General features: G+C 35.0%; 9 protein-coding genes, 3 long non-coding RNA genes and 8 pseudogenes across 60 annotated transcripts; 12 read left to right on the top strand and 8 right to left on the bottom strand.

Moving 5' to 3' along the window:
• Window positions 1-6,710: 6,710 nt before the first annotated feature.
• LOC112791161 (uncharacterized) lies at window positions 6,711-11,528 on the bottom strand. Of its 7 annotated transcripts, none has more exons than XR_003197135.3 (4): window positions 10,681-11,528; window positions 10,495-10,613; window positions 7,334-7,892; window positions 6,711-7,091 (listed from the first exon to the last, which is right to left on the bottom strand). XR_003197135.3 is itself a non-coding variant. In XM_072233392.1 (4 exons), exons 1-4 carry the CDS (start codon window positions 10,750-10,752, stop codon window positions 10,202-10,204), a joined length of 291 nt encoding a protein of 96 aa, XP_072089493.1. In that variant the 5' UTR covers window positions 10,753-11,483; the 3' UTR covers window positions 10,050-10,201. The 7 variants fall into 7 exon arrangements, 4 of the variants coding, with proteins under 4 accessions (XP_072089491.1, XP_072089492.1, XP_072089493.1 ...); XR_003197136.3 differs by having other exon boundaries at window positions 7,334-7,480; XR_011880264.1 differs by having other exon boundaries at window positions 10,495-10,607; window positions 10,681-11,513.
• A 4,088-nt stretch (window positions 11,529-15,616) lies between these two features.
• On the top strand, window positions 15,617-16,517 carry LOC112791174 (uncharacterized). The gene is made up of 3 exons (XR_003197164.3): window positions 15,617-15,716; window positions 15,833-15,856; window positions 15,992-16,517. It is a non-coding gene; the product is annotated as an uncharacterized lncRNA (long non-coding RNA).
• A 1,167-nt stretch (window positions 16,518-17,684) lies between these two features.
• On the bottom strand, window positions 17,685-23,045 carry LOC112791166 (nuclear pore complex protein NUP96-like; annotated as a pseudogene).
• Window positions 23,046-27,494: 4,449 nt separating this feature from the next.
• LOC112791167 (uncharacterized WD repeat-containing protein C17D11.16-like) lies at window positions 27,495-34,890 on the top strand (annotated as a pseudogene).
• LOC140183921 (periodic tryptophan protein 1-like) lies at window positions 31,334-32,146 on the top strand. Its single transcript, XM_072233752.1, has 4 exons — window positions 31,334-31,440; window positions 31,522-31,706; window positions 31,859-31,938; window positions 32,021-32,146. The coding sequence occupies exons 1-4, from the start codon at window positions 31,334-31,336 to the stop codon at window positions 32,144-32,146; spliced, it is 498 nt and encodes a 165-aa protein (XP_072089853.1).
• A 1,676-nt stretch (window positions 34,891-36,566) lies between the features above and the next one.
• Window positions 36,567-37,007, bottom strand: LOC140183567 (aspartyl protease family protein 2-like). Its single transcript, XM_072232019.1, has one exon. It carries the CDS (start codon window positions 37,005-37,007, stop codon window positions 36,567-36,569), a length of 441 nt encoding a protein of 146 aa, XP_072088120.1.
• A 22-nt stretch (window positions 37,008-37,029) lies between these two features.
• LOC112780850 (uncharacterized) lies at window positions 37,030-41,292 on the bottom strand. 4 transcript variants are annotated; one of them, XR_011880283.1, is made up of 7 exons: window positions 40,553-41,292; window positions 39,692-40,053; window positions 38,984-39,610; window positions 38,708-38,817; window positions 38,524-38,631; window positions 37,351-37,432; window positions 37,030-37,269 (listed from the first exon to the last, which is right to left on the bottom strand). XR_011880283.1 is itself a non-coding variant. In XM_072233397.1 (2 exons), the coding sequence occupies exons 1-2, from the start codon at window positions 37,461-37,463 to the stop codon at window positions 37,074-37,076; spliced, it is 309 nt and encodes a 102-aa protein (XP_072089498.1). In that variant the 5' UTR covers window positions 37,464-37,869; the 3' UTR covers window positions 37,030-37,073. The 4 variants fall into 4 exon arrangements, 1 of the variants encoding a protein (XP_072089498.1); XR_011880284.1 differs by having other exon boundaries at window positions 38,524-38,817; window positions 39,692-39,767; window positions 39,904-40,053; XR_011880282.1 differs by having other exon boundaries at window positions 38,524-38,817.
• Window positions 41,293-41,609: 317 nt separating this feature from the next.
• On the top strand, window positions 41,610-43,688 carry LOC112791172 (uncharacterized). Of its 3 annotated transcripts, none has more exons than XR_003197161.3 (3): window positions 41,610-42,125; window positions 42,285-42,338; window positions 43,155-43,688. It is a non-coding gene; the product is annotated as an uncharacterized lncRNA (long non-coding RNA). The 3 variants fall into 3 exon arrangements; XR_003197160.3 differs by having other exon boundaries at window positions 41,671-42,125; window positions 42,285-42,422; XR_011880263.1 differs by having other exon boundaries at window positions 41,675-42,125; window positions 42,285-43,002.
• A 1,370-nt stretch (window positions 43,689-45,058) lies between these two features.
• LOC112791163 (uncharacterized) lies at window positions 45,059-49,689 on the bottom strand. 35 transcript variants are annotated; one of them, XR_011880269.1, is made up of 7 exons: window positions 49,339-49,689; window positions 49,000-49,095; window positions 47,991-48,892; window positions 47,418-47,491; window positions 46,430-46,527; window positions 46,014-46,070; window positions 45,059-45,355 (listed from the first exon to the last, which is right to left on the bottom strand). XR_011880269.1 is itself a non-coding variant. In XM_029297147.2 (5 exons), exons 2-5 carry the CDS (start codon window positions 49,078-49,080, stop codon window positions 45,331-45,333), a joined length of 237 nt encoding a protein of 78 aa, XP_029152980.1. In that variant the 5' UTR covers window positions 49,081-49,095; window positions 49,355-49,678; the 3' UTR covers window positions 45,059-45,330. The 35 variants fall into 35 exon arrangements, 3 of the variants coding, with proteins under 3 accessions (XP_029152980.1, XP_025689679.1, XP_025689678.1); XR_011880270.1 differs by having other exon boundaries at window positions 49,355-49,689; XR_011880271.1 differs by having other exon boundaries at window positions 47,991-48,042; window positions 49,339-49,677.
• A 1,652-nt stretch (window positions 49,690-51,341) lies between these two features.
• LOC112780833 (probable hexosyltransferase MUCI70) lies at window positions 51,342-53,703 on the top strand (annotated as a pseudogene).
• A 3,208-nt stretch (window positions 53,704-56,911) lies between these two features.
• Window positions 56,912-58,818, bottom strand: LOC140183566 (methylthioribose kinase-like; annotated as a pseudogene).
• A 2,454-nt stretch (window positions 58,819-61,272) lies between these two features.
• Window positions 61,273-72,895, bottom strand: LOC112780817 (uncharacterized WD repeat-containing protein C17D11.16-like; annotated as a pseudogene).
• LOC140183920 (aspartyl protease family protein 2-like) lies at window positions 63,504-64,506 on the top strand (annotated as a pseudogene).
• A 5,026-nt stretch (window positions 72,896-77,921) lies between the features above and the next one.
• Window positions 77,922-82,877, top strand: LOC112791147 (nuclear pore complex protein NUP96-like; annotated as a pseudogene).
• A 1,466-nt stretch (window positions 82,878-84,343) lies between these two features.
• Window positions 84,344-86,277, top strand: LOC112791158 (NAD(P)H-dependent 6'-deoxychalcone synthase). The gene is made up of 4 exons (XM_025833886.3): window positions 84,344-84,899; window positions 84,976-85,222; window positions 85,577-85,756; window positions 85,858-86,277. Exons 1-4 carry the CDS (start codon window positions 84,574-84,576, stop codon window positions 86,062-86,064), a joined length of 960 nt encoding a protein of 319 aa, XP_025689671.1. The 5' UTR covers window positions 84,344-84,573; the 3' UTR covers window positions 86,065-86,277.
• Window positions 86,278-86,420: 143 nt separating this feature from the next.
• Window positions 86,421-88,003, top strand: LOC112791159 (NAD(P)H-dependent 6'-deoxychalcone synthase-like). The gene is made up of 4 exons (XM_072233395.1): window positions 86,421-87,009; window positions 87,092-87,335; window positions 87,420-87,599; window positions 87,692-88,003. The coding sequence occupies exons 1-3, from the start codon at window positions 86,687-86,689 to the stop codon at window positions 87,438-87,440; spliced, it is 588 nt and encodes a 195-aa protein (XP_072089496.1). The 5' UTR covers window positions 86,421-86,686; the 3' UTR covers window positions 87,441-87,599; window positions 87,692-88,003.
• An 858-nt stretch (window positions 88,004-88,861) lies between these two features.
• Window positions 88,862-93,937, top strand: LOC112791150 (uncharacterized WD repeat-containing protein C17D11.16). 4 transcript variants are annotated; one of them, XM_025833878.2, is made up of 17 exons: window positions 88,862-89,432; window positions 89,935-90,292; window positions 90,374-90,558; window positions 90,736-90,815; window positions 90,897-90,995; window positions 91,096-91,216; window positions 91,409-91,467; window positions 91,570-91,635; window positions 91,712-91,782; window positions 91,921-92,017; window positions 92,301-92,375; window positions 92,586-92,684; window positions 92,793-92,936; window positions 93,018-93,047; window positions 93,143-93,205; window positions 93,320-93,397; window positions 93,484-93,937. In XM_025833878.2, the coding sequence occupies exons 2-17, from the start codon at window positions 90,186-90,188 to the stop codon at window positions 93,556-93,558; spliced, it is 1,449 nt and encodes a 482-aa protein (XP_025689663.1). In that variant the 5' UTR covers window positions 88,862-89,432; window positions 89,935-90,185; the 3' UTR covers window positions 93,559-93,937. The 4 variants fall into 4 exon arrangements, with proteins under 4 accessions (XP_025689663.1, XP_025689666.1, XP_025689667.1 ...); XM_025833881.2 differs by having other exon boundaries at window positions 88,884-89,432; window positions 90,217-90,292; XM_025833882.2 differs by having other exon boundaries at window positions 88,907-89,409; window positions 90,217-90,292.
• A 103-nt stretch (window positions 93,938-94,040) lies between these two features.
• Window positions 94,041-99,223, top strand: LOC112791173 (uncharacterized). The gene is made up of 6 exons (XM_072232018.1): window positions 94,041-94,055; window positions 94,618-94,752; window positions 94,850-94,893; window positions 95,009-95,112; window positions 95,232-95,317; window positions 95,750-99,223. The coding sequence occupies exons 1-6, from the start codon at window positions 94,041-94,043 to the stop codon at window positions 95,930-95,932; spliced, it is 567 nt and encodes a 188-aa protein (XP_072088119.1). The 3' UTR covers window positions 95,933-99,223.
• A 12,187-nt stretch (window positions 99,224-111,410) lies between these two features.
• On the top strand, window positions 111,411-111,850 carry LOC112791152 (uncharacterized). Its single transcript, XR_011880267.1, has 2 exons — window positions 111,411-111,488; window positions 111,575-111,850. It is a non-coding gene; the product is annotated as an uncharacterized lncRNA (long non-coding RNA).
• Window positions 111,851-112,074: 224 nt separating this feature from the next.
• On the bottom strand, window positions 112,075-114,077 carry LOC112791153 (polygalacturonase-like; annotated as a pseudogene).
• Window positions 114,078-120,155: the final 6,078 nt, after the last annotated feature.

Genomic DNA, 120,155 nt, shown 5'->3' with positions numbered 1-120,155 from the left:
ATGTAACATATTACTACCTGTATAAGTTAAGGCACAAAGACAGGATTTAATTAAGGTGATTGAAACTTTTACCAAACAGAATATGACCTCAATCGAATAAAAAAGGGTACTCGATTTTGCATTAATTAGCTAGTCAAAGAAATCACATACTCATTCATTATTCATGTTTCATTATATTTTTTAAATAATATATAGAAAACATATATTCTGTGTATAAAAATGTGACTATTAGTGATTTTATTAATAATTTTTTTAAGCTATTACTAATTTCAATGTTAATAGAAAATCTGAGGAAATAATTTCGCTTGCCATAAATAATATATTAAAACTGTTAATATATTATCTTCTATATGGTTAATTGAATATATCAATGATTTTTCTGTGTAAATTGTTATTACCCAGTTTTTAATAACTACTTAATATACAAAATTTGAAATTGAAAATTGTTATTACTAATTCAATTAACTGGTTAATTGAGTAATAATTGTCAAATTATTAAGGTACAAAATCATTGATTTACTCAATAGATTTTCATATATTATTTATATTTCAAGTAATAATTTAAAATTATATTATTTACCCAGTTAATAATACTATTATTAATAATTATTTTTTGCATTGATTTTTAAATCAATTATTAAATAATTATTTTTGTTAAGATAATTGTTTATAAATTTTTTCAAATTATATTTTGTTAATACATAATTATTTAGACTATTACTCATGGTACGGTATAATTTCATTTTATACCAATTAATCAATTATAATTATATGACACATGTGTAATTTCAATTTTATCCACTGATTATTGGCAAATAAATTTTATTCCAATTATAAATAAAATCTGTTTTTATTGGCAAATAAATTGTCTTTAGGTCAACGATTTAATATATGTGTAGGTTCATTTTTTGTCAAATATAATGAAAATACAAATAAAGAAATAAAGGATAAAAATAAACTTAATAATATCTGACACTACTTTATTTTATTAAATTATTTAAAAATAGCACATCCACAAAAAATAATCGTAATATATAAATTGAGATTTGAGGCAATAACTTAAAATTCTATAATTATAATTTAATCAAATACTAATAGTAAAACCAAATTACCTAAACAATATTGAACCTATTCTAGTCCTTAGTCACATATAGTATAGAATCATTCTTGTAACGACAACCAATTGAAATAACATCGTAAGTTTCAATATTTAGAATTCATGCAAAATCAGACCATCCTCTTGTTAGATAAGCTTCATCATCCACTATCCATGCAATGCGGCAAGGTATAGAATTGCCACACTGAGAAACCAAACTAACTCTTATTCCCCTCAATGGCATTGCATGCATGCAAAAGAAAGCTGGTAATTTCTGAAAAAATAAAAAAAGTTAAAAAATTATCCTAATAATGAACAGCTTAAACTAAGAAAATTTAAATATATTACCAATCGTTGAAATTGCATATCTGAATTTGTCACGAATTTAGCAAAACTGAACTGAAACTGAGGGAATTCAATTTCATTATGTGCTCCATTTCGAAGATTTTCGGGCAGACGTAAAAAGCATGGAGGGGATGGAACTTGAACTTGTCCTATAAAGTTCCGTGGATGCAATTCCTCAATCAAAAATTGAGCTTCTCCTAAAAAATCTAACTTTAACCACATTCCATTGGGTTGGTCATAATAGGTGAGTAGATCCAACCATCCTTTGGTAAAGTAGAGACTATTGCCTCTTCTTTGGACGCTTACATCCATATAGTTGGAACCCGAATAAGTGAAGACAACTCGATGAGGTATTTCATGGATGTGATGCATTGTAAATGATTGTGGCAAAAGACAATCGAACTGGAATATTAGACGATAAGAATAACTTATAGTAACAACAAATAAAAAATTATCAAAAGAATAATATAATAGAATGAGCATATGAAAATATTATAAAAAATTATAAATTGTACCTTAAAATGATCAACTTCAATAAAAAACGAAGAATACATTCTTATTCTATGAAGTAGTAAAAAAAATACTAAATATAAAATTATGAATTGACTCTCAAATTTAGATTCATGTACCACAGGAAAACACTATATATAGACTTTAGTAAAACAAAAATAAATATGTAAATTACCTATTATTAAGGTAATTTTTTAATAATGCATTAAGTTTTGATTTGATACAATTATAATGAAGATATGTTTCTAAATTAGTATAATTATATATTATTCATTAAATATTAATTATAATATAATTATATTAAAGATATTTTTTATAAAATAATTTAGAAAAATTATTTGATAAACGTGAATCGGGTAAGAAGATTTTTTTTTATTATTATTATTACTATTATTGATATTATTATTATCATTAAAATTATTAAAAATATTTTTAATTGATAATTGATAAGTAGTTTAATAGTGCATTAAATATTGATTTGATATAATTATAATGAAGATATGTTACTAAATTAGTATAATTATATATTATTCATTTAGTATTAATTATAATATAATTACAATAAAATAATTTAGAATAGAAAAAAAATTTTATTCGTTTTAGAGGGAAAACGAAAGCATGAGAGATCGACACGTCACCTTTAGTAGTTGGGAAAAAACTCAATTTTAGTATATTAAGTAGATTATATACTATATATATTTATTTATTTTTTAACTTAATAATTAGCTATAAAATAATCAAAGTTAATATAGTAAAATAATAAATCTGCACTAGACAAATATTTATTTATTTTTGGTTAAAAGCATAGAAGAAAAAATTAGGAAAGAATGAATGGATGCGGCAGGTTTGGGAAAATAGAAGCAATGATGTGCGAACAAGTCAGATTAGTTTTGTGGATTTTCCAAAAAAAGGCATTAATTACGTGTAGCAAGAGCATCATTAATTGGCAGTGATGTTCTCCGTCTCCATGCAATTCAAATCGCATTGCATTGCCACAATGGATATGATATCATCATGAAGGGCCTCTTCAAGAACAAGCCTCGCACCCCTGCGGAGCTCGTCCGCCATGTGCACCACCTCCTTCTCTTTCTCAGCTCTAAATCCGACATCGATCAAAAGCGTGAAGAAAAGGTTACTTAATTTCTTCAAAAAAATATTCTTCCTTTATACTTTCTCTTAAACTGATTATTTGAACAAAAAAAAAAATACAATTAAGTCATTTATTTCTTATTTTTAGATTAACTTTTTACTTGTTTTATATACTTAGAAACATATCAATTTTTCTTGTCTATACCAATAAAATATTTTTTGTGGTTTTTGCAAGACCAATTTTATATAGTGCCTACAACATTTTTTTACCTAAATTATTTAAATATAAGTATTAAAAAATAGAATCAATATCTTTTCATAATTAAAGATTGTATTATTTATATAAACACCGTAGACACACGTTCTTTCAATAATGTGATTGTTATTTTCTAAAGCAGTAAGGGACAATCAATATTCTATAGACATAGTTATATTATATTATATAGAATGAAAATTATAGACAGAATAGAATAATATAATTAATTAATTAGGGGGTCCAACTATTAGTAGTAACATGTATGTTTGTGTACGCGTGAATGATGCATTCAATTCGAACATATATATTGATGGTAGATGACTATATGAGTTATCAGCCTCCGAACTTGACTTTGTTGAAAGGTAAAGTTTTATTTTACTCTTTAATATTTGAGATAGTTATTATTATTTGCAAGGTTGCGAGAATCGGACCGGTCAATGAACCGGTGAGGCGACTGGTTCACTGGTTCAGTGGTTCAACCCGGGTTCAACTGGTTTAATTAAATATTAAATAAAATTATTAAAAATTTAATATATAATTTTATATATTTAAATTCATTAAAATTCATGAATTTTTAAGTAAAAAAAATTTAATAGAATTTAAGATATAATAAAAATTGAAGATGAAAAGTTCATTGATAATATTTAGATTGAGTTAAATTTATTGATAACTTTAAAACAACTAACTGAGGCAGAATTTCCACTCAAGCTGCAAAAAATTAAGATCTTGCAGGCAACATTGTCAAGACAAGGCTAATTATTCAACATCAATTCTCTTATACAATTCAATTATCCCTTTTTGGGCTGCCAATATACAATTCAATTGAATAACACATTGATGAAATTTCTTATTATGCAACAAGCCTCTTATAACTAACCAAACCCTAACTAGATTCAACAAATTCAATGCTTTTCAACAACAAAAACTCAGAATACAGAGTTACAGACAACTCAACCTCCAAATCCAGAAACAGAAAAACTAAGTGAAACAATTCAAATTAAATTTAGACTCACATTAAGGAACAAACCAACTCAGAACAACCCAACTCAGAACACAATCCCAATTTAGAATCTAGTGCAAAAAATCAACTCAGAAGCCAGAATCTTAGAAATTGAAACTAAAGAAGTAGCGGCTTACTGGAGACATGGCGAGGGAGGAACGACTGTGGTGACAGTGAGCTAGAAGAGGATCATCAGTTTCTTTTTTTTTTATTTTAATTAAAGTTTCAAAACCAGATCAATTTCAGTACTGCACCATTCAAACAAAACAAATCAAATTCAAAACAACACAATTTACACAAAAATGTATACATATATACACAAAATTGAATCAGAGGAAACAGATCTAGAGAGAAAAATAGAGAAACCGAATGAAGCTATTATAGGCGAGGAAGTTGAAGGTGTGGTTGTCGCAGTTGTAGGTGAACTTGTTGTTGGAGGAAGGAAGCTTCTGGAGGCACTGGAACGACGGCGAGGAGAACAAGCACATTGGCGACGGCGAGGGGAACAAGCACGTTGGCGACGGTAAGGAAAACAAACATGTTGGCGACGGCGAGAAGAACAGGGCTGAGTAGACGTTCGCGATGCCAGAAGCTTCAGAGTTCAGAGTTCAAGATGACGACGCCGCTGGAAGCTGCTTCGATCTGCGACGGTGGCAGTTTCGCTGACAGAAGCTCCGATTCGGCGTCAATTGTGGTAGTGACGGTGGAGTTTGTTGGAGGAAGTTAGAAGAGGAAATTATGGTTGAAGAGGTGAGGTGAGTGGCTTCGCGACGAGCACAGAGACGTTGAGGAAGAGAAGAGTGGCGGCGGCTGGGGGCTGACGGTAGCGGCGAATGGGGGCTGACGGTAACGGCGGCTGGGGGCTCTGATAGGGTTAGGGATTTGAATGTGAGAGTGAGAGAGAAGAGAGAGGGGTAGGGACGTAGACGTAGTGCTGTTTGTTACTTTGTTGGGTTTTATTTTTTTTCCTTTTTTTTTATTTTTTTAAGAGCAAAACAACGCCGTTTAGGATTATATTTTCAAACCAATAAACCGTAAAAAAACCGGCCGATTCTCTCGGTTCACCGGTTAACCGCCGGTTCGACTGGTTTTTTTACCGATTTTCTGCCAGACGGTTTCTGATCTTACCCGGACCGGTTAAGTGACCGGTTCCCAGTTTTTTCGGTTGAACCGGCCGGTCCGGTTCGATTTTCAAAACCATGATTATTTGATAATTTCAAAGCCACAAAAGCTCAACATCGAGATTTCTAAGGAGGAAGACCCCATAATGCAACTTGAGCAACCAAAGCTCATTGGCAAGCAGTATTTATGTGTTGAACTTAAATCATCATAACCAAAACCTTTTTTGTCAAAGAAAATAATCATATCACTCATATAAAAAGCTTACTATACACGATAATGATAATGATAATGATAATGATAATGATATAGCAAAAGATATAGAATGAAAATCAAAAAATTATCACGATATCTTTTTTAAAAAGAAAACTTAAATTAACAGATAAGAAAGAGATAACAAATATAAAGTATGAAAATATAATTAGATAGTTTTAGTAGTAATGTTCACTAAAATTACTATAGGAAAGTTATCAGGTGTACCTAGGAACATCGGTGTTCCAGTTGTTTTAATGGCTGATTTTAATTAATATATATTATATATATTTTTTATAATTCAGATCAACGGTTAAAACAACTGGAACACCAAGATTCCCGATACACCTGATAACCTTCCATTACTATATTAATAGTGTTACGATAAAAATGAAATGAATGACCATGAGTAGCTCACCTTTTCCATACTGAAGTTCTATGTTACCAAAGTCCTTGCATTTAATTATAGTGGAAAAATGCAGCCTCCTTACATGTATAAATAGAGGTTAAACCTCAGTACGTAACACACAGTTACACAACAATAAGAAGTGCTAGGTAAATAATGATCATCTTAAATAATATGAACAATTACCAATCAAATAAAAATACACTACACCCTAATTTAATGCAACTAATTAAATTTAAGATTAATTTACTCTTTTAACCCTATTAATTCACATTGTTCACACATTGTTCAAAAATGTTGTTGGTAACATATACTTTTTCATATTAAATATTCTTCGCTCTCTCTCTCTTTTATACTATTCTCTCTCTTATATTCTTTATTGCGATATTATTAAATATATCTATTAATATAGTAATTCTAGTGAACATTACTACTAGAACTATCTAATTATATTTTCATACTTTATATTTGTTACCTCTTCCTTATTTACTTATTTCACAACATGTTATCAGAACGAGACTCTTATCAAATTTTTAGAAAGACTCGGGTAACAAATTTTCATTATGTCGAAACTCTCTCATCTTAAATTCAATGCTCTTGATATATCTAGAAACAATTATTTATCATGGATACTAGATGCTGAAATTCATCTTGATTCAATAGATCTTGGAGATACCATAAGGCTGAAAATAATGCATCCCAGAAGGATAAAGCCAAGGCCATAATTTTTCTTCATCGTCATCTTGACGAAGAATTGAAAAATGAATATCTCACATTAAAAGATCCTGCAGATCTTTGGAAAGACCTTGAAGAAAGGTATAATCATCAGAAAACGGTGATACTTCCTCAAGCCCGATATGAATGGACGCACTTGCGTTTACAAAATTTTAAATCCATAAATGAATATAATTCTGCAATGTTTCGAATCACCTCACGAATGAAATTATGTGGGGAAAAGATAACAGACCATGATATGTTGGAGAAAACTTTCTCAACCTTCCATGCCTCGAATGTGCTCCTGCAACAACAGTATCGAGAAAAATGTTTAAAAAATATTTTGAGTTAATTTTTTGCATTCTTGTTGCTGAACGCAACAATGAATTACTTTTAAAAAATCATGAAGCTCGTCCAGCTGGCGCCGCCTCCTTTCTTGAAGTAAATGCGACAAATCATTACCCCAGAAGAGGTAAATGGCAAAGTTTTAATAACAATAAAAATTATGAAAGGGAAAGGAATTATATTCAAAAGAGAGGATCTCACCCGAAGTGGGATAAAGAAATATCCTTTGTGGTGGAAAAGGCCATTGGTCACGTACCTGCCGTACCCCAAGGCACCTAGTCGATCTTTACCAGGCATCTTCGAAAAAGGACGACAAGGGAAAAGAGTCGAATTTCTTTTCAAATGATGCTGAAAATTTCACCACTCATTATGATGTATTTGATTTCTTTGAGGATCTTGAAGGAAATATTGGTTGTAACACCCTAACTATCAAAATGTCACGCTTCCGGCTGCGCCACTTTGATAGCTCGAGTATTACCACGAATCTTATAATATTTAAGACTAAAATGTGAGCCTGTTTAAAACTTAAAACCGCATAACCTTTCGATAACTCTTTTTCGTGAAAACCTAAACGTACATGTACTTACAAACTCAGATACAACCTTAAGATATATATATATATTCCTATCCCTCTTACAAACTTAATAAAGATAAAGGCGAGGGAAAACAATAGCTACGGTAATACAAAAAGATCGAATAAACAAAAAATAAACATAACTCTCCTGAAGCTTCGTCTTCCATATCCTGAAAAGGAAATAACCTGTAGGGGAGTGAGAACGTCGTCCTCGCTTGTTCTCACTATAGGATTACAGAAATTGCTATAACAAGATACGTAAAGATAAAATCATTCTTAGAGTTCAGTGATCATTGCTCGTCTTATGAGTCTTTCCAAAACCATGGGTTCACATTCGAAATCCAGAAAATCCCGTTTTGAAGTCTTGATAAATTTCTCAAATATATTAAAACAAAACCTTTTTCCTTTCTTATAAAATCTGAAAAGTTTTTTCTAGACAATATGAATGACCAACATGTCCCAAACATAGGTTCAATTAAGTCTATGCTGTAAGAGTTCAATTTTTCATACTTTTCTAGACCATAACCATGAAAGCAGTTACCTACGCGGTATAAATGACCATCCCGTTCCAAGCATAGGTTCATTAAGTCTATGCTGAATCGGTCAGGTACTTTATACAAAACTAGAACTCAATATACCAACCACAGCCTCAAGCCCATCTAATCCAACACGGCCCCCGGCCCAAACAACTCAAACATCAACCAATTCATCACAAACCAACCAATCAAACAGAATCACTAATAATGTAGTTCAAACACAATCAAGAGCAATTACAACAAGTATAACAGTTAACAGTTAACATAAGTATTCACATAGGCAAACCAAATACAATATGCACACCCAAACAATATCACATAGATGCAAATGATGAATGCCTGTCCTACTGGTTGTGATATCACATTGTCGGTTCAATTGCCAACCCGACACATTTCCATGAGAATGTTGTCATTCGGTCACGAATAAATGGGAACCCTCTGGGATAACGTGCCCGCCACACGGTCCAGGATGTCAGTACCTGCACACTCCTGTGATCCGAAAGGATGTGAGCGGGATACTTTGCCTCCGACTTCACATCTACACGTAAGCAGGATTAACCACTATCCTTTCGTGGGCGTCGCAACCTCGACAAGCGGAATTAACCACCGTCCTTGCCAGGCGCAGGTGACTTATCAACAATCTCGTCAATTATCAAATCTCTCAGCATAAGCGGGACGAACCCAGCCCTTACGCCTACCAAACAATAACTCATCAATCTTGATGATATCCACAATCAATCAGGTTCAATATCTTATTTCAAAATCATTCTTAGCCCATTTACTTTTAAATAACAAACGTAGTCAAATCACAGCTAGCCAAGAATCACTTTTCAAAACAGAGTCACTTTCCACATCTTTCCAACACTTCTAAAAATCTCAAAACCATGCCAAGTTCAAAATCTCTTTGAAAGACTCAAAATCATTCATTTTTAAATCAAGATTTGGTCGTAAGATTCCTCAGCAGAGTCTCAAGACTTCAGGGGAGAATAACCTAACTCATTTCTTAAATTCCTTGAAGACCTCCGAAACTTTAACTTCTTGAGTTGAATAAATAGAATAGGGTTTAAACCCAAAACCAAATCGTGTTTCTAATTATTTCGAACCAATTTCAAAACCAACCAAACTTAAGCCAAAACCAAATCATTTTTTTAACCGAAAACCAATTTCAGTTTCATTCTTAAATCTGTTTCCAAGGGCTTGGGAAGTGTTTCAATTTTAATAAATCAAAGTTCCAGAAAATGCTTCAAGTTCTTCCTAAATGTCGTAAAGTGAAATAGATTAATTGAAAACCAGGTTTATTTTAAATCCATTAAAACCCTCCAAAATCTGTTTACGTAAATCAAATTCCAAAACATAAAAAATTTCATATTTAAATTGATTTTTAAGGCATAATTCCTTTCTTAATAATTACATAAAAAATATAGAGATTTTTCTAATAAGGCAAGTTCAAACATAATTTATTTCTCAAACTTTTAAGTCAAAACATAATTCATTCTTTTCCAAAATAACAATCCCAATCAAAATATCAGATTTTCTAGAAATTTCGGCAGTATCTCCCCTAAAACTTGGACTTTGCCACCCTTTCCGGATTCCAAGAAAACCAATCTTCAACTCTTTCCAATAGGTTCAAGACCAAATCAGTTTCCAATAAACAAAAACTCAACTTTTAGATTGTCAAAATCATTCAAATCAACCAATCCAGAAATCTCCAATTTATCAAAATCAGACATTGTTTCAATCAAACAGGCAACCATATTCATTCAAAATAAAGTCAGACAATTCATAAGACTCACATAACCACCAGAAATACATTCCGCACAACATATCTATTTATAATAATTTCTAATTTAAAATGATTTAGTTTGTATGAAAGGCCCCAACCTCAAAACACAAAACTATATCCCAAACGTCTCACTGAGTCTTTTTTGTCTCAACTCGAAATTACCGGCAACCAAAACCTCAGCTCCAAGCCACTTTCGCAATAACCATAGTAATACTAATCGCAACATAAAATAATCAGAACTCGACTCCACGTTATCAAAATTCATATTCATTAACCAAACACAACAGAATACTAACGCGAGGCTTTTCGAAACATAAATACTTACTGAGCTAGCGAAACGAAGCAGCTGCAAACTCTGAGCACATCACGCAAGTATCGATACACAACCTTACGACTGATAATGCCACAACACCTCAGCCTATACTATCAGAACAATAAACAAAAAGGCTTTCAAATCGTAAACGCTTACCGAACGAAGAAGGAATGGCAGAACCAAAACAGCGGCAATCTTCGAACCGGTTTGGCGGCAGCCCCGGTAACCACCTCGGGTGGCGACGACGACCAGCTCTCTGGTGACGATAACTGAAACTAACCATACAACAACAATGAAGCTTCCGGAAACCCAAAGAAAACGAAGACCAACTTAAACCCTTACCGGCAGGATTTTTCGGCGACGGCAGCGAGGTTTTTCAGCGGCAAAGGCAGCTTCGTCCGCTCTTTCACCCATAATCAGCCACGTCGGAGGTGAAATCTGGTAGCAACAGCGGCAGTTTCGACGGAGGCGACACCGGCAAAGTGAACGGCGCCTGGGTGCGGTGGTTGGACTCCCAACTCGACCTCAGATCTCTCTGTCTCTCCTGCTCGATGTGATTGGACGGCCTTCCTCTCAGCGGCACGACGGCGGCAAACCCTAGCAGTGGCGGCGCGACAGAACGGTGGCGGTGGCGATTTGGACGCGTCACAGTGGTGACAACACGACGGCAACGGTGGAGAGGCGCGGCGACGACTCGGGGCTCCATGGACGACGACGAGGCAAAACGGCAAGGGCGGCTTCAGTGGCGACGGCGAGGAGGCTCGACAACGGTGACACTGGCGGCACTGACTTCCCCTGGCGATGATGAAGATGGCTTGGATGGAAATGGCGGCGCGACGGGATTCACGGCGAGGATGACGGCTTGAGGCAGCGGCAGTTCACGAGGATGGCGCGAGCTCCTTCCTTCACCGGCGCTCTCCTTCTCTCTCGGATCTCCTCCATCCCTTGCCAACAGCGGCGGCGGCGGTGTCAGTGACACCCACCGCGCCGCCTTCCTCTTCTTCTCACTTCCCCTTTCCTGCGGCTCCCTTCCCCTCTGTCCCCTTTCTTTCTTCCTTCCTTTCTTTCACAGGGAAACAGTGATGTTTGATGAGAGTGAGGGTGTGGGCCAGCAGCTGCTGCTGCTTGGGTTTGAGGGTGGCTAGGGTTTGGTGAGTGTGTGGGGGTGTTAGGTTAGATTTAGGGTTAGGGATAGTTTTGTAATTTTAAATAAAAATAGGGATAATATGGTAATTGAAACCCTAATTAAATCCAACACTAATTGTATATAAAAAACACTATTTTCTCATCAATTTTACAAATTATTTTTAATAAAATGTCCAAATCCAATAATTAGTAATACTATAAATTAATTTTTTATTTTCCAAAACAGTAGTATTAATATTTAAAATATTAATTATTTAATCTAATTCATATAAAATTATTATTATTTCATAACTACCAACTTTATAATTTAAATATAAAAAATAACTCAATAATTGTAAAATTAAATGAAATTTTGATTTAAATAGCCAACCTCATTATTTTTGAATTTCTAAAACTTTAAATCATAAATAGAAAAATAATCAAAGAATATAGAATTTGGATAAAAACCTCAATTTATTTCAAATCCAATAATTCAAAATTGCCTTAAATTATTTTTAATAAAATGATTTCCCAAAAATAAACTGTAAATAAATATATGATTTGAGATTAGTTCATAATAGGGCTTTTCAAAATATTTGGATCTTACATTGGTTATTTGATCAATGATGGAATAGTTTAATGTGTGAGATTGTTAAGTTTTTATGTAAATAAATAATGTAAAGAACTTATTATTAAGTTTTATTTTCTATGTATTTAAGTTTTAAATATGATGTATATAAATAATGAATATTAATGTTTATAAATTTTGAAATCATTAAATATGTCATGATTTAAAATAAAATTTTAGTATATGACATTATTTTTATGTGTAGTATTTATTAGAAAAATAATTCCGATCAAATATTCAATTTAACTGTGCATACTACTCATTTTATTATTATTTGTCTTTGAAGAGAATGTCAAGGATATGTAATGAAGATGTATGCCTTGCGGATAGTGCAAGTTCGCACACTATTCTCAAAAGTGATATATATTTTACCCATCTGGTGCCAAAAGAAGAATGTGTTAATACTATTATTGGCTCAAGCAATGTGGTAGAAAGCTCCGGAAGAGCTATGATTTTGTTTCCTGGAGGAACAAAATTCATAATAAATAATGCACTATTGTCTACCAAGTCTCGAAGAAACTTGTTGAGTTTTAAAGATATTCGCCGAAATGGATATCATATTGAGACTATGAATGAAGAAAATCATGAGTACTTATGTATCACAACTTATGATTCAAATAAGAAAGTTATATTAGAAAAATTACCCTCACTTTCATTTGGGTTATATTATACTAAGATTAGTGCAATTGAATCACATGCCATTGTAAACTAGAAGTTTACTAGCCCAAATGAGTTCATAACTTGGTACGACCGATTGGGTCATCCGAGAACAACCATGATGCGGAGAATTATTGAAAACTCTCATGGACATTCACTAAAGAACCAGAAGATTCTTAAAACTAGTGAATTTTGTTGTGCTGCATGTTCTCAGGGAAAGTTAATTTTAAGACCATCACCAGTAAAGATTGGATTTGAGTCCCCTGAATTCCTAGAAAGGATTCAAGGTGATATATGTGGACCTATTCATCTATCATGTGGATCTTTTAGATATTTTATGGTCCTAATAGACGCATCTTCAAGATGGTCACACGTGTGCTTATTATCTTCTCGCAACCTGGCGTTTGCGAGATTACTGCCTCAAATTATTCGATTAAAAGCACAATTTCCAGAAAATCCAATCAAAGCAATTCATCTTGATAATACTGGTGAATTTACTTCCCAAACTTTTGATGCTTATTGTATGGCTAATGGAATAAGTGTTGAACATCCAGTAGCTTATATTCACACACAAAATGGGTTAGCAGAATCACTTATTAAACGCCTCTAATTAATTGCTAGACCCTTGCTTATGAGAATAAATCTCCCAACCTCGGTCTGGGGACATGCTATTTTACATGCCGCAACACTTATTCGTTTGAAACCAACGAGTTACCATCAGTTATCTCCTATGCAATTAGCATTTGGCCAGCAGCCAAATGTTTCCCATTTAAGAATATTTGGGTGTGCGATATATGTTCCCATTGCACCACCTAATCGCACTAAAATGAGACCCCAAAGAAAATTGGGGATATATGTTGGATATGATTCTTCCTCTATAATGAGGTATCTTGAAATACAAACTAGAGATGTATTTAAAGCCTGGTTTGCGGATTGTCATTTTGATGAATCAAAATTTCCAATATTTGGGGGAGAGAATACGCTTCCTGAAAAGGAACTTAATTGGAATGCATCATCCTTGATGTATTTAGATCCTCGATCAGGGCAATGTGAACTAGAAGTTCAAAAGATTATACATTTGTAAAGAATAGCAAATGAATTGCTTGATGCATTTTCCGATATAAAGAGGATAACCAACTCGTATATACCAGCAAAAAATGCCCCAATTCGAATTGATGTCCCAGTTGGACAAATTGCCACCGAAGCAAATACACGCCAGAAGCGTGGCAGGCCTGTCAGTTCGAAAGACAAAAATCTTCGAAAGAGAAAAGAGGTAAATACTATTCCTGTTGAAAAAGACATAGTAGAGACACATGCAGTTGTCCAAAATTCTGATATAGTTTTAACACCAGAAGATGTTCAGGTACCTGAAAATTGTGAAAATGACGAGATCTCGATGAATTATGTCTTTACAGGAGAAAAATAGGACCGAAATAAGACAATTGTCATTGAAATATTTGCATATAACGTGGCATTAAATATTATGCATGAAAGTAAGGATCTTGGGTCAAGATCAGTTGAAGAATGTCAACAAAGGAATGATTGGCCAAAATGGAAAGAAGCCATGAAGGCTGAGTTAGACTCACTTGTAAAATATGAAGTCTTTGGACCTGAAGTCCGCACACCTGTAGTCCAAATATTATCAATTTTTTGGTAAGTATACATTAAAAATTAATTTTGATCACTATACTATATATCCAAATACTATTATACATTTCTCGTTTAGGTGTTTTTTTTCCAAAGAAAAAAATAAACAAAAGTCATAAAAGATAGATAACTACCACTTTAGTTTGTTTTATTTTAAGAGAGAATAATTTAAAGGTTTAATTACTCTATTGGTCCCTATAGTTTCACAAAATTTTTAATTAAATCTCTATACTTTTTCTCTTTTTAATTGGGTCCCTATACGTTAATTTTTTTTTCAATTTAGTCCCTACCGTGACAAAAAAGTCTAAAATAACAGAATATTCTCTTAAAAAAACGAATATTCTCTCTTTTAGAATAGCAAGACACTCTTATATTTTTAAAATTCCAAAAAAACCCTTCTCATTCCACACTCACATATCCTTAACCCTAACCTCTTCGTCGAACTCTCTCCAAATCTGTCGCACGGTGCCCTCTCGCCGCGCCTCCTCCTCTCGGCGTCCCTGTCGTGCGGAGCTTCCATATCCATGCTCTTGGTGACACTACCAATGGCTGCAATTCCACGGGTCCTCACTTCAATCCTCTTAAACACTAGGGATGGCAACGGGTCCCCATGGGGGCGGGGACATGTCCCCTGCCCCCCGCCCCCGCCTCCATTATCCGTCCCCGTCCCCGCCCCATCCCCGTGACGGGTAACGGGGGCCCCATATCCGCCGGGGACCCGGGTCTCCGCGGATATCCGCGGATTTTTATAAAAAAATAATAAAAATTGAAAAAAAATTAAAAAATAGTGTATTGTATATAATTTAGTATTTTACTTACATCAATATCTACTTTAATATTATGAATTACATGTATAGCACTCAAATGCTTAACCAAAAATTCAAAATCAGTAAAATAATAAAAATTTTAGAATAATTATAACAAATGCTTATCCAAATCACAGTAATTATAATAGAAAAAGCAAATAAAGATAATGAAGATGATAACAAATGCTTAATTATAATCATATAAATTATATTTAACTTAATTCAATAATTATAACAAATGCTTAACAAAATCATAGTACACACAAATGGGGTATTCTAGTCTTTTTACATAAACGGAGTTTAAACGGGTCTCCACGGGGCGGGGACCTCTATCCCCGCCCCCGCCCCGTTTAATATACGGGCCCCGTCCCCGTCCCCGCGGGTACAAAATCGTCCCCATATCCGCCCCGTGACGGGTAAATCCCCGTGGATACCCGCCCCGCTGGGGATTTTTGCCATCCCTATTAAACACCATGGAGCTCCTGCCAATCATCACCGTCATGCTGGTGATTTGGGTAACATTCTTGCAGGCCCTGATGATATGATTTTTTATCAATTCTTTTTATTTTCTCAATTCTTTCTATCAATTGATTTTTCTCCTAACAACACATTTTTTTCTTTTCTCATTCAGGGGTTGCTGAGATTTCTATCACAGGTAATTACTCAACTAAACTTTGGTTATTGCTGTGGTTGTAGAATTCAAATTTGACATCTTTTTGTTGTATAATTCACATTTCAATTTGATAAATGAACCCTTAATTGTGCTTATCTCTTTCAACTTTAAATGTAGTTCAATTGGATCTAGAATGCTTTAGCTTTTGTCGCACAAATATCTGGTGTAGCACCGACGAGTTCACGAGGATGACCGCCCATTGAAGTGCCCTTGGAAGGGCTGCAAGATGACTTTCAAGTGGGCATGGGCTCGTACGGAACATATTCGAGTCCACACTGGTGCGCGACCGTATGTATGTGCCGAGCCAGGCTGTGGGCAAACATTCAGATTTGTGTCTGATTTCAGTCGCCATAAGCATAAGACTGGGCACTCAACAAAGAAGAGTCGCTAATATCAATTGGAGTAGATGTTGTTGTTACTTTAACATGGTTTATGAATTTATGAATCCATTGCTCAATTGACCATTGTAGGACTAGGTTTTATTAACAGTTTAGGATATCCCTGCAATTGCCATTTAGAGTAACTATTAATTCTGTTTCTTTTTGGGTATTTTTAACCCATTTGTTTATTCTAATTGAAGCAATTGCTTAGATTTGGAAACATGATATTCATCCAATTCTATCACATGCAAATGTTGTTCCAACATTTATGTACAATCCTTATGAATTTGTTCCAGTGGCACTTCCCCTGATTAAGTGTATTTTGGTAGGGGTGTCATTTTGTAGATGATTGTTGAATTTAGAGTAGATTTATTATTATTATTTTTTTATTTTCACTATAAATCCACACAAATGTAAAATGTTACATTATCATAATGAATACTTGAAGGATGAAAACTGAATTTTATATATGCTTATTACTATTATTTCTATTTCATTTTATCCATTATATTTTTTAGGTTCTTAAGATAAGATATTTTGAAAGTCAAAAAAAAAAAGAAGGTATTTTTGGTACAATTTGTATATAAATAAGCAAAAGAATGATAGTGACAAAATAAAACGGATTATAAGAATATTTTTCATATCTTAAAATCATTGAATAGGGATTATAGAAATATCTTTCATTGAATATTTTATAGTTTCACCGAATTTTCAATTAAGTTCTTATATTTTTTTTTGTTTTCAATTAGGTCCTAAGGGTATAAAAGTAAATTCACAATTCACTAACATTTTTTGACATTTAACGTTAATAGGGACTAAATTGAAAAAAAAAATTAACGTATAGGGACCCAATTAAAAGGAAAAAAGGTATAGAGACCTAATTGAAAATTTCGCGAAACTATAGGACCAACAGAGTAATTAAACCTAATTTAAAAGATAGATAACTATCACTTTAATTTTGGTTTAAAATAAAAAAAGACATGAACTTTTAAGAAGAATTACCATTTTATTACGATGAATATGATTTTATGATTAATCACATTTAGCATCATGAACTTACTTAGAAGACATGAACTCTTATTCAACTCATGATTTGACTAACTAATAATTAATCATATTTATAAAGGTCAAGTTCAGTTTAGTAAAAATTCAAAAATATTGATTTAAGTTTATCAACGGCTCAAATAATATAAATATAATATATAATTTAAAATTATATATAGAATTAAAGTATCTGTGATTTCTGCCTTTACATACCACAGTTCCAGCGTATTTTTTGTGTTAATATAGAATTAAAGAACTCAAATAATTTTAGAAGGTTTAAGAAAAGGAAGAGTATTTTTATTTGTAACCCGTTCCCACTTCTGATAAAGTTCAATAATTCTACATCTAGCACATGCAAAATGAAATTTGGAAGTTACAGCTACAGGTTCCCAAAAAAAATGGATGAATATGATATTATAATCACATTTAGCATCATTTCATAAATCCTGCAAGACCAATTAACACAAAAAGGCACAAAAAATTCATGGTCATGGCTTAATTGCAGATCAAAATCCCTCCCCTGTAACACGCATTTCTTTTCTGATTTCAAAAATCACAAGCAATAGGCAAACTGTGGAATTAAGTAGCAATCTCAGAGAGAAAGCTGGTAAACAGATACACTGCGTCCTGCAAGTGATGACCAGAGCGAACATCTTCTGGAACTGGTGCACTGAAAGCAGTGTCAAAGCAGCTAAACTGTTCATCTCGGCTAGCACCCTCGCCACAGCAGATAGCAGCAAATCACATATCTCACTCCCCATTTTTGAATACACCAATCTGCAACAGAAAGTAGTAAGCATCGATACAACAATTGAACAGATGACCTTTCTCACAGCATAGTTCAAAACATGCATATACATGGCAAAAGATACCGGTCCTGAATTTACTGAAATAAAGTTGTGTATACGAAGATATTACTAAAACAAAAAGCCAAAATACCAATTATAAAATTAAAATAATTCAAATGTAAATTATTTTATCAATTATTATATTCTCTTATTCATTATCATGTTTTTTGGGTCCTCTTCACAAAAAGAGTGCATCTCCAAAGAGAAAAGAGCTCTATACATGTATTTTGACCAACCTACAAGATCAGCGTTCAAGCTATAATGCAACCTTAAAATAGGTCAAAAAGCAGTTGGGCAATGTATACCTTGCATCAACAGGTAATTTGCGGTCCCAAACAGCCAATGATGCATTAAGCTGACTGACAAATTCCTGATAGGCAGCATTTTTACTTTGAAGAGAATCTTGAAAAAGAAAAATTTATGATTTTGAGAACTTAAAAAAAAAGAAATAGGAAGGCTCAAGCTAAGGACACACCTTTATTTTTATTTGACTGTAAACTAAATAAATCATACTTTCATAACTCCTAATTGTATGTACCCCAAATACCATCTTATGGTGTGATAAATTTGCACTTCCAGAATAATCAATATAATTAAAAAAAAAAGGGGGGGACCTCCTTTTATAAATTGGCATACCAATTGAGTCATCGCATCGGTGTCTCCCTGAAGTGAGTTTCTCATCAAATAATATGAAATATATATTCCACTTCCCAACTCCCAATTCTCAATTTTAGATTTGTGGTCCTCCATGGAAGTTGCAATCCTCCATATCTCTCAGTGATTGGCTGCACAAGATATTAAAGTAGTTACTTATGATGATGCACTTGCTTGGATTTAAGGAGAAAAATTCTCGCAATTTTCAGCTATGCAAAACAAATATAATGGGTCAAAACAATAGCTCCCCAAAATTATAGGTGACAATGCACAGGTCTTTTATAAGAATTAATCAGTATTTTTTTCAAGTAACAGGCGTATACAAGAATTACCTTGCAAGAATAAACTATGAGCAACTGATGTTACGAAAATGGTATGAGCTTTCTGCCAATTTGCACACTGAAGAAAGTGCTCAAGAGCTTTTGGCAGATCACCATTATAATTATGATAAATTGCCTACATCACAACAAAGAGCTTGTATTACTAAAATATCATTCAACAGAGCTTTCAAAATTCCTTCAAGCATTATTGAATTCAATGATCAGCGAGGAAGATCAAGAAAACAAATTAATGCAGTTTTACACCAAAAATGGCTATAATGAGCGCCTCTATGTATGTCTAAAGAGTGAGTGTGTTGTAAGTGCGCGTGGTTTTTCTGTCAATGTCATTAGTTTGAAACTCAACAAGTAAAAGCATCTGTACCAGAAGATGATTGTAAGAGAAAGATAGGGTTGAAAGGGTACTCTAAAACAAATTATGCACATTGTGGACACTCCTTCATAAATAAATAAAATAAGGAAAGATATATGATGCATACCAGAGCCTCATGAATCCATTCTGAAGGAATGCCTAAATCCTCAATGAACTGTTGCTGAGATTCATCTGAACTCCAAATTTCGCAGTACTGGAACAATATCTCCCGAATCAAATTCACATGAAGAAATTGACAGTCTTCTCGAAAGGGTAAATGAAGGACAACATATATGGCCCAATGGCATTTTCCTAGGCTCAAAAGCTGAGACACGAATCACATGTCTAGAACATGAAGATCATTAGATTTGATAACACCCAATGCTTCCAAGACTGCTCATTGATGCCATATCATGTGATAATCAAGTGGATCAGGGGTTGAAGAGAATGCACTAAACATAGCCTTCAAAAAGCTAAATTCTCTCTCTTCACTATAATGAAGAAGCCTAAGATAGAATGAAATGTCAAAGTGTTTATCTGCATTCCAGCTGATAGCCTCTTCTGATGGTCCTTCATCAATAAAAAGTGGAACAGGATATGGAGCCCTTCCCTCATCAAGAAAATGCTTATATGTCTGAAAAGCAATGGGCAATGATGTGTCAGGCGGCAGTTTGTACCACATCAATAAACCTAAGAACCTCCTCCAATCAATATCGACCGCGTGCAATGCATCGTGAATATTTCCTGCAAGCAATTCATATAGCATCACTCTGTCGTTTTCAATGAAACTAAAATCCAGACCTTTCTTTCTCTAAATATCAAGTTGCTTTGAAATGTCAGAGCGATTCACAGTAGAACCACCCGCCTGACTTAACAAACAAGCCAGCCTCACATCTCCTTTGGAAGCTGCCAGTTGCACTGCTTCATCTAGTTGCCGCCCAGTGAGGAATACAAAAACATGTTGTAGATAATCAGAGTCATTTAGAGAGCTTATTTGGTTTTGAACATGATAAGAAACACTCTCTCGCAACCAATAACTGAACTCTGCCCTCCTCATAAGTGGGAGTGCTTCTTGGTCAACATCTTGATAAACTTCCTTCATATCCTGCATCATATCTTCCTCGTTGTCAGCACCCAAAGATTCTACTTGACTTTTTTGTTTTCTATCGAAGAAAAGAACTCTAATTAATTCCCAGGTCATTACTTGATGTGTTAAACCCAAATGTGTAGTGGAAGACAACCCTGGTATAGTCAATTGCCTCTCAATAATATCACAGTAGCCATGTGAAATATCTGACAACATTGAACAATTCGCTTCAAGCTTTAGAAGTTTCAATTTGCAAGGACCAATTCTAACCTCTTCCTTCACATGGTTTATTTCTTTGTGAAAATTTAATGGAGATATCAAGGCAGATTCAACAAGTTCCTCACTCACTTTGTTATTTTCATCCCTAACGAAATTGTCAAAAGCAACTTTCTCCAAACTGACAACAGATGATAATACCTTGTACTCACTACCACTTCCTACATGTGCACCAGAATGTACAAGAATGCCATTAGGTCCCCATCCAACTCGGAATGACTTCCCCATAAATAGACCTGCATCTACAATATTGCAAGCATAGTTTGTTGACACTGGTGTTTCATGCTTGAGGTCTAACTTAAAACCTTCCGCTTTTATTGTCTTCAGAGGCATTCCCTTATGTTGCTGAACCATCAAAATAGACCCAGGAGAATTTGCATCAAAACTCCCATGTTTATATTCAAGTAAAGGAAATGGAGTTTTCCTTGCAATTGGTGGAGTAGATCTATGGGGCATTGCCTGAGCAGAATTTTGCAAAGGCCTTGCATATTCCTTACTGATGGATGCTTTATGACTCAATTCCTCAGGCTCTTCTTTATGTGGGAACATCAATAATCTCATCTCTCTCATTTTAACAGGGTCAAGCCTTAGATGAGCTGGAAGAGAGTGAGAAAGTTCAATCCCGTTCATATTTGTGGAAGGTTCTTTATCATCATCATACATCTCACCATCAGCATCATCCATGACAATGTCTTCCTCGTCATCTTCGCCAAACCCGAATCTACTGAAGTCAACCAAGAATTTCCATTCACAAGAAAATCATCTTTCCTGTCTTTAGACTTCAGTAGTTCAGTATCTAGAACCAAAACTACTTCAGCTGCCTTGTTAAGGCCTTGACCAACTGCAGGTTTATCATTTTCATCACTGTATACAACTATCTCATGTTTATAAAACTTCACAATTTGATCTAGATCCAACCCCCTGACATCTGTTTTCTCAAGAAACCTGACAGATCCATAACCAAGCCTCCCAACAGTGAAATTAGGAACTCGGGTACAATAACCGGGGTCAAGGAGTTCCTGGGCCACTAACTCCTCCAGAGATGGTTTAGTATAGTATCCAGGGGAGTGCAAGATTGGCAAGGAAGCTTCCGTTTCTCTCATGCTCTCATTCAGTGGAGTAATTAAGCCTTTTAAAACCCTTCTTTTTTTGCAGTTATGCACAGTGCACAAATCAAAGAATCTTCCTGCATCAAATTCCATCACACGGCCTGTTCAAGGTGACATGTTGCTCTTCAAAAATTACAAATCCAAGACAACTCCCTGATATACAAAAAGCATATCAGATTGGAATTGCAAAAGAAAGTACCTACACAACAATCTCTAGGACAGAAAAGTAAAAGTAAAAAAAAAAAAAGACATCCCTACAAGACATACAAAGTATGGTGCATATCAAACTAATAATACTAATAAAACAGGGATTAAATAAGGTTTATACTAGAAAAATTAAATTTGCAAAACAACTACACAACGGTGGAGCTCTTATCCGGCGTATACCCCCCGAGATGCAAGGGAAATACTTTTGTTTAACATGACCAACTATTTGTTCGTTTACCAGGTTCGGCACGAAATCATAAATAAGCAGATTATTTAAGTAGAATGCCCTTGGCAGAGTATATCGATAGCTCTCAAGGAGGACCCCTCATCCAAGGTTTTCCTTGAGTTGGCGAGAAATACCTTACTAAGTGTAGAGTTGTCGTGACACACAATAGTTGAAACATTCTTATTCTTTACTTTCTCGTCTTGAGCTCGCCTTGCCGGATTATTCAACCGGACCTCTACAGAGAACGCTCTTTTGTTCCACGACCGAAGGAAAGCACTAAGAGATGATGCTTCCAATGCTACTAGCGATGTGTATCGGCACGCACTTCTTTTAATGTGTCGTCTTTGTTTTTCGTACCCGATCTGGGCAAAGCACCTGATCTTTATCAAACGAATCCCATGAATGAATAATTCTTACACAATTATATATTAATAGTGGTAGAAATAGAAGGAAACAAAAATAAATAAAGAAAGAAACGAACAATAAAACCAGATTTACAAAGACATTGAGCTGAATTGCAGCACAGTGAAGTATCGCAACATCAATTTAAGAGGGCAAAAAGAAAATAGTTGGCAGTATAATTGCAGAGTAACTAAATATGAAGTAACAGCGGTTGGAAACTGAAAGTAACTAAATATGAGTAAAAAGATACTCACAGGCATAATAGAACGGAAGAGGTCACAACAGAGGGAAGGGGAGGAAGGAGCGGGGAACGAAAAGTGAAAAGACGAAAGAAATTTTTGGTGCTGAATCAATTTGGGCTTCCAAATATTTGGGTTTTTATTGGGTTAGGTTGAGTTTATTTTAAGACCCATTAAGTTATCATCGAACTGGATCATTAATATTATGTTTGGTTTAAAAGAAAATAAGAGGCCAATAAACCATAGTTCACACGGCTTTCCGCCCCTTCTTCATCTCAAAGGTCTTGGATTTGAGTCCTACCAACTGCAACCGAGAAGGAGAAATTGATAAATATGTGAAGAGTGTGTGGGTGTGTATTGTGTACCTAGGAATGAGGATTGTCCAAATTTCATTTCTCTTTGTTTGGATATCAAAAAAAATAAAAAGAAAAATTTTTTTGGTGTAGATCCCAAATTATTTTTTTTCATCCATTAGAAGCAAGAAAACAAGAAGAAAAATGTTACTTTTAGTATATTTACAATACTACCCCTAATTCTATTATTATTAATAATTATTAATATAAATTTAGTTTTAATACATTATTATAATAAAAATTTACATTTAAACATTATATATGTATTTGATAAATAATTTATAAAATTATAATATTTTATAATATTCATAAAATGCAATAAAACATAAATAAATAAAAATATTTATACTTTATTTTATTATAAGGACATTAATATAACTTTATACGAGGTAATGAACAAATCAGTACCCGAAAGATTGAAACGTTGACACTTTGGTACCTCACTATTGTATTTGACAAAAAAGTACCCGAAAAATTTTAAAAACTGACAAGCATGTCCAAGTTATTGCCGGACCTAAGCTCTGGTGAGGACAATGCTGACCTGGACACCGAATTTTACTGACAAAACTTGTTTTATTTGAGTTGTAATTTTCAATTAAGTAATTTGTTAGCCTAGGTGGAAAATAAATTAATTAAAATTGATTTGGCCTCCAAATCAGAGCTCTTTGCCCTAATCCCCAATTAACAAGTGCTATAACTAGTTGGTTACCTACTGTGACTTAGTGTTTCACTAGGAGTAAAACTGAAAGGTCAAAGAAAGAGGGAGAGACGTTGCTCTGTGATCTTGGCGCGAAGAAGAAGGAAAACGAGGTGAGAGAGATTGTCGAAGTCGGAGCGTCAAGTGTGAGGGTTTGCTAGTGGCATCATCGTGACTCCATTCTTTGTTAGGAAGAAACCTATGAGGAGGTAAGTTCGCCTTCATTCCATCCTCTCATTTACGTTTCGTTTTTAGACAGCATTATGATAATTTTGATTGTTTTAGTAGTGAGCCATTTTTGTTGTTTGTTTTCTGTGCTTGTAACTCCTTTTTTAGATGGATCGTCTAGTTACGTTTGTTTATCATCACATGGGTGCCTTGAAAAGGGGTGGGGCGTTAATGTGATATACGATGGAGGTTTGGTAACTGAGATACACAGGGTGAATGTGGAGACATGTAATTTATTTTTTGTTGAGGGGTTATTTCTAGACTTGAGTTACCCTGGATACAATGAGGTGTACTGGCTAGAACCTGGTTTAGACTTAGGTAAGGGTCTTAGAGTGCTTAGAACAGATGCTGAAGTGATGAGGATGTGTGAGAGTGCGATGAAGAATGACAATACTGTACACCTATATTTTGATCACCCCATTGATGTGAACCCTGAAATCAATGATGAAGAAGTCATGTTTGATGGTAGCAGTGATAGTGTGGTTGAAGTCAATCCTGGTGGTGATAATGTGAACGAGGTTAATGAGAAGGAGAATGAAGGTGCAAATGAGACCAGAGCTGAGGTTAACGAATTGAATATGGCTTTGAGTGTAGTTGTGAAGGAGACTGTGAATGAGGTTGTAAATGAGGCCACTGCTGATTTAAACGAGTCGAACAAAGGTGATAGTGGTGCAGGGGAAGAAGCTGCGAATGATGGGAATGAGGAGAAAGGAATTGAAGGAGCATCAGCTCCACAGATGGGTGTTAAGAAGGTTAGAAAGAGGCATCCAAGACCACCACCTAGTGGTTTATCTTGAGAAAGAAGAGCTGCCGAAAATGAGGTTCCTGAGAGTGATCCTCGAGAAGGTGAAGCTGAAGCTGTAAATGAACCCACATACGAGACCAATGCTAATGATGTTAATGATCCGAATGAAGGTTCTGATTTTGGAGAACCAGTTGTGGATGAGTTGAGTCCACAGGAACCTATTACAGAAAATCCAACAGGTAAAGTTGATTCTTTTTTTTGGGTTAGAGGCTATGTGAATAAGCATTGCATCAATTCTCATGTATCTCAAATGATTCTGCAACAGATAATGTAACACAAACAACTGGGAGAACAAACACAAGGAGAAATCATCCAAGGCCTCAACCGTCTGCGCAAAGAATTATACCTGGAAAGGAGGATCAAGCACCAAGAGTAGAGGTGCCTAACCAGATTAGAGAAGATGGTGAAAGTGAACCTGAGATGTACCAATATGAGTTTAAAGAACTCTGTAGCCCTCCTGCATCTGACGATGAAGAGGAACCTGTATTTTCTCAGCATAATCCCAACACGCCATATGGGAAAATAACTCTGGAGTTGAATATGGAGTTCGAGACCATGGACCACTTCAAAGCAACAGTGCAGAAGTATAACATACAAATTGGGAGACAAGTATTCTATCTGAGGAATGAGAAGAAGAGGTGTAGGGTGATTTGCTATGACCCTGACTGCCCATGGTTGTGCTACTGTGCCAGGACCAACTACCCAGCATCCTTTCAGATAAAGACATTTGTGGACGAACATACGTGTCCCAGAAGCAACAAGAGTAAGTCTATTAGTTATTCTTGGGTTGCTGAGAAACTGGTGCCAAAGCTCAGAATCCATCCCAATATGCTGCAGAGGGAGGCACATGAGTGGTTTAAAGTGGAGTATGACATATCAGTTAATGAGAGGATGATGTACAGGGCTATGGACAAGGCCAAAGAAGTTATTGAGGGAACAGAGAAAGATCAATACCTAAGGCTTAGAGACTATCTGAACAAAATCATGAAGGCTAATCCTGGTTCAAGAGCCAACATGGGGACTACTCCATAGCCAGAGGGGTTGTCTAGGTTTAGAAACTTGTACATCTGTTTGGCTGCTTGCAAAAATGGATTTAAAGCAGGGTGTAGACCCTTTATAGTTTTGGATGGGACGTTTTTGAAAGGCTATTTTGGAGGGCAATTACTAACTGCTGTTGGTCAGGACGCGAACAATCAACTTTTTCCAATAGCGTATGGGGTTGTTGATGCAGAAACTAGGGAAAATTGGAGATTCTTTCTAGAGGAGTTGCACACTGACATAGGGGATTACAATGAGAATGGCTGGATTTTTATGTCGGACCAGCAAAAGGTGATGTGCACTAAGACTATTGTATTTAAATTCTTGTGTGTTTCTAGATGTAACTTCTCGAATGTCTCCTAATTAATTGTGGTAACCATTCAATGCAAGGATTAATACCAGCATTGCAGGACGTAATGCCGGGGGTCAAGCACAGATTTTGTTGTATGCATATATGGAGAAATCTGAACAAGAGATGGAAGGATAAGGAACTTAAGGTAGCATTTTGACAATGTGCAAAAGCAACAACTGATCAAGAGTTCAATGATGCAATGACAGCTGTAAAATGGATCAACAAACAAGCATGGAGTATTTGTCCAAATTTGAACAAGAACAGTGGTCGAGATCAAGGTTTTTAGAATGGCCAAAGGTAGACAGTTTGACAAGCAATAACTGTGAGTCATTTAATTCAACAATTGTCAGTCTGCGGGGGAAGAGCATTTTGACAATGCTTGAGGAATTTAGGTTCTATATCATGAAGACAATGACAACTCACAAGGACTCACTAATGGCTTACACTGGACAGATAACCCCTGTAGAAGTCAGTAGGCTAGAGAAAGAAAAAAGACAAGCTAACTACTGGGAAGCACAATGGTGTGGTGATGATGAGCACAACCAGTTTGAAGTAACAAAGTGGCAATATAGAGTTAGAGTCAATACAAGAGAGAGGACATGCTCATGCAGAAAATGGCAGCTGACCTGACTACCATGCTGTCATGGGATTGCAACAATCTAGAGAAAGAATGAGAAGCCTGAAGACTATGTCCATCACAAGCGCACCATTGAGGCATATAATAGGACTTACCAGTTTCACATTAGCAGCATACCGAGTCAAGAGTACTGGGAACATCACGAAGGGCTGCCATGTCTGCCCCCTCCATACAAGAGGCCTATTGGCAGACCTACCAAGAAGAGGAGAAAGGATAGCACTGAGCAAAGCTTTGGGAGCCAATACAAGGCCAAGAGAAGATACAGATAGATAACATGCCAAATCTGCAAGAGGATCAGTAATATTAATATCTATTTACTTTACATTTTATTTGCCATTTGTAAATTTGATGAATGTTGATTTACCTTACTCATGTGCTCTTTGTAAGGCTGGACATAATAGCAGAACTTGTCCTGAGAAAGGAATTGGAAGAGGAGCTGAAGAACCAGATCTTGATGAGGAAGAAGCTAGGGAGCAAGAAGCTAACTGGGAGGAGACCATGGAAGCTGCACATGCTGCACATGTTGCAGATGAGGAAGACCTCACTCAAAACCATCCACAAAGTCAGCCTGATCAGGTAAACAATATGATTTATGTTACCTTGTTGTTCCAAACTCTTGGATCTATTTTCATGAATGGACAAATTGATGCAGAATAACTTGGTTAGTCCAACACAGGGGGGAAGGGGGAAGAGGGAAGAGGGAGGAAGGAGCGGGGAACGAAAAGTGAAAAGAGGAAAAAAAATTTTTGGTGCCAAATCAATTTAGACTTCCAAATATTAGGCCTTTATTGGGCTGGGTTGAGTTTGTTTTAAGGCCCATTAAGCCATCACCGAACTGGACCATTAATGGTTCTCCTTCTCCTCTTCATTACTCTCTGCTACTGCTAGCTAGCTGCTGCCACCACCATTTTACACACACACACCACTTTCTTCTTTCGTTTGATTTTGAGTCTCAGAATGATTTCAGCTATTTCATGGATACCGATAGGTGCTTCGAAGGCGGAACCCACCATAGCTGAACCTCCTTCCAAGGAAGAAATTCAAGATATAATCACCACCGCCGCCAGGTCTTTCTCTTCTTCTTCAAAACTCACTTAGCCAATTATAAAATTTTATCAAATACTTTACAATACATGTATGTTATGCAGTACAGCAGACAGTGAAAATGAGAAAGAAGCAAGGGATGAACGCATGGATGATGCCGGTGGCGCCGTCGATGAAGTTGCGCGAGCACTCAATGTTGCTGATGCTCTCGAAAAGGCTGATAAATTGGACGATATTGCCCTCGGTTTGAAGGAGCTTGACATGGAACATTACGATGATGAAGATGAAGGTATACAATAACATCTCAGGGAGTTATCTATCATAGTTAGTTAGTTAGTTAGTTAGTTAGCTGTTTTAATTAGAGTTAACTATCGAATCACTTAGCATGATATCAGCCATGGCTATGGTTAGCTAGCTAGCTCTGTCTCCTTGTGTTGTCTGTGTTAATTTGCATCATTTTATTGACCTTAGGAGTTGAGGTATTTAGTTCCGGGATTGGTGATCTTTATTATCCAAGTAACGACCTGGATCCTTATATCAAAGATAAGAATGTAAGTTCCAATACTTTGTCTGCATTCTACTGTTGACCTTCATTTGTGACTCTACATTATTAAGGATGATGATGACTCTGAGGAACTCGAAGACATGCTCATTAATCCAACTGATTCCATCATTGTTTGTGCTCATACTGATGACGATCTCAGTCTTCTTAAGGTAAACAAAACCTAACTGGGGAGGAGACCATGGAGGCTGCACATGCTACACATGTTGCAGAAGAGGAAGACCTCACTCAAAACCATCCACAAAGTCAGCCTGATCACATAAACAATGTGATTTATGTTACCTTGTTGTTCCAAACTCGTGTATCTGTTTTCATGAATGGACAAATTGATGCAAAATAACTTGGTTAGTCCAACACATTCTGAGAACACTACAACAAATGCTGCACCCCTAATGTAGCCACTATACCAGCACCAACTAACTTGGCACCTCCAACAACTACTTCACAACCGGCACCAACACCAAAGAGGAGGGGCATACCATCTTTTGTAAGGGGCAACCCAGTTCCACCAAGAGGAAGGGGCAGCACCACTCCAAGGCAAAACGCAGCAGCTGCACCATCACCCCCTGCTCAACCTAGGGTTGTCAAGCTTGATCCTAGGTTTAGCTCCCAAATTTCTGCATCTCCATCCAATGTTGCAGACCCATGTAGTGGGACTGGGTCAATGCCACAAGGTCCATTAGTTAGGCCCAATCTTCAGGCCCAACGTGCAGCACCATTTAGGCCACCAACTGTGACTAGGGGGACCATGGCAGCAGCAAGCTCTGCCACACAGAGGAGGTTCACTGGCTTCATGCCCACCCTATCCTTGAAGAAGAAAAAGCCATCCGGACCACCACCATCAAAGCCATCAACAAATGACAATAACTGAACTAATTTTGATCTTGGGTTTTTTAGTTTGTTGTTAGCTCCTGTTTGGACATGATTTAGTTAACATAAACCCAAGTGCCATTATGGCATGTAAGTGCAAACCAAGTCTTTTTGTGTTTTGTTAGTGTCATTTTGGGTCTGTTGCAGCTACTATGAACATAAGTGTCATTTTGCTAGTCTTATTTTGTGGTATGAACTTTGTTAGTCTGAATAGTTAATGGTTATAACTTCATTTTATAGTTCCTGGTGTTTTATTGAGGTTCTGTTCACAAATCTATTACATGGCTTACTATTAATCTGTATAGCTTGCTTACATCAGGACAACAATAATTTCTTCACAAATCTGTTCACAGCATATATTAAATCATCTCAATTACAATGAGGAGAAGATTACAAAATTCCAAAGTGTCATTGTTATACAATTATACTATGCACTGTCTACCTACTTAGCCAAACTAAACATAATCAAAGCCACATTTACTCCAACCAATATACACATAAAAATTAGGCGCAACTCAACCTTCTTCAGATGCTCCTTCATGTCATTCACCACAGATAGTACCATCATCATCCTATCAATTTCCTGGCCATCCCCACATTTGACATTGATTCTGCTTTTCTATTTTGGTTTTGATTTGCCCAGCATATTACTATTCTCTGAAGAAACTTCTCCTTCCACACATTCCTCTTGTATTTCATCCAACCATTGAAAATACCCGTAATACATTTGTGTGTTGTAGCACAACAGGAAAATTTCAAACATCAGACAACAATAGAAAACTACAACTGAATAAGCACAGACAACAAACCAAGAAAGGATATTGCATTAATTCGTCACATATACATCAAAATTCCAAGCTTACCTTCTACATAGGGCAGCGTAGAAACCATCTATCAGGGTTGCTACTTGTCTTCGACTTCAGCGGAACCACTGGAAGGGGACAAAAGCAGCAGCTATCGTAAGTTTTGCTCACAACACCGGAAGCACCATCCACGTTGAAGGCTTGCATCGATGACTGCCTTCTCACCGTTGCAGCTTTTCCACGAGCCCTTGCTGTATGCATCTTCCAAATTTTGGCTCCCCTCCTGCGAGTGAACGAAGAGAGCAGTATTGGGGATTAGGGCAAAGAGCTCTGATTTGGGGGCCAAATCAATTTCAATTAATTTAATTTCCACCTAGACTAACAAATTACTTAATTAAAAATTACAACTCAAATAAAACATGTTTTGTCAGCAAAATCTGGTGTCCAGGTCAGCATTGTCCTCACCGGAGCTTAGGTCCGGCAATAACTTGGACACGCTTATCAGTTTTTAAAAATTTTCGGGTACCTTTTTGTCAAATACAAGAGTGAGGTACCAAAATGTCAGCGCTTCAATCTTTTGGGTACTGATTTGGTCATTACCTCAACTTTATACCATTATGATTTTCTTTCTTCTCATTTTTCTTCTCATCCAAACAAAAAAAATCTTTTTATTTTCTTTCCATTCATTTTCTCTTCATCCAAACAACACACAAATAACTCTACTTTTCCTTCTATTTTCTTTCCTTTCATTTTCTTTACTTCTCTTTTCTTTCCTATATCCAAACAATGACTAAGGGTTCTCCTCCTCCTCCTTGTTACTCTCTGCTATTGCTAGCTAGCTGTTGCCACCACCATTCTACACACAAACACATACCACTTTCTTCTTTCGTTTGATTTCGAGTCTCAGAATGATTTCAGGGATACCGATAGGTGCTTCGAAGGCAGAACTCACCGTAGTTGAACCTCCTTCCAAGGAAGAAATTCAAGATATAATCACCGCTGCCGCTGCCGCCAGGTCTTTCCCTTCTTCTTCAAAACTCACTTAGCCAATTATAAAATTTTATCAAATACTTTACAATACATGTATGTTATGCAGTGGAGCAGACAGTGAAAATGAGGAAGAAGCAAGTGATGAACACATGGATGATGCTGGTGGCGCCGTCGATGAAGTTGCGCGAGCACTCAATGTTGCTTATGCTCTCGGGAAGGCTGATAAATTGGACGATATTGCCCTCGGTTTGAAGGAGCTTGACATGGAACATTACGATGATGAAGATGAAGGTATACAATAACATCTCAGGGAGTTACATGTCAGTTTATTTAGAGTTAGCTATCGAATCACTTAGCATGATATCAGCCATGGCTATGGTTAGCTAGCTAGCTCTGTCTCCTTGTGTTGTCTATGTTAAGTTGCATCTTTTTATTGACCTTAGGAGTTGAGGTATTTAGTTCTGGGATTGGTGATCTTTATTATCCAAGTATCGACCAGGATCCTTATATCAAAGATAAGAACGTAAGTTCCAATACTTTGTCTGTATTCTGCTGTTGACCTTCATTTGTGACTCTACAACATCATATTGTTTTACATTGTTAAGGATGATGATGACTCTGAGGAACTCGAAGACATGATCATTAATTCAACTGATTCCGTCATTGTTTGTGCTCGTACTGAGGACGATCTCAGTCTTCTCGAGTTAAACAAATCCTCACTTATTGGCTGATGTATTTTTTTATGGATGTTATGTGACGCAATAGTAGACTTATATGAGTTACGTCTTTTTCTACAACAAGGTTCATATACTTGAGGACGTCAGTACTAGTGAGATGAACATGTATGTCCATCATGATATCATAATTCCTGCATTTCTGCTATCCACAGCTTGGCTTGACTGCCTTCAAGGAAGAGAGAAAGGTGAGGAATATTGCCTTTGTCAATGCATCTCGTATGTTTACCCCTTTTTTTATTAAATATGTTGGTTTTTTGTGCTCTTGTTTGTTTTAGTAAATAAGTTATAAATTCTAGCCTTCATTTGCATGCTCAAAATTTGACTTGATCCCCTTATGCTTCCTCTACTTTCTATCGCATTATTATTTCATTATCATTGCAGGAAACTTCTTAGCTGTTGGTTCAATGGAACCGTCAATAGAAATTTGGGACCTTGATGTTGTAAGTGAATATGGTTAATAAATTTCACTAAAAAGTTGGAAACATCATTCAGAATATAGAGCCACTTTTCTTGAATACCTTCTAAGCTTCCTTTGTTCCCAGATTGATGCAGTGCAGCCATGCATGGTTTTAGGTGGCATTTCAGAGAAAAAGAAAAAGGGGAAGAAGATTTGTAAATCTTTTTGTGTTGAAGTGCAATTCTGAGTATAGACCCAGTTACTGATTCTATTAATTGGTTTTGTAGAAATCAATCAAATACAAAGATGACAGTCACACTGACTCTGTACTTGGTCTTGCCTGAAACAAAGCGCTCAGGTTTGTAAAATTTAAAACTGGATTTTGGTATTATTTCATCTGTTGGGCACCATTTGGGACGTAAAGGTTTCATTTATTACTTATTTTGAAACTCTATTCTTTTGCACCTATGATGGCAGTCATTCTTAAAACATTCAGGAATGTACTTGCTAGTGCCAGTGCTGACAAGCAAGTCAAGATTTGGGATATGGCTACTGGAAAGTGTGAGAGTACAATAGAGCATCACTTAGACAAGACAAGTAGTATGCTAAAGTGCAATCAATTATTACAAATATGAGCTTCTTTTATTGATAAAGAGGACTTTTCCTCTTCATGTCCATCATCTTTTCTTTTCTTTTTTCCCTTACTTCTAAATAGTGTACAAGCTCAGAAATATTACTTATACGTTGGTAGGAAAGATTTTCACTTTTTTTCTTAATTAAGTCATTTAATATTGTATATTTTGTCTTACTAACATTAATTTAGGTTGCTTGAGTCAATATGTTGTCTGATGCCTTTGTTCATCTATCTTGACAGGTTCAAGCAGTTGCTTGGCATCATCGTGAACGAAAAATTCTTCTTAGTGGTTCATTTGATCATATTGTGGTCCTGCTAGTGACATAATGTTTCTTATATACTATATATTTTTGCATTTCTTTTTTTATCTAGAATGGATATTTATTACACTGTAGATTTTGGTTGTATAATATTCATGTGTCAAAATAGACTTTCCCTTTAAAAACGATCACATTGGAATTTCTGTCTGCCTTTTTTCTTAGTTATCTAACATTCTAATGCTTTCAATGCTTTTACACTTTGCAGAGGGATGGAAGGATGTCATCCCATCCTGGTTATAAGTGGTCAGTCACAGCTGATGTCGAGAGCTTGGCCTGGGATCCACACACTAACCACTATTTTGTGGTGTGTTATGGTTAATTTTGATTTCTCGTTTCAGTGATTGAATTAGTAATTGTATTTTATGGATGCATAGTTTTAGCTTCACTAATAATAATTAAATTGTGCTTCTAGGTGAGTCTCGAGGATGGTACTGTCAAGTGTTTTGATGTTCGTACCGTAATGTCTAAATCCACATCTGATCTAAGTTCTACATTTACTCTTCATGCACATGACAAAGCTGTTACCTCAGTATCCTATAATGTGTCAGCACCTAATGTATGTATTTTCAATGTTTTGATGAGAAATACCAAGTTATTATGTACTCAGTTTAACCATACCTTGTTGCCTTCTTGCAGCTACTTGCTACTGGATCGATGGACAAAACGGTAATTGTGAAGTCCGTTTGTTGTGTTCCTATTCCTATATACTATATCTTGCAGAATTGGAAATCATCTCATTCGAGTACTATTATTTGTTGCAGGTAATGCTTTGGGATTTATCGAACAACCAACCATCTGTTGTGGCATCTAAAAACTCCAATGCTGTAAGTTTGCTTTTTTTATTTGTTGAGATTTAACAAAAAGAAAAAAAAGGTATTCTCTAGTCTGAATCATGATACAAGTAACACTGATGACTTCTGTTTTTGAATGCGACTTTTCAGGGAGCTGTATTTTCTATTTCGTTCTCAGAGGACAATCCCTTTATGTTGGCTATAGGAGGCTCAGAGGGAAAATTGCAAGTGAGTGAAAAGTGCCACAGAAATTCAAATGTGTTCTTGATAGATTTTTCTGTAAAATTTACTGTTGTCACTCATACCTTGTAGGTTTGGGACACTTTATCTGAGTCTGCTGTCTCTCGGCGTTATGAAAATTACAACAAGAATAGAACTCGGTCGTGATATAATTGAGTCATAATAGCTTTTTCGATCTCCCCTTCATGTTACTGGTAGGCTAGAAGTATTTATGTTTGATACAGTTGTTGCGAAACAGGTTGAAAGCAATATATTAAGGATGGTAGATATATAGAGTTTGATAGCATGTGCTCTCTCATAATTCATGTAACATCCTTATAAGTTTTGAATGAACATTTGTTCTACAGCTTGGATCATTGAGTGTTTCAATTTTTTGCCTTTGTAATATAATTGCGGTCATACGCTTGTGAATAACGAGTTGCAGCGTCTTCTGTAATCAAACTTGTGTGCCAAACTGCCAACATTGTTCTCAACTGTTTATTACAATGGTAAAGCAAACAAGTTGTTTGTTTTAATTTTCTTAAAATTGATTTTGAAATACTACGTGGGTGTTTGAATTATCGGTTGTCAAATTAAAATTAATAAATTATATTATAAAAAATAATAATAAATATAATACATAGTTTGAAACATCTCAAATTAATCAAGCACTATTGATCTTTGAACCAACTTGTACGAAGGAGCATGTACTGTAACTCATAAAGAGCACTATGGTGTCAACCGTTCAAGTGTTTGATCCTCGTCATGAAGCATGGATAACCAAGGAACAAATGAATCATCCTAATCACGAAGCACAATTGTGTCTACTAACATTAGTCTTAACTGTAATTTAGTGGTACCTGTTCTATGCTGTGCTAACTGAATGTGTCTATATATAATAATCGGTAGGTGAAAAATTATAAAGAAGTAACTTTCAAATGATGTCAAATAGAAATTTTTCATAGTATTTTTATCTAATCTTGAATGAATGTTTTTTTATCCTTGACTCTAGATTTTCAAATGTAAAGAAATATATCAGCATTCATTTATTGTTTTTTATTATAATACATAAAATATTCTTGATTTTGTTATTGTTATTTGACTTTTGAATTTGTGTTTGGATGAAATTATAATATTGTGGTTGATGTAATATATTTAATTTGGATGATATTTTAAAATTTATATTAGACTATAATTATGTTTTAGTATGTTTATTTATATTTTATTTATTATTTTATTATAAAACGGTTATTTCGATTGAATTACGGTTGAATAAGTTAAACCAATAAACCAATAAACTAGTAATTAGAGCAATTCAATGATCGATTCGATTTTCAGAACCCTGCTCGTATCATAAAATTAAATACTGAGTGTTATGTCAAAGTTGGGTCAATATTTAAAAAAATTATTCCAAATATGATAGCTTAGAAAAAGGGATAGTAATGTAACCCCAAAAAAAAAAGTTGTTGGCCATATGCCAAGCGTGATTGGTGATCCAACATGAAAGTTTGACATGCTTATTTCATTTGTTTCTAAGATTCACTCAATCATTTCCGACACTCTTCACCACTAAAATTATGTCTAATTGTTTTTTTCCCTTAGGATGATAATTGAAGGGAGGAAAAAATAATTGAGCATGCATTATTGTTGTCCCGTGTTTACCTGAGTTATTATTGCACACACGATTTTAGTCACGTTCATCTAAGGTATGATCATGGCAATTCACTCTTCTCAAATCTTAATGTTACCATATTGTATACAACATAACTGAACATAAGCATTTTGATGATGCTACAATTACTAATTAAGATACCAAAATAAATTACCATTGTTAAATCGCCAAATTACCATTTCATTAAGTTAACAACACAAAACATAAATATCTATTCCTATATTTAGTTTGACTTAAACCAAAAATAGAAGCCAACCACTACAACTCACATTGATTCATTTTATGCGCACCCTCTTGGGGCAAACCCGACCAGAGAACCCGCCAAATCAAACACGACCCGAAACCCTTGTTGCTGGATATTCCCAATTATGGACAACCCGCTCATCGTCCCGACGAAAGTGAAGTAGTAAGTTCCCTTATCATCCACCGGAATTTGGTAATTCCTGGCTGGAAGTGACACATCGGCACCTCAAAAACCACGGTCGGAACTTTCACTTGCGTCATCCCCGAAAGATCAAAGCAAGTATCAAATAACGAGTACTCGGGTGCCCGTTTCAAATGGGCTGCCCCAACCCGAAAAGCGACTCTCAAAGCCTCATAAGCGGGTCGGGTCAATTGAGTCACTGAAGTGCCCGAGTTAATAATTACCCCGCCATTTCCGGTCCGGTCAAGCTGAAACAAAGAAGCCAAAATTCCACGAACCAGGGTCCCGCCAACACTAATTCCCAACAGCTCGACATAGTAAAATGTGTCAAGCTTTGGGTTCTTTAATAATGGAGTGAACCGTGCTGCTCTCGAAATCACCAAATTACAAAAAACCATCGAAGACGGTTTTGACGAAGCAGCTCTGTCCGCCAAACTAACTATGATAGATAACTCCCTGAGATGTTATTGTATATCTTCATCTTCATCATCGTAATATTCCATGTCAAGCTCCTTCAAACAGAGGGCAATATCGTCCAATTTATCAGCCTTCCCGAGAGCATCAGCAACATTGAGTGCTCGCGCAACTTCATCGACGGCACCACCGGCATCATCCATGCGTTCATCCCCTGCTTCTTTCTCATTTTCACTGTCTGCTGTACTGCATAACATACATGTATTGTAAAGTATTTGATAAAATTTTATAATTTGCTAAGTGAGTTTTGAAGAAGAAGAGAAAGACCTGGCGGCGGCGGTGATGATTATATCTTGAATTTCTTCCTTGGAAGGAGGTTCAGCTACGGTAGGTTCCGCCTTCGAAGCACCTATCGGTATCCACGAAATAGCTGAAATCATTCTGTGACTCGAAATCAAACGAAAGAAGAAAGTGGTGTGTGTGTGTGTAAAATGGTGGTGGCAGCAGCTAGCTAGCAGTAGCAGAGAGTAACACGGAGGAGAAGGAGAACCCTTAATGTTCCAGTTCGGTGATGGCTTAACGGGCCTTAAAACAAACTCAACCCAGCCCAATAAAGGCCTAAATATTTGGTAGCTTTCGATTCAAAGTTCGATTTTTTTATGCTGCATTGGGGAGTCATGGCCGATGACGAAGGAGAGAGCATATTTTGAATACTTGGGGCTAAAAGAAGAGGGTCGCTTGAGCCTTGAGCATGTTCCTGAAGTTTACCACTTTGACCGTACAATGTCATTGATCGGCATGCGTTACTTGGAACCGCCACATATAATATTAAGAAAAGGGTCGATAGCTGGAATTGAGTACCCTTTTTCTTGCAGAGCGCATGGCTGATTTCATGGCCAAGACACTATTTTTCACTTCTCTCCTTTTCCGTACAGCTTCCGAGCATAAAAGGGACGGTATGTGTGAGCTTACCCGTTGTTACTCTTTTCTTTTGCAATTGTTGTTGATTGATTCACACTCCTCAAACTCATTTTTTGGACAATTTGATATATTTGTTAATCGGAGAACTAAGAAGATTGTTTATTTGTCTTCACCGATTGATAGTATCACCTTTATCAATAATAAACAACAGTGTCTAACAGAGATTTGAGGCTTTCTGTATCATACACAAAGGCTAAAAATTTCATTTTGAATTAAACGGAATCATAATGCTACTACAAGAGGATCTAGCAACTAACAGTACATCCACTGAGCTAATTATTTCTTCCCCTCCCCTCTCAATGTAGTCAGTGTAAGTTAGCATGGCAATATTAACTCCTTCAAAGAAGATTATGAAAATAAAAAACCCTGGCCAACAATATAAACTTAATATATGAGCAAACAAATCATAGAGAAGAGCATAACCATAAGGGAAAAAATGGTAACGCAGATATTCCATGTGTCAATTTCTATTTCATAGACATAATTGTGCATTAGTGCTTGCCAAATAAGAATTCTGACCTTTCCCGTCCACCGTACATCTGTGTAAGGAAGATTATGAGCAACGATGATTCTCCATAAGCCAATCATCTTGCAGCTTCCCAGCTTGCCTGAACTCGTCAAAATTTTCTGAACAATATAATCAGTTTATAGTCAATTACTAGTTTGAAATAGTAAAAAGCTGCATATATCATATTACACAGACCAAATATGGCAGATGCAACAACTACTCCATTACACTTCTCCATTTCAAGAATGTCAGCTTCATCAATGTCAAATCCTGTGTTGTGGCCAGGTTTAGCTCCTCTTACAAATCTGATAGATGCACAATGTGTCATTGAACGTGCAGAATGGTTTGGTATCAGTGGAAAGGTACATAGAATATGCTTTATTACTGGGAAGGTCTAATTATTATAACCAAAAAGAACATTTCTGAGTGGCTATAGATATAAGTCAGGGAAATATTGAACAAAGTGCATACTCATTGATTCTTGTATATCAAAAGACTCATTTCTTTGCTTCAAAGTAGGATATCCACCAAAGTCTGAGCCACCGAATTCTCCAAATCTACTTATATTTTACTCATAGATATAAGTTAAATTCTTAAGAACTGGTGAAGGTGATGGTGACTTTGGCATCAGTTCAATAGCTTCTTCCGCAGGAAGGTAACATACCGGGCATGCTGCACATAAACAACCCAAGAATATACAGTGGTTAATGTGCCCTTCACTGGACAAGTACAGTCTGCAAGCACCTTGAAGATCCCACTGCTAGTTACAACAGCAGAGAGGAGACATTCCATTTAAGTTGAAAACTGCAAGTAAACATCATTAGCCACTCTGATCTTTATTGACTTAATACAAATTTTGAACCTCTAATAAACCATTAGATATTTAAGCAAAATTCAAATATAGCATTAATATCCAGTTTAAGATAATTAGTAGTACAAGAATGGAACCAACTCTTTATTATATCCCCATTTACTAATTAAACCTGATGATGTTCACATTGAATAACATTGAGTGCTCGCGCAACTTCATCGACGGCGCCACCGGCATCATCCATGCGTTCATCACTTGCTTCTTCCTCATTTTCACTGTCTGCTCCACTGCATCACATACATGTATTGTTAGGTATTTGATAAAATTTTATAATTGGCTAAGTGAGTTTTGAAGAAGAAGAGAAAGACCTGGCGGCGGTGATTATATCTTGAATTTCTTCCTTGGAAGGAGGTTCAACTACGGTGAGTTCCGCCTTCGAAGCACCTATCGGTATCCACGAAATAGCTGAAATCATTCTGAGACTCGAAATCAAACGAAAGAAGAAAGTGGTGTGTGTGTAGAATGGTGGTGGCAGCAGCTAGCCGCAGTAGCAGAGAGTAACAAGGAGGAGGAGGAGAACCCTTAATGGTCTAATTCGGTGATGGCTTAACGGGCCTTAAAACAAACTCAACCTAGCCCAATAAAGGCCCAAATATTTGGAAGCCCAAATTGATTCGGCACCGAAAATTTCTTTCCTCTTTTCACTTTTGAGATAACTCATCATAATCCTCTGCAATATTCAATTCACAATCAAAAGAGAAAAGACAAGAAAATGGTTAAAAACAGAAACTATAAAGAAGGAGAATCAAATACTTAAAACCACATTAAAATAAAGAAAAATGTCTTTTTTTAAAAAAAAATCATTGTCATACGACTTGTAAACAACAGAAATCTGTCCATAATCAAATAACAAATAGTTTATTATATCTTAAACTAACAATCGTGATTCAATTTGTACAACTAACTTTCAATAATAAATCAAGTTTGGAGAAATCTTTTTCACTGTTTGACCTTTGTCTTTGTGAAATCACCAGCAAAAATGTCTTCTTTGTTCCTACTACGATGGCATTATATAAAGGATGTGCAGCACATGAAATAACTCCTTCAGATAAAAGAATAAATCTGTTTTGATGATTTTGAATCCTATTCATCTTGAAAACATTATCAGTATCCTCTTTGTAATGGATAACGTATAAAAAGTAAAAACTATGCATCATTTACTAGCTTACTTCTTGATGGATGAGAAACTCACTGCTCCTTACTATTCATTGATCCCATTCTTAGCATCGCTTCTCGGCAACCTCACATGACGGCACCACAACACCCTTCTTGGACTCGTACAATTCTCGAGCTCCCGAACCGAATCTGCAGATTTATCCCAAAGGACGACCGGCTCGACGATACATCACTATGAGCTCTGCGGAGCCTATTACTGTCAACAGCGCCTTGGAATGAGCGGTGAGACCTGACCGGCGCGTGGAAGCAATCGTCTCTGCGGGCACGCCCAAAGTTCAAGCCAGTACCCAAGATTCTTGTACGCAGAAAAAAAGGAAAGTTTGGTGGAGTTGAAGTGTGGTCAACGGTGTCAGGTGAAGGAGGAGTTGGGATTATGGAGCAACTGGATTAGATTGATGATCTATAAGGAAAGAGGGGGGCGGCGGATAGGGGAAATTAGGGTTGGAAGGGAGAAGGACTGAGGGAGGCGTTGGGTTAGGAGGGTTTTTTTTCTCTCCTGGCGTCAAAACGACAACGTTTTTGAGAGAGATTACAAAACCGGTCCTTTAAAAAACCCGGCCGTTTCATCCGGTTTGCCGACAACTAATTTAATATTTATTATTTTAGTCTCTAATTAATAAAAGTGCATGTTTGGGCGTCATTGTTTTGTTAAAAAAATATCTTTTTTCAATGAAAAAAGATCTTTTTTTATTTTTTAACGTGTTTGGCAAATTTCTAGTAGTAAAAGTAAAAGCACTAGTAAAATAAAAAAAGATATTTTTTGAGAAGCTGTAATTTACATCTTTTTTTAAAAGGTGTTTGCTACGGTACAATGATAAATGCATACGTACCGATACGTTTAAAACATAGACAAATAACAATAAGACATGTAAAATTTATTTTCCATGTCAGCATTTAATTTTTTCTTTTTTAAATATATATTATATCACTATTTTTACTAAAACACCTTTTTAATTAAATATAAATAAAAAATGTTTATTTATTTAATTTTATAAAAAAACTTAAATATTCTTTCTTTATTTAATTAAAAAAAACACTCTTTTAAATTAATCAAATTTTAAAATTAAACAACAAAACAAAACAAAAATATATCTAAAAAAAATTATTTTTTAAAATCTAGGTTTCAGAAATTCTTTTCATCTTCTCAAGTTCTTCTAATAAAAAATTGTTTCTGGGTTTCAAAAACCTTCTTTATCTTCTCAAGTTCTTCCCTAATCTTTGTATCTCTGATCTCCATCACCCTCGAGCTCCTCCTTCCTCTCTCCGTCATCGATCTCACTCCTTCACCTCAGTCCATCTCCCGCCGCCGTTGCCGAAACGAGCTTCGAAGCCACCGTCGTTATCGTACAGCTCTGTTCCACCATCGTGCAGCTACTGTTTCAGCTTTGAAAGCACTCGCGCAGCTCGGTTCCATCGTCGCTGGGCTCGCCTCCTTTTTCCGTCGCGCAGCTCTGTTCCATCGTCGCCGGCGCTAACTCTGTTCCACCTGTCATCCCTTCGGTCGTGCCCTTGTCCCCCTCTTGCTCAGGATCTGCTCTGCTCTGTTCTATGACTTCTAGCTTCTAGGTATTTTTTTTATAACAATTATTGAATAATTGTTGTTAGTTAATTTGTGAACTTGTTATGGGTTGAATAATTGTTGAATAAGTGTTAATTAATCTGTGAATCTTACTGTTTTTACTGTGAATTACTCCATTGTTAACGATTCTGATAATTCATCTGCAGAAAGTGATGGGGTCTTCAGGCTTGAATCTTTTGAAACTAAGTGTTGCACGTGGGGTATGCCTTTTGTGTCTTCATTTGTTTGCCGGATTATTTAATGTCTCCATTTGACTAGAGATATAAGTATTATTATTTTTAAGGGTGGGTTTTCTTGACCATCATTATTACTTCTATGTTTTATGATTTTTTCGCTAGTGGTCCTTTTTATTATGCCATTTTGACATTATGATTGATTTGATCATCATTAGATAGATTCAGAATCAATACATATTAGCTAATATTAGTATCTTTGATATATGAATTGAGCTCTGTTGGGATTTGAAGTGAAGATTTTTCCTTTTACTTTTGTTTTATCTTATTTATTTATTAGCTCTGAGGGATATTTCTTTGCATTTTGATCATTCCCTCTTGATGTGGGAGTTCTAGTGCAAGTGGGGTTTTCCCTTTTTTTCTGGGATTTTGAAGTGAAAGTGGGAGTTCGAGTGATTTGGATTATACCCGAGAGAAGGGGCTGGTTGATGCAGCTTTTGTTTAAATACTTAAAAGTTCATTTATGCTCAGTTTTGAATATGCTGCCTGATCAGGGAAAAAAGGTAAAGTTACTCAGCTCATATGTATATTTAGATTCACATGTATGTATCTTAATATGTTTTTTATTTTTTGGGGAGGAATCTAGTGGATGTTGAGGGGTAGGGAATGATATGTGTGGTGACTTCCCGAGGTATCTATTGCCTATGTATGAATTTATACTCTTTTGGTGATTGAAATTTAGTTCTTTTATACAATCTAGTATTCTGTTTTTTCTGTCTTAGTTGTGTGCTGGATATGGGGCTTGTGTGTTTGTTTAATAAATAATAATTCCTCTTGCAACAGGATGGAAGTTACGGGTTTCACAGGAAGAGTGAGCAATCTAAATCTAGAAATTGTTAATGGTTTGAAGACTCAGTCAATCAAGGCATTGTAGAGGATGAATCGAGTGCTGCTATTGGCATAATGTTTCTTGAGGAAGGTGACAGATGCAGAAAATGTATTGCCGTTTTGGTAGGCCTTTCTAGTCAGCTTAATTCCTCAGAATTTATTGATTCCATGAAAACAACAATGTCTTGTCTGAATATGCGGCAAGTTGAATTTTGCACAAGGACCTGTCAAATACTATATTATTTTGTATATATTACGAGTCTTGAAAGAAACATTACTCGTTATAGCTATTTATCATTTAGGTCTTTAGTTGAAATCCATAGAAGTTTTAATTTTCATGATTGCCATGTAGTTCTTCTTGGGTGATCTGTTCTTTAATTCTGTGGTAATTGACCTTAAGTATTAGTACGAATGAGGTCATAGATTTGTTGAAAACAATCTCAATATGATGAATTGCTGATCAATTCCTAAATTGTATTATTCAAAGTAGCTTAATTCCTCTTTCTTTCTTTTCTGCTGAAACATCTAATTTCAACACAAAAACCTGGTATTTTTATTGTACCAATTTATACTTTCTCATGTTATTAGTTATTGGCTGTGTATGAAACTGAATAAAATTCTGGATAAACACTTGGAACTTAGCAGATATTAGCACATGCCTTCTCTTTGTTATATGTCAGACTTATTCATGCTTTTATGTTAGACTTCATTACGATTTTGTTATTGCCAATAGGGTTATTTAAGCATAAGACCATAGTTCCGTTCAAGCTTCGTGGTGGTTTAGAGATTGATTGTTGCTCCTCTTCTTACTTTGGTCTCTATTCTGTTCACTCCCTCAGCTTCCTTTAAATTATTGGCTATATTTGGTTATTCGTAAGTAGCAATAGAATCAACACTTATGACCCTGTTCTCAATGGAATTAGTGTCTTTGATTTGCAAATTGTTAAACATGGACATGCTTTCATTATTGTATTATCCTGGGTAAAGAGACTTCCTTCAATTCTTTCAGTATTCCTTTTCTTATTTCCGATACATTTTGGCTAATGCTGATGGCAAATTGAGTCAGGAAACATATTAGGCTATAATCAATGACATTTTAAATCTCGAAGCTGAACATGGTGACAATAATGATCGACTTTACAACAGAATATGCCAAAGATGTATAAAAAAAGATGGTTTAGTTGATGCTGGTGATTATATTTTCAACTGAATATACTATTTGGAATAGTATAATGATTGCCAGGTAATTTCTGAGTTTTTGTGAATATGAAAGTATTTGATCACTTCCAGTATCATTGATATTCAAGCTAATAGTTTGCCTACAATGGCTTACAGGGAGTGTTTCCTCTAATTTCATTATATTGGCCCTTTATTTTTATGCCTTATTTATTTATTGAAGTTGATCATCTTGTCCTTTGTGGCATTTGAGCACAATGATCTTTGTGATGCCATTCTACCTCAATGGTCTTTGGATAATAAACTCCTTTGATGGAAAAAATTCTATACATCTTTATCTAGATAAATTGATGTAAGAATGCACTAAATTATTAAAATGAGGAACCCATATAATGCATATGACCAAAAAATTATATAAATTAATAACAGTCATAACACAAATTAAGATAATGTAGATTGACATCTAGATATAAGTTTTCATGTTAACTTATGCGAACAGAATAATCCGTGAAAAGTGTTTCATTTTGAATGCAAAGATACACCAAATTCATGTCAAATTGCGTTAAAGGTAAACAGTGTTTGACTTTGAAGGGTTATCAGTAAAATTTACTGGACTGCTCAAACATGAAGCAGTTGTAAAGGGGAAAAATCGAAAAAAATCATAAGAAAACAAGACAAACTCATCAAGGAAGATGGCTTTCTTATATACATATACAGGAATCACACACATAATCACAAAAGGCAAAACAAAAACAATTGACAAAATAGTGTTAAACTATTTCATTGCATGCATTGCAACAAAAACTAAGTTGCTAATAGTAAACATTATTCATCCCAGAATACAACCCTCATGAGTCATGACCATACACCATATTGGCCACAGTATCACTTCCATCGCTTGAACATGCCATGCTTCCAACGCTTGCCGAATTTGCAATGCTTAAATCTCCCATGCTTAAACTTTCAGACGTTGCAACACTCTGCATCCATTGAAATTGAACTCTAGTGTAATCAAATCCAAGTATATCGCAGTAGCAATGTACTGACTCTTCACAATAATGAAATTCAGGCACCAAATAATAAAATAGCTATGTTAATACAGATTTATTCATCACAAAATTGTAATATCCTGGCAAGTGGCAACTCAAGGAAGGTGAAGAAAGGATTTATGCAAATTGCCAGCAGGAGTTAAAAGCTGCTTCCCTGCCTCCAACTAGATCAAATTGTAACCAAAATTCAGAATAAATAAGAAATAAAAATACATGAATTAAGAGAAAGGCTTCAATTTTAGTAAAAACTGAAGGTGGAAGGGAAAATTATGATAAAGAGAGACAACCAGGGTTGCAAAAAACAAATGACCTAACCAGGGCCTAATCTTCCCTCCTTATTTGGTTTACTACAAACATCCCAACAAATAAGGTGGTCATTTCTACATTCCCCTACCCCTGACCAAAATCCAGCATGGATTTCTCTATTTTATACGCCCCTGCTATGTAATTTGAACATGGAGATAGAGTACAGGAAAATGGTGTACAAACAGAACAAAATATGAGAAATTGAAAGCTCTGGAGATATTAATTTGTGGGGCTCAAGCTACTTTAAGAAAGTCAATCGACAAATCTAAACAAAATCTATTACCTCATAAACTCCACGATTATCAAGCAAGCTGTAGAATTGTATGCCATAGTTCTCTGTCTGTACAGCCAATAAACCAGAAGTGCAGTCAAAAGCAGCTTTGCCAAAAAAACTCTCGCATATTTCTTGATAAGATAAAGGGGGCTGAAGTTAAATCAAGCTGCAGCACAAGTTTTTATGAAAAACTATGTATGCATGCACTATTTCAATATAAAGGCACTCTTTCATCATTCGTACAGGACCTTTGTTTAAAAAAAATGGTAAAGCCTCCAATATAAAAGTTATCATATTTTTTGTAATGGTTTGACTTAAAAAAAAGAACTCAAACATCGAGCTTCCATTAAAAAGACTTCTCAAAGCCAGGACGCAAACCGTGGATATCAAAAAAGTTGTATATAGTAAGTAAAAGAGAAAAGGACCTGTTGATTATAGAGCTCAAAAACGGTAATGCTAAATTGGTACTGAGAAGTGGCAGTTGAATCTGAGTTGGCTAAATCAACCAGCTCCTCAAATCAACCTATAAATTAGTTCATGAAAAAAGACTTTTCAGAGGTACCAATCTGTTTAACTATATCTTGTGCTGTCATTTTATCAAATTGATGCTTAAGTTTTTTATTTTGTCAATATTAACGTGTAATATAAATTATACAACTAAGCATTCACAGGGAAAGGGAAAAGATACTATGAAATTATTTATTTGCTTAAGAATTTAAACTAATTATGCATAAGCCTTAGTAAATTAGGAATGAATGATCGTGGTGCTCAGTAGTCAATTCTAAAACTGAGCACAATAGTCTTACAGCCTTGGCTGAGTAAACTGAGTAACATAAACCTACCAAGGCTTGGCTTCCCACTTCAATCTCGTCACACTTTCTTAGAACTGCCAACTTTTATAGTTAGATTCTTTAAAACAAGTCGAAAAATTTATGAAAGTAATAGTTACTAAAATAAATTAAATGAAAGGTTAAAAATAGCTTATTCTTTTCGACATTTATGGAGGCCAAGTAAATTTTTTTCCCCTTTCTTTTTCAGTTGGTATCGGTTTTGGTTGAGCCAATTGTTGATGACTTTCCGTGATCGCTTACGAAATTATTACTGAATTTTGATACATTAAAAATTAATTCAAAATTGCCACCTTGGTTTGGAATAATGGCTGCATTGTCAGTCTAATCTCTACTGAAAGGTCTCAACAATTTTCACTTAAAAATCAACTAAAGCTTAATCCAACATCATTTTAATGGATATGAAAAATAAGAGAGCCAAGACATTGAACGTTGTCATCAAACTAACTAATTCTATAGCAAGACAGTAGGAAAGATCTATTCTCATTATTCCTTAAAGAGAAACAAAACACATTGAACGTTGTCATCAAACTAAGTCCTTATAAAAGCCACAAAAAACACTTACAATGATAAAACGACTAGGAAAGACAGAGCAGAGGCAAGATCCACCTGCATGAGCAAATTAAGCTCTTCCCAAGGCTGGGATGAGGAATATCAAATTATGATCAGACCAAGGCTGTGAAGAATTGAAAATATCATTGTTTCAACTTTTCCATATCATAGTAGTAAATTATTCTCTAACCTCAGAATTAAAGCAAACACTATGACTTCAATTAAACAAGCAAGAATTGACAAAATTAACAACAGGAATATATTTTTGTAAAATTTGTTCAAGAAAAGACTTCCCAAATAATCAAAATCTGCATTTTAATTAGCTACAGATAACGTATACTATGACAAATGCTACTGGCATGCTTGTTATGAGCTGTATGTGAGTGAAAAGACCAGTTGTTACAGTGAAAGTGTGAATCGAAGCAAATTTCTACTTTGTAACAAAATCAGGTACTATCCAACCTAAAAGTCAAATCACTGATAATTGTTGCACTAATAACAAACTAGGAAGACCTAAATATAACTGGATAATTCAAAGAAGGAATGAACAACTGATCTATTATAAAAAAATTATCAATTAAGTTACCTAGCTTGTTCTGGGGAATGAACTGGCGTCTCTGTCCCCACTTTACCCAAGCCTAGAATTTCAATTTATTTTACATTAACAAAGTGGTTGATTAACAACTAAATAAACAATGATATTGATGGAATCATCAAAGAAACAACACCTTTAAGAAAATAGATAATGAGATATGGAAAGATACATAAATGAATGGTTCATGCAACAGATGAATTTGAGAAACATAAAACATAGCATACTAAGATATTTAGGACCTAAGAGGTAAACTATAAATTTAACCATGACAACCAATCCTTTAATTTCATTGTTATAAATTATCTTTGCAATTAAAGAGGCAAATTCAGCCTGTGCATCTGCTTTCCACCAACTTTAAAAAGGGAGATATCCATAGAAGTTCTCGGTGAGCATGAAACAATAATCACATGTATCCTAGGAATTACATCAAATAAATAAGTAAGTTTTGACTTTAATGGAGTTACTTTGTTACCTTGATTTCTAACTGAATAAATTAAATTTTTGGCAAAAAAAAAAAAGAAAGAATGCACTATAAAAGAAACCTTAATTTAAAACAGTATATTTCATCTCCAAGAAAATTTTTATTTCTTTCATTGTGGTTTATACAGGACAGTTTCATCAATCAGTTAATATCTTATCTGAGTCATACGAGAATTTATTGAGCTGACAACAAGTAAAACCTGTGTTGCTAAAATGAGAACATAGACAATAATTAACAACTGAAATGCTAAAAAAGAAACAAGTTAACTGCACGACACCCAAATTTCTTAATTCAGCCAATAAACTTGAAAACTATCTCTTCTTACCTTCGAATCAAGGCTTCAAACCTTCACTATCGAAATTGAAGGTGATAGAATATAATCAAAATTGAACATCTATAGCGACATTTTCAGCTTCAAAACCATAGAATCAAAATCTCAAACATGTAATCTACATAAACCAAGCACGACAAAGGAACAAAAAAAAAATCACATTTGGAATCAGAACAAATCACACACACCTGAACCCCAATTGAGTTTGAATCACAAACCAAAGATCCGAATGACTGGGATTTCTTCAATCCCAACCCAGCCACGTGCATGTTCCGTTGTGTGGTCTGAGAGTTCAATCCCAAATGTGAAAAAGAGAGACACTTGGGACAAGGGATGGTGAAAGATGTCATTTTGAACAAACCCCACAAATCAAAAACCGATTTTTTTTAGCTGCTCAGCTCAAATGACAGTGTGATCTAGCGAAGTGGGTGAGCCAGAATATAAGGATTCTTTGTGGCGATGAAAAGGGAAGAAAACACCAGCGTCACGGTTTCAAGTTTCAACTAACTTGGAACAATAAATCCTACCTTTGTTAGAACTCACCAAATCATGAAGCAGCTTCTGATTGCGCGAAGGAGGCTGACGGAGACACTCGAAGCAAGAAGACGACGAGCCCCTGAACCTGTTGCTTCTGCCGCCGGCGACGAAGAGCGCAACGAAGGCGCGCGACTATGTGCAAGACGATGACGAGACAGAGAGCAACGGCGACGCCACAGTGAGAGAAATGAGAGAGACCGAGCTCCAGGGGGAGAGAGAGAGATCAGAGATACGAAGATGAGGGAAGAACTTGAGAAGATGAAGAAGGTTTTTGAAACGAGAAACAATTTTTTATTAGAAGAACTTGAGAAGATGAAAAAATTTCTAAAACCTAGATTTCAAACCATTTTTGTATTTATTTAGTTTTTTAGATATATTTTTGTTTTGTTTTGTTGTTTGATTTCAAAATTTGATTAATTTAAAAGAGTATTTTTGTCTAATTAAATAAAGGAAGGATATTTAAGTTTTTTTATAAAATTAAATAATAAATGTTTTTTTTTTATTTAATTAAAAGGGTATTTTAGTAAAAGTGGTGATATAATATATATTTAAAAAAGAAAAAATTAAATATTGATGTGGAAAATAAATTCTACATGTCTTATTGTTATTTGTCTATATTTTAAACGTATCGGTACGTATGAATTTATATTAAATAAAGAAAGAATATTTAAGTCTTTTTATAAAATTAAATAAATAAATATTTTTTATTTATATTTAATTAAAATGGTGTTTTAGTAAAAGTAGTGATATAATATATATTTTAAAAAAATTAAATGCTAACATGGAAAATAAATTCCACATATCTTATTGTTATTTGTCTATGTTTTAAACGTATCAGTACGTATGAATTTATCATCGTACCATAGCAAACACCCTAAATAAATAAATAAAGAAGAGATAACAAATATAAAGTATGAAAATATAATTAGATAGCTAATGTTCACTAGAATTACTATATTAAAAGATATATTTAATAATATTGTAGTAAAGAATATAAGAAAGAGAATAGTATGAGAGAGGAAAAAATATTTAATATTCTTATTGTTGTGTAACTGTGTGTTACGTACTGAGGTTTAACCTCTATTTATACATGCAAGGAGGCCTTTTTCTACTATTATTAAATGCAAGGACTTTAGTAACATAGAACTTCAGTATGGAAAAGGTGAGTCACCCATGGTCATTCATTTCATTCTTATCGTCCCCCTTGAATGACCATTTAGGATTATGCCTCGTTAAAACCTTACTAAAGAAAAATCCAAATGGAAAAAAAAATTTAGTGAAGGAAAAAGAGTACAAAATTCTTTGTGATGGGGACTGCCTCATTAAAAACCTTGTAAAGAAAAATCCAATGAAAAAAAAATTTTGACCAAGGAAAAAAGAACACAGTCTCCTCCTCTTGTCGATATCATTTAATGTCTCGAACTCGACGCATCCCAATCTCATGTACCAATCTTTTAAAGGAGAATTTTGGGAGTGACTTTGTAAATAAATCTGACAGATTGTCACTTGAGCGAATCTGTTGGACATCAATTGTCCCTTGATTTTGAAGATCATGAGTGAAGAAAAATTTGTTTTGTGCGAATATTTGTTTCATGGTTCAGAGCTGCGCTGCAAGGGATGATTGAGAAACACTTTGGAGCAGAAATAGTTGATGAGCTTTTCGAACGCTTTGCCGAGAAAGTTAAAGAATTTTCAAACATCATGGACACAGATAAACTAAAACTTGATGTGCTGTTTGTTCTTCTCAGGATAAAGAATAAGGCAAGGCTATAGGCTGTGTTATTCAATGTGAACATCATCAGGTTTAATTAGTAAATGGGGATATAATAAAGAGTTGGTTCCATTCTTGTACTATTAATTATCTTAAACTGGATATTAATGCTATATTTGAATTTTGCTTAAATATCTAATGGTTTATTAGAGGTTTAAAATTTGTATTAAGTCAATAAAGATCAGAGTGGCTAATGATGTTTACTTGCAGTTTTCAACTTAAATGGAATGTCTCCTCTCTGCTGTTGTAACTAGCAATGGGATCTTCAAGGTGCTTGCAGACTGTACTTGTCCAATGAAGGGCACATTAACCACTGTATATTCCTGGGTTGTTTATGTGCAGCATGCCCGGTATGTTACCTTCCTCCGGAAGAAGCTATTGAGCTGATGCCAAAGTCACCATCACCTTCACCAGTTCTTAAGAATTTAACTTATATCTATGAGTAAAATATAAGTAGATTTGGAGAATTCAGTGGCTCAGACTTTGGTGGATATCCTACTTTGAAGCAAAGGAATGAGTCTTTTGATATACAAGAATCAATGAGTGTGCACTTTGTTCAATATTTCCCTGACTTATATCTATAGCCACTCAGGAATGTTCTTTTTGGTTATAATAATTAGACCTTTCCAATAATAAAGCATATTCTATGTACCTTTCCACTGATACCAAACCATTCTGCACGTTCAATGACACATTGTGCATCTATCAGATTTGTAAGAGGAGCTAAACCTGGCCACAGCATAGGATTTGACATTGATGAAGCTGACATTCTTGAAATGGAGAAGTGTAATGGAGTAGTTGTTGCATCTACCATATTTGGTCTGTATAATATGATATCTGCAGCTTTTTACTATTTCAAACTAGTAATTGACTATAAACTGATTATATTGTTCAGGAAATTTTGACGAGTTCAGGCAAGCTGGGAAGCAGCAAGATGATTGGCTTATGGAGAATTATCGTTGCTCATAATCTTCCTTACACAGATGCACGGCGGACGGGAAAGGTCAGAATTCTTATTTGGCAAGTACTAATACACAATTATGTCTATGAAATAGAAATTGACACATGGAATATCTGCATTACCATTTTCCCCTTATGGTTATGCTCTTCTCTATGATTTGTTTGCTCATATATTAAGTTTATATTGTTGGCCACGGTTTCTTATTTTCATAATCTTCTTTGAAGGAGTTAATATTGCCATGTTAACTTACACTGACTACATTGGGAGGGGAGGGGAAGAAATAATTAGCTTAGTGGATGTACTGTTAGTTGCCAGATCCTCTTGTAGTAGCATTATAATTCCTTTTAATTCAAAATAAAATTTTTAGTCTTTGTGTATGATACAGAAAGCCTCAAATCTCTGTTAGACGCTGTTGTGTATTCTATTTCCTAAAGTACTACATTTATGCACCTATTAACTTCTATTAACTTTTCCCACAAATTCCGAAGCTTCTGCTGTATAGATTGGTTCCAAATGCTCGCTATTCTATATGGGTCGATGGGAAGCTTAAGCTTGTTGTCGATCCATATAAAATTCTTGAAAGGTAGAATCTTCTTTGTTACTATTAATTATAAGTCATATTTTATACATTTGTTGTTTCCGACTACACATGCAAGACGAATTTTTAATTTAACCTGCCACAGTACATGTTTTGGCACCTAAGCTACTTCTGTTCCCCCCATATTTAGGTTTTTGTGGAGGAAGAATGCAACTTTTGCAATATCAAAGCATTATAGGCGCTTTGATGTATTTGTTGAGGCCGAGGCAAACAAAGATGCCAAAAAGTATGATAATGCCTCTATCAACTTTCAGATTGAGTTTTACAAGCGAGAGGGATTGACCCCATATACAGAGGCCAAGCTTCCTCTTACAAGTGGTAGGAAAACCTTCCTATATCCATGTTGGATGAGATGCACCCGTTTCATTATTTTTTCTGAAACTTTGTGGCTGGTTTGCAAATGTTCCTGAAGGATGTGTTGTAATACGAGAGCATGTGCCGATTAGCAACCTTTTCACTTGTCTTTGGTTCAATGAAGTTGACAGATTTACTTCCAGGGACCAGATTAGTTTCTCAACCGTCAGGGATAAAATTTTGTCGAAGGTGGGTTTTCATTTTAACATGTTCTTGGACTGTGAAAGACGCAACTTTGTGATTCAGGTATTTTCCCCACAATCATGTTCGAGTATCTGATTAAACTATATGTATGCTCTCAGTTTTTCTTTCCCAAAAAAGATAGTGGTTCGGGCACAGGCAGGAACGCACTTACTAACTTATACTGTGTTTTAGTAGTTTCTTCTTTCTTCATTGTCTCTCGTTAATCTTATTTCAATTGATCAACCCCTACCCTCTCTTCTTTGTGAATGCAGAAATACTACATGGATATATTGCTGCGGCTGGCTCCACCAGTGGGTCATGTCCAACCACCCCCTCCGCCTGCTCCAATTCTCGAGGTGGTCTGCGAAAAGGTTGGAAGTCCACCCAGCAGGAGAGGGCCGGGAAGGCGTGGAAGAAATAGGAAAACTGGTAATAGGCGCCACCGCAAAGTTGTTGCTGGAAGTAAAGACATGGACACAGCAAGTTAAAAAGAGTTTTGTCTGGGTGATTATACTATTTTTTTTCTTTTGGTTCTAATATTCCACATACGAAAATCATTCGTTGGAGAGCAGGAGGAGAAGATGCAAGATGTATGTTGTAATTTGATTCTTTCATTCTTTTTTTGTTATTTTGTGCAATTGTCTATCTAAATTAATTTTTTGTACATATAGCAACATCTTCAATAATTATTTATAAACATGGGTTACCACTGAATTCCTCACTTGGCAACCCATTCTGCTATAGTACTTTCCTCACATGACCTTGTTCTTTCTTATAAGTTATCTTTACAACTAATTTTAAATTGTAAGTTTTTCAAAAATACGCAAAAACAATGAAGAAAACCTCATATATGTTCATGGTTGTTTCACAAAAACAATATATCCATCCATGCAACAGTTATTGGAAATTCACTTTCAAAAAGAAAACATTTCTATTCACCAAAACATTAATGATAACAAAAGATAAAAGTAAACCGAGATAACAGATAACTTGGGACTAAGCAACAAACTCAGCTGCTATAATTAATATATGGCACATCAATTGTCAAATCAGTAAAATAAAAACTACTTTTATTTTCCTTACACCAAACAGAAATCCAAGGTAGAGAAAAATCTAGAAAATTTGCTGATTTTATGCCTTGGAGTCAAAATCACTAGCCAATTTTTGCTTGCTTCTTAAGTTAGCCAACACCCTTGCAGCAGCCGAGTCTCTTGCTTCACGAGGATTGGAACAAGTGTCACCCCCCAATGAACACTCAAAGTCGGGTCCTTTAAAGGTCACCAAAGCTCGGAATCCACCTTCATTAAGCAATGTATATATAATATATACAGTGCATGTCAAATACTTGATAATTCTTCAACATAGATATACAAGCAACATAACTATGTATCACAAGAATCTTGGCTTCTACACCTAAATTGGACAACTTATCGTCTGATGGAGATACTCGATACATTGGTATGGTCCAAATATTTTCATTACATATACTGTCTAGTTCTTGCAAGATTAAACAGAGATCTGAGTACTTGTATGGAGATCAAAGGAACAGTTGCCATTGACTGCTAACTAACAGGTCATGAACATAAGCATAGATTCGTTGAAACATATTTAACAAGGCATCATAGATTCGTTAAACCGGTTCCTCTTGTTTTACTCAAACACATAACTTAAGCATGTGAATGCACCACAAACACCAATCACAGCATGCTTAATTTAGTATTAGGTTGGAAATTGTCTTGCCTGGCAATGACTTTGTGCAATGAGTACAGACTCTCTCCAACTTTTCGTCTCATTAAATGGAGCTAAGCATGGATCCTCAAGATTTTTTCTTATCCCTCCATGATTTCCTTCCCATGAATAATTACAACCCTCTATAATGGCGTCTATCGTTGTTTCCAGACTATCTTCCACATCTGTCAAGCAAGCAAAACCAATCAACATCTTTTCAACCCACACATTGACAAAGTTTAAATGATAGGTGAAAATATCAGTTTGCTTAAGTCAATTATGCTCTCAAATACTATGCCTTCAATGCAAACAAAATTTGATGTGGTCATGAAATAGGGAAAATGCCAATAAGGAAATAACAGGCATCTTTTTTGAGAATTTGCTTGATATTTGAGAAAATTAATTATAAAAGGGAAGTAACTGAAAGAATGTTTTTCCTTTAAAATAAATACTGAGAGAAGCAGACACAAAAAAGGGACAAGCAACATTATAGGAACATACCAGCTAAAATTCTCTGAATTTTTTTTATCACATTGAGCAGTATCCTCTTCTATCATTCGACGCTGAAGAGTCTGCAAACAAAAACCAAGTATAAGATGAGTGCAAATGCAGGGATTTTCAACATTCGAATTATATGAAAGTTGATCTCAAGTAAGCCAATAAATGGCAGTAACAAGCAAAAAAGTTTCTTTCACTATTTTATCAGGTTAATGATAAATAACCATGTGTAGGTGTCCATAGCCAGCTACTTAGAGTGAATTAAACATTAATGTCACTAAGAAAAGCAGTAAAAAAGTTTTTACTAGCTCATTCTTCTCTCGATTAAGAACAGCGAGGGATGTTTGTGACAGTGTCTCCCCCTTTGAACCTAATAAAAGATTTTGGAGCTTCTCAATATTTGAATGAGAATTATTTGCAACTGGAGCAGATTCTTCATGGATGCCTTTTTTAGAATCTTTAGAGTCCCAAATCTTATTACAAGCAGATTGATTATTGGTCCCGCCCTCAGCAATAGGACTCATTGTTGGATCAACCTTCACAACCTGCCAGACACCATTGCCATGCAAATGGATGAGAGAAATAACAAATATTGAAATACATATTTGAAAAATCTTCTTATGGAGGAAAACTACTAAGCAGGGGAACAAAAATACTTCTTTGTAATTTGGAGAATATAGGTGTAAAATTGGTTAACTTACTAACCTCAAACACCATGGCACATTACAAACTTTCAATAGAAAAATATTATCTTAAAACAAAACTTAAAAAGTGAACAGAGACTGGTGAACTAATAATCATTCATTGTGGATGCCAATATCTACACATTCTGTCATTACTAAACAGACAAGGGGTAACAAAACTAAACTACATAAAAGAATTGAATTTAATCCCTGCTAGCTCAATTCTTAGTTCCAAGGTAGTACACCAACTGCAGTCAAAATGGTAATTTAAAAAACAGAGTTAGTGAGAAAGAAACATTTGAAACCTTAATAGGGTGTGTAAATCTATTGGAGTCGTGTTGCGTGGACTTATTTTCCATATTCTGATCTTCACTAACATGTAATGTATTGACATTAAGCTGGCATTCCTTATTTTGAGATGGAACAACAGAAGAGTTGTTCAAATCCATATCCTGGGCCTCCTTGACAGAACCACACTCTGCAATGGTACAACTTTTGTTGTTCTCTTTTTGCTGTAGTGATTCTATATTATCATTGCTTGGCTTGCTAGCAAGGCCAACATTCATGCCCTTGCTTATATGTGATTCTGTCCCCTCGACACCATCTGCATTTGCATTTTTCTCTCCGAGGGTTGGTTCTTGCAAACTGTTGGAGTCGGTTTCTCTACAAACACAAATATATTGCACCAAAAAATATGTCAAAAGGAAACATAAAATGGCAATGACTGATGATCAGAGGAACATCAAGGCTCTGGGATTTCTGATGATGTGCACACACTGCACAGAATCTATTGCGATATTCCAATCATCCAACTATATTGGTTGTAAATGTCATAAGCGTGAAGAACTTTTACTGCCTGACATATTTACACAAGTTCAAGAGGTAAACTTGATAAAGCATGAACTGGCGTCAAATACAGAAAGAGGATGTAAAAAGTTGAAAATATTGGCATCCTACCAAGTCTTGTTTTATAACTACAACTCATATTTCTATAAACTATCTCTACGACTTCTTGGATTTCACATGATATAAATCTGATAGCTCACCAATGTGCACATGCACACCAGGAAATTCTTCTCTTCATTAGTATAATAAGGCAAAGTCACTAGCACTACACAAACAAGACAAGGCAGGACAAAACAACAGAACAATCCAAGGTATTTCAAAACTGTAAAAATGCACAGATTTGGCCTCCAAAAAGAACCAAAGAGAATCAAAAGCGTTTAAATTAGATTATGCAGAATAGGGGTGTGTGTGCCTGTGTGTTTTTCTGTTTCATTCCTTCTATTTTTTTCTGATAAAAAACTTTGGACTATGCTAAGTGCAGAAGCCACAAAGAGCCAGAAGAGTACACAACCAATAATCCAACATACATAAAGAAGGAAACCTACTTTTCGATCATTTGCTTGATCTGCATGTCCATCTTGAGAAAAGTAAGCCAGAATCAAATTTCCCAGGAATGCTCCAATATCAAAACCCATTGGTCCATAAAATGCAAATTCTGGATCAATAACTTGTGTTGATTCACGAGTAACCATAACAGAACTAGTGTGCAGATCTCCATGTATTAGAGTCTGGGCCCTCTCACAGAACCTACAAAAATGTACATTCTTATAAAGTATAAAAACTCTAACATCACAATTGCTACACATAATGCAGTAAAAGAAGTGTGCTGGTTATAATACTTGGATTTCAGCTCAGCAACTTCAAGCTTCAGCAGATTGTCTTACCGAACAGCCTCAGCATCACGATCGAGATAAGGGGAAGTCCAACGATTATATTGAGAAACTTTATAAGGGTCAGAGAACACGACCTGCTCGGTGAGTCTGCATAACTCCACATTACCACAATATTCGACAACTGGATGAAGCCAGCATGAATTCAGCTTAAGGCAACATCAATATGCAACAACGTTCCTCATACTCACAAGTAGAATATCAGTTTATCACTTATCACTCATCACTCATTTTCAAATGGAAAATAAACTACAGAGGTAAACTTCCACAAGCACAAGTAACTGAATAAGCAAAGCACAAGCAACCAAACGAGGGAAGGAAAACATTTGTTCTAATGCAAAACTTAAATAAAATAACTAGTTTCAGCTCAATCAACTTTGAAGCAAAGTAATAGATTGATAAAAGTGATACTATCAATCAGTGAAGACAAATAAACAATCTTCTTAGTTCTCCGATTAACAAATATATCGAATTGTCCAAAAAATGAGTTTGAGGAGTGTGAATCAATCAACAACAATTGCTAAAGAAAAGAGTAATAACGGGTAAGCTCACACATACCGTCCTTTTTGTGCTCGAAAGTTATACGAAAAAGGAGAGAAGTGAAAAAGAGTGTCTTGGCCATGAAATCAGCCATGCGCTCTGCAAGAAAAAGGGTACTCAATTCCAGCTATCGACCCTTTTCTTAATATTATATGTGGCGGTTCCAAGTAACGCATGCCAATCAATGACATTGAATGGTCAAAGTGGTAAACTTCAGGAACATGCTCAGGGCTCAAGCGACCCTCTTCATTCAGCCCCAAGTATTCAAAATATGCTCTATCCTTCGTTATCAGCCATGACTCCCCAATGCAGCATAAAAAATTGAACTTTGAATCGAAAGCTACCAAATATTTAGGGCTTTATTAGGTTGGGTTGAGTTTGTTTTAAGGCCCGTTAAGCCATCACCGAACTGGACCATTAAGGGTTCTCCTTCTCCTCCTCGTTACTCTCTACTGACTGCTACTGCTAGCTAGCTGCTGCCACCACCATTCTACACACAGACCCACACCACTTTCTTCTTTCGTTTGATTTCGAGTCTCAGAATGATTTCAGCTATTTCGTGGATACCGATAGGTGCTTCGAAGGCGGAACCCACCGTAGCTGTACCTCCTTCCAAGGAGGAAATTCAAGATATAATCACCACCGTCGCTGCCAGGTCTTTCTCTTCTTCTTCAAAACTCACTTAGGCAATTATAAATTTTTATCAAATACTTTACAATACATGTATGTTATGCAGTACAGCAGACAGTGAAAATGAGGAAGAAGCAGGGGATGAACGCATGGATGATGCCGGTGGCGCCGTCGATGAAGTTGTGCGAGCACTCAATGTTGCTGATGCTCTCAGGAAGGCTGATAAATTGGACGATATTGCCTTCGGTTTGAAGGAGCTTGACATGGAACATTACGATGATGAAGATGAAGGTATACAATAACATCTCAGAGAGTTATCTATCATAGTTATCTATCATATATCGAGCTGTTGGAAATTAGTGTTGGCGCGACGCTAGTTCGTGGAATTTTGGCTTCTTTGTTTCGGCTTGACCGGACCGAAAATGGCGGGGTAATTATTGACTCGGGCACTTCAGTGACTCGATTGACCCGACCCGCTTATGAGGCTTTGAGAGACGCTTTTTGGATTAGGGCAGCCCGTTTGAAACGGGCACCCGAATACTCGTTATTTGATACTTGCTTTGATCTTTCGGGGATGACGCAAGTGAAAGTTCCGACTGTAGTGCTACATTTTTGAGGTGCCGATGTGTCACTTCCAGTCTGGAATTACCTAATTTCGGTGGATGATAAGGGAACTTACTACTTTGCTTTTGCCGGGACGATGAGCGGGTTGTCCATAATTGGGAATATCCAGCAATAAGGGTTTCGGGTCGTGTTTGATTTGGTGGGTTCTCGGGTCGGGTTTGTCCCAAGAGGGTGCGCATAAAATGAATCAATGTGAGTTGTAGTGGTTGGCTTCTATTTTTGGTTTAAGTCAAACTAAATATAAGAATAGATATTTATGTTTTGTGTTGTTAACTTAATGAAATGGTAATTTGGCGATTTAACAATGGTAATTTATTTTGGCATCTTAATTAGTAATTGTAGCATCATCAAAATGCTTATGTTCAGTTATGTTGTATACAAGATGGTAACATTAAAATTTGAGAAGAGTGAATTGTCATGATCATACCTTAGATGAACGTGACTAAAATCGTGTGTGCAATAATAACTCAGGTAAACACGAGACAACAATAATGCATGCTCAATTATTTTTCCCCACCTTCAATTATCATCCTAAGGGAAAAAACAATTAGACATAATTTTAGTGGTGAAGAGTGTCAGAAATGATTGAGTGAATCTTAGAAACAAATGAAATAAGCATGTCAAACTTTCATGTTGGATCACCAATCACGCTTGGCATATGGCCAACAACTTTTTTTTTGGGTTACATTACTATCCCTTTTTCTAAGCTATCATATTTGGATTAATTTTTTTAAATATTGACCCAACTTTGACACAACACTCAGTATTGAATTTTATGATACGAGCAAGGTTCTGAAAATCGAATCGGTCATCGAATTGCTCTAGTTACTAGTTTATTGGTTTATTGGTTTAATTGATTCAACCGTAATTCAATCGAAATAACCGTTTTATAATAAAATAATAAATAAACATACTAAAACATAATTATAGTCTAATATAAACTTTAAAATATCATCCAAATTAAATATATTACATCAACCACAATATTATAATTTCATCCAAACACAAATTCAAAAGTCAAATAACAATAACAAAATCAAGAATATTTTATGTATTATAATAAAAAACAATAAATGAATGCTGATATATTTCTTTACATTTGAAAATCTAGAGTCAAGGATAAAAAAACATTCATTCAAGATTAGATAAAAATACTATGAAAAATTTCTATTTGACATCATTTGAAAGTTACTTCTTTATAATTTTTCACCTACCGATTATTATATATAGACACATTCAGTTAGCACAGCATAGAACAGGTACCACTAAATTACAGTTAAGACTAATGTTAGTAGACACAATTGTGCTTCGTGATTAGGATGATTCATTTGTTCCTTGGTTATCCATGCTTCATGACGAGGATCAAACACTTGAACGGTTGACACCATAGTGCTCTTTATGAGTTACAGTACATGCTCCTTCGTACAAGTTGGTATAAAGATCAATAGTGTTTGATTAATTTGAGATGTTTCAAACTGTGTATTATATTTATTATTATTTTTTTATAATATAATTTATTAATTTTAATTTGACAACCGATAATTCAAACACCCACGTAGTATTTCAAAATCAATTTTAAGAAAAAACAACTCGTTTGCTTTACCATTGTAATAAACAATTGAGAACAACGTTGGCAGTTTGGCACACAAGTTCGATTACAGAAGACGCTGTAACTCGTTATTCACAAGCGCATGACCGCAATTATATTACAAAGGCAAAAAATTGAAACACTCAATGATCCAAGCTGTAGAACAAATGTTCATTCAAAACTTATAAGGATGTTACATGAATTATGAGAGAGAACATGCTACCAAACTCTATATATCTACCATCCTTAATGTATTGCTTTCAACTTGTTTCGTAACAACTGTATCTAACATAAATACTTCTAGCCTACCAGTAACATGAAGGGGAGACCGGAAAAGCTATTATGACTCAATTATAACACGACCGAGTTCTATTCTTGTTGTAATTTTCATAACGCTGAGAGACAGCAGACTCAGATAAAGTGTCCCAAACCTACAAGGTATGAGTGACAACAGTAAATTTCACAGAAATCTATCAAGAACACATTTGAATTTCTGTGGTACTTTTCACTCACTTGCAATTTTCCCTCTAAGCCTCCTATAGCCAACACAAAGGGATTGTCCTCTGAGAATGAAATAGAAAATACAGCTCCTTGAAAAGCCGCATCCAAAAACAGAAGTCATCAGTGTTACTTGTATCATGATTCAGACTAGAGAATACCTTTTTTTTCTTTTGGTTAAATCTCATCAAATAAAAGAAGCAAACTTACAGCATTGGAGTTTTTAGATGCCACAACAGATGGTTGGTTGTTCGATAAATCCCAAAGCATTACCTGCAACAAATAATAGTACTCGAATGAGATGATTTCCAATTCTGCAAGATATAGTATATAGGAATAGGAACACAACAAACGGACTTCACAATTACCATTTTGTCCATCGATCCAGTAGCAGGTAGCTGCAAGAAGGCAACAAGGTATGGTTAAACTGAGTACATAATAACTTGGTATTTCTCATCAAAACATTGAAAATACATACATTAGGTGCTGACACATTATAGGATACTGAGGTAACAGCTTTGTCATGTGCATGAAGAGTAAATGTAGAACTTAGATCAGATGTGGATTCAGACATTGCGGTCCGAACATCAAAACACTTGACAGTACCATCCTCGAGACTCACCTAGAAGCACAATTTAATTATTATTAGTGAAGCTAAAACTATGCATCCATAAAATACAATTACCAATTCAATCACTGAAACGAGAAATCAAAATTAACCATAACATACCACAAAATAGTGTTAGTGTGTGGATCCCAGGCCAAGCTCTCGACATCAGCTGTGACTGACCACTTATAACCAGGATGGGATGGCATCCTTCCATCCCTCTGTAAAGTGTAAAAGCATTGAAAGCATTAGAATGTTAGATAACTAAGAAAAAAGACAGACAGAAATTCCAATGTGATCATTTTTAAAGAGAAAGTCTATTTTGGCACATGAATATTATACAACCAAAATCTACAGTGTAATAAGTATCCATTCCAGATAAAAAAAGAAATGCAAAAATATAGAGTATATAAGAAACATTATGTCACTACCAGGACCACAATATGATCAAATGAACCACTAAGAAGAATTTCTCGTTCACGATGATGCCAAGCAACTGCTTGAACCTGTCAAGATAGATGAACAAAGGCATCAGACAACATATTGACTCAAGCAACCTAAATTAATGTTAGTAAGACAAAATATACAATATTAAATGACTTAATTAAGGAAAAAAGTGAAAATCTTTCCTACCAACGTATAAGTAATATTTCTGAGCTTGTACACTATTTAGAAGTAAGGGAAAAAAGAAAAGAAAAGATGATGGACATGAAGAGGGAAAGTCCTCTTTATCAATAAAAGAAGTTCATATTTGTAATTGATTGCACTTTTGCATACTACTTGTCTTGTCTAAGTGATGCTCTATTGTACTCTCACACTTCCCAGTAGCCACATCCCAAATCTTGACTTGCTTGTCAGCACTGGCACTAGCAAGTACATTCCTGAATGTTTTAAGAATGACTGCCATCATAGGTGCAAAAGAATAGAGTTTCAAAATAAGTAATAAATGAAACCTTTACGTCCCAAATGGTGCCCAACAGATGAAATAATACCAAAATCCAGTTTTGAGGCCCGTTAAGCCATCACCAAACTGGACCATTAAGGGTTCTCCTTCTCCTCCATGTTACTCTCTGCTACTGCTAGCTAGCTGCTGCCACCACCATTCTACACACACACACACACCACTTTCTTCTTTCGTTTGATTTCGAGTCACAGAATGATTTCAGCTATTTCGTGGATATCGATAGGTGCTTCTAAGGTGGAACCTACCGTAGCTGAACCTCCTTCCAAGGAAGAAATTCAAGATATAATCACCACCGCCGCCGCTAGGTCTTTCTCTTCTTCTTCAAAACTCACTTAGCCAATTATAAAATTTTATCAAATACTTTACAATACATGTATGTTATGCAGAACAGCAGACAGTGAAAATGAAGAAGAAGCAGGGGATGAACGCATGGATGATGCCGGTGGCGCCGTCAATGAAGTTGCGCGAGCACTCAATGTTGCTGATGCTCTCGGGAAGGCTGATAAATTGGACGATATTGCCTTCGGTTTGAAGGAGCTTGACATGGAACATTACGATGATGAAGATGAAGGTATACAATAACATCTCAGAAAGTTATCTATCATAGTTAGTTTGGCAGACAGAGCTGCTTCGTCAAAACCGTCTTCGATGGTTTTTGGTAATTTGGCGATTTCGAGAGTGGCACGGTTCACTCCATTATTAAAGAACCCAAAGCTTGACACATTTTACTATGTCGAGCTGTTGGAAATTAGTGTTGGCACGACGCTAGTTCGTGGAATTTCGGCTTCTTTGTTTCGGCTTGACCGGACCGAAAATGGCGGGGTAATTATTGACTCGGACACTTCAGTGACTCGATTGTTCTGACCCGCTTTTCGGGTTGGGGCAGCCCGTTTGAAACGGGCACCCGAATACTCGTTATTTGATACTTGCTTTAATCTTTCGAGGATGACGCAAGTGAAAGTTCCGACCGTAGTGCTACATTTTTGAGGTGCCGATGTGTCACTTCCAGTCTGGAATTACCTAATTTCGGTGGATGATAAAGGAACTTACTACTTCGCTTTTGCCGGGACGATGAGCGGGTTGTCCATAATTGGGAATATCCAGCAATAAGGGTTTCGGGTCGTGTTTGATTTGGTGGGTTCTCGGGTCGGGTTTGTCCCAAGAGGGTGCGCATAAAATGAATCAATGTGAGTTGTAGTGGTTGGCTTCTATTTTTGGTTTAAGTCAAACTAAATATAAGAATAGATATTTATGTTTTGTGTTGTTAACTTAATGAAATGGTAATTTGGCGATTTAACAATGGTAATTTATTTTGGCATCTTAATTAGTAATTGTAGCATCATCAAAATGCTTATGTTCAGTTATGTTGTATACAAGATGGTAACATTAAAATTTGAGAAGAGTGAATTGTCATGATCATACCTTAGATGAACGTGACTAAAATCGTGTGTGCAATAATAACTCAGGTAAACACGAGACAACAATAATGCATGCTCAATTATTTTTCCCCACCTTCAATTATCATCCTAAGGGAAAAAACAATTAGACATAATTTTAGTGGTGAAGAGTGTCAGAAATGATTGAGTGAATCTTAGAAACAAATGAAATAAGCATGTCAAACTTTCATGTTGGATCACCAATCACGCTTGGCATATGGCCAACAACTTTTTTTTTTTGGGTTACATTACTATCCCTTTTTCTAAGCTATCATATTTGGATTAATTTTTTTAAATATTGACCCAACTTTGACACAACACTCAGTATTGAATTTTATGATACGAGCAAGGTTCTGAAAATCGAATCGGTCATCGAATTGCTCTAGTTACTAGTTTATTGGTTTATTGGTTTAATTGATTCAACCGTAATTCAATCGAAATAACCGTTTTATAATAAAATAATAAATAAACATACTAAAACATAATTATAGTCTAATATAAACTTTAAAATATCATCCAAATTAAATATATTACATCAACCACAATATTATAATTTCATCCAAACACAAATTCAAAAGTCAAATAACAATAACAAAATCAAGAATATTTTATGTATTATAATAAAAAACAATAAATGAATGCTGATATATTTCTTTACATTTGAAAATCTAGAGTCAAGGATAAAAAAACATTCATTCAAGATTAGATAAAAATACTATGAAAAATTTCTATTTGACATCATTTGAAAGTTACTTCTTTATAATTTTTCACCTACCGATTATTATATATAGACACATTCAGTTAGCACAGCATAGAACAGGTACCACTAAATTACAGTTAAGACTAATGTTAGTAGACACAATTGTGCTTCGTGATTAGGATGATTCATTTGTTCCTTGGTTATCCATGCTTCATGACGAGGATCAAACACTTGAACGGTTGACACCATAGTGCTCTTTATGAGTTACAGTACATGCTCCTTCGTACAAGTTGGTTTAAAGATCAATAGTGCTTGATTAATTTGAGATGTTTCAAACTGTGTATTATATTTATTATTATTTTTTTATAATATAATTTATTAATTTTAATTTGACAACCGATAATTCAAACACCCACGTAGTATTTCAAAATCAATTTTAAGAAAAAACAACTCGTTTGCTTTACCATTGTAATAAACAGTTGAGAACAAAGTTGGCAGTTTGGCACACAAGTTCGATTACAGAAGACGCTGTAACTCGTTATTTACAAGCGCATGACCGCAATTATATTACAAAGGCAAAAAATTGAAACACTCAATGATCCAAGCTGTAGAACAAATGTTCATTCAAAACTTATAAGGATGTTACATGAATTATGAGAGAGAACATGCTACCAAACTCTATATATCTACCATCCTTAATATATTGCTTTCAACTTGTTTCGTAACAACTGTATCTAACATAAATACTTCTAGCCTACCAGTAACATGAAGGGGAGACCGGAAAAGCTATTATGACTCAATTATAACACGACCGAGTTCTATTCTTGTTGTAATTTTCATAACGCTGAGAGACAGCAGACTCAGATAAAGTGTCCCAAACCTACAAGATATGAGTGACAACAGTAAATTTCACAGAAATCTATCAAGAACACATTTGAATTTCTGTGGTACTTTTCACTCACTTGCAATTTTCCCTCTAAGCCTCCTATAGCCAACACAAAGGGATTGTCCTCTGAGAATGAAATAGAAAATACAGCTCCTTGAAAAGCCGCATCCAAAAACAGAAGTCATCAGTGTTACTTGTATCATGATTCAGACTAGAGAATACCTTTTTTTCTTTTGGTTAAATCTCATCAAATAAAAGAAGCAAACTTACAGCATTGGAGTTTTTAGATGCCACAACAGATGGTTGGTTGTTCGATAAATCCCAAAGCATTACCTGCAACAAATAATAGTACTCGAATGAGATGATTTCCAATTCTGCAAGATATAGTATATAGGAATAGGAACACAACAAACGGACTTCACAATTACCATTTTGTCCATCGATCCAGTAGCAAGTAGCTGCAAGAAGGCAACAAGGTATGGTTAAACTGAGTACATAATAACTTGGTATTTCTCATCAAAACATTGAAAATACATACATTAGGTGCTGACACATTATAGGATACTGAGGTAACAGCTTTGTCATGTGCATGAAGAGTAAATGTAGAACTTAGATCAGATGTGGATTCAGACATTGCGGTCCGAACATCAAAACACTTGACAGTACCATCCTCGAGACTCACTTAGAAGCACAATTTAATTATTATTAGTGAAGCTAAAACTATGCATCCATAAAATACAATTACTAATTCTATCACTGAAACGAGAAATCAAAATTAACCATAACACACCACAAAATAGTGTTAGTGTGTGGATCCCAGGCCAAGCTCTCGACATCAGCTGTGACTGACCGCTTATAACCAGGATGGGATGGCATCCTTCCATCCCTCTGCAAAGTGTAAAAGCATTGAAAGCATTAGAATGTTAGATAACTAAGAAAAAAGGCAGACAGAAATTCCAATGTGATCATTTTTAAAGAGAAAGTCTATTTTGGCACATGAATATTATACAACCAAAATCTACAGTGTAATAAGCATCCATTCCAGATAAAAAAAGAAATGCAAAAATATAGAGTATATAAGAAACATTATGTCACTACCAGGACCACAATATGATCAAATGAACCACTAAGAAGAATTTCTCGTTCACGATGATGCCAAGCAACTGCTTGAACCTGTCAAGATAGATGAACAAAGGCATCAGACAACATATTGACTCAAGCAACCTAAATTAATGTTAGTAAGACAAAATATACAATATTAAATGACTTAATTAAGGAAAAAAGTGAAAATCTTTCCTACCAACGTATAAGTAATATTTCTGAGCTTGTACACTATTTAGAAGTAAGGGAAAAAAGAAAAGAAAAGATGATGGACATGAAGAGGGAAAGTCCTCTTTATCAATAAAAGAAGTTCATATTTGTAATAATTGATTGCACTTTAGCATACTACTTGTCTTGTCTAAGTGATGCTCTATTGTACTCTCACACTTCCCAGTAGCCACATCCCAAATCTTGACTTGCTTGTCAGCACTGGTACTAGCAAGTACATTCCTGAATGTTTTAAGAATGACTGCCATCATAGGTGCAAAAGAATAGAGTTTCAAAATAAGTAATAAATGAAACCTTTATGTCCCAAATGGTGCCCAACAGATGAAATAATACCAAAATCCAGTTTTAAATTTAACAAACCTGAGCGCTTTGTTCCAGGCAAGACCAAGTACAGAGTCAGTGTGACTGTCATCTTTGTATTTGATTGACTTCTACAAAACCAATTAATAGAATCAGTAACTGGGTCTATACTCAGAATTGCACTTCAACTTAAAAAGATTTACAAACCTTCTTCCCCTTCTTCTTTTTCTCTGAAATGCCACCTAAAACCATGCATAGCTGCACTGCATCAATCTGGGAACAAAGGTAGCTTAGAAGGTATTCAATGAAAGTGGCTTTATATTCTGAATGATGTTTCCAACTTTTCAGTGAAATTTATTAACCATATTCACTTACAACATCAAGGTCCCAAATTTCTATTGACGGTTCCATTGAACCAACAACTAAGAAGTTTCCTGCAATGATAATGAAATAATAATGCGATAGAAAGTAGAGGAAGCATAAGGGGATCCAGTCAAATTTTGAGCATACAAATGAATGCTAGAATTTATAACTTATTTACTAAAACAAACAAGAGCACAAAAAACCAACACATTTAATAAAAAAAGAGATAAACATACGAGATGCATAAACAAAGGCAATATTCCCCACCTTTCTCTCTTCCTTGAAGGCAGTCAAGCCAAGCTGTGGATAGCGGAAAGGCAGGAATTATGATATCATGATGGACATACATGTTCATCTCACTAGTACCGACGTCCTCAAGTATATGAACCTTGTAGTAGAAAAAGACGCAACTTATATAAGTCTACCATTGCATCACATAACAAACATCAAAGAAAAATACATCAGCCAATAAGTGAGGATTTGTTTACCTCGAGAAGACTGAGATCGTCCTCAGTACGAGCACGAACAATGACGGAATCATTTGGATTAATGATCATGTCTTCGAGTTCCTCAGAGTCATAATCATCCTTAACAATGTAAAACAATATGATGTTGTAGAGTCACAAATGAAGGTCAACAGTAGAATACAGACAAAGTATTAGAACTTACGTTCTTATCTTTGATATAAAGATCCTGGTCGATACTTGGATAATAAAGATCACCAATCCCGAAACTAAATACCTCAACTCCTAAGGTCAATAAAAAGATGCAACTTAACATAGACAACACAAGGAGACAGAGCTAGCTAGCTAACCATAGCCATGGCTGATATCATGCTAAGTGATTCGATAGCTAACTCTAACTAAACAGACAGATAACTCCCTGAGATGTTATTGTATACCTTCATCTTTATCATCGTAATGTTCCATGTCAAGCTCCTTCAAACCGAGGGCAATATCGTCCAATTTATCAGCCTTCCCGAGAGCATCATCAACATTGAGTGCTCGCACAACTTCATCGACGGCGCCACCGGCATCATCCATGTGTTCATCACTTGCTTCTTCCTCATTTTCACTGTCTGCTCCACTGCATAACATACATGTATTGTAAATTATTTTATAAAATTTTATAATTGGCTAAGTGAGTTTTGAAGAAGAAGGGAAAGACCTGGCGGCGGCGGCGGCGGCGGTGATTATATCTTGAATTTCTTCCTTGGAAGGAGGTTCAACTACGGTGGGTTCCGCCTTCGAAGCACCTATCGGTATCCATGAAATACCTGAAATCATTCTGAGACTCGAAATCAAATGAAAGAAGAAAGTGGTATGTGTGTGTGTGTAGAATGGTGGTGGCAGCAGCTAGCTAGCAATAGCAGAGAGTAACAAGGAGGAGGAGGAGAACCCTTAGGCATTGTTTGGATATAGAAAAGAAAAGAGAAGTAAAGAAAATGAAAGAAAAGAAAATAGAAGGAAAAGTAGAGTTATTTGTGTGTTATTTGGATGAAGAGAAAATGAATGGAAAGAAAATAAAAAGATTTTTTTGTTTGGATGAGTAGAAAAATGAGAAGAAAGAAAATCATAATGGTATCAAGTTGAGGTAATGACCAAATCAGTACCCGAAAGATTGAAACGCTGACATTTTGGTACCTTACTCTTGTATTTGACAAAAAGGTACCCGAAAAATTTTAAAAATTGACAAGCGTGTCCAAGTTATTGCCGGACCTAAGCTCCGGTGAGGACAATGCTGACCTGGACACCGGATTTTGCTGACAAAATATGTTTTATTTGAGTTGTAATTTTCAATTAAGTCATTTGTTAGCCTAGGTGGAAATTAAATTAATTGAAATTGATTTGGCCCCCAAATCAGAGCTCTTTGCCCTAATCCCCAATATTGCTCTCTTCGTACACTCGCAGGAGGGGAGCCAAAATTTGGAAGATGCATACAGCAAGGGCTCGTGAAAAAGCTACAACGGTGAGAAGGCAGTCATCAATGCAAGCCTTCGACGTGGATGGTGCTTCCGGTGTTGTGAGTAAAACTTACAATGGCTGCTGCTTTTGTCCCCTTCCAGTGGTTCCGTTGAAGTCGAAGACAAGTAGCAACCCTGATAGATGGTTTCTACGCTGCCCTATGTGGAAGGTAAGCTTGGAATTTTGATGTATATGTGACGAATTAATGCAATATCCCTTTTTGGTTTGTCGTCTGTGCTTATTCAGTTGTAGTTTTTGATTGTTGTCTGATGTTTGAAATTTTCCTGTTGTGCTAGAACACACAAATGCGTTGCGGGTATTTTCAATGGTTGGATGAAATACAAGAGGAATGTGTGGAAGGAGAAGTTTCTTCAGAGAATAGTAATATGCTGGGCAAATCAGAACCAAAATAGAAAAACAGAATCAATGTCAAATGTGGGGATGGCCAAGAAATTGATAGGATGATGATGGTACTATCTGTGGTGAATGACATGAAGGAGCATCTGAAGAGGGTTGAGTTGTGCCTAATTTTTATGTGTATATTGGTTGGGGTAAATGTGGCTTTGATTTTGTTTAGTTTGGCTAAGTAGGTAGACAGTGCATAGTATAATTGTATAATAATGACACTTTAGAATTTTGTAATCTTCTCCTCATTGTAATTGAGATGATTTAATATATGCTGTGAACAGATTTGTGAAGAAATTAAATTATTGTTTTCCTGATGTAAGCAAGCTATACAGATTAATAGTAAGCCATGTAATAGATTTGTGAACAGAACCTCAATAAAACACCAGGAGCTATAAAATGAAGTTATAACCATTAACTATTCAGACTAACAAAGTTCAAGCCCCAAAATAAGACTAGCAAAATGACACTTATGTTCATAGTAGCTGCAACAGACCCAAAATGACACTAACAAAACACAAAAGACTTGGTTTGCACTTACATGCCATAATGGCACTTGGATTTATGTTAACTAAATCATGTCCAAACAGGAGCTAACAACAAACTAAAAAACCCAAGATCAAAATCAGTTCAGTTATTGTCATTTGTTGATGGCTTTGATGGTGGTGGTCCGGATGGCTTTTTCTTCTTCAATAATAGGGTGGGCACGAAGCCAGTAAACCTCCTCTGTGTGGCTGGACCTGCTGCTGCCATGGTCTCCCTAGTCACAGTTGGTGGCCTAAATGGTGCTGCACGTTGGGCCTGAAGATTGGGCCTAACTAATGGACCATGTGGCATTGACCCAGTCCCACTACATGGGTTTGCAGCATTAGATGGAGATGTAGGAATTTGGGAGCTAGACCCAAGATCAAGCCTGACAACCCTAGGTTGAGCAGGGGGTGATGGTGCAGCTGCTGCATTTTGCCTTGGAGTGGTGCTGCCCCTTCCTCTTGGTGGAACTGGGTTGCCCCTTACAAAAGATGGTATGTCCCTCCTCTTTGGTGTTGGTGCCGGTTGTGAAGTAGTTGTTGGAGGTGCCAAGTTGGTTGGTGCTGGTATAGTGGCTACATTAGGGGGTGTAGCATTTGTTGTAGTGTTCCCAGAATGTGTTAGACTAACCAAGTTATTCCGCATCAATTTGTCCATTCATGAAAACAGATACAAGAGTTTGGAACAACAAGGTAACATAAATCACATTGTTTACGTGATCAGGCTGACTTTGTGGATGGTTTTGAGTGAGGTCTTCCTCATCTGCAACATGTATAGCATGTGCAGCCTCCATGGTCTCCTCCCCAGTTAGGTTTTGTTTACCTCGAGAAGACTGAGATAGTCCTCAGTACGAGCACAAATAATGATAGAATCAGTTGGATTAATGAGCATGTCTTCGAGTTCCTCAGAGTCATCATCATCCTTAATAATGTAAAACAATATGATGTTGTAGAGTCACAAATGAAGGTCAACAGCAGACTGCAGACAAAGTATTGGAACTTACGTTCTTATCTTTGATATAAGGATCCAGGTCGCTACTTGGATAATAAAGATCACCAATCCCAGAACTAAATACCTCAACTCCTAAGGTCAATAAAACGATACAAATTAACACAATACAACACAAGGAGACAGAGCTAGCTAGCTAACCATAGCCATGGCTGATATCATGCTAAGTGATTCGATAGCTAACTCTAACTAAAACCGCTAACTAACTAACTAACTAACTATGATAGATAACTCCCTGAGATGTTATTGTATACCTTCATCTTCATCATCGTAATGTTCCATGTCAAGCTCCTTCAAACCGAGGGCAATATCGTCCAATTTATCAGCCTTTCCGAGAGCATCAGCAACATTGAGTGCTCGCGCAACTTCATCGACGGCGCCACCGGCATCATCCATGCGTTCATCCCCTGCTTCTTCCTCATTTTCAATGTCTGCTGTACTGCATAACATACATGTATTGTAAAGTATTTGATAAAATTTTATAATTGGCTAAGTGAGTTTTGAAGAAGAAGAGAAAGACCTGGCGGCGGCGGTGGTGATTATATCTTGAATTTCTTCCTTGGAAGGAGGTTCAGCTATGGTGGGTTCCGCCTTCAAAGCACCTATCAGTATCCACGAAATAGCTGAAATCATTCTGAGACTCGAAATCAAACGAAAGAAGAAAGTGGTGTGTGTGTGTGTGTAGAATGGTGGTGGCAGTAGCTAGCTAGCAGTAGCAGAGAGTAATGAGGAGGAGAAGGAGAACCCTTAATGGTCCAGTTCGGTGATGGCTTAACGGGCCTTAAAACAAACTCAACCCAGCCCAATAAAGGCCTAAATATTTGGAAGTCCAAATTGATTTGGCACCGAAAATTTTTTTCCTCTTTTCACTTTTCGTTCCCTGCTCCTTCCTCCCTCTTCCCTCTTCCCCCCTGTGTTGGACTAACCAAGTTATTCTGCATCAATTTGTCCATTCATGAAAACAGATCCAAGAGTTTGGAACAACAAGGTAACATAAATCATATTGTTTACCTGATCAGGCTGACTTTGTGGATGATTTTGAGTGAGGTCTTCCTCATCTGCAACATGTGCAGCATGTGCAGCCTCCATGGTCTCCTCCCAGTTAGTTTCTTGCTCCCTAGCTTCTTCCTCATCAAGATCTGGTTCTTCAGCTCCTCATCCAATTCCTTTCTCAGGACAAGTTCTGCTATTATGTCCATCTTTACAAAAAGCACATGAGTAAGGTAAATCAGCATTCATCAAGTTTAGAAATGGCAAATAAAATCTAAAGTAAATAGATATTAATATTACTGACCCTCTTGCAGATTTGGCATGTTATCTGTCCGTATCTTCTCTTGGCCTTGTATTGGTTCCCAAAGCTTTGCTCAGTGCTATCCTTTCTCCTCTTCTTAATAGGTCTGCCAATAGGCCTCTTGTATGGAGGGGGCAGACATGGCAGCCCTTCGTGATGTTCCCAGTACTCTTGACTTGGTATGCTACTAATGTGAAATTGGTAAGTCCTATTATATGCCTCGATGGTGAGCTTGTGATGGACATAGTCTTCAGGCTTCTCATTCTTTCTCTGGATTGCTGCAATCCCATGACAGCATGGTAGTCCAGTCAGCTGCCATTTTCTACATGAGCATGTCCTCTCTCGTGTATTGACTCTCACTCTATATTGCCACTTTGTTACTTCAAACTGGTTGTGCTCATCATCACCACACCATTGTGCTTCCCAGTAGTTAGCTTGTCTTTTTTCTTTCTCTAGCCTACTGACTTGTACAGGGGTTATCTGTCCAGTGTAAGCCAATAGTGAGTCCTTGTGAGTTGTCATTGTCTTCATGATATAGAACCTAAGCTCCTCAAGCATTGTCAAAATGCTCTTCCGCTGCAGACGGACAATTGTTGAATTAAATGACTCACAGTTATTGCTTGTCAAACTGTCTACCTTTGGCCATTCTGAAAATCCTGATCTCGATCACTGTTCTTGTTCAAATTTGGACAAATACTCCGATGCTTGTTTGTTGATCCATTTTACAGCTGTCATTGCATTATTGAACTCTTGATCAATTGTTGCTTTTGCACATTGTCAAAATGCTGCCTTAAGTTCCTTATCCTTCCATCTCTTGTTCAGATTTCTCCACATATGCATACAACAAAATCTGTGCTTGACCCCCGGCATTATGTCCTCCAATGCTGGTATTAATCCCTGCATTGAATGGTTACCACAATTAATTAGGAGACATTCGAGAAGTTACATCTAGAAACACACAAGAATTCAAATACAATAGTCTTAGTGCATATCACCTTTTGCTGGTCTGACATAAAAACCCAGCCATTCTCATTGTAGTCCCCTATGTCAGTGTGCAACTCCTCCAAAAAGAATCTCCAATTTTCCCTAGTTTCTACATCAACAACCCCATACGCTATTGGAAAAAGTTGATTGTTCGCGTCCTGACCAACGGCAGTTGGTAATTGCCCTCTAAAGTAGCCTTTCAAAAACGTCTCATCCAAAACTATAAAGGGTCTACACCCTGCTTTAAATCCATTTTTGCAAGCAGCCAAACAGATGTACAAGTTTCTAAACCTAGGCAACCCCTCTGGCTGTGGAGTAGTCTCCATGTTGGCTCTTGAACTAGGATTAGCCTTCATGATTTCGTTCAGATAGTCTCTAAGCCTTAGGTATTGATCTTTCTCTGTTCCCTCAATAACTTCTTTGGCCTTGTCCATAGCCCTATACATCATCCTCTCATTAACTGATATGTCATACTCCACTTTAAACCACTCCCGTGCCTCCCTCTGTAGCATATTGGGATGGATTCTGAGCTTTGGCACCATTTCCTCAGCAACCCAAGAACAACTAATAGACTTACTCTTGTTGCTTCTGGGACACATATGTTTGTCCACAAATGTCTTTATCTGAAAGGATGCTGGGTAGTTGGTCCTGGCACAGTAGCACAACCATGGGCAATCGGGGTCATAGCAAATCACCCTACACCTCTTCTTCTCATTCCTCAGATAGAATACTTGTCTCTCAATTTGTATGTTATACTTCTGCACTGTTGCTTTGAAGTGGTCCATGGTCTCGAACTCCATATTCAACTCCAGAGTTATTTTCCCATATGGCGTGTTGGGATTATGTTGAGGAAATACAGGTTCCTCTTCATCGTCAGATGCAGGAGGGCTACAAAGTTCTTTAGACTCATATTGGTACATCTCAGGTTCACTTTCACCATCTTCTCTATTCGGGTTAGGCACCTCTACCCTTGGTGCTTGATCCTCCTTTCCAAGTATAATTCTTTGCCCAGACGGTTGAGGTCTTGGATGATTTCTCCTTGTGTTAGTTCTCCCAGTTGTTTGTGTTACATTATCTGTTGCAGAATCATTTGAGATACATGAGAATTGATGCAATGCTTATTCACATAGCCTCTAACCCAAAAAAAAAAAGAATCAACTTTACCTGTTGGATTTTCTGTAACAGGTTCCTCTGACCTCAACTCATCCACAACTGGTTCTCCAAAATCAGAACCTTCATTCGGATCATTAACATCATCAGCATTGGTCTCGTATGTGGGTTCATTTACAGCTTCAGCTTTACCTTCTCGAGGATCACTCTCAGGAACCTCATTTTCGGCAGCTCTTCTTTCTCGGGATAAACCTCTAGGTGGTGGTCTTGGATGCCTCTTTCTAACCTTCTTAACACCCATCTGTGGAGCTAATGCTCCTTCAGTTCCTTTCTCCTCATTCCCATCATTCGCAGCTTCTTCCCCTGCACCACTCTCACCTTTGTTCGACTCGTTTAAATCAACAGTGGCCTCATTTACAACCTCATTCACAGTCTCCTTCACAACTACACTCAAAGCCATATTCAATTCATTAACCTCAGCTCTGGTCTCATTCACACCTTCATTCTCCTTCTCATTAACCTCGTTCACATTATCACCACCTGGGTTGACTTCAACCACACTATCACTGCTACCATCAGACATGACTTCTTTATCAATGATTTCAGGGTTCACATCAATGGGGTGATCAAAATATAGGTGTACAGTATTGTCATTCTTCATCGCACTCTCACACATCCTCATCACTTCAGCATCTGTCCTAAGCACTATAAGACCCTTACCTAAGTCTAAACCAGGTTCTAGCCAGTACACCTCATTGTATCCAGGGTAACTCAAGTCTAGAAATAACCCCTCAACAAAAAATAAATTACATGTCTCCACATTCACCCTGTGTATCTCAGTTACCAAACCTCCATCGTATATCACATTAACGCCCCACCCCTTTTCAAGGCACCCATGTGATGATAAACAAACGTAACTAGACGATCCATCTAAAAAAGGAGTTACAAGCACAGAAAACAAACAACAAAAATGGCTCACTACTAAAACAATCAAAATTATCATAATGCTGTCTAAAAACGAAACGTAAATGAGAGGATGGAATGAAGGCGAACTTACCTCCTCGTAGGTTTCTTCCTAACAAAGAATGGAGTCACGATGATGCCACTAGCAAACCCTCACACTTGACGCTCCGACTTCGACAATCTCTCTCACCTCGTTTTCCTTCTTCTTCGCGCCAAGATCACAGAGCAACGTCTCTCCCTCTTTCTTTGACCTTTCAGTTTTACTCCTAGTGAAACACTAAGTCACAGTAGGTAACCAACTAGTTATAGCACTTGTTAATTGGGGATTAGGGCAAAGAGCTCTGATTTGGAGGCCAAATCAATTTTAATTAATTTATTTTCCACCTAGGCTAACAAATTACTTAATTGAAAATTACAACTCAAATAAAACAAGTTTTGTCAGTAAAATTCGGTGTCCAGGTCAGCATTGTCCTCACCAGAGCTTAGGTCCGGCAATAACTTGGACATGCTTGTCAGTTTTTAAAATTTTTCGGGTACTTTTTTGTCAAATACAATAGTGAGGTACCAAAATGTCAACGTTTCAATCTTTCGGGTACTGATTTGGTCATTACCTCGTATAAAGTTATATTAATGTCCTTATAATAAAATAAAGTATAAATATTTTATTTATTTATGTTTTATTGCATTTTATGAATATTATAAAATATTATAATTTTATAAATTATTTATCAAATACATATATAATGTTTAAATGTAAATTTTTATTATAATAATGTATTAAAACTAAATTTATATTAATAATTATTAATAATAATAGAATTAGGGGTAGTATTGTAAATATACTAAAAGTAACATTTTTCTTCTTGTTTTCTTGCTTCTAATGGATGAAAAAAAATAATTTGGGATCTACACCAAAAAAATTTTTCTTTCTATTTTTTTTGATATCCAAACAAAGAGAAATGAAATTTGGACAATTCTCATTCCTAGGTACACAATACACACCCACACACTCTTCACATATTTACCAATTTTTCCTTCTCGGTTGCAGTTGGTAGGACTCAAATCCAAGACCTTTGAGATGAAGAAGGGGCAGAAAGCCGTGTGAACTATGGTTTATTGGCCTCTTATTTTCTTTTAAACCAAACATAATATTAATGATCCAGTTCGATGATAACTTAATGGGTCTTAAAATAAACTCAACCTAACCCAATAAAAACCCAAATATTTGGAAGCCCAAATTGATTCAGCACCAAAAATTTCTTTCGTCTTTTCACTTTTCGTTCCCCGCTCCTTCCTCCCCTTCCCTCTGTTGTGACCTCTTCCGTTCTATTATGCCTGTGAGTATCTTTTTACTCATATTTAGTTACTTTCAGTTTCCAACCGCTGTTACTTCATATTTAGTTACTCTGCAATTATACTGCCAACTATTTTCTTTTTGCCCTCTTAAATTGATGTTGCGATACTTCACTGTGCTGCAATTCAGCTCAATGTCTTTGTAAATCTGGTTTTATTGTTCGTTTCTTTCTTTATTTATTTTTGTTTCCTTCTATTTCTACCACTATTAATATATAATTGTGTAAGAATTATTCATTCATGGGATTCGTTTGATAAAGATCAGGTGCTTTGCCCAGATCGGGTACGAAAAACAAAGACGACACATTAAAAGAAGTGCGTGCCGATACACATCGCTAGTAGCATTGGAAGCATCATCTCTTAGTGCTTTCCTTCGGTCGTGGAACAAAAGAGCGTTCTCTGTAGAGGTCCGGTTGAATAATCCGGCAAGGCGAGCTCAAGACGAGAAAGTAAAGAATAAGAATGTTTCAACTATTGTGTGTCACGACAACTCTACACTTAGTAAGGTATTTCTCGCCAACTCAAGGAAAACCTTGGATGAGGGGTCCTCCTTGAGAGCTATCGATATACTCTGCCAAGGGCATTCTACTTAAATAATCTGCTTATTTATGATTTCGTGCCGAACCTGGTAAACGAACAAATAGTTGGTCATGTTAAACAAAAGTATTTCCCTTGCATCTCGGGGGGTATACGCCGGATAAGAGCTCCACCGTTGTGTAGTTGTTTTGCAAATTTAATTTTTCTAGTATAAACCTTATTTAATCCCTGTTTTATTAGTATTATTAGTTTGATATGCACCATACTTTGTATGTCTTGTAGGGATGTCTTTTTTTTTTTTTACTTTTACTTTTCTGTCCTAGAGATTGTTGTGTAGGTACTTTCTTTTGCAATTCCAATCTGATATGCTTTTTGTATATCAGGGAGTTGTCTTGGATTTGTAATTTTTGAAGAGCAACATGTCACCTTGAACAGGCCGTGTGATGGAATTTGATGCAGGAAGATTCTTTGATTTGTGCACTGTGCATAACTGCAAAAAAAGAAGGGTTTTAAAAGGCTTAATTACTCCACTGAATGAGAGCATGAGAGAAACGGAAGCTTCCTTGCCAATCTTGCACTCCCCTGGATACTATACTAAACCATCTCTGGAGGAGTTAGTGGCCCAGGAACTCCTTGACCCCGGTTATTGTACCCGAGTTCCTAATTTCACTGTTGGGAGGCTTGGTTATGGATCTGTCAGGTTTCTTGAGAAAACAGATGTCAGGGGGTTGGATCTAGATCAAATTGTGAAGTTTTATAAACATGAGATAGTTGTATACAGTGATGAAAATGATAAACCTGCAGTTGGTCAAGGCCTTAACAAGGCAGCTGAAGTAGTTTTGGTTCTAGATACTGAACTACTGAAGTCTAAAGACAGGAAAGATGATTTTCTTGTGAATGGAAATTCTTGGTTGACTTCAGTAGATTCGGGTTTGGCGAAGATGACGAGGAAGACATTGTCATGGATGATGCTGATGGTGAGATGTATGATGATGATAAAGAACCTTCCACAAATATGAACGGGATTGAACTTTCTCACTCTCTTCCAGCTCATCTAAGGCTTGACCCTGTTAAAATGAGAGAGATGAGATTATTGATGTTCCCACATAAAGAAGAGCCTGAGGAATTGAGTCATAAAGCATCCATCAGTAAGGAATATGCAAGGCCTTTGCAAAATTCTGCTCAGGCAATGCCCCATAGATCTACTCCACCAATTGCAAGGAAAACTCCATTTCCTTTACTTGAATATAAACATGGGAGTTTTGATGCAAATTCTCCTGGGTCTATTTTGATGGTTCAGCAACATAAGGGAATGCCTCTGAAGACAATAAAAGCGGAAGGTTTTAAGTTAGACCTCAAGCATGAAACACCAGTGTCAACAAACTATGCTTGCAATATTGTAGATGCAGGTCTATTTATGGGGAAGTCATTCCGAGTTGGATGGGGACCTAATGGCATTCTTGTACATTCTGGTGCACATGTAGGAAGTGGTAGTGAGTACAAGGTATTATCATCTGTTGTCAGTTTGGAGAAAGTTGCTTTTGACAATTTCGTTAGGGATGAAAATAACAAAGTGAGTGAGGAACTTGTTGAATCTGCCTTGATATCTCCATTAAATTTTCACAAAGAAATAAACCATGTGAAGGAAGAGGTTAGAATTGGTCCTTGCAAATTGAAACTTCTAAAGCTTGAAGCGAATTGTTCAATGTTGTCAGATATTTCACATGGCTACTGTGATATTATTGAGAGGCAATTGACTATACCAGGGTTGTCTTCCACTACACATTTGGGTTTAACACATCAAGTAATGACCTGGGAATTAATTAGAGTTCTTTTCTTCGATAGAAAACAAAAAAGTCAAGTAGAATCTTTGGGTGCTGACAACGAGGAAGATATGATGCAGGATATGAAGGAAGTTTATCAAGATGTTGACCAAGAAGCACTCCCACTTATGAGGAGGGCAGAGTTCAGTTATTGGTTGCGAGAGAGTGTTTCTTATCATGTTCAAAACCAAATAAGCTCTCTAAATGACTCTGATTATCTACAACATGTTTTTGTATTCCTCACTGGGCGGCAACTAGATGAAGCAGTGCAACTGGCAGCTTCCAAAGGAGATGTGAGGCTGGCTTGTTTGTTAAGTCAGGCGGGTGGTTCTACTGTGAATCGCTCTGACATTTCAAAGCAACTTGATATTTAGAGAAAGAAAGGTCTGGATTTTAGTTTCATTGAAAACGACAGAGTGATGCTATATGAATTGCTTGCAGGAAATATTCACGATGCATTGCACGCGGTCGATATTGATTGGAGGAGGTTCTTAGGTTTATTGATGTGGTACAAACTGCCGCCTGACACATCATTGCCCATTGCTTTTCAGACATATAAGCATTTTCTTGATGAGGGAAGGGCTCCATATCCTGTTCCACTTTTTATTGATGAAGGACCATCAGAAGAGGCTATCAGCTGGAATGCAGATAAACACTTTGACATTTCATTCTATCTTAGGCTTCTTCATTATAGTGAAGAGAGAGAATTTAGCTTTTTGAAGGCTATGTTTAGTGCATTCTCTTCAACCCCTGATCCACTTGATTATCACATGATATGGCATCAATGAGCAGTCTTGGAAGCATTGGGTGTTATCAAATCTAATGATCTTCATGTTCTAGACATGTGATTCGTGTCTCAGCTTTTGAGCCTAGGAAAATGCCATTGGGCCATATATGTTGTCCTTCATTTACCCTTTCGAGAAGACTGTCAATTTCTTCATGTGAATTTGATTCGGGAGATATTGTTCCAGTACTGCGAAATTTGGAGTTCAGATGAATCTCAGCAACAGTTCATTGAGGATTTAGGCATTCCTTCAGAATGGATTCATGAGGCTCTGGTATGCATCATATATCTTTCCTTATTTTATTTATTTATGAAGGAGTGTCCACAATGTGCATAATTTGTTTTAGAGTACCCTTTCAACCCTATCTTTCTCTTACAATCATCTTCTGGTACAGATGCTTTTACTTGTTGAGTTTCAAACTAATGACATTGACAGAAAAACCACGCGCACTTACAACACACTCACTCTTTAGACATACATAGAGGCGCTCATTATAGCCATTTTTGGTGTAAAACTGCATTAATTTGTTTTCTTGATCTTCCTCGCTGATCATTGAATTCAATAATGCTTGAAGGAATTTTGAAAGCTCTGTTGAATGATATTTTAGTAATACAAGCTCTTTGTTGTGATGTAGGCAATTTATCATAATTATAATGGTGATCTGCCAAAAGCTCTTGAATTATTTAAAGCCTCTTATGATGACGAAAATGACTTGGTGCCATTTGACTTAAAAGGGGTATGGACTTCAATGGAACAATGTCATAAATTGGGCCTTGCAAAATCAATTGGAGTCAGCAACTTTTCTATCAAAAAACTTCAACACATCCTTTCTTTTGCTACAACTCCTCCTGCGGTTAATCAAGTACATAATATATTCTCCATAAAAATTTTTATTTATGTGTTTATATTCATAAATGTTGGATCACTACTTATAATTGGAAACACCACAAACAAAACAACAGGTTGGGATGAATGCTTCCTGGCAACAAAAGAATCTAACAGAATACTGCAAAGCCAAGGGTATAATTGTAACTGCATATTCTCCTTTGGGAGCAAAAGGAACCTTTTGGGATAGTAACGATGTTATGGATAGTGAATTGCTCAAGGACGTTGCACAAGCTCATGGGAAAACTGTTGCTCAGGTAAAAAAAAAAACAAAGATATGCATCAATTATTCTAGTTCTAAGCTTGTTTATTTGTTTGGCATCACTACATATAACTCTCCATTAATTATTTGTAATTCTTTTGAATTTGTTACAGGTGAGCCTTAGGTGGTTGTACGAACAGGATGTAACTATTGCGGTGAAGAGCTATAATAAAGAGAGAATGAAAGAAAACTTAGAAATATTTGATTTTTCACTTACCAATGATGACTATCAAAAGATTAATCAAATCAAACAGACGCGGAAAGGAAGTAATGGTCCAACTACACTTGTTATAGTTGACCTATTTGATGGAGAAAATTAGATATGTATTCACAACAAAACATTCTTACTTTAGTTTTAGTTTCAGCATTTTTAGGTGAAAATTCAGGTGCAGTCAATTTCCCATGAAGTTGATAGTTGAGAAAGTTGTTAGAGAAAAATTTAGTCAAATCATCTAACGACTCTCAGTTATCAACTTCACGTAAAGTTAACTGCAACCGAGTTTTCACCACATTTTTATTACTACAATAAATCCACCTTCTCATCCAGTTTCAAAGACTTGTACTAGTTTTGGGATGCATGGTGCTTTATTAGTTTTTGTTGTACTTGTGAAATTAAATAACTGAAATTGAAATAATTATTTTGATGATTTTATCTGCTTTTGTCTTTGCAATGAGGGTCAAATGTATGTTTATCAATTAGTGCGTTCTGTTGTGAATTCAACATAAGTATCTTGCATTCGATTCTCACACATTATAACACCTTAAATTTCTGTCCCTTAACGTATGTTTTTATAAAGTTTTCTTAACTTTATATGTTTTAAGTAAATTCAGTCTGGTGATTACACATTTATATTATTTTTAATCACCACTATCCAAATATTATAATTTTTTTGTAATTATACGTTAAAAATTAGTTTTGATCACTATACTATCCAAATACTATTATACATGAAAAAAAAACAGAAGTAAAAAAAATAGAAAACTACCACTTTAGCTTTTTTCAAAGAGTTAAAAGATAGATACCTATCGCTTTAATTTTGGTTTAAATTAAAAAAAGACATGAACTTTTAAAAAGGATTACAATTTTATTACGATGAATTCAAAATTAATTTGGATTGAAAGATTAAAATTTTAAGAAGTTTGGGTGAATATGATTTTATAATTAATCACATTTAACATCATTTCACAATCCTGCCAGCCAATTAAAAAGAAAGAAAAAGGCACAAATTTCATATTCATGGCTCAATTGCAAATCAAAATTTTGCCCTGTAAAGTGTAAACTACGATCAAAGAAAAAGAAACTTAACAGGTAAGCCACGACAAAAAAAAAACCATATTATTTAATACATTGCTAACTTAAATTTTGGAGTGTCTTACAAATTATTGTCACGACTTAATTCTAGCACTTTGAAGTTAGGAATTAGAATCTCTAACTTTTCCGATCTCTCAAGCTCGTATCCTCGACAAAGGTATGAACAAAACTTGTTAGGAAGTCGGTAAAAATGAGTTAAATCAGGTTAAATTCAAAATTATCTCATGAAAATTGAGTTTTAGTACTTTATTCATGATATAATTTATAATTTAAAATTATATATTATTAAAAATTAAAAGTATAAAATATATAATATGTATATTAATATAATATAATTATATAATAAAATGAACTTATTCAATCTCAAATTTAACTAATTTAACTAATTTAACATATGAATTCAAATTGAAATTTAAACCTGAACTCAGCTTATTTTGAGAGAGAGCAATACTAGGGAGCTAGTAATTTTTGTGATTGTTAGCCATCAACTAGTCATCAATGATAATTTGATGGTGTGAGATTGGTATGAGATTTCATCCAATAGCTCACCTTTCTCTGCTGGTTACATACTGGCCAAAATCCAATAAAACTGCTGGTCTCCTAGAATTTTCCTTTGCGAAATTGAGGAACTGATTTGAGTCACTTCTAAATTCCAACAGTAATCATATCGTTATCTTTTAGCCCTGTAGTGAGTCAACAGAGGCGGTTGGACATATTCTATTTAAATTGACACTTTTTCTTAAAGTCAAAGATCAATGACCATCCATGACCACTATATCAAATTATTAAACTTGTCAAATGATGATGCAAGCAGAGACATATATGACTTACGCCCTAGCCAACTGCACCACCACTTTTAATAGTTTAAATATTATAGTCTTTTCGTATTCAATTAAGAGATTGCGAATTCGAATTTTCTATTTTTAATAAAATAAAAAAATCCGAAACGTATATCTAGATCTTGCACAATATATCATCAACAAACTGATTATTATTATTATTATTAATTAATTAATAATTCCCATCTTCATATTCCAAATGTCTTCAACAAAGCAAGTAGCGATCCCAAATGTCGTCCTGCAATCATCCTTCCGCATGCCAGTGATAGGCTTTGGAACTGCTGCCTTCGAAACCGACGACGGCGACGTCCACAAACAGGCAGTGATTGAGGCCATCAAGGTCGGTTACAGGCACTTCGACACTGCTTCTGTATATGGCTCCGAACAGGCTCTGGGAGAAGCCATTGCTGAAGCTCTTAAACTTGGTCTCATAAGCTCCAGGGATGAACTTTTCATCACTTCCAAGCTATGGTTATCTGATAACCATCCCGATCTTGTTCTTCCTGCTCTTCGCAGATCACTTCAGTAAGACCTACTTAATTACTTTAATTAAGTTCAATAATACGAATGAATAACTTATGGACTTGTGGTAATTATGCAGGAATCTTGGATTAGAATACTTAGATCTTTACTTGATTCATTGGCCAATGAGTGCCAAGCCCGGATTATTTAAAGCCTCTTATGATGACGAAAATGACTTGGTGCCATTTGACTTAAAGGGAGTCTGGACTTCACTGGAACAATGTCACAAATTGGGCCTTGCAAAATCAATTGGAGTCAGCAATTTTTCTATCAACAAACTTGAACATCTCCTTTCTTTCGCTACAATTCCTCCTGCAGTTAACCAAGTATGTATATTCTCCATAAAATTTTTAATTTAAATGTAAGAGGAAGTATAAGGAGCCAATGAAGTATCTGTACAATATGTATAATGGAGTTTAGGAATCTTCGATTCAGGAGGATATCAGATGTTTATTATCTCATAATATTCGGATAGTTATCCTGGATAGTATGGGTATTTATGTTTGAAAAATTAGTAATATTTTATCCTGAATGTTCATTTTTTAACTCATATCGAACCAAATAAATAGTCCATTATACACATTGTAGTACTCCATTGACTCGCTAACGGGATTCGATTAGATTAACATATGTTGGATCACTACTAATAAATGGAAATACTACAAACACATACACAACAGGTTGAGATGAATGCTTCTTGGCAACAAAAGAATCTAACAGAATATTGCAAAGCCAAGAGTATAATTGTAACTGCATATTCTCCTTTGGGAGCCAAAGGAACCTCTTGGGGCAGTAACGATGTTATGGATAGTGAATTGCTCAAAGAGGTTGCACAAGCTCATGGAAAACCTGTTGCTCAGGTAGAATAAAAAATCCAAGCTATGAATAAAACCTGTTGCTCCATTAATTATTTTATTAAAGAACTTAGTTACCCAATGTAATTCTTTTGAATTTGTTATAGGTGAGCCTTAGATGGTTGTACGAGCAGGGTGTGACCTTTGCTGTGAAGAGCTACAACAAAGAGAGAATGAAAGAAAACTTAGAAATATTTGATTTTTCACTTACAAGTGATGACTATCAAAAGATTAATCAAATCAAACAGACGCGCAAGTCAGTTAACAATCCAACTACCTTTGTTGTTGCTGACCTATTTGATGGAGAAAATTAGATATTTATTCTCGAGAAAGCATCTTGTTTTAGTTTGTCTTTGATGTCTTTTAATGTTCTTTAAGTTTCGGTATTTTTATTGTTACAATAAATCTACCATCTCATCCAGTTTCAAAGGCTTGTACTAGTTTGGGGATGATGCTTTATTAGTTTTTGTTGTACCTGTGAGATTAAATAACTGAAATTGAAATAATTATTTTGATGATTTTATCTACCTTTTTTGTCTATGCACTGAGGGTCAAATACTCAAAAATATAGTGCGTTCTGTTACCTTAAAATTTGTCCCTTAGCGTAAGTTTTTATAAAGTTCAATAATTCTCAACTTTATATATTTTAGATAAGCCCATTCTGGTAATTACACATTTAAATTATTCTGATAATCACTATCAACTTTAGTTAAAAAAAGAAGAGAATAATTTAAAAGATAGATAGATAAGTATGACATATTAAGAATCAAAGCGTGGAATAATGCCAAAGAATTGATGCATGAGAGCTCACAAGCTTAATTTCAAACTTCTTGGATAAGATGAATCATCGCCAACCAATTAAAAATAGGTAAAAATTGAGCTGACGAAACACAAAGGAATTGTAAGTTGAGAGAGAGCAAGGCAAGAAGAAGAAGCATGTCCTCAACAACAAAAGTAGCGGTCCCAAATGTTGTCCTGCAATCATCATTCAGCATGCCCGTGATAGGCCTAGGCACTGCGGCCGAATCCAACGACGGAGAAGCCATCAAACAGGCGGTGATAGAGGCCATCAAGGTCGGTTACAGGCACTTTGACACAGCTTCTGCTTATGAGTCTGAGCAGGCCTTGGGAGAAGCCATCGCTGAATCCCTTAAACTTGGTCTAATTGGCTCAAGGGATGAGCTTTTTATCACTTCCAAGTTATGGTTACCTGATAACCATCCCCACCTTGTTCTTCCTGCTCTACAAAAATCACTTGAGTATGCAACTCTTTATTGCTCAAACTTCACAAGTAAGTAGTTAATTTCTATTTATATATACATTACTGGTTGATGCATGCAGGACTCTTAGATTAGATTACTTGGATCTGTACTTGGTCCACTGGCCCATGAGTGCCAAGCCTGGAACATGGAAAGTTCCTTTTGAACAAGAGGATTTGGTACCATTTGACTTAAAGGGTGTATGGACTTCAATGGAAGAATGTCAGAACATGGGTCTTACAAAATCAATTGGAGTCAGCAACTTTTCTACCAAGAAACTTGAAGATCTCCTCTCTTTTGCAACAATTCCTCCTTCTGTTAATCAAGTACTACACTCTCTTAATGATTTTAGTCATGTGTGTTTATGTTAGATCACTACTAATTAATGGCATCACCACAAACACAAACAGGTTGAGATGAATGCTTCCTAGCAACAAAAGAATCTAACAGAATACTGCAAAGCCAAGGGTATAATTATAACTGCATATTCTCCTTTGGGAGCCCAAGGGACCCGTTGGGGTAGTAACGATGTTATAGATAGTGAATTGCTCAAGGACGTTGCACAAGTTCATGGAAAAACTGTTGCTCAGGTATAAATGTATAATTGCATTGTCTTTTATTATTCTTTTTTCTCTAACTCTCCATTAATGCACTAATATAATCCTTTTTGAATTGGTTATAGGTAAGTTTAAGATGGTTATACGAACAAGGTGTGACTGTTGTGGTGAAGAGTTACAATAAGGAAAGAATAAAACAAAATTTAGACATATTTGATTTTTCACTTACAAATGATGATTACCAAAAGATTAGGCAAATCCAGCAGGAGCGCAAGGTGAAGAACGGCCCTGCAGGATTCGATGTCATAGATCATCTATGGGATGGAGAAAATTAGTAGTTTATATATTTCTTTTTGAGTTCCATGTTGATGACTTATTTGGATAGTCCTTGTGAAAAGCCTTTATATGTTTAATAGAGGGACGACTAATCTCCCAAAGTATCTGTGATTTTTGCCTTTACATACCACAATTCCAGCGTATTTTTTGTGTTAATATAGAATTAAAGAACTCAAATAATTTTAGAAATAGAAGGTTATTACGTCGTAAATTTATCGACAATCTATATCCTGATAAGGTTTAAGAAAAGGAAGAGTACTTATATTTGTAACCCGTTCCCACTTCTGATAAAGTTCAATAATTCTACCATCAAGCACATGCAAAATGAAATTTGGAAGTTACAGCTACAGGTTCCCAAAAAAATGGATGAATATGATATTATAATCACATTTAGCATCATTTCATAATCCTGCAAGACCAATTAACACAAAAAGGCACAAAATTTATGGTCATGGCTCAATTGCAGATCAAAATCCCTCCCCTGTAACACGCATTTCTTTTCTGATTTCAAAAATCACAAGCAATAGGCAAACTGTGGAATTAAGTAGCAATCTCAGAGAGAAAGCTGGTAAACAGATACACTGCGTCCTGCAAGTGACCAGAGCGAACATCTTCTGGAACCGGTGCACTGAAAGCAGTGTCAAAGCACTTTTTTGGGTATAACAATATAAAAGTACTTTTTTGTTTATTTATTACATGAAAAACATCTTTTTTAAAGAAAAAAAAGATATTTTAAAAAAAGATGTAAATTACAGCTTCTCAAAAAATATCTTTTTTTATTTTACTAGTGCTTTTACTTTTACTACTAGAAATTTGCCAAACACGTTAAAAAATAAAAAAAGATCTTTTTTCATTGAAAAAAGATATTTTTTTAACAAAACAATGACGCCCAAACATGCACTTTTATTAATTAGAGACTAAAATAATAAATATTAAATTAGTTGTCGGCAAACCGGATGAAACGGCCGGGTTTTTTAAAGGACCGGTTTTGTAATCTCTCTCAAAAACGTTGTCGTTTTGACGCCAGGAGAGAAAAAAAACCCTCCTAACCCAACGCCTCCCTCAGTCCTTCTCCCTTCCAACCCTAATTTCCCCTATCCGCCGCCCCCCTCTTTCCTCATAGATCATCAATCTAATCCAGTTGCTCCATAATCCCAACTCCTCCTTCACCTGACACCGTTGACCACACTTCAACTCCACCAAACTTTCCTTTTTTTCTGCGTACAAGAATCTTGGGTACTGGCTTGAACTTTGGGCGTGCCCGCAGAGACGATTGCTTCCACGCGCCGGTCAGGTCTCACCGCTCATTCCAAGGCGCTGTTGACAGTAATAGGCTCCGCAAAGCTCATAGTGATGTATCGTCGAGTTGGTCGTCCTTTGGGATAAATCTGCAGATTCGGTTCGGGAGCTCGAGAATTGTACGAGTCCAAGAAGGGTGTTGTGGTGCCGTCATGTGAGGTTGCCGAGAAGCGATGCTAAGAATGGGATCAATGAATAGCAAGGAGCAGTGAGTTTCTCATCCATCAAGAAGTAAGCTAGTAAATGATGCATAGTTTTTACTTTTTATACGTTATCCATTACAAAGAGGATACTGATAATGTTTTCAAGATGAATAGAATTCAAAATCATCAAAACAGATTTATTCTTTTATCTGAAGGAGTTATTTCATGTGCTGCACATCCTTTATATAATGCCATCGTAGTAGGAACAAAGAAGACATTGTTGCTGGTGATTTCACAAAGACAAAGGTCAAACAGTGAAAAAGATTTGTCCAAACTTGATTTATTGTTGAAAGTTAGTTGTACAAATTGAATCACGATTGTTAGTTTAAGATATAATAAACTATTTGTTATTTGATTATGGACAGATTTCTGTTGTTTACAAGTCGTATGACAACGATTTTTTTTTTAAAAAAAGACATTTTTCTTTATTTTAATGTGGTTTTAAGTATTTGATTCTCCTTCTTTATAGTTTCTGTTTTTAACCATTTTCTTGTCTTTTCTCTTTTGATTGTGAATTGAATATTGCAAAGGATTATGATGAGTTATCTCAAAAGTGAAAAGAGGAAAGAAATTTTCGGTGCCGAATCAATTTGGGCTTCCAAATATTTGGGCCTTTATTGGGCTAGGTTGAGTTTGTTTTAAGGCCCGTTAAGCCATCACCGAATTGGACCATTAAGGGTTCTCCTCCTCCTCCTTGTTACTCTCTGCTACTGCGGCTAGCTGCTGCCACCACCATTCTACAAACACCACTTTCTTCTTTCGTTTGATTTCGAGTCTCAGAATGATTTCAGCTATTTCGTGGATACCGATAGGTGCTTCGAAGGCGGAACCCACCGTAGTTGAACCTCCTTCCAAGGAAGAAATTCAAGATATAATCACTGCCGCCAGGTCTTTCTCTTCTTCTTCAAAACTCACTTAGCCAATTATAAAATTTTATCAAATACCTAACAATACATGTATGTGATGCAGTGGAGCAGACAGTGAAAATGAGGAAGAAGCAAGTGATGAACGCATGGATGATGCCGGTGGCGCCGTCGATGAAGTTGCGCGAGCACTCGATGTTGCTGATGCTCTCGGGAAGGCCGATAAATTGGACGATATTGCCCTCGGTTTGAAGGAGCTTGACATGGAACATTACGATGATGAAGATGAAGGTATACAATAACATCTCAGGGAATTATCTATCTGTTTAGTTAGTTCGTTAGTTAGCGATTTTAGTTAGAGTTAGCTATCGAATCACTTAGCATGATATCAGCCATGGCTATGGTTAGCTAGCTAGCTCTGTCTCCTTGTGTTGTCTGTGTTAATTTGCATCTTTTTATTGACCTTAGGAGTTGAGGTATTTAGTTCCGGGATTGGTGATCTTTATTATCCAAGTAACGACCTGGATCCTTATATCAAAGATAAGAACGTAAGTTCCAATGCTTCGTTTGCATTCTGCTGTTGACCTTCATTTGTGACTCTACAACATCATTTTTTTTACGTTGTTAAGGATGATGATGACTCCGAGGAACTCGAAGACATGATCATTAATCCAACTGATTCTGTCATTGTTTGTGCTCGTACTGAGGACGATCTCAGTCTTCTCGAGGTAAACAAATCCTCACTTATTGGCTGATGTATTTTTCTTTGATGTTTATTATGTAATGCAATGGTAGACTTATATGAGCTGCGCCTTTTTCTACTACAAGGTTCATATACTTGAGGACGTCGGTACTAGTGAGATGAACATGTATGTCCATCATGATATCATAATTCCTGCATTTCCACTATCCACAGCTTGGCTTGACTGCCTTCAAGGAAGAGAGAAAGGTGGGGAATAGTGCCTTTGTCAGTGCATCTCGCATGTTTACTCCTTTTTTTTATTAAATATGTTGGTTTTTTCTTGTCTGTTTTAGTAAATAAGTTCTAAATTCTAGCATTCATTTGCATGCTCAAAATTTGACTTGATCCCCTTATGCTTCCTCTACTTTCTATCTCATTATTATTTCATTATCATTGCAGGAAACTTCTTAGCTGTTGGTTCAATGGGACCGTCAATAGAAATTTGGGACCTTGATGTTGTAAGTGAATATGGTTAATAAATTTAACTGAAAAGTTGGAAACATCGTTCAGAATATAAAGCCACTTTCATTGAATACCTTCTAAGCTTCCTTTGTTCCCAGATTGATGCAGTGCAGCCATGCATGGTTTTAGGTGGCATTTCAGAAAAAAAGAAGAAGGGAAAGAAGGTTTGTACATCTTTTTGTGTTGAAGTGCAATTCTGAGTATAGACCTAGTTACTGATTCTGTTAATTGGTTTTGTAGAAATCAATCAAATACAAAGATGACAGTCACACTGACTCTGTACTTGGTCTTGCCTGGAACAAAGCGTTCAGGTTTGTTAAATTTAAAACTGGATTTTGGTATTATTTCATCTGTTGGGCACCTTTTGGGACATAAAGGTTTCATTTATTACTTAATTTGAAACTCTATTCTTTTGCACCTCTGATGACAGTCATTATTAAAACATTCAGGAATATACTTGCTAGTGCCAGTGCTGACAAGCGAGTCAAGATTTGGGATGTGGCTACTGGAAAGTGTGAGAGTACAATGGAGCATCACTCAGACAAGGCAAGTAGTATGCTAAAGTGCAATAAATTATTTATTACAAATATGAGCTTCTTTTATTGATAAAAAGGACTTTCCCTCCATGTCCATCATCTTTTCTTTTCTTTTTTTCCTTGCTTCTAAAATATTGTACAAGCTCAGAAATATTACTTATACGTTGGTAGGAAAGATTTTCACTTTTTCCTTAATTAAGTCATTTAATATTGTATATTTTGTCTTACTAACATTAATTTGGGTTGCTTGAGTCAATATGTTGTCTGATGCCTTTGTTCATCTATCTTGACAGGTTCAAGCAGTTGCTTGGAATCATCGTGAACCAGAAATTCTTCTTAGTGGTTCATTTGATCATACTGTGGTCCTGGTAGTGACAGAATGTTGCTTATATACTCTATATTTTTTCATTTCTTTTTTTATCTGGAATGGATACTTATTACACTGTAGATTTTGGTTGTATAATATTCATGTGCCAAAACAGACTTTCTCTTTAAAAATGATCACATTGGAATTTCTGTCTGTCCTTTTTCTTAGTTATCTAACATTCTAATGCTTTCAATGCTATTACACTTTGCAGAGGGATGGAAGGATGCCATCCCATCCTGGTTATAAGTGGTCAGTCACAGCTGATGTCGAGAGCTTGGCCTGGGATCCACACACTGAGCACTATTTTGTGGTGTGTATTGTTAATTTTTATTTCTCATTTCATTGATTGAATTGGTAATTGTGTTTTCATGGATGCGTAGTTTTAGCTTCACTAATAATAATTAAATTGTGCTTCTAGGTGAGTCTCGAGAATGGTACTGTCAAGTGTTTTGATGTTCGGACCGCAAAGTCTGAATCCACATCTGATCTAAGTTCTACATTTACTCTTCATGCACATGACAAAGCTGTTACCTCAGTATCCTATAACGTCTCAGCACCTAATGTATGTATTTTCAATGTTTTGGTGAGAAATACCAAGTTATTATGTACTCTAGTTTAACCGTACCTTGCTGCCTTCTTGCAGCTACTTGCTACTGGATTGATGGACAAAACGGTAATTGTAAAGTCAATTTGTTGTGTTCCTATTCCTATATACTATATCTTGCAGAATTGGAAATCATCTCATTCGAGTACTGTTATTTGTTGCAGGTAAAGCTTTGGGATTTATCGAATAACCAACCATCTGTTGTGGCATCTAAAAACTCCAATGCTGTAAGTTTGATTCTTTCATTTGTTGAGATTTCAACGGGAAAAAAAGGTATTCTCTAGTCCGAATCATGATGCAAGTAGCACGGTTGACTTCTGTTTTTGGATGCGGCTTTTCAGGGAGCTGTATTTTCTATTTCGTTCTCAGAGGACAACCCCTTTGTGTTGGCTATAGGAGGCTCAGAGGGAAAATTGCAAGTGAGTGAAAAGGGCCACAGAAATTCAAATTTGTGTTCTTGATAGATTTTTCTGTGAAATTTACTGTTGTCACTCATACCTTGTAGGTTTGGGACACTTTATCTGAGTCTGCTGTCTCTCGGCGTTATGAAAATTACAACAAGAATAGAACTCGGTCGTGATATAATTGAGCATAATAGTCTTCCTGGTCTCCCCTTCATATGTTACTGGTAGGCTAGAAGTATTTAAGTTAGATACAGTTGCGAAACAGGTTGAAAGCAATATATTAAGGATGGTAGATATATAGAGTTTGATAGCATGTTCTCTCTCATAATTCATGTATTTAGCATCCTTATAAGTTTTGAATGAACATTTGTTCTACAGCTTGGATCATTGAGTGTTTAAATTTTTTGCCTTTGTAATATAATTGCGGTCATGCGCTTGTGAATAACGAGTTGCAGCGTCTTCTGTAATTGAACTTGTGTGCCAAACTGCCAACGTTGTTCAATGGTAAATTAGATTGGTAAAGCAAACGAGTTGTTTGTTTTAATTTTCTTAAAATTGATTTTGAAATACTACGTGGGTGTTTGAATTATCGGTTGTCAAAATAAAATTAATAAATTATATTACAAAGGTGTTTTAAAAAGGTGTTTGCTACAGTACGATGATAAATTCATACGTACTGATACATTTAAAATATAGACAAATAATAATAAGGCACGTGAAATTTATTTTCCACATCAAAATTTGATTTTTTCTTTTTAAAATATATAGTATATCACCACTTTTACTAATACACCCTTTTAATTAAATAAAAATAAAAAATATTTTTTGTTTAATTTTATAAAAAATCTTAAACATTCTTACTTTATTTAATTAGACAAAAATACCATTTTAAATTAACCAAATTTTAGAATTCAGTTAATCTTAATTTTATAATTTCAAATAATTTAAACAACAAAATAAAAACATAAAAAAAACTAAAAATCAATCGTTCTTTATCTTCTCCAATTTCCCTAATCATTCGTCCCCTCCCTCTGAAGCAAACATATCAAAAAAAATAAAAAATCAATCGTTCTTCATCCTCTCCAATTCCCCTAATCATTCTTGCCCCCTTCTGAAGCAAAGCATTGAAAGTCCCAAACCAAAACGGCAAAACCCTAGTCCTAGGTTCTTTGCCGCGGCCGTCCCCAGGTTCTTAGCGCTTCCGCTTCTTCCTCTTCCCCCTTTCCGGAACCTAGGTAGCTCGGCACGTCGTCCCCATCCTCGCCGACTTCTCTGTCCGTGGCTTGGACCAACTCGCCTTCGGGTCACCGCTTGCCATCGTCTCTGCTCTCGCCGTCATCTCGCCGGTTGCTGCCGTGTCTCCGTTGAAGGTTAGTGGCCCTGCTCTCACAAAAAATACATGTTTCAAAGAAACTATTGGTAAAAGGCGTTTCGGTTATAGAGATTGCGATGCTTTTCATGATGCAGGTATATATATCTTGGGTATTCGACAGTGAAGTAGAAGCTGCAAGGTCCTAGTGACACATGAATTACATTATACCTGCACTGAATTTATTACCCTGAATTTTCAAGCTCACCAGGGCTCCAATCCAATACCTGTATCCCTTTTGATTTTCTGAAATTCAGAGCTTATGACAAGGCTGCCATCAAATGCAATGGAAGGGAAGCAGTGACTAACTTTGAGCCAAGTACATATGAAGGAGAGATGAAATCTCCAGCCATCAATGAAGGTATAACAATGATCTATTTTGCTCCTCTTAATGTACAAGTGATTATGTCACTGTAAAATTGAATTTGTGTTTGTTTTCTACAAGTGGCATTCCTAATCTTGAACTTAATTTGAGCATAGCAACTCCAGGACATGGTCTGAAAGAAAATAGGGGGCAACTCCAGTTCTCCTGGGTCCCTTACAGCATGCATGCTGGAAGAACAATGGTATAGTTGAACATCAAATCTACATTTTTTTAAGGTTCATTCAAAATTATGCTTTCACAAGCCTTCATTCAAATATGGCTTTCTCTTTTTGAAGGTTTGTTGTATAGTTCTATTAATTCTTCACGTCTTTGTCCTACCTAGTGATCATAACATGTCAGGCTCTCTTCGTTTGCAGGTGAAAACCAATGTTAAAAAATAGTGACACATCTTCTAAAGAGACCATATCTGATGATAACCGTTCCAGCTTATAACAAACACCAATAAATATGTGTTTGATGTGGATAACCTTATTTAATTTATGCTCTTAGCTGTAGAAAAAGATAGTAGAAAAATGTTCCAAATTATAGATCAGTAATTTGTAAAAATGTAGGGGACCATGTAGACCTTATGCTAAGTGAATGTTGTTTTTCTTATTTTAATTGAAATTCTCAGGGCTTCCTAAGCTTCAAATGCTTAAAATTTACCAATGGGAGAAAAAGAGAATGGAAACTGCTTCACAGCCAGAGAATTTATCAGAATATTCCAGAACTATTTACCACATGTGATAGGAGCAGTTCTAATATTTTAACAACATATGTGATAAGCCGAGTCTCTAGCCTTGCTAAAAAATTTTGAAAAAAAAATCTCTGTCATAACCAAATACATATACAACTAAAGGGTTTCCTCTATAATGTAGCCAACATTTTCATGAACAAATATCTGGGGTGTCAATCAGGCATCTTAGAAGGATGTGGACTCCATTTGTAGGGATAGTAAAATGCTTTCCTCGCCAGATTCTTGAATTGGTCCCCTGGTGGTGTGGTTAGGTGATCCACCATCTTCCGGTGAGATGCGGTCAAGGTCGATAACTACGAAATTCTGTGTTGTTCTCAATGCTTCTAGTTCTGCTGAAACTTCTTTTATGGTTGGTCTTTTTTTCCCACCGAGTCTCAAACAACTCATTGCAAGATTTGCAATGGCAAGAATGTGACTTTCCCTTGCTTCCTTAAGCACTTTGGCATCCAGAATTTCAGAAAGTTGGTTCTCCTTTATCAGAGAAATTAATTCTGCTATCAGATCCTGACCCTTATTTTCTAATCATATGTGTCATTGTTATGTTAATGCATGGGTATATATATATACATTACCAATGTTTCTTTTCCTTTTGTTCTCCTAATGTCTTCGGCCTAGTATTCTTTTTCTTTTTCTTTTAAATTTTAATAATAATAATAATAATAATCAATTTAAATTTTTGTCTATCAAAATAATTTCTAATAAATAATCCAAACTAATAGAATAAGTCATAATTAAATTAAACTTTAATAATTATAAAATTTTATTTTATTATTTTTGATAAAATATTTTTTTTAAAAAATAAAATTTCAACAAATATAATGATTCATAAATAATTAATTATTTAATTTTAGTCACAAAAAAATTAATTATTTAATTTTTAAAAATCTGGGTGTTACACAACTTGACTATTACAGTTTTTCGTGAAGAGCTAATTCTTAAATGCTTAAATTTACCTCTGCTCTTCATTATATAAATTAACAATCTTCCAATGAACCTCATTCTACATGACTTTCAATGTTTAGTACAAAGCATAAATGTTAGAAACAGAACGTGGTTAAGAACTTGTTTGTGAGAAACTAAACTTCATATATTACATTTTCAGTAGTTACATATACAAAAACAATAGCAAGAAGGTATAATATCATTTACTATAAATGAAATTGTAATTCTCTGCAAAAGCTATTTCCTAGGATTTTAGTTTCCAATTCCATGTATAATCATGCTTTGGTCAAACATAAAACTACTCTAACAATTGTATGCAACCTAGATTGTCATGACTACCATTCTTGTTTAGTTATGCAGGCTTGCTTGAGCTAGGCTTGTGTATACTCTTCAATTAAGTTCATAAGTGCCAGTTTAGTTGAAACTGCAGGCTATTATATATTTAAAAATTTTGAGGATGTTTTGTGGAATCGGCAAATCAATAGTTATATCCATTGATAAAATGGTCTCTTGTTTTCATTCTCCTATTGCACTAGCAGCATACTTGTTTCTACTTGCCATTATTAGTTGCAAACTTGTTTGTTATAGTTTGGATCTTTCTCATTCATTTTGGTATATGCATAGGGTAAAAAAAAGGGTCACCAGCCAACTTCATAATAAATCACTACTTTCTATGATTTGTTGCCAATCTTATCTCTATAATTTTAAATTGTTTAATATAAGTTATACTTTTTGTTTTTTATCAGCTTGTTTTCACATTATTTTTGTTTCTTTCTTTCTTCATATGAATTGAACAGTAAAATTGAACAAAGCTACATTAAGTATGGACATGCAGCTTAAATGTGATCGGATTTGAAAAGAAAAAAGAAATCAAAATTATTTGTAAATCTTAAGTTCAATGAAATGATGAATCTTGCATTGACATTGCAAACGCATGATAGAAGTTCTGGCCAACTGATTCATGGGTCACAATGAATATACCTATTGAATTTGTTATCAAATTCTAGGCTCTAAAGGCTGTAACAAGAAGTTTATTTGAATCATTAGTAGACGAATATGATAAAGTCAAACAGCACTGATTGACTTGATTAAGAGAAGTCAGAGGCCTTTGGTTTACATCAAACTTGAAACACAATTCTGCATCTTGAGTTCCACAACACTGCATATGGCACAAGCTATCTAGAAATCTGAACATTGCATTGCTTGAGGTGTGCCATTTGAAATGGCTATGATAACTTTGATGTAGCTAATATTATGTTATGCAGCCAAAAATGTAAGATGGTTTGAATTCGTCTTTTCAAGCTTTTGAAATGGCTATTTAAAGGAGAGATCATTAGAGCTTTAATTAAACAATGTATGCAGCTAGTGAATAACTTAAAGAAGTGACATAGCTGAAGGTTGTTTCCTTTTATGTAATCCCACATTCTTTTTATAACCTCAGCTCTTGATAACTCACTTTCTCCAGTACCAAGAAAATTTACAAGGGCATTAGATAGTTAAAGAGGTGCAAGAAAACCTGATTTCTCCCCTTCTGACGTTTTTACTTTTTCTTTGGTTCCTCTGATTCTTTCAGAGTAGGTAAAGGATGCTGTGAACATGCTATTTTCATATAAAACTTGTAGCAACAAGTATAGCAACACGAAAACCACTACCACATACCATGAGTTACCCCCAAGTTGGAGATATTAATAAGACAATTTTACAGATGATATATATGAACTTCAAATAGCATAGAGAACCCAGTTTTTTTTTCACCAAATAATTATGTCATTTTCTGACCCCTAAATTAAATGTTCATGTGACCTAAAAATAGTTCAAGAACAACACTATGATATCAGGAAAACAAAGAAAAATATATATTCCCCATAATAGATGATCTCATGAAATTTTGGATCAACTTCCACTGTCCACTGTAAATACAAGTCATAAAGAAAATTGTCATTTGAGCACAAACTAAAGTTTACAATTAACTTAGAACAAACTGTGAATAGATTTGGCAAACAACATTGTACTTATCAGCAATTACACCAGCAAAAGAACAATTGTGAGACTGTTATCAAGTTTCACTAGGATCTTGCAGCTTCTACTTCGCTGTCGAATAGCCCAAGATATATATACCTGCATCATGAAAAGCATCGCAATCTCTATAACTAAAACGCCTTTTACCAATGGTTTCTTTGAAACATGTATTTTATGTCAGAGCAGGGCCACTAACCTTCATCGGAGACACGATGGCAACCGGCAAGACGACGGCGAGAGCAGAGACGATGGCAAGCGGTGATCTGAAGGCGAGCTGGTCCAAGCCACGAACAGAGAAGCCAGCAAGGATGGGGATGACGTGCCGAGCAACCTGGGTTCTGGAAAGGGGGAAGAGGAAGAAGCGGAAGCGCTGAGAACCTGGGGACGGCCGTGGCAAAGAAACTAGGGCTAGGGTTTTATCGTTTTGGTTTGGAACTTTCAATGCTTTGCTTTAGAAGGGGTAAGAATGATTAGGGGAATTGGAGAAGACGAAGAACGATTGATTTTTTATTTTCAGAGGGAGGGGAGGAATGATTAGAAAAATTGAAGAAGATAAAGAACGATTGATTTTTAGTTTTTTTTATATTTTTATTTTGTTGTTTAAATTATTTGAAACTATAAAATTAGGATTAATTGAATTCTAAAATTTGATTAATTTAAAAGGGTATTTTTGTCTAATCAAATAAAGTAAGGATGTTTAAGACTTTTTATAAAATTAAACAAAAAATATTTTTTATTTTTATTTAATTAAAAGAAAGTATTAGTAAAAGTGGTGATATAATATATATTTTAAAAATAAAAAATCAAATGCTGATGTGGAAAATAAATTTCACGTGCCTTATTATTACATGTCCATATTTTAAATATATTAGTACGTATAAATTTATTATCGTACCGTAGCAAACACAAAGAAAAAATTAGGAAAGAATGAATGGATGCGGCAGGTTTGGGAAAATAGAAGCAATGATGTGCGAACAAGTCAGATTAGTTTTGTGGATTTTCCAAAAAAAACATTAATTACGTGCAACAAGAGCATCATTAATTGGCAGTGATGTTCTTCGTCTCCATGCAATTCAAATCGCATTGCATTGCCACAATGGATATGATATCATCATGAAGGGCCTCTTCAAGAACAAGCCTCGCACCCCTGCGGAGCTCGTCCGCCATGTGCACCACCTCCTTCTCCTTCTCAGCTCCAAATCTGACATCGATCAAAAGCGTGAAGAAAAGGTTACTTAATTTCTTCAAAAAAAAATATTCTTCCTTTATACTTTCTCTTAAACTGATTATTTGAACAAAAAAAAACGCGATTAAGTCATTTATTTCTTATTTTTAGATTAACTTTTTATTTGTTTTATATACTTAGAAACATATCAATTTTTCTTGTCTATACCAATAAAATATTTTTTGTGGTTTTTGCAAGACCAATTTTATATAGTGCCTACAACATTTTTTTACCTAAATTATTTAAATATAAGTATTGAAAAATAGAATCAATATCTTTTCAAAATTAAAGATTGTATTATTTATATAAACACCGTAGACACACATTCTTTCAATAATGTGATTGTTATTTTCTAAAGCAGTAAGGGACAATCAATATTCTATAGACATAGTTATATTATATTATATAGAATGAAAATTATAGACAGAATAGAATAATATAATTAATTAATTAGGGGGTCCAACTATTAGTAGTAACATGTATGTTTGTGTACGCGTGAATGATGCATTCAATTCGAACATATATATTGATGGTAGATGACTATATGAGTTATCAGCCTCCGAACTTGACTTTGTTGAAAAGTAAAGTTTTATTTTACTCTTTAATATTTGAGATAGTTATTACTATTTGATAATTTCAAAGCCACAGAAGCTCAACATCGAGATTTCTAAGGAGGAAGACCCCATAATGCAACTTGAGCAACCAAAGCTCATTGGCAAGCAGTATTTATGTGTTGAACTTAAATCATCATAACCAAAACCTTTTTTGTCAAAGAAAATAATCATATCACTCTTTTTTTTTGGTGACTATCATATCACTCATATAAAAAGCTTACTATACTAGATAATAATAATAATAATAATAATAATAATAATAATAATAATAATAATAATATAGCAAAAGATATAAAATGAAAATAAAAAAATTATCATGATATTTTAAAAAAAACTTAAATTAACAGAAGAAGAAAATAATCATATCACTTATTTTTTTTTGGTGACTATCATATCACTCATATAAAAAGCTTACTATACACGATAATAATAATAATAATAATAATAATAATAATAATAATAATAATAATAATAATAATAATAATATAGCAAAAGATATAGAATGAAAATAAAAAAATTATCACGATATTTAAAAAAAACTTAAATTAACAGAAGAATACAACGTAAACTATTATAAGCAATTATATATCTCTAGGGTGCTAGTATTTATCTGATAATATAAATGATTAGATGATCAAAATATCAAATTTATTGTGAAATAACTAAATAAATAAATAAATAAATAAATAAGAAAGAGGTAACAAATATAAAATATGAAAATATAATTAGATAGTTTTAGTAGTAATGTTCACTAAAATTATTATATTAATAGTGTTACGATAAGAATGAAATGAATGACCATCGGTGGCTCACTTTTTTCATATATGTTACCAAAGTCCTTGTATTTAATAATAGTGGAAAAAGGTAGCCTCCTTACATGTATAAATAGAGGTTAAACCTCAGTACGTAACACATAGTTACACAACAATAAGAAGTGCTAGGTAAATAATGATCATCTTAAACAATATGAACAATTACCAATCAAATAAAAATACACTACACCCTAATTTAATGCTACTAATTAAATTTAAGATTAATTTACTCTTTTAACTCTATTAATTCACATTGTTCACACATTGTTCAAAAATGTTGTTGGTAACATATACTTTTTCATATTAAATATTCTTCGCTCTCTCTCTCTTATACTATTCTCTCTCTTATATTCTTTACTGCGATATTATTAAATATATCTATTAATATAGTAATTCTAGTGAACATTACTACTAGAACTATCTAATTATATTTTCATACTTTATATTTGTTACCTCTTCCTTATTTATTTATTTAACAACACGTTATCAGTATGAGACTCAGATCAAATTTTTAGGAAGACTCAGGTAACAAATTTTCATTATGTCGAAGCTCTCTCATCTTAAATTCAATGCTCTTGATATATCTGGAAACAATTATTTATCATAGATACTAGATACTGAAATTCATCTTGATTCAATAGATCTTGGAGATACCATAAGGCTGAAAATAATGCATCCCAAAAGGATAAAGCCAAAGTCATGATTTTTCTTCGTCGTCATCTTGACGAAGAATTGAAAAATGAATATCTCACATTAAAAGATCCTGCAGATCTTTGAAAAGACCTTGAAGAAAGGTATAATCATCAGAAAACGGTGATACTTCCTCAATTCTCATGTATCTCAAATGATTCTGCAACAGATAATGTAATACAAACAACTGGGAGAACCAACACAAGGAGAAATCATCCAAGGCCTCAACCGTCTGGGCAAAGAATTGTACCTAGAAAGGAGGATCAAGCACCAAGGGTAGAGGTGCCTAACTCGAATAGAGAAGATGGTGAAAGTGAACTTGAGATGTACCAATTTGAGTCTAAAGAATTCTGTAGCCCTCCTGCATCTGACGATGAAGAGGAACCTGTATTTCCTCAACATAATCCCAACACGCCATATGGGAAAATAACTCTGGAGTTGAATATGGAGTTCGAGACCATGGACCACTTCAAAGCAACAGTGCAAAAGTATAACATACAAATTGGGAGACAAGTATTCTATCTGAGGAATGAGAAGAAGAGGTGTAGGGTGATTTACTATGACCCCGACTGCCCATGGTTGTGCTACTGTGCCAGGACCAACTACCCAGCATCCTTTCAGATAAAGACATTTGTGGATGAACATACGTGTCCTAGAAGCAACAAGAGTAAGTCTATTAGTTGTTCTTGGGTTGCTGAGGAACTGGTGCCAAAGCTCAGAATCCATCCCAATATGCTGCAGAGGGAGACACAGGAGTGGTTTAAAGTGGAGTATGACATATCAGTTAATGAGAGGATGATGTATAGGGCTATGGACAAGGCCAAAGAAGTTATTGAGGGAGCAGAGAAAGATCAATACCTAAGGCTTAGAGACTATCTGAACGAAATCATGAAGGCTAATCCTGGTTCAAGAGCCAACATGAGGACTACTCCACAGCCAGAGGGGTTGCCTAGGTTTAGGAACTTGTACATCTGTTTGGCTGCTTGCAAAAATGGATTTAAAGCAGGGTGTATACCCTTTATAGTTTTGGATGAGACGTTTTTGAAAGGCTACTTTAGAGGGCAATTACTAACTGCCGTTGGTCAGGACGCGAACAATCAACTTTTTCCAATAGCGTATGGGGTTGTTGATGCAGAAACTAGGGAAAATTGAAGATTCTTTCTGGAGGAATTGCACACTGACATAGGGGACTACAATGAAAATGGCTGGGTTTTTATGTCGGACCAGCAAAAGGTGATGTGCACTAAGACTATTGTATTTGAATTCTTGTGTGTTTCTAGATGTAACTTCTCGAATGTCTCCTAATTAATTGTGGTAACCATTCAATGCAGGGATTAATACCAGCATTGCAGGACGTAATGCCGGGGGTCAAGCACAGATTTTGTTGTATGCATATGTGGAGAAATCTGAACAAGAGATGGAAGGATAAGGAACTTAAGGCAGCATTTTGGCAATGTGCAAAAGCAACAACTGATCAAGAGTTCAATGATGCAATGGCAGCTGTAAAACGGATCAACAAACAAGCATGGGAGTATTTGTCCAAATTTGAACAAGAACAGTGGTCGAGATCAAGGTTTTCAGAATGGCCAAAGGTAGATAATTTGACAAGCAATAACTGTGAGTCATTTAATTCAACAATTGTCGGTCTGCGGGGAAAGAGCATTTTGACAATACTTGAGGAGCTTAGGTTCTATATCATGAAGACAATGGCAACTCACAAGGACTCACTAATGACTTACACTGGACAGATAACTCCTGTACAAGTCAGTAGGCTAGAGAAAGAAAAAAGACAAGCTAACTACTGGGAAGCACAATGGTGTGGTGATGATGGGCACAACCAGTTTGAAGTAATAAAGTGGCAACATAGAGTGAGAGTCAATACACGAGAGAGGACATGCTCATGCAGAAAATGACAGCTGACTGGACTACCATGCTGTCATGGGATTGCAGCAATCCAGAGAAAGAATGAGAAGCCTGAAGACTATGTCCATCACAAGCTCACCATCGAGGCATATAATAGGACTTACCAGTTTCACATTAGCAGCATACCGAGTCAAGAGTACTGGGAACATCACAAAGGGCTGCCATGTCTGCCCCTCCATACAAGAGGCCTATTGGCAGACCTACCAAGAAGAGGATAAAGGATAGCACTGAGCAAAGCTTTGGGATCCAATATAAGGCCAAGAGAAGATACGGACAGATAACATGCCAAATCTGCAAGAGGATCAGTAATGTTAATATCTATTTACTTCACATTTTATTTGCCATTTGTAAATTTGATGAATGCTGATTTACCTTATTCATGTGCTCTTTGTAAGGTTGGACATAATAGCAGAACTTGTCTTGAGAAAGGAACTGGAAGAGGAGCTGAAGAACTAGATCTTGATGAGGAAGAAGCTAGGGAGCAAGAAGCTAACTGGGAGGAGACCATGGAGGCTGCACATGCTGCACATGTTGCAAATGAGGAAGACCTCACTCAAAATCATCCACAAAGTCAGCCTGATCAGGTAAACAATGTGATTTATGTTACCTTATTGTTCCAAACTCTTGGATCTGTTTTCATGAATGGAAAAATTGATGCAGAATAACTTGGTTAGTCCAACACAGGGGGGAAGAGGGAAGAGGGAGGAAGGAGCGGGGAACGAAAAGTGAAAAGAGGAAAAAAAATTTCGGTGCCAAATCAATTTGGACTTCCAAATATTTAGGCCTTTATTGGGCTGGGTTGAGTTTGTTTTAAGGCCCGTTAAGCCATCACCGAACTGGACCATTAAGGGTTCTCCTTCTCCTCCTCATTACTCCCTGCTACTGCTAGCTAGCTGCTGCCACCACCATTCTACACACACACACACCACTTTCTTCTTTCGTTTAATTTCGAGTCTCAGAATGATTTCAACTATTTTATGGATACCGATAGGTGCTTTGAAGGCGGAACCCACCATAGCTGAACCTCCTTCCAAGGAAGAAATTCAAGATATAATCACCACCGTCGCCGCCAGGTCTTTCTCTACTTCTTCAAAACTCACTTAGCCAATCATAAAATTTTATCAAATACTTTACAATACATGTATGTTATGCAGTACAGCAGACAGTGAAAATGAGGAAGAAGCAGGGGATGAACGCATGAATGATGCCGGTGGCGCCGTTGATGAAGTTGCGCGAGCACTCAATGTTGCTGATGCTCTCGGGAAGGCTGATAAATTGGACGATATTGCCCTCGGTTTGAAGGAGCTTGACATGGAACATTATGATGATGAAGATGAAGGTATACAATAACATCTCAGGGAGTTATCTATCATAGTTAGTTAGTTAGTTAGTTAGTTAGTTAGCGGTTTTAATTAGAGTTAGCTATCGAATCACTTAGCATGATATCAGCCATGGCTATGGTTAGCTAGCTAGCTCTGTCTCCTTATGTTGTCTGTGTTAATTTGCATCATTTTATTGACCTTAGGAGTTGAGGTATTTAGTTCCAGGATTGGTGATCTTTATTATCCAAGTAACGACCTGGATCCTTATATCAAAGATAAGAACGTAAGTTCTAATACTTTGTCTGCATTCTGCTATTGATTTTTATTTGTGACTCTACAACATCATATTGTTTTACATTGTTAAGGATGATGATGACTCTGAGGAACTTGAAGACATGCTCATTAATCCAACTGATTCCGTCATTGTTTGTGCTCGTACTGAGGACGATCTCAGTCTTCTCAAGGTAAACAAAACCTAACTAGGGAGGAGACCATGGAGGCTGCACATGCTGCACATGTTGCAGATGAGGAAGACCTCACTCAAAACCATCCACAAAGTCAACCTGATCACGTAAACAATGTGATTTATGATACCTTGTTGTTCCAAACTCTTGTATCTGTTTTCATGAATGGACAAATTGATGCAGAATAACTTGGTTAGTCCAACACATTCTGGGAACACTACAACAAATGCTGCACCCCCTAATGTAGCCACTATACCAGCACCAACCAACTTGGCACCTCCAACAACTACTTCGCAATCGGCACCAACACCAAAGAGGAGGGGCATACCATCTTTTGTAAGGGGCAACCCAGTTCCACCAAGAGGAAGGGGCAGCACCACTCCAAGGCAAAATGCAGCAGCTGCACCATCACCCCCTGCTCAACCTAGGGCTGTCAGGCTTGATCTTGGGTCTAGCTCCCAAATTCCTGCACCTCTATCCAATGCTGCAGACCCATATAGTGGGACTGGGTCAATGCCACAGGGTCCATTAGTTAGGCCCAATCTTCAGGACCAACGTGCAGCACCATTTAGGCCACCAACTGTGACTAGGGAGACCATGACAGCAGCAGGCCCAGCCACACAGAGGAGGTTCACTGGCTTCATGCCCACCCTATCCTTGAAGAAGAAAAAGCCATCCAGACCACCACCATCAAAGCCATCAACAAATGACAACAACTGAACTGATTTTGATCTTGGGTTTTTTAGCTTGTTATTAGCTCCTGTTTGGACATGATTTAGTTAACATAAACCCAAGTGCCATTATGGCATGTAAGTGCAAACTAAGTCTTTTTGTGTTTTGTTTGTGTCATTTTGGGTCTGTTGCAGCTACTATGAACATAAGTGTCATTTTGCTAGTCTTATTTTGGGGTCTGAACTTTGTTAGTCTGAATAGTTAATGGTTATAACTTCATTTTATAGCTCCTGGTGTTTTATTGAGGTTCTGTTCACAAATCTATTACATGGCTTACTATTAATCTGTATAGCTTGCTTACATCAGGACGACAAAAATTTCTTCACAAATCTGTTCACAGCATATATTAAATCATCTCAATTACAATGAAGAGAAGATTACAAAATTTCAAAGTGTCATTGTTATACAATTATACTATGCACTGTCTACCTACTTAGCCAAACTAAACATAATCAAAGCCACATTTATCCCAACCAATATACACATAAAAATTAAGCACAACTCAACCCTCTTCAGATGCTCCTTCATGTCATTCACCACAGATAGTACCATCATCATCCTATCAATTTCCTGGCCATCCCCACATTTGACATTGATTCTGCTTTTCTATTTTGGTTCTGATTTGCCCAGCATATTACTATTCTCTGAAGAAACTTCTCCTTTCACACATTCCTCTTGTATTTCATCCAACCATTGAAAATACCCGCAACGCATTTGTGTGTTCTAGCATAACAGGAAAATTTCAAACATCAGACAACAATCAAAAACTACAACTGAATAAGCACAGACGACAAACCAAGAAGGGATATTGCATTAATTCGTCACATATACATCAAAATTCCAAGCTTACCTTCCATATAGGGCAGCGTAGAAACCATCTATCAGGGTTGCTACTTGTCTTCGACTTCAACGGAACCACTGGAAGGGGACAAAAGCAGCAGCCATCGTAAGTTTTTCTCACAACACCGGAAGCACCATCCACGTCGAAGGCTTGCATCGATGACTGCCTTCTCACCGTTGCAGCTTTTCCACGAGCCCTTGCTGTATGCATCTTCCAAATTTTGGCTCCCCTCCTACGAGTGAACGAAGATAGCAGTATTGGGGATTAGGGCAAAGAGCTCTGATTTTGGGGCCAAATCAATTTCAATTAATTTAATTTTCACCTAGGCTAACAAATTACTTAATTAAAAATTACAACCCAAATAAAACATGTTTTGTCAGCAAAATCCGGTGTCCAGGACAGCATTGTCCTCACCAGAACTTAGGTCCGGCAATAACTTGGACACGCTTATCAGTTTTTAAAATTTTTCGGGTGTCTTTTTGTCAAATACGAGAATGAGGTACCAAAATGTCAGCGTTTCAATCTTTCGGTACTGATTTGGTCATTACCTCAACTTTATACCATTATGATTTTCTTTCTTCCAATTTTTCTTCTCATCCAAACAAAAAAAAATTCTTTTTATTTTCTTTCCATTCATTTTCTCTTCATCCAAACAACACACAAATAACTCTACTTTTCCTTCTATTTTCTTTCCTTTCATTTTCTTTACTTCTCTTTTCTTTCCTATATCCAAACAATGCCTAAGGGTTCTCCTCCTCCTCCTTGTTACTCTCTGCTATTGCAAGCTAGCTGCTGCCACCACCATTCTACACACATACACACACACCACTTTATTCTTTCGTTTGATTTCGAGTCTCAGAATGATTTCAGGTATTTCATGGATACCGATAGGTGCTTCAAAGGCGGAACCCACCGAGTTGAAACTCCTTCCAAGGAAGAAATTCAAGATATAATCACCGCCGCCGCTGCCACCGCCAGGTCTTTCTCTTCTTCTTCAAAACACACTTAGCCAATTATAAAATTTTATCAAATACTTTACAGTACATGTATGTTATGCAGTGGAGCAGACAGTGAAAATGAGGAAGAAGCAAGTGATGAACGCATGGATTATACCGGTGGCGCCGTCGATGAAGTTGCACGAGCACTCAATGTTGCTGATGCTCTCGGGAAGGCTGATAAATTGGACGATATTGACCTCGGTTTGAAGGAGCTTGACATGGAACATTATGATGATGAAGATGAAGGTATACAATAACATCTCAGGGAGTTATCTGTCTATTTAGTTAGAGTTAGCTATCGAATCACTTAGCATGATATCAGCCATGGCTATGGTTAGCTAGCTAGCTCTGTCTCCTTGTGTTGTCTATGTTAAGTTGCATCTTTTTATTGACCTTAGGAGTTGATGTATTTAGTTTCGAGATTGGTGATCTTTATTATCCAAGTATCGACCTGGATCCTAATATCAAATATAAGAACGTAAGTTCCAATACTTTGTCTGCATTCTGCTGTTGACCTTCATTTTTGACTCTACAACATTATATTGTTTTACATCGTTAAGGATGATGATGACTCTGAGGAACTCGAAGACATGATCATTAATCCAACTGATTCTGTCGTTGTTTGTGCTCGTACTGAGGACGATTTTAGTCTTCTCGAGGTAAACAAATCCTCACTTATTGGCTGATGTATTTTTTTATGGATGTTATGTGATGCAATGGTAGACTTATATGAGTTGCATCTTTTTCTACTACAAGGTTCATATACTTGAGGACGTCGGTACTAGTGAGATGAACATGTATGTCCATCATGATATCATAATTCCTACATTTCTGCTATCCACAGCTTGGCTTGACTGCCTTCAAGGAAGAGAGAAAGGTGGAGAATATTGCCTTTGTCAATGCATCTCGTATGTTTACCCTTTTTTTATTAAATATGTTGATTTTTTGTGCTCTTGTTTGTTTTAGTAAATAAGTTATAAATTCTAGTCTTCATTTGCATGTTCAAAATTTGACTTGATCCCCTTATGCTTCCTCTACTTTCTATCGCATTATTATTTCATTATCATTGCAGGAAACTTCTTAGCTGTTGGTTCAATGGAATCGTCAATAGAAATTTGGGACCTTGATGTTGTAAGTGAATATGGTTAATAAATTTCACTAAAAAGTTGGAAACATCATTCAGAATATAAAGCCACTTTCATTGAATACCTTCTAAGCTTTCTTTATTCCCAGATTGATGTAGTGCAGCCATGCATTGTTTTAGGTGGCATTTCAGAGAAAAAGAAGGGGAAGAAGGTTTGTAAATCTTTTTATGTTGAAGTGCAATTCTGAGTATAGACCCAGTTACTGATTCTGTTAATTGGTTTTGTAGAAATCAATCAAATACAAAGATGGCAGTCACACTGACTCTGTACTTGGTCTTGCCTGGAACAAAGCGCTCAGGTTTGTTAAATTTAAAACTGGATTTTGGTATTATTTCATCTGTTGGGCACCTTTTGGGACATAAAGGTTTCATTTATTACTTATTTTAAAACTCTATTCTTTTAAACCTCTGATGGCAGTCATTCTTAAAATATTCAGGAATGTACTTGCTAGTGCCAGTGCTGACAAGCGAGTCAAGATTTGGGATGTGGCTACTGAGAAGTGTGAGAGTACAATGGAGCATCAGTCAGACACAATTAATTATTACAAATATGAGCTTCTTTTATTGATAAAGAGGACTTTCCCTCTTCATGTCCATCATCTTTTCTTTTCTTTTTTCCCTTACTTCTAAATAGTGTACAAATTCAGAAATATTACTTATATGTTGGTAGGAAAGATTTTTTACTTTTTTCCTTAATTAAGTCATTTAATATTGTATATTTTGTCTTACTAACATTAATTTAGGTTGCTTGAGTCAATATGTTGTCTGATGGCTTTGTTCATCTATCTTGACAGGTTCGAGCAGTTGCTTGGCATCATCGTGAACGAGAAATTCTTCTTAGTGGTTCATTTGATCATACTGTGGTCCTAGTAGTGACAGAATGTTTCTTATATACTCTATATTTTTGCATTTCTTTTTTTATCTGGAATGGATACTTATTACACTGTAGATTTTGGTTGTATAATATTCATGTGCCAAAACAGACTTTCTCTTTAAAAATGTTCACATTGGAATTTCTGTCTGTCTTTTTTCTTAGTTATCTAACATTCTAATGCTTTCAATGCCTTTACACTTTGCAGAGGGATGGAAGGATGCCATCCCATCCTGGTTATAAGTGGTCAATCACAGCTGATGTCGAGAGCTTGGCCTGGGATCCACACACTTACCACTATTTTGTGATGTGTTATGGTTAATTTTGATTTCTCGTTTCAGTGATTGAATTGGTAATTGTATTTTTATGGATGCATAGTTTTAGCTTCACTAATAATAATTAAATTGTGCTTCTAGGTGAGTCTCGAGGATGGTACTATCAAGTGTTTTGATGTTCGGACCGCAAAGTCTGAATCCACATCTGATCTAAGTTCTACATTTACTCTTCATGCACATGACAAAGTTGTTACCTCAGTATCCTATAACGTTTCAGCACCTAATGTATGTATTTTCAATATTTTGGTGAGAAATACCAAGTTATTGTGTACTCTAGTTTAACGGTACTTTGTTGCCTTCTTGCAGCTACTTGCTACTGGATCGATAGACAAAATGGTAATTGTGAAGTCATTTTGTTGTGTTCTTATTCCTATATACTATATCTTGCAGAATTTGAAATCATCTCATTCGAGTACTGTTATTTGTTGTAGGTAAAGCTTTGAGATTTATCGAATAATCAACCATCTGTTGTGGCATCTAAAGCTTCCAATGGTGTAAGTTTGCTTCTTTTATTTGTTGAGATTTTAACGGGAAAAAGGTATTCTCTAGTTTGAATCATGATACAAGTAGCATGGTTGACTTCTGTTTTTGGATGTGACTTTTCAGGGAGCTATATTTTCTTTTTCGTTCTCAGAGGAAAATCCCTTTGTGTTGGCTATAGGAGGCTCAGAGGGAAAATTGCAAGTGAGTGAAAAGGGCCACAGAAATTCAAATTTGTGTTCTTGATAGATTTTTCTGTGAAATTTACTGTTGTCACTCATACTTTGTAGGTTTGGGACACTTTATCTGAGTCTGCTGTCTCTCGGCGTTATGAAAGTTACAACAAGAATAGAACTCGGTCGTGATATAATTGAGTCATAATAGCCTTCCTGGTCTCCCCTTCATATGTTACTGGTAGGCTAGAAGTATTTAAGTTAGATATAGTTATTACGAAACAGGTTGAAAGTAATATATTAAGGATGGTAGATATATAGAGTTTGATAGCATGTTCTCTCTCATAATTCATGTAACATCCTTATAAGTTTTGAATGAACATTTGTTCTACAGTTTTGATCATTGAGTGTTTCAATTTTTCGCCTTTGTAATATAATTGCGGTCATGCGCTTGTGAGTTGTGAATAACGAGTTGCAGCGTCTTCTGTAATCGAACTTGTGAGCCAAACTGCCAACGTTGTACTCAACTGTTTATTACAATGGTAAAGCAAACGAGTTGTTTGTTTTAATTTTCTTCAAATTGATTTTGAAATACTAGGTGTGTGTTTGAATTATCGTTTGTCAAACTAAAATTATAAATCATATTATGAAAAAAAATATAACACACACAAAATTACATAAGTGTATTAAAAATGAATAAAAAAATTAACATCTCTTTCAGCTATGTGTTGGCTGATGCTTTTGGACATTTTCTCTTTCTTTTGGAATTTTTAGACTTTTATATGTCCACATAATTTGGCTCTTTCACCAGCCATGTTGGTATCTTCTGCCAATGCACGGGCCTCTTCTGCTGTTGTTTGAAACATCTCCAATTAATCAAATACTATTGATCTTTGAACCAACTTGTACGAAGGAGCATGTACCGTAACTCATAAAGAGCACTACAACTTGTATATATACATGTATTAAGCAAAGACTCTAATTAGCAGCTACGAATGGAAGAGCTCTTCCTGCAATGGTTGGCCTGACATTACGACATACGGCGACTGCCAAAGCTCCGTTGAATTTGAGATCAATATCACATAACATGACCTGCTCACATGACAGAACACTGCTGCATATGAGGTTCACCCCTTCCTTGGTTAATGAGGTGCCCCTAATGTTCTTGAATGAAACATTTCTTATCCTTATTTTTGATGGATTCTAAACAAGTGCACAGAAACAGAAACAATTAGTAACAATTAATAATGTATGTATATATGTATAGTGATGAATAATATATACCCGTTTATTACATTGGTTCCAAGGGCAATCTCCTGGTCAATGATTATAGGGTTCCTGATATTAATCATGGTAACGTCTTCATAATAAAGATTAGAGATAGGAGAAGTTCCAGGAGCACTAGGCCAAGACTTGATCCTCAAACCATTGTCAGTGTTTGTTAAAGTGACCTTCTTGAGAATAAGACCTTCCACAGGAGCCTCAGTGGTGTACTTGCCAAGGCTTCCAACACTGATGCCATGGCCAGGTCCACACTTCACATTGTAGATGTGTGTGTTCACGCTTCCGTCGTCGATCGAGATGCAATCGTCTCCAACTGCTATGTCTGTGTTCAGAATCCTCACTCCATTTGATCTTCCCAAGTGGATGCCATCTGTGTTTAGGCTGTTCCCTGGTGCAATGACCTTGAACCCATCAAAGGTGAAGTTTTGGCACCCCAATTCATTCACATTAAAGTTCTTGCTATCCTTTGATGTTATTATCCTAACAACTGCATGTTTCATGAAGTTGAAACCAAAATTCTATCATCAAACACAATTCATTCATCTTTTAGACATAAATATATAAATTTGGTTTGAAAATAAGTAACACAAAAATAGTTTATATACTATCTAGACAATATTGATTTAAAAAATGCTAATTAGCTACTATATACGAATGTTTGATTTAGTAGCTGATTTTTTTTGTACGCGTAGCATGGTTGTAAAATGTTAAGAAATTGAAAACCAAAATAACTGGGATGGAAAAGAAAAATTTTATTCACCATTGGAGTCCTAGCACAATTGACGTTGGTTCCACAATCATTTTGTTGCCAAGCTATTGCACCTTGACCGTCAAAAACACCATTGCCAGATAGGGTAAAGTAATCAACATATTGAACCTTAACCCATTGTCATTCATCGCCAACATCACGAGGGTTCATTGGTACTATAATTGTTCCATCAACATAAAGCTCAATAGGAGCCTTACAAGGCCCTTTCAAATCCACTGTCCTCATTCCCACGAGGTATCACAATCTTGCTTGCTGTTGGTGATGCACATGCTTCTCTCCATGCATTTGTAAGAGCCTATATACACACGGCACTACAACTAACATCGTTGTTCAAACAAAATTTATCAATGATATTATGTACCAAGCTAGCTAGTTATCATTACCTGAGTTATATCTGAATTAGGTACCCCACTATATTTTGCAATAGGAACGACAAGGGATTGAGTTATGGCACACGCAGCCAGCAATATGAATAAAACAAGCGTTGTGGTGCTCAACTCCATATCCATGTTTATTATTGTTCAAACTTTGTCCTTTCTTTTTCCAAGAAAGAAACTAATGTATTGGTTGAACTTCTAAAAAGTTGCTTTCCAAATGTGTTAGGAACGATATTTATTTGGGAAATTATATGGTGTGGATTGTGGCGACCTTTGTTTGTGGGTTCAGGAGGCTGGCACCAGCAGAGACATTTGACTTATTTATCTCATATAATCATTTTTAGAAATTTAATTATATATGATTAATAGAATGTTCTTTGTAATTTTTGCTGTTGAGGACTTTACCAAATATCTTCTGTGAGCATTTTAATTAGCCATGATGTAAGCTATTTGTAAACCAGTCTTTTATTTAGGTATTGTCACTATTAATAAATTTTTCTATAAAAAAATAATTAGAATTTATTTCTAAAAAAATTGTATCTTTTAATAATAGGTCCCATGACCAAAAGAAAAGCAAAATTATTTAACATAGGTCTATTCTATTTCTCTTTTTATTAAAAAATAACAAATTGATAATGATGATTATTTACTTATTTTACATGTGTAATTTTTTATTTTTAAATATTTACATTTTTATTTTTATTTATCATCTTTTTATTTTTGTAACATAACTAATTTAAAATTAGATATTTTATTTTTACAAGATCAATAAGAAATAACAACATTGCAACTTCTAAATACTAATAGCAATGACTAATGCTAGCGCACCTTAAGAAAAATAGAGTGATATTCTTTAAACAATAATTAGAATACAATAAGTAAAAAATAGATATCGCCATTTTTATTTTAATAAAGTCACTTATTTTTATAAATTCATATAAATATATAATATAAAAAAGTATATATGAAGTGATATTATAAAAAATAGTTGTGACAATATTATTATCCTAATAGTTAATTTTAAATTAAAAATTATGACTATTTTAAAAAGATATATACAAATTAATATTTAAACTCTATATCATATTATACCATGATAAATTAGACAACCAAACAAATAAATTATTTTTATAAATCTAAATTATCATACAAGAATGCACTCTATTAATTACACGTAATTAAGTTTCTAAAGATGGCTATATGAGATAGGAAGTATTTCAAGTGTATCGGGAGTACTGGTACACCAATTATTTTAACCGTTGATCTAAATTATAAAAAATATATATAATATATATTAATTGAAATCAACGGTTAAAACAACCGGTGTACCGATACTTCCTGGAGCATTTAAAATGTATCCTATGAGATATTCTGAGCTCACACAGGAAGATTGTCATAACCTGTTCCTTACCACATGTTTCAAAATGGAGCAAACCACTTAGGATCTATAGGTGTGGATGTTTTATAGGATATACACCATAGACGATCCCTATTTATAATGGTCTTGTGAAGCTTCAGAACCGTTGATCATGTTAGTTAACTAACTTCTTTAAGAGTAATGCAATCCGCATACTTGGTTGATTATTTATCTCGGATTGTTTATCTATTTATTCTATTATATAAAAATTAAATTTCTCCACTTAATGATGGAGCTGACATGACATATTTTTAAAGGTATTTTATAATTTATTTCTTTTAACTCGTTAAATACAAGTTATTACGATAAACTAACTATATAAATTAATTGATTAGATTAGATATTTAAATATTATTTAATTTATTATAATTTATATCAATTTAATTTAGTAGTATTTTTTAATTTTTTTAATATTCTGTTAATATTTTTTAATTTATTTCTTTTAATTTATTAAACTAAATTTATTGTGTGTACTAATTAATTAATTTGATTAATTTATTAGTCATTAAAATAATAAATCTATGAATAAAATAGGCAATTGAAATATTTTCAATTAATAATTAAATCAAATCAAATTATATCATATATATCGAGCTCAATTCAAATCATATGAATTAAGAACTAAATTAATATAAGATAATTTCTTATTTATTCAAGTTGAGTGCAATAAATATAAATTAATTTTGTTAGATAATCATAGTTGTCTGGTCTACTATATATAAATGGCCACACAAAATGATAAGAATCGTAATTTTTATCGCTCTTACTATTTCAACTCTTCTTTTTTTCTTTTTCTTTTTCTTTTTTATGTATAATTTTTTTTATGTATAAATGTATCCAAAATGAGAAAGTACAGATGAGTGTGTTTTATTGATTGTTTGTTTGATGAATATATCTCAATTTAGGCATTCTACTACTGTGGATGGAAGTTAACTTGTAATAATTCAAAATGGCCAATGTATTTTTTATAGTATTAGATAGAAGAATATTTGTTAAAATGAATATATCCATTGTAATAATTTTTTTCAATTGTTATATTTTTATGTCAGTCGTGTAAATTCTTTGAAGGCACAAGATAATAAAATAGGTTGACTTTAATATTATTAGAAGCTAAATTTAATAGTTCAAATAAGCAGCACTAATTATATTAAAAAAGTAATTTTATAATAATAATAATGTGATTTACATATTAATTTTTTGAGTAAATTTATTTCAAAATTAAATGTAAAAATTAGACTCAATTACGCTAAAATTTTAAAAGTAATATAAAATTTGACAACAAAATTAACATTCATTAAGAAAATAAATGAGATTTTTATTAAAAAAAATTCACAAGATTGTAATGCAATTTTATTTTAATTTTATCCTTAATATTTAGTTTTAATTTTACCTTCAGAGTTTCAATATGTTTCAATTATACCATTAGAGTGAATAACATTAATTATAACTAATCAATTATATTATTTGATTTGACCAAAAATAAATAAATATTAAATTATTTAATAAATAATAATTAAAAATTAAAATAAATGAATTTAATTTGAATTATTTTTTTATTATTTTCTATATCTAGAAATCAGAATGTGCTTTTATGTATTTTGATTAATAATTCTTAAAGGAGTTACTATTTTATTTACTAACATTTTAAATTTTTTATAATATTTTCATAAAACTTGATTAATAGGTTCTTTTTCACAATATTTTTCTTGCATTTTTTAACAAAAATATATTTTAATTTTTGTCTTTCATCTTTTATATTTATTTATTATACTAATTTTTTTACAGTATATTTTTATCAACTACATACATTATTTTTATGTCTTTTTTATTTTTTAATTATTTTATTACCTTATTTTTAATTATTTATTTTACTTTCACTCCACATATGTTTATTGTATTTCACTTCATTTTAGTTTCAATTTCATAGTTAACTTTCAATTATATAAAAGTCAATAGTTTCTTTCAAAACATGATTAAATATATTACCTATTATATACAATTATTAGGATAAAAAATAAATATAAATTGAATATATAATTTAATTTTAATTTAAACTAAAAACTAAATGAATTGTCAGAAAAAATGGCAACTAATTTTGTTTTTAATTTTTTTATAATTTATTTAAAGGTAAAAATTTCTCTATAACCACTAACATTGCCGATAACAAAATTACAAGTCTTTATAAAATGAAAAATATATAAAATAAATAACATATATATACTTTTAAAGTTATTAATCATAGACTATGGATAAATTTAAAAAAAAAATCTTATGGATCAACATGTAATTTTTTTATATTTTTATTTTTTTCTAAAATTTTTTTGACTTATCAATATTTAAGTTGTTTATACATCACTTCTCAAAATATTATGATTTCACAAGATATAATATGTGGGGTAAATCACTTTTATAAACTATTTGTATACCAATTTTACGTATATCCTCCAAATTAAAAAAAGGCTATGTACATGTCTCAATTTACATATCTATGTAAATCAAATTTATGGAGTTCGAATGATGTGTTTTCATAGTAAATCGAATTACTTGGATGCTATTTATGCTACTAAATTGAACGAAGGAGATTTATTTAAAATGAACTGGATTGCTATTAAGTGAGTATAAATCGAACCTTATTACTTCGATTTAGCATGGATCATATAAATCGAACCTTATTGCTTCGATTTTATATGTTTAGGCGGGGCGGGGCGGACCACCCACTATATAGCGGACTTTTGGCGAGACAAGGCAGGTTTTTTCGTTTGCTACTCCTAATGGAGACACGAACATAAGTACCCGCCCCATGAAACCTATTAAACATACAAAAATATAAAATTATTAATTTATCCTAATTTCTATATACATAGATCTATTTCTTGAATTTATTAATATTAATTTCTACCTCCAATTTGAATTTTTCCATTTTCTTCCAAGCTCATTCTCAACCTCGATCCTCTCTCTCTAACTCATTTTCTCTGCCTCTCAAGTCCGTCACTACGTCGCTCAATATTGTCCCAAAAAATTATGTTATGTTATTATGTTGGAATATGTTTTTATGTTTTCTCCTTTTAAAATATTATTTTTCATAACGAATATGTTATAAATTGTGTTGAATTATATTAAATTAATTATTTTATAATTATTATATTATGTCTTTTTGTGTTATTTTTTTTCAAAAGTTTTCAAAAAATATTCGTAGATACCCAAGAAGATCTATGTTCCCTAAGGAATAATTAAATAGAAATTTGCAATGACGAAGAAGGAAGGGGGACATTTTTTTTAAATAGGAATGAGGAATAGGAAGGGGGCTTCTCACGCTCCCCTAAGTACTCATTACCATATCTAACTAGTAATGGAGATCCAATCTGAGTCGATTTAAGAGGAGACGCGTGGACTTATCTGCATTGAGTCTTTAAGGTAATGAACCTAAGTTAGATTTGGGGTTTTTTTTTCAATAATAAAATAAAAAAAATTATTATTTTCCCAAACATGATTTTTGAAAAATCGTATTTGGAGAATTAAAGTTCGAAAATCATGTTTGGAGAAATAATATTTTTTATTTTATAATTGAAAAAAATTCTATATTTGGGATACTAACAATAGATTTTAGTTAATCTTGCAAGCATTGAGATTTTACTAGGCTCAAATATATCTTGGATTAATATTTTGAGTCATTGTTATAGCAAATACTATACTATTTAATATTATAACACTTAGTATATATAAATATTGGATATATTTATAAGATATTTTTTAATTTAAATTAAAAAAATTAATTATCTCTTTTTTAGCTTTAAATATTATTTTTTAATGTAACGAAAAAATAAAAATAACAATAATCACTCACATAATTAAAATAGATAATCTTAATATATACACGACACTATAGATATCAAGGATTATTATATATGATATATAATTATTTTCTTTTCTATAATGACTATTTATATAATTTATTAAACAATTTTTTCATCTTAATATTTAATAAATTTAACATACAAAATATTATTTAACATATAAAATAAGTAACTTAAGTCATCATCTAAGATAATAAGTATAATAGTGTAAATACTTATTTATTTGTTAGTAGTGAAAAAATATGTAAATAGTATAAATTGATATTTTTTAGTATAAAAACAATAATAAAAGTTAATTACTTAATTAAAAAATTATGAAGAATTTCTTAAATAATAATAAAAAAAATAAGATCACTATTTTTATATATTACAAAGTTTATAAAAATTTTTGGATAATAAATCAATCCTCAATGAATTATACATTAATTCTGTCAAAAAATAAATAAATAATCAATACATGGATATCATTATTTACGTACTAATATAATATATATTATCGATTATTAAGTTTATAATTAATTTTTAACCCAATTTTTTATAATTAAAATTTAAATGATTGAAATTATTAAATGTTGAATATTTTGTATCTAACCAATTTATTTTTTTATTGAAATTAAAAAGGATGAGTTGTTAATCAATTCTAAATTTAAATTTAAATTTGAGTAAGAAAATAAAAAATATTTTAAATTTTATCTCACTGACCAGAATTAATTTTAAGATAAGAAATTACTTTGTACATCGTATATGTTGTAGGATAGTATAGTCATTTATTATTTTTCAATAATAAATAATGGTGTAAGAAATTAGAAGAAAATGTATTTATAAGTTTAGAAAATATTAATTTAATTTTCAATAGAATAAATTATATATTAAATAACAAAAGTTATTATTAGTTTTGGTACACCATGTTATCAAAAATATTAATCGATCTAATAACTTTTGTAATGATATAAGTTTATGAATTTGAAAACTTAAAAATTATTTCATAAAATGTGAA

Source organism: Arachis hypogaea, chromosome 3 (assembly GCF_003086295.3).
Source record: "Arachis hypogaea cultivar Tifrunner chromosome 3, arahy.Tifrunner.gnm2.J5K5, whole genome shotgun sequence".
NCBI classification, from domain to species: domain Eukaryota; kingdom Viridiplantae; phylum Streptophyta; class Magnoliopsida; order Fabales; family Fabaceae; genus Arachis; species Arachis hypogaea.
Note: the sequence above shows the minus strand (reverse complement) of the source record. Positions and strands in the feature narration are given on the sequence as shown.

Excerpts from the sequence above, each read along its gene's own strand:
- LOC112780850 (XM_072233397.1), bottom strand. The coding sequence starts at position 37,463 with ATGATTTCAGCTATTTCGTGGATACCGATAGGTGCTTCGAAGGCGGAA. Across the intron at positions 37,270-37,350 it reads ATCATCACCGCCGCCGCCAG|TACAGCAGACAGTGAAAATG; the intron begins GTCTTTCTCTTC and ends TATGTTATGCAG.
- LOC112791163 (XM_025833894.2), bottom strand. The coding sequence starts at position 49,161 with ATGACATCTTTCACCATCCCTTGTCCCAAGTGTCTCTCTTTTTCACAT. Across the intron at positions 46,071-47,417 it reads TTCCTAGTCGTTTTATCATT|ACAGAGAACTATGGCATACA; the intron begins GTAAGTGTTTTT and ends TTGGCTGTACAG. Across the intron at positions 45,589-46,013 it reads ATAATCGTGGAGTTTATGAG|TTGGAGGCAGGGAAGCAGCT; the intron begins GTAATAGATTTT and ends AATTTGATCTAG.
- LOC112791150 (XM_025833878.2), top strand. The coding sequence starts at position 90,186 with ATGATTTCAGCTATTTCGTGGATACCGATAGGTGCTTCGAAGGCGGAA. Across the intron at positions 93,206-93,319 it reads CATCTAAAAACTCCAATGCT|GGAGCTGTATTTTCTATTTC; the intron begins GTAAGTTTGATT and ends GCGGCTTTTCAG. Across the intron at positions 93,398-93,483 it reads GCTCAGAGGGAAAATTGCAA|GTTTGGGACACTTTATCTGA; the intron begins GTGAGTGAAAAG and ends CATACCTTGTAG.
- LOC112791173 (XM_072232018.1), top strand. Across the intron at positions 95,113-95,231 it reads ATCTCCAGCCATCAATGAAG|CAACTCCAGGACATGGTCTG; the intron begins GTATAACAATGA and ends ATTTGAGCATAG. Across the intron at positions 95,318-95,749 it reads TGCATGCTGGAAGAACAATG|GGCTTCCTAAGCTTCAAATG; the intron begins GTATAGTTGAAC and ends TGAAATTCTCAG.
- LOC112791159 (XM_072233395.1), top strand. The coding sequence starts at position 86,687 with ATGTCCTCAACAACAAAAGTAGCGGTCCCAAATGTTGTCCTGCAATCA. Across the intron at positions 87,010-87,091 it reads GCTCTACAAAAATCACTTGA|GACTCTTAGATTAGATTACT; the intron begins GTATGCAACTCT and ends TGATGCATGCAG. Across the intron at positions 87,336-87,419 it reads TTCCTCCTTCTGTTAATCAA|GTTGAGATGAATGCTTCCTA; the intron begins GTACTACACTCT and ends AAACACAAACAG.
- LOC112791161 (XM_072233390.1), bottom strand. The coding sequence starts at position 10,752 with ATGGGTGAAAGAGCGGACGAAGCTGCCTTTGCCGCTGAAAAACCTCGC. Across the intron at positions 10,614-10,680 it reads GTCGCCGAAAAATCCTGCCG|TTTCAGTTATCGTCACCAGA; the intron begins GTAAGGGTTTAA and ends TTGTATGGTTAG. Across the intron at positions 7,092-10,494 it reads TGCCATTCCTTCTTCGTTCG|GAGCACATTCGAGGCATGGA; the intron begins GTAAGCGTTTAC and ends CTGTTGTTGCAG.
- LOC140183567 (XM_072232019.1), bottom strand. The coding sequence starts at position 37,007 with ATGGTTTTTTGTAATTTGGTGATTTCGAGAGCAGCACGGTTCACTCCA.
- LOC112791158 (XM_025833886.3), top strand. The coding sequence starts at position 84,574 with ATGTCTTCAACAAAGCAAGTAGCGATCCCAAATGTCGTCCTGCAATCA. Across the intron at positions 84,900-84,975 it reads GCTCTTCGCAGATCACTTCA|GAATCTTGGATTAGAATACT; the intron begins GTAAGACCTACT and ends GTAATTATGCAG. Across the intron at positions 85,223-85,576 it reads TTCCTCCTGCAGTTAACCAA|GTTGAGATGAATGCTTCTTG; the intron begins GTATGTATATTC and ends CATACACAACAG.
- LOC140183921 (XM_072233752.1), top strand. The coding sequence starts at position 31,334 with ATGATTTCAGGGATACCGATAGGTGCTTCGAAGGCAGAACTCACCGTA. Across the intron at positions 31,441-31,521 it reads ACCGCTGCCGCTGCCGCCAG|TGGAGCAGACAGTGAAAATG; the intron begins GTCTTTCCCTTC and ends TATGTTATGCAG. Across the intron at positions 31,707-31,858 it reads TTACGATGATGAAGATGAAG|GAGTTGAGGTATTTAGTTCT; the intron begins GTATACAATAAC and ends TATTGACCTTAG.